Genomic DNA, 139,557 nt, shown 5'->3' on the forward strand with positions numbered 1-139,557 from the left:
GTAAATCTCCACTATCCTTCCAGTTTTTAATAATGCGTTGGACTGTTCTTAACCCAATTTTAGTAGTTTCTGCAATCTCCTTAGATGTTTTCTCTGCTTGATGCATGCCAATAATTTGACCCTTCTCAAACAGACTAACATCTTTTCCACGACCACGGGATGCAGGCCTGGACTGGCCATCGGGCACACCGGGCAAATGCATGCTGGCACTATGTAGGGCTGGCACTATCCGAGCGCCGACCCTGCTGCATTCCACTACGGACCGGTGGGGAGATCAAAGATCTCGCTCAATGGCCCACATGCATATATTGTGGCCGCCAGCATGGGAGAGAGGGGCGGCCATGGCTAGAGTTCACTCACCACTAGCACCACCAGGGATGGCAGCAGCACGATCCCCCCTCCCAGGCTAAAGGTAAGAGGGGAGGTGGTATATAATCACTCACAGCACCCTCACTCATACACACACACACTGCACCTCTGACACTCACAGCACCCTCACTCACTCACACACACACACACTGCACCTCTGACACTCACAGCACCCTCACTCACACACACACACTGCACCCCTGACACTCACAGCACCCTCACTCACACATACACACATTGCACCCCTGACACTCACAGCAGCCTCTCTCACACACACACACACTGCACCCATGACACTCACCGCACCCTCACTCACACACACACACTGCACCCCTGACACTCACAGCACCCTCACTCACACACACTGCACCCCTGGCACTCACAGCACCAGGGCCGCCATCAGGGGGTGACAACCATAACGGTTGTCACTGGCCCGGCGGCCCTGGGGGGCCCGGCCACCAGGCCCCACGTGTGGGGCCCATTGGGTGGCCCACACACTTAGGGCCACCCGATAAGCCCCCTCGTTCAGGGGCCCGGTCAGCGCTATGGCCGTGGTATAGCGCGACCAGGCCCCTTTGAAGAGGGAGCCATGCCGATTCCCATCATCCCCAGCCACCCTCCTGCAAAGAAAAGGTAAGAGACAGGAGGGTGGCTGGAAAATGAGCTCTGTGTGTGCATGTATGTATGTCTGTCTGTGTATGTATGTATGTCTGTATGTGTGTGTGTGTCTGTATGCATGTATGTGTTTGTATGTCTGTCTGTCTGTGTATGTCTGTCTGTATGCATGCACGTATGTCTATGTATGTCTGTCTGTCTGTATGTGTATGTCTGTATGCATGTATGTCTATGTATGTCTGTCTGGATGCATGCATGTCTGTCTGTCTGTATGTATGTCTGTGTGTATCTCTATGTCTGTCTGTTTGTCTGTATGCATGTATGTGTATATCTGTCTGTGTATGTATGTATGTCTGTGTGTCTCTATGCATGTAAGTGTATGTATGTCTGTGTGTGTCTGTATGCATGTATGTTTGTCTGTATGTCTATGTATGTCTGTCTGTATGCATGCATGTATGTCTATGTATGTATGTATGTATGTCTGTCTGTATATGTATGTATGTATGTATGTCTGTATGTATGTCTATGTATGTCTGTCTGGATGCATGCATGTCTGTGTGTATGTCTGTATGTATGTATGTGTGTATGTCTGTATGTATGTCTGTGTGTATGTCTATGTCTGTCTGACTGCATGCATGTATGTCTATGTATGTATGTCTGTATGCATACATGTATGTCTGTATGCATGTATGTCTGTCTATGTATGTATATATGTATGTCTGTATGTCATTATATATGTATATATGTATGTCTGTATGTCAGTATGAATGTAGGTCTGTGTGTATGTGTGTATGTGTGTATGGATGTCTGTATGCATGTATGTCTGTCAGTATGTCTGTATAGATGCATGTATGTCAGTCTGTATGTATGTATGTCTGTATGCCATTATGAATGTATGTCTGTATGTCATTATGAATGTATGTGTGTATGGATGTCAGTGTCTGTTTGTATTAATGTGTGTGTATGTATGTATGTCGGTGTCTGTATGTATGTATGTGTCTTTATGTCCTCATTCATGTGTGTCTGTATGTATTTTAGTATGTGTCTGTCTGTCACTATGTATGCCTGTGTGTATGTCTCAGTATGTGTGTGTCAGTATGTATGCCTGTATGCGTGTATGTCTGTTTCAGTATGTGTGTCTGTTAGTATGTATCTGTGTCCTTTTGTATCAGTGTGTGTGTTTGTGTCTGTGTGTGTATTCCTGTGGGCAGTATTTGGAGGCGGACCCAGTGGGCGGTATTTGGAGGCGGGCCCCAGGGGGCCCAGACCCTGAGCTGAGTTAGGGGCCCCAAAATTTCTGGTGGCGGCCCTGCACAGCACCCTCACTCACACACACTGCACCCCTGACACTCACAGCACACTCACTCACACACACTGCACTGCTGACACTCACAGCACCCTCACACACACACTGCACTCCTAACACTCACAGCACCCTCACTCACACACAAACACTCTGCACCCCTGACACTCACAGCACCCTCACTCACACACACTGCACCCCTGACACTCACAGCACCCTCACACACACACACACAGCTTCCTCACACGCACATAGCACCCTCACGCAAACACAGCACCCATCACTCACACACAGCACACACACACTGCACCCCTCACACACACAGCACCCTCACACACACACACACTACACCCCTCACACACACACTGCACCTCTCTTGCACACACACTACACCACTTACACACACACATACACACACAGTAGCCTCACACACACACACACACACACACTGCACAATACTCTTTCCTGACATTTTTGTCTCCTGGTATCCCATCTATGGAAACACCAGAGACAAATTTCAAGCAAACACAGTGCAAGCATGTTATTAAATTTGCTTGCGCTGTGCAGAACAAATACAGGGTCTTTTTCTCATGCTAGAGCTCTTCCGTAGAGCTCTGCACATGGTCTGCCCTGGAAGAGCATTGAACCAACATGCTCACTTTGTGATGGGGCGTGCTTGTCATTGGTGATGACAAAACACTACTGTTATGGCTCTGCCCCCTTTTTAGTGGGCTACTGTAAATTCAAAATGCCTGGGCTGAATTTTCTTCCCAGTCCAGCCCTGATGGGATGTGTATTTCGACATGGTTGTTTAAGAAATGAGAAGCTACTCATTGCATCAGTTGGGGTTAAATAACTTGTTGCCAGCTGAAAGATAATCGCTAATGCACTAACTATCCAATAGGAGGCTCTCACCTTTTTGCTTAGTTAAATCCAGGTGGCGACTTTTTGGGGGGCTAGGCAGTGTTTATATATATATTGTAAGGATTGTCTGAAAATATTAAATTGTATTCATTCTTTTTAATAATTTTAGATCACATACAAATTCATAATATATATATAGTAGCCACATAATGCAGTTTGTCAGTGTAAACAATCCTGTGTGTGTTTTGCTGGCTGTACTAGTGCAGGCTGATCAATGTGAGTTGAACTGAGGACCCTCACTGGAGAGTCAGATGAGGACATGAGAGAGGAGAAAATCTGTGATTTAGAGAAAAAGCATAGCTTAGGCAGTAGCAGGGCTGTCTGATGTATTTATTTATCAGCAGGAGATCAGCTGGCACTTGGAGTACTAGCATCACCGTAAACATAATTAGCTTTAAAAATAATGTTCAATAAATAATCATTTGCAGCTACCTCTTTTAACCTTATGCATTTCTGACGATTAGCTACATATGCACTACACAAAAATGTAATTGTTAAGTTATAACGCAAGGCAAAAAAAGTGACTTGCCACCTTAAATGTGTATGTACGTCATGTATTTTTCTTTATGTGTGTTCTCTTTTTTATTATAATTCTTTATTTATATTGTGCACGTGATAACAACAAGCTTGGTGGGCCATGACAGCACTTCTAAGCAAGGTAATAACAAGTTAAAGAAACGTAGCCATGGCATTCAGTTAGACAGCACATTTTGTATTATATTATGCTAAAACAAGCCCAATAAGATCAACAAAAATTTGGGGAAACATAAACATTCAGGCTAGGGTAACAAGCTTACAATGCCACTGCAGTATTGTCGATTATTCTTAAGGTACGCATAAAACAAAATCATGGCATTACGGTGAATGGCACATTGTTATAAAAGAAAATTAATATTAAATTAAGTAATATTAATGATAATATTAAATAAAATTCTCTGAGGTTAGCACTTGAGAGTAAAACCTTGTTGTGTATATTGTATAATAGAATATAGTGTTCTGCATTGTTTTATAAAATAAACTAAGGGCAAAAAACATTAAGAAAGCATGGACAATAGCTAGTCAGGAAGAGGTATAATACTAAATGGAGTGTTCCACAGAGTAGATTTCTTGCATGTGAGTGTATAACCACTAAGGAGCATAAAGCAGGCCTATAGAAACCATGCTGCAGATATGAGCTAGATAAGCTTAGGGATGCGAGACATATTAATCAAGCGGTCTTTAGCCCAGTTCTCCTGTCAGACCAGACTGCTGCAACATGAAGGATTCCCTCAACCTATGCCTGTGAGTGGCAGGCCGAGTCCTGGCAGGTGTGCAGGCCGATTTGTGCCTCCCGTGGCGCCGCAGCATGCGGTGTCGCAACTGCCCTAAATATTTTCAGGAACCTTTTCTGCAATGTCCACCGACATTTCTCTCCTTCTCATGAAGACGGCCGCGGGTATCCGGGCGCGGCTGTACCGCTGTGGTGCGTGGACCACGGGTGAGTGCTCAGGCCCTCTTGATTCGCCACCTAGGAAGGGGGCGCCGAACCGGATCTCTGACTGGAGAATATATATATATATAAATATATATATATATTAGGTATCTCACTAAAGTGAGTACACCCCTCACACTTTTGTACATATTTTATTATATCTTTTCATGTGACAACACTGAATAAATTACACTCTGCTTCAATGTAAAGTAGTACGTGTACAGCCTGTATAACAGTGTAAATTTGCTGTCCCCTCAAAATAACTCAATACACAGCCATTAATGTCTAAACCGTTGTCAACAAAAGTGAGTCCACCCCTAAGTGGAAATGTCCAAACTGGACCAAAAGTGTCAATATTTTGTGTGGCTACTATTATTTTTCAGCAGTGCATTAACCCTCATGGGCATGGAGTTCACTAGAGCTTCACAGGTTGCCACTGGAGTCCTCTTCCACTTCTCCATGACGACAGGGCCGGTGCAGGGATTTTTGCCGCCCTAGGCAAAAAAAATTTTGCCGCCCCCCCATATGTCCTGCCCACCATGTGACATCACAATGCCCCGCCCATATGCTCTGCCATATGGGCCAATGCCAGTCTTCACAAAGGGTCTTTTATCTGAAAAGACAGTGTGTTTACATTAAAAAGCCTACAGGCACAGGCTATAGACACCAGAACCACTGCATTATGCTGTAGTGCTTCTGGTGACTATAGTATCCATTTAATGTGAGGTAAATTAGAAATTAGTGCCACTAATAATATATTGGATTGCCTACTTACCACCAGATGAGGACAAGAGGCTGATGATGGGCTCAGTCTGGCTCCACAGGTCTGGTGTAGAAGAGGCTCTCTGGAGACTGTTTTTAACAGTGCTCACAACAATTAACGAACAGGAAGCAGCTCCATTTTTTAGGGCCCCTTACACAGCTCAAGGTCTGGGCCCCCAGGGGGCATACGCCTACAATGCCCACCCATAAATCCACCTACATGGCCCATCCATGAGTTGGGGATGTTTTATGTGTGCAATTTGTGTAAGGGATGTAGTGTGTTTATAGGGGATGTAGTGTGTGTTTGCGTGTAAGGAATGCATTGTATGTTTCTGTGTGTGTGTGTAAGGGGTGCAAGGTTTGTTTCTGTGTATGTAATTTAATGCAGTGTGTGTCTGTAAGGGGAGCATTAATTATGTAAGAGAACGTAAGGGATGCATTGTGTGTTTCGGGTGTGTCTGTGTGTGAGTAGGAATGCATTGTATGTTTCTGTGTGTGTGTGTGTGTGGGGGGAATGCATTGTGTATGTGTGTAGTGTAAAAGAGAGGGATTGTGGGGTAGGATAGGGACTGAGAGGGGAACAGCTCTTTATTTTTTAAAAAAAAAATCATAGTGCTCTCCCCTCCGGTCAGTTATTGATTTCCCCCTCCCTTCTGTCGCTCTGTGTTCTCCTCTTCTGTCACTTAGTGCTCTCCCTTGGCCCCCTGTCCCCCTGCAGTCCCCCTTGGTGGTCTTCTCACTCCCCCTCCCCCTTAGTGGTCCTCCCTCTCCCAAACCCCTTAGTAGACCTTCCCCTACTCCCCCCACCCCCTTAGTGGTAATCCCCCCCCCCCCTTAGTGGTCCTTACCCTCCTCCCCTCTCCTTAGTAGTCCTCCCTCCTTACCCCCCTTTGATGGTCCTTCCCCCCCTTAGTGGTCCTCCCTCTCCCAAACCCCTAGTGGACCTCCCCTCCTCCTCCCTCAGTGGTCCTTACCTCCCCACCCCCGTTCCCCCTGTGTTCCTTTATCCCCCTCCCCCAGTGGTCCTGACTCACGCCTCCCCAAGTGGTCCTTACCCTCCCCTCCCCTAGTGGTCCTTACTTCCCCCTCCCCTCCCCTAGTGGTCCTTACCCTCCCCTCCCCTAGTGGTCCTTGCTCCCCCCTCCCCTCCCCTACTGGTCCTTACCCTCCCCTCCCCTAGTGGTCCTTACTTCCCCCTCCCCTCCCCTAGTGGTCCTTACCCTCCCCTCCCCTAGTGGTCCTTGCTCCCCCCTCCCCTCCCCTACTGGTCCTTACCTTCCCATCCCCTATTGGTCCTTACTCCCCCCTCCCCTCCCCTAGTGGTCCTTACCCTCCCCTCCCCTCCCCTAGTGGTCCTTACCCTCCCCTCCCCTAGTGGTCCTTACCCTCCCCTCCCCTCGTGGTCCTTACCCTCCCCTCCCCTCGTGGTCCTTACCCTCCCCTCGTGGTCCTTACCCCCCCTCCCCTCGTGGTCCTTACCCTCCCCTCCCCTCGTGGTCCTTACCCTCCCCTCCCCTCGTGGTCCTTACCCCCCCTCGTGGTCCTTACCCCCCCCTCGTGGTCCTTACCCCCCCCTCGTGGTCCTTATCCCCCCCTCGTGGTCCTTATCCCCCCCCTCGTGGTCCTTATACCCCCCTCCCTCCCCTAGTGGTCCTTATCCCCCCCTCCCTACCTCCCCTAGTGGTCCTTATCCACCCCTCCCTCCCCTAGTGGTCCTTATCCACCCCTCCCTCCCCTAGTGGTCCTTATCCCCCCCTCCCTCCCATAGTGGTCCTTATCCCCCCTCCCTCCCATAGTGGTCCTTACCCCCCCTCCCTCCCATAGTGGTCCTTACCCCCCCTCCCTCCCATAGTGGTCCTTACCCCCCTCCCTCCCATAGTGGTCCTTATCCCCCCCCTCCCTCCCCTGGTGGTCCTTACCCCCCCCCCTCCCTCCCCTGGTGGTCCTTATCCCCCCTCCCCTGGTGGTCCTTATCCCCCCTCCCTCCCCTGGTGGTCCTTACCCCCCCTCCCTCCCATGGTGGTCCTTACCCCCTCCCTCCCATGGTGGTCCTTACCCCCCCCCCCTCCCATAGTGGTCCTTACCCCCCCCTCCCCTAGTGGTCCTTATCCCCCCCTCCTCCCCTGGTGGTCCTTACCCCCTCCCTCCCATGGTGGTCCTTACCCCCCCCCCATCCCCTCCCCCTTCCATGGTGGTCCTTACCCTCCCGCGCCCCCCCCTCCCATGGTGGTCCTTACCCTCCCCTCTGCCCATGTAGCGTGGCCGGGCGGCGTGGAACGCGGGACAGGAACCTCTGTTTCCTGTACCCGGCCGCCGGCGGAATGACAGGAAGTGCTCACTCAGTGAGCAGTGAGCACTTCCTGTCATTCCGCCGGCGGCCGGGTACAGGAAACAGAGGTTCCTGTCCCGCGTTCCGCACCGCCCGGCCAGGCTACATGGAGAGACCGGCAGGAGGGAGCACTCTGCGCTTCCCTCCTGCCGGTCACTCAAACCCGGCCGCCCTCACACAGCAGTGCTGCGCCGCCTGGGGCTTGTTAAAGCGCTCAGGCGGCGCAGCATGAGGAGCCACACCGGGCACAGGGATCCGGCGCCCCCTGGTAAGTTGCGCCCTAGGCGGCTGCCTAGGTCGCCTTACAGGTGGCGCCGGCCCTGCATGACGACATCACGGAGCTGGTGAATATTAAAGACCTTGCACTCCCCCACCTTCCATTTGAGGATGCCCCACAGATGCTCAATAAGGTTTAGGTCTGGAGACATGCTTGGCCAGTCCACCTCCTTTACCTTCAGCTTCTTTAACAAGGCAGTGGTCGACTTGGAGGTGTGTTTGGGGTCGTTATCATGTTGGAATACTGCCCTGCGGCCCAGTCTCCGAAGGGAGGGGATCATGCTCTGCTTCAGTATGTCACAGTACATGTTGGCATTCATGGTTCCCTCAAGGAACTGTCGCTCCCCAGTGCCGGCAGCACTCATGCAGGCCCAGACCATGACACTCCCACCACCATACTTGACTGTAGGCAAGACAGACTTGTCTTTGTACTCCTCACAGTCAGGATTACAAGTAGAACTGTGTCACACCTAGGACTAAGGATAACGTATAACTGGACCTTAGAATGGCCGGACTTAACGTATCCAAGAATAGTCAAAATACTGGCCACGGTCAGGAACACAGAATCAGACACAACGATGAGGGAAAGCCAAAAGTCAAGGATACCAGAATGCAGGGAAGTCACAACTAAGCCAAAGTCAAATACCAGAAAATCAAGGTCAGGAATGCATCAGGATGAAACCACGACAGGGCAATGAGCGGTGTATGGTCTGAGCACTGACAGGCTGACCCGCCACCCCTTCAACCTCTGCAGCAATGCCGGCAGAATTCATACGTCTATTTCTCAAAGACAACCTCTGGATATGACACTGAACACATGCACTCAACTTCTTTGGTCGACCATAGCGTGGCCTGTTCTGAGTGGAACCTGTCCTGTGAAACCGCTGTATGGTCTTGCCCTCCGTGCTGCAGCACAGTTTTAGGGTCTTGGCAATATTATTATAGCCTAGGCCATCTTTATGTAGAGCACCAATTCTTTTTTTCAGATCCTCAGAGAGTTCTTTGCCATGAGGTGCCATGTTGAACTTCCAGTGACCAGTATGAGAGTGTGAGAGTGATAACACCAAATTTAACACACCTGCTCCCCATTCACACCTGAGACCTTACATTTGAAGCGCTTCCAATTTTGCAACAAGCTAGGGAAAAAAAATCCTTCTTGACCCCAGGAAGGCAGTCAGATTTATCCTTGGATCAAGCAGTTATTACCCTACATTGAAAGATTATATTCTTGAATATTCTGTTTTTGCAAGTATGCATCTAGTAGCTGTTTGAACATCTTTATGGACTCTGATAAAACCACTTCTTCAGGCAGAGAATTCCACATCCTTATTGTTCTTACAGTAAAAAAACCTTTCCTTTGCCTTAGACGAAATCTTCTTTCTTCCAGTGTAAATGCATGACCTCGTGTCCTATGTAAAGTCCTGTTTGTGAATAGATTTCCACATAATGGTTTGTATTGGCCCTGAATATATTTGTATAATGTTATCATATCCCCTCTCAGGCGACGATTTTCTAAACTAAATAGGTTTAAATTTGTTAACCTTTCTTCATAGCTGATATGTTCCATTCCTTTTCCTAATTTTGTAGTTCGCCTCTGCACTTTGTTAAGTGCCATAATATCCTTCTTTAGAACAGGTGCCCAAAATTGCATAGCATATTCAATATGTGGTCTTTCCAGTGATTTATAAAGAGGCACAATTATATTCTCGTCTCGAGAATGAATGCCCTTTTTCATGCATGACAATACCTTACTGGCCTTGGCCACTGCTGATTGACATTGCACATTGTTGCATAGTTTGTTGTCTATAACAATACCCAAGTCCTTTTCGTGTGTTGTTATCCCTAATTCGCTTCCATTAAGGGTATACTTTGCTTGTGTATTCTTTATGCCAAAGTGCATAACTTTGCATTTTTCAACATTAAATTTCATCTGCCATTTGAGTGCCCAGCCCAGTCCCCCAGTCTATCTAAATCCCTCTGCAGCAAAGTAATATCTTGCTTACATTGTATTATTTTACAGAGTTTTGTGTCATCTGCAAACACTGAAACATGACTTTCAATGCTTTCTTCAAGATCATTTATAAACATGTTAAATAGAATGGGTCCCAGAACAGACCCCTGAGGGACACCACTTGCCACCTCTGTCCAGCTTGAAAATATACCATTAACGACGACTCTTTGTACTCTATTTTTAAGCCAATGTTCTACCCAAGAACAAGCATTTTCATCTAGACCAATTTCCTTGAGTTTGAACACTAATCTATTGTGTGGAACTGTATCAAATGACTTGGCAAAATCAAAATAGATCACATCCACTGCAACACCCTGATCTATACTTCTACTTACTTCTTCGTAGAACGCAATCGAGTTAGTTTGATATGACCTGTGCTTCATAAAACCATACTGATTTTTGCTGATAACCATACTCTTCTCAAGGAATTCTAAAATATTAGCCCTTAATAACCTTTCAAATATTTTCCCAGCCACAGGAGTTAAGCTCACTGGTCTATAATTTCCAGGCAAGGATTTTGAACCCTATTTGAATATAGGAACCACATCTGCCTTCCTCCAATCCTCCGGAACACTTCCTGAAAGAAAAGAATCTTGAAAGATTAAAAACAGAGGTTCACTTATTTCTACACTTAGTTCCTTAATTACTCATGGATGGATTTCGTCAGGCACTGGAGCTTTGTTTATATTAACTTTCTTTAGTTGCTGCAGCACCTTGTGTTGAGTTAACCAATTACAATTATTCTGCAAGTTTTTAGTAGCAATCATTTGCAGATCTATTGCCATGGGTTCTTCCTTAATATATACGGAGGAGAAATAGTTATTTAAAATCCCTTCCTTTTCCTGGTCTTCATTAACTAACACCCCCGTTTCAGTTTTTAGTGTACCTACACTTTCATTTTTAGTTTTTTTAGAATTTATGTACTTAAAAAATGCTTTGGGGTTGGTTTTGATCTATTTAGCTATACTTTTTTATTTTAAAGTTTAGCAACTCTAATTGCCTTTTTGCACGCATTATTGGCTTCCTTATATCTTTTATAAGATGCATCTGATGTGTCCGATTTAAATGCTTTAAATGCCCTTTTCTTATTTTTTATTTTTTTTTAAAGATTCTTTATTTTCAGTTTTTCAAAGTAAAAACAGTTTTACAGAAAGAAAAGGTTATTAGTAAAGTAATAACAATGTGGTAAAACATTGGGTTGGTTGTAAGAAAGTTTGGCACGTTACATTCGAGAATTGTTCTTTTAGCTATACCGCTGATTAGTGGGCCGACTTGGGTTGGAGGTCCTGTGGGCGGCATATATGTTGATGTTGCTTATTGTCGGATCCCACAAGGGGAGTTTGGGTCTAACTGGGGTGCTGCGCCCCAGGTTGTGTACTAAGTCGGTTTTGTTTATTCATTGGTGGAAGACTATGGTATAGTTTGCGGGTTCTTTGTGCCAGGGGGGAGGCTAGGGGGTGAGTCGTGGGTGGTTGTTCATTGTGGGGGGGAGCAAGGTGGGAGGGTAAGGGTTTGTGAGGGGTGAGAGGGGGGCGTTGCTGCCCTCCTGGTGTTCCCCCCATTCCCTGCTTGGGTGGTTTGGGTGGGAGGTGGAGTGTGTGGTAGTCGTTATTGTGGTGAATGCTGATTTGATGGTAGGGGTGTGATTCTCAGGCTGTTGTGGTTTTACCATGGGGTGATGGTGTGGCTCTCTAGCCATGGGTCCCAAATTTTATGAAATTAGTTTGGGGTATCATGTATTTGTGCTGTTAGTTTGTCCATGTCTATGATATCTGTTATTTTATGGTGAATTTGATTTTGAGTGGGTATATGTGGGGTTGACCATACTTCCGCTATTGCTCTGCGGGTGGCTAAGGCTATTTTGGCTATGAGTTTATTTTCGTTGCAGGTGAAAGGGTCGATGGGTTTTGAGAGTAGGGGAGCCCAGGGGTCTAGGGGTACTGGTCTGTTGAGTATTTTAGTTAGGAGGTTTATGATGGATTTCCACAGGGGGATGAGTTTGGGGCAGTTCCACCAGCAGTGGAGAAAAGTGCCGGTGTCACCGCACAGTTTCCAGCAGAGGTTGGAGGGAATTCGTTTCATGGCCATTAAGCGTTGGGGTGTGAGATACCACCGGAAAAGCATTTTATAGGCCTGTTCCTTGTGGGTAATGCAGATTGAGATTGATTTGGTGGTCGCCCAGATGTCGGCCCAGTCTGTGGGATCCTCTCGGGCTCCCAGATCCCTTTCTCATGCAGAGATGTACGGTAGTGCTACCTGGGAGTGGTGGGTTGTCAACGAGAGATACAGGTCAGATATTTGGCTTTTTCGGGATGGTGAGCGGAGGCTATTCTGCTCGAATTCTGTAAGGGCTAGTCGGATTTCGTCTGTTGTTGCGAAGCTGCGGAGCTGCGAAGCTGCGGAGTTGTAATCTGAAGTGATCAAATGTAGTTAAGGATTCGGAGTTGGGAATGTCTGTGTATTGTAAGAGTTTGCCATAGGGATAGAGGTGTCCCAGTCTGCTTATGTCCCTCTCTTCGAAGTGAGCGTAGTGTTGTGGTTAGGCCTGGTGGGAACATTTTATTGCGGAGAATTGGGGTGAGGGGTGATAGGCCTGTGGACAGGTCGAATTTGTCGCTGAGGCGGTCCCAGAGGTCCAGCGAGTAGGTGATTGTTGGGGAAGTGGGGGGTGGCATCGGTCTGTGTTGCCTTGGGAGCCACATGTATTGTGAGGGGTGGTCACGTCCGAAGATGAGATGTTCAAGGTCTACCCACCGTTTGTGGGCTGTGGGGAGGTGCCAGTGTTGGATTTGTGCTAAGTGCACTGCTTGTAGGTAATGTGTGAGATTGGGAAGGCCTAGTCCTCCTGAAGGTGTGGGGACATACAGGGTGGATCGGCAAATTCGGGGTTTACGTCCGTTCCAGATAAAGTGGTCTATCGCCGTTTGTAAGAGTTTGAGGTCGGTCTTTTTACATGGAATGGGTAGTGCTTGGAAGGCGTAGAGGAATTTGTGTAGGAGATTCATTTTTACGGAGGCTATTCTCCCTAGCCAGGAGATGTGCATGGGCTTCCAGCGTTGAAGGTCCGTGTGTGCTTTGCGGAAGAGTGGGGGATAATTAGTGGTGTATAGGGTGGTGGTGTCATTAGTGAGCTGTATGCCCAGGTAGGCAATTGTCGTTGGGCAGATGCAGAAGGGAAATTTGCGTTTTAGGGCTTGAAGTGTGGCATCAGTGAGGTTGAGGGGCAGGAGGTCTGATTTGGTGGCGTTAAGTTGGTAGCCCGAAATTGTGGAGTATTCTTGTAGTGTTGACAGAAGTGCTGTTAGGGATGAGTCGGGGTTAGTCAGGGTCAAGAGAACGTCGTCTGCAAATACTGCAATAGTGAATGTTTCATCTCTGATGTGTATTCCCTCAATTTGCTGGTTGTTTCGTATGGTTTCTAGTAGGGGTTCGAGGGATAGGGCGAACAGGATGGGGGAAAGTGGACAGCCTTGACGAGTGCCGTTTAGGATGGGGAAGAAGGGGGGAGTGATGTTGGGAATTAGTAGTTGTGCGGTTGGGTGATGGTACATCGCTTGTAGGAATTGGGTAAGTTCGGGCGGGAATCTGAATTTGCTAAGTACTTTGTAAAGTTAGGGCAATAAGAGGCGGTCAAATCTAGGGAGAGTATTGCTGTTGGGATATGTCTGTGATTGGCTAGCCAGATTAGGTCTATGGTTCTCCTCGTGTTATCTTGTGCTTGTCTCTGCGGGATAAAGCCGACTTAGTCTGGGTTGATCAACTTTTTTAGGAGGGGATTTAAGCTGTTCGTCATTACTTTAGTCAGTAGTTTTAAGTCCTGGTTCAGGAGGGAGATGGGGCGATAATGGCCTGGTTCGTCATGTGATTTGCCGGGTTTGGGTAATAAGGTGATATTGGCGTGCGTCATGTCCTGGGGTAGAGGGTCTCCTTTGAGCATTGCATTGAAGACTTTGCATAGTGTGGGGATGAGGATGTCTCCAAAGGTTTTGTAGTATATGGCTGTTAGGCCGTCTGGGCCTGGGCTTTTGTTAGGTTTCAGGGTTTTTATCGCTGCCATTAGTTCTTCTGGTGTGATTTCTGCCAATAATGTTCTGGCTTCATTTGTGAGGGAGGGTAGGGAGAGTTTCTGGAGGAAGGTTTCTGTTTGGGAGTGGATTAGATTTGTGGGGGGTTGGGGGTATGATTGTATAAGGTTGTGAAGTATTTCTGGAAGGTTTCGCCTATCTTGTGTGGGGTGTCGCTAATTGTTCCATCGGGGGTGCGAATTTTGGTGATTCGTATTGTTTCTGTCAGGGTTTTGAGTCTTTTGGCCAGCATGGAGTCTGCTTTGTTGCCTTTCTCATAGTATTTTTGTTTCGTCCATGTGAGTGCTTTGGTTGTGGCTGCTAGAGAGAGGCTCTTGAGTAGTGACCTGGCCATTGTGAGTTGCTTGAGGTGTGAGGGGGTCGGGTCCTGTTTGTGTAGGGTTTCTAGATGGCCTATTTCGGTCAGAGTGTCCATTAGCTGTCTATTGTGTTGTTTTTTGCGTGCTGTTGCTATGGCTATTAGCTTACCTCTTATAACGGGTTTATGGGCTGCCCATAGCGTGATTGGGGATGAGACCGATTGGTCATTTAGGGTAAAGTATTCTGTGAGTTCTTTAGCTAGGGTTGTGGTTACTAGTTTGTCGTGAAGGAGTTGTGGGTTTAATTTCCATGTCCATGGTCTGGTCATGTTGGAAATTGTGACGGTTAGTGAGATGTCAGCGTGGTCCGACCAGGTGATGTTGCCTATGGATGGAGGTTTGTGTGATTCGTGATGTAAGACCCGGAGAGACCAGAAAATAGTCTATGCGGGAGTAGGTGTTGTGGGGGTGGGAATAGTATGTGTAGTCGAGGACAGAAGGGTGTTGGGCTCTCCATATGTCCAGGAAGTTGTGCGTATTCAGGAATTGAGAGAAAAGTGTGTTGTTCGGTGAGGGTCGTGTTCCACCTAGGGATTTGGCGGTGCGGTCTAGAATTGGTGTGTGGGCTGCATTGCAGTCTCCGCCTATGATGGTAAATGTAGCGCTATGCATTGCTAAATGTGCTGAGAACGAAGGCCAAAACGATGGGTCTGGTGTTGTAACATTATAAACGGGAACTAGTGAGTTCCAACGTCTTAGCCAGGTCTGTGGCTTGCTAACTGCTGCGACTGGGGGGGGGGGGCAGTTACCACTGGGTGGTCATTATCAGGGCCCTGTGCGATTCGGTTTCTTAGGAGGTTGTGGCCTTGTCCATGTATTGTAACCAGGGTTCCCAAGTGGAGGCATATTGGGCGGATTTATCATGCATAGAGGCTGTCAGTTCCTCCATCACTCGTATGGATTCCACTTTCTGGATCCATTCCCTCACTGTAGGGGCTCTAGTTGCCTTCCATTGTACCGGGATTAGGAGCTTGGCCGCTGTGAGCAGATGGTTCGTTAGGACCCTCTGTGGTTTGGCGATGGGGTCTGAGAATAATAAGAAGAGCAATGTTTCTGGCTTGTGAGTTATGGTCCCCCCTGTGACTGTGTTGGTTATCTCCCTTACCCTCCTCCAGTAGGATTGTATGGTCGGGCATTGCCACCAGATGTGAGCTGTCGTGCCTCCTAGTTGCCCGCAGCGCCAGCATGTATCCGGTGTGAGTGGGAAGATACATTGTAGTTTAGTGGGCGAATAGTGCCAACGCGCTATCCTTTTGTATGAGCTTTCTTGGATAGCGGTGCTGCTGGAGGATCTCTGTATGCCCTGGAATATGGTGCCCCATTCCTCCTGGGAGATATTAGTGGATATTTGCCCCTTAAGCTCATCTTGAAGCATCTTGTAGAATATCGATAGGTGTTTTTTTTTTAGAGAGATTGGGATGTGCAGTATATTTCGTATGTCGTGAATGCGCGGGAACCGGCTAGTAATGATCGTGTGGACCGAATGTAGTGGGTCAGTTGCGCGTATTTAAAAGTCTGCAACGTTGTGGGTTGTTCCTGTCCCATTAGGGATTCGTGTGGCTTGACTGATCCGCCCTCAAGGACTGAATGTAGTCTCAAGTAGGGCGTTTTCTGGGGTAGGTTCAAGAAGTCAAAGGAGTTGTGTGGGAGTCCTGGTTGAAACATCGGGTTTCCTGTCAAGGGATATAGGGGGGATGGGTGAGGGGAGATTTCTGACCCCTGTCTCAAGTGCCTCCAGATTTGGAGCGTGGGTGTTATGGTGGGGTGGTGGGGTTGGTTTAGAGATAATAATGTGGATCCGGAGTCATGCCACGGGACCCTGTGGAGCGGGGTTTTGAAAAAGGATTTCTTCAGTTGCACCCATTGTGTGTGCGGGCACGAATTGGCCCAATCATATATCCTAGTGAGCGTGATCGCTTTATGGTAGAGCTCTATGTGTGGCATCCCCAGTCCGCCCTGGCTTTTGGGTTTCGTGAGTGTGGTAAAAGCTATCCTGGGATGTTTATTCGCCCATATAAATTTGGTGAAGATGTGCCTGATTTTGGTGAAGAATGATTTGGGGATACGGATTGGGAGTGTTTGTAAGAGGTATAACAGTCTCGGGAGTGTATTCATTTTTAGAATGTTAATGCGGCACAGCCACCCAAATTGGGGCTTATGCCACGTGGCTAGGTCTGTTTCTATCTGTTGGAGAAGTGGGATAAAATTTATGGCATAGGTATTTGTGAGAATTCGCGGTAGGCGTACTCCTAGGTATTTTACATCCGCTGCTGCCCACTTAAAAGGGTACAGCTCCTTCAATGTTGTTTGCATGTGATGAGTGATTTCTAAGGGTAGGATCTCGCTCTTAGTGAAGTTAACTTGGAAATTGGATACCTTATTATACCTGGTTATTTCCCCTAGGAGTGGTTCCATGGATGTTCCAGGGGCGGTCAGTGTAAAAAGCAGGTCGTCAGCGAATGCAGAGATCTTGTATTCCTGCTGTCCCACCCGGAAGCCTGTGATGTCTGTGTTGTCCCTAATCCCTTGAAGGAATGGCTCCATCGTAAGGATGAAGAGAAGAGGGGATAGAGGGCACCCCTGTCTCGTGCCGTTTCTTATGTGTACCGGGTCGGACATTTGTCCATTGATTTTGAGTTTGGCCGTGGGGGTTGAGTATATAGCGTCCAGCCATTTTCCCCAGTTGGGCCCAAAGCCCATGGCGTGTAAGGTGGCTTTTAGGAGAGACCAGTCCACTCGGTCAAATGCTTTTTCAGCAGGGGGGCGGGGCCTGACCGGCGAAGCTGATAGACGTGCCACTGCAGAGCTCCTCCAACAATAGGGCAAAATACCGCTTTTTGGCCCAAAATTAAACAAAAAAAGCAACCCAAACAGCTTCACTCAACCCATGACAGGGTACTAAACGAAGCTTGCAGCTTGCGAACATCTTGGAACCAGCTGGCAGACCGACTTGCGCCATGAGGCCTGGTGACCGTAGAGCGGGAGAGGCGGCCGATCCCCCGGTCCGGTACCACAAGAGGCTGACACAACTCAAGAAGGAACCCTGTTACCCCCCCCCCTGGACCGTCGGGGGTGATCGCGGTCCACACCTGAGAGAGGTATCGAGTCCGGTGAAAGAGCAGAGAGGGAGTACAAGGGGAAATATACTACACGAGGATGCACCCAAAATGGCGGACACCTCATGTTCCCTAGAGCCTACAGACTCACAGCACGAGACACTGCAAAGACTTGCAATAATCTTTAACGACCTCTGGCGCAAACTGGTGGCCATACTGCAGCCGAAAGCCCCACAACGGCAAAGCAAATGTCACGGCGCTACCGGGAGGGACACTGAGCCACATACCAAGCGGCGCACTGCGGGCCTAACAGCACATGTGCAGAAAATCACTGTCCGGACCACATTCGGCCCCAAACCAGCATCGCCCATCAAACGGGTGTACAAAGCTGCCGGCCTGACTGCCCGACGTCCTTCTGGGCTGGGAGCCCACCGGGGGAGTACCCCATGCCGTCCATACACCCGCGGGGACACCCGAGTTAGGGAGAATCCGCGGGCCCCCGAGCCAACCACCGTGACTGGGAGGCTTCATGGACCCAAGGCGAGGGCTCTCGCGAAGGCCCGGAGCCAGAGACCCGGGAAGCGGAGCTACGGCGGGAACACCCGAACAAAGCGACAAGACCAACACCACACACCAAACCCCCCTCACTCCAGAGGACATTGCTCCAGGGCCCCAGCCGGGAGAAGCACCACCGACTTGTGGACACTACCTCTGCGCACTGCCGGTGCCTCGCTTGCAGGCGACTTGAGAACCTACCCAATAGCCCTGCTCTTGCACAGGCTAAGGCGATCGGCGGACTCAGGTACCACCTACCCGACCGGAATCGGCTGAAACAGGGCTTCACAGCAGGCTCTCGGACACTGCACTCAGTGTGGCAATTCCACACAAAAATCCATAGGACTGGAAAGTATAAGCCTATGTGTGTGAATAATAACTTTACAGCCAGTCTAGCGGCCAAACTGATCTTGTCTAGCCACACTTTAGCTTAGATGTCTATTATAGCACTTAAAGCATGCAATCTCTAATATCCAGCAGGTTATAAAGTCGTAAATCTCATACTCTGTACTTACACACTCATTAACACTGCATACCACTGAGGCTGATTAGGATATATATAGCCTGTAAGCTACGAACATCAGTACTTGCTACAACCTTGTTTCTCATGAAGATTGTCCATTGTTTAATTATATTTTGTTTATTACCCTCATTTATTATGTTTATTATACATTTTACTCAACTTCCAACGTGACTGAACCACACACTAGATTACCTAGCCTAACGATTGTAAGCTTACATAATGTTGTTGAACAGCTTGTTATTCTCTCCTTAAAACAAAAATGTGCAAACTACTCATGCCACTGTTAATCTAATGTCTATCCATTCATGCACGCTGTTGTGGCGTACGTTTAAGCTTTGTGTTCATCTGCACAACAAAATAAAGAATTTAAAAAAAAAAAAAAAAAAAATGCTTTTTCAGCATCGACCGAGAGCAGGAGGCTGGGTATGTGGTGAAATTGAGATAGATGGATGAGATTTAAAAGCTTTGTCGTGTTGTGCTTTGCCTCTCGACCCGGGACAAAGCCTGCCTGATCTGTATGTATGAGGTTGGGTAACAAGGGGCGTAAACGGTTTGCGAGTATTTTAGTAAAGATTTTGAGGTCTACATTGATTAGAGAGATCGGGCGGTAACTACCACAATTAGTGGGGTCTTTTCCTGGTTTTGGTAATAAAGTAATATGGGCCTCTAGAGCCGGGGTGGGCAGAGCTGGTGTATCGGTGAGGAAGTTAAAAGCGTCAAGGAAGGGGTCTGCTAGTATGTCCTTGAATGTTTTAAAGTATTTGGTGGTGTAACCATCTGGGCCTGGGCTTTTCCGCTAAGGTAACGAGCTTACAACTTTTAAGAATTCGTCTTTCGTCAATGGGCAGTCTAGGGTTTGTAATGCTCCACTAGGTATTTTTTTACGCACCCTGGGAGCCAGGAAGTGTTCAATATCCTGTGCTAGCGGGGGTGAGCTCCTGAGGTTGTATAGCTCTGAGTAAAACTTATGAAAGGCTTCCATGATATCTGGCAGGGTGTGTGAGATGCCTTTGTTTGGGTGTCTGACCTTAGCTATGAATGTCTTATGCCAACTTTTTTTTTTTTTTTTTATTCTTTATTTTTGTTGTGCATAGAGGATTACAACAGTGCTTGTACAGCCACATTAGCTCTCACAAGCGCGATTTTCATAGAGTGATAACAGATATGTGGTATGTAGAGAACATGCCCATTTTTTGTAATTTGACTTTACATAGTATTATTAACAAGTTTAACGAAATAATAACATTAAAAATAGGTAGACATATGCGTAGAGTCGAGTAGTACTTTAACAGATATGTGCTATGAGGAATAGTGCCATACTAGTGTGATTGAGCAGTAGGTTATTCGCGCAGTTTAGTAAGGTAGGTCTAAGTTAGCCTACCGTGATGGCTTGGGTTATGTGGGAGCGTACAATTAGTGCCCTAGAGTTAGCGCTTAATAGGTCATATCGTGGTGAGGTAATACGGTCTTAAATAATATAGCAACAAAAATCATAATTTAAACTGGTAACGTGAAGTCTAGGAGTGTGTGACACATAATAATTATTAGGTTAGGCACTTCCGAAGTGTACATGCTATGTTCGTCTAGGGGTTATCATTACAGTCACAATTAAATATGTTAGTTTAACATTTCACTGCTGTGTATAAATCAACAAATGTTATGTTTAAAACAGTTTTAACAGTCATATTATGTATGTTTGCTATACATTAACATTAGCTTTGCTAGTTGGCAGTTAGTTGCACATTTTTTTAACACTTTAGGACTTTAAGAGTTAAGTCAGGTTGTTTGTCATCACACTGAAAAAAAAAATGTATAACATACTAAATAGGCATTTCTAGTGTGAGGTTTGTAGGCTAGGCTTATAAGTTTGGTAGACAAAACCAGAATAAAGCGTAACATTAACCAGCCCAGCCTATGAGTTACTGCAGAAGTAATAGCTATAGCAGACCGCTGGTTAGTATAATTGAGGGATAGGGCGTTTATCGTCTGGGGGGGACCCAGTGCTTGTGCCTGATGTGAGGTATGACCTCATTGCTAACAAACAAAGGTGGTCTGAGTAGTAGATTATAGAGAATAATATAAAAGTAAACGGGTAACACAAAAACAATGGGTTCTCATCTGTTACGTATAAAGACAATATGAGGTATGGGACGATTAATACCGCAACCGTTTTGAGTGTCCCGGTCAGCCAATACCCTCCAGAGGCATATCACAGTCCCGTTTGGACGTGGTTTGCATATCACCCAGCATCGAGGTGGGCCAGATGGCAGAGTCTCTCCTACGGGTCGAGATCCCCAGTACCACCTGTGGTGCGTCAAAAGACTGATGACTGGGGCGCCGCTGCGTTCTCACCAGTGCTGCCTGCTTCCAAAGCGATGGGCGCCACTTCACGCGCCGCCATTTTGGGGCCTGTGTCGCAGCCAGAGCTGTAAGCTTCTGCTGTCGGGTTGGGATCCGCTTTGAAGGTAGGCGTTTACTCGGCTGCTGTGAGGCCGCTCGGCGCTTCTTTTGCTCCAGTCTCGGCAGGATATTGGTGTACGATGCCCTTTGCCTGTGCGGTCGATACTTGGATGTATGTACAGGCTGCACAGGTTTATTACGGTGCTTTTCGCTGTAGGTAGGCTTTTGTGTTTCTTCATGGCGGTGTCGCCGGCGTGGAGCCCTAGCCGTTGGAGCGGGCTGAGTGCTCGGAGGCTTCTCATGTGGTGCGTTAGAGCCCGGCGTTAGCAAGGAGGGCTCTTGCAATGCTCGGTGTAGTTTTGCCCAGAATTCCTCGAAGATCATGTCGAGCGAGGTCTGGGGTCTCGGTTGTGCCGTGCACGTGGCGTCCGCCATATTGGGTGGGTCGCTGTGTTTCCCGCTTTGGGAGGCTGCAAGGTAGTTGCGCTTGTCTTCGCCAGGTTGCATCCCGGACCGGGATATCCCCCACCGGTCCATAGGGGTGGGGTTACGGGGCTCTGTGTGGTGACTACCTCCGCGTTCCGGGCGCTCCCCAGTATGAGATCGGCCGTTTCTCCAGGGTTCACCAGGCCGCAGGTCAGTCAACCTGCTCTCCGGGTTTGTGACCATTTGCAGGTCGTTAATGTCGCTTGTATCGGGCTCTGGTACCGCCACCGAGGGTAATCTGCCAACTTGGTTTGGTTTTTCATCGCGTTTTTGGGCAAAAATCCTCATTTTGGGCAAAGTAGTCTGGAGCTCATGTGAAACACGTCTGCCCAGCATGGCAGTCAGGCCCCGCCCCCCGCCAACTTTGTTTTAACGCAGAGGCCAGGAGACGTCCGCATTTGCCCCCAGAGTAGAAGTAGGCGTGTTTGGTGCGTAGTAATGAACGTTGAACTTGTGTGTTCAGAATTTGTTGCAGTTCAGTGCGCTTTGCCAGTAGCGCCTTATATGTCTGAAAGGAGTCTTTACTGTGGTGGGCTGCCTCCAGAGCCCGGATATCTGCTGTGAGGAATTTGATTTTACCCTCTCTGTTTTTTCTGTCTTGAGGCTATAGCTATGAGCTGTCCCCGTAGCACACACTTATGTGCTTCCCATGTTAATGGGGGGGGGAAGTCTCTGGGGAGGAGTTTTCCTGGAAGTACTGTTGTAGGGAGGAGTGTATTTGTCTGATTACTAATCTGTCATTTAGTAGCAGGTTGTTTAGTTTCCATTGGTAGGTTTTCAGGGGTATGGAGGGAATATGAACGGCAAGAGACAGGGGCGCGTGGTCTGACCATGTGATAGGACCATAGGAGCAGGATGACACTAAGTGTAGGAACCTGTGTGGTAAAAAGAACATGTCCAATCTGGAGTATGTACGAGTCGCTGGGGAGTAGTAGGAGTAGTCCTTCCTATTTGGGTGACTTATTCTCCAGCAATCGTAGAGCTGGTAGCGGTCTAGGAGGTGGGAGAAGTTCTTACGTAATGGGTCAAGTCTATTGGGAGTGACTGATGTGGTGTCTGAGGTAGAGTCTAAAGATAGGTTACAAATGGAAAGAATCCTAGGCACTCACTGTGATTGTTCTTCAAGCAGATTTATTGCAAAGTTTCGACCTCAATGAGGTCTTTTTCAAGCTTGAAAAATACCTCATTGAGGTCGAAACGTTGCAATAAATCTGCTTGAAGAACAATCACAGTGAGTGCCTGGGATTCTTTCCATTTGTATATATTTCTTGGGGCTTTTTTTGCTGACCCATGCCCAGTAGCACCCTGTGTTTAATTGATGTGACTGAGTGCGACCCTATTCCCTTTTTTATTAAAGATAGGTTACAGTCGCCCCCCATAATAAGAATGCCCTCCGCAAAAGTGTCTATCCAATGTAAACATTTCTTAAGGGCCTGTGTTGGCCTGTGTTAGGTAAATACATGTTGACGAAAGTGATTTTATTATGTCCCACGGTCCCCTTTATAAGCAATAGCCTCCCTGAGTGGTCTGTTTTCTGGTCTAGGAGCGTGAATGGTACCTGAGCGGAAAGTAGTATGGCCACTCCTCTGTTTTTTTTTTCAGTAAAATGGCCAAAGTAGCCTGTGGGATATCTATTGTTTCGCAGGTTGGGAGCATTATCTTTTTTAAAGTGGGTTTCCTGGAGGAACGCCACGTCGGCTCGCAATCTATGTAGCTCAGTAAGAGCTAGGGAGCGTTTTTCCGGGGAGTTCAAACCCTTCACATTAAGAGTGATTATGCGTAGGATGGTCATTATCACGCTATGGTGATCAGATATCTAGGGCTTGTGTCGTGCCTCCGCCCAGCGCTTGGCCACAGACCTGTCTGTACAGAAATACTTAGATATTTACAAGCAATAACACATCAAAGAAGAAAGAAAAATAAAAAAGAAACAAAAAGAAAATATTTCTTCAGTAAACAATCAAAGAATATCAAGAACCTGAGTTAGAACTGGCACCTGGGTCAGGCGCACAAATACCTGTGGCAGCTGTCTCGGGCGAGAAGATCTGTCTCCCCGAGAACCTATCTGTTGCCGTGGTGTAGGTCAGTGGGACCTAAGTGCAGTTTCTAGATGGTATAAGCATGCAGTAGCAGTAGCTTATATATTTAGGTGAACTATTCTAGAGGGGGGGGGGGGATAGTCGACCAGGAACTACCGGTTAAGCCTGTTCGTGTATAGAGGGGGGGTATGGCCGGTGACCATCCTATCCGGTGTGAATCCCGCTTGGAGTGGTAATGTCAGCTTTATGGGCGGGTATGTAGTAAGGGCAGGGGGCCCCTGGTGTCGGGTCTCTCGAGTCGGGCCTTGGGTATAGCCATGGAGATTGAGTGAGACATCACAGTAGCATCCCCCGCCCCCCTACCCCTGCGCAGCCTGTGGTGGTGTGATAGGTACCGTGGGGGGGGGGGGGGATTTATGAAGGGCACCACAATGTATCCTGGTAGGTGATTTCATGATACGTTCATGGACGCTCACGTTAACCCCATGGTCTAGGTCTATGTTGGCTGATATGCCAGTGGAACGTGTGTCGTGTGACACTATGAGCCATTGTCAGTTTGGTCGTCTAAGGATTAGAGAGTTCCCTCATCCTATATACCTTGAGGTCCATAACAGGTGAGCGTGTTGTTCTTTTTATTTTTTTATTTTTTTATTTATTTATTTTTTGGGTTAGCGTGGTGAGATTATCAGAGATACGCTTGCTGAGCGGAGCTATAGGGGATCATGATGCATTTCGTGTAGTGGTATGCACATACATATGGATTTGGATATTTTACCTATGAACATAAATTATATACATAAAACAAAATCAGGTTGGCATCATATTACCCGCCCTTGCGAGGACCTTTGGAGTGTGCATATGGTATTCTCGTCACGTACATTTGCCCCCTCCTGATCAAGGAAAGTCTCGGTGCTGCGAAAGGCAGTGCCTTTAACCCCTTAAGGACACATGACATGTGTGACATGTCATGATTCCCTTTTATTCCAGAAGTTTGGTCCTTAAGGGGTTAAAACAGTATCAGGCTCCGCCCCCCTGTGTACCCGTGAGCAGACCGGGGTAAATCGTGAGAGCATCGTCCTTATTTTTCATCTATTGTGGCTCTAATGCCCTTGGGTGGGCTCTTGGCAAAAAAGTCACGTATCTCTAAATCTTGTGTCCTTTGTGGGCCTGCTTCTTGGGGTAGGGCCCTGTCAATGAAGAGGATCTGTGCCTGTGGTGTGCGGTTCGTCTGCGGTAATTGGGTGGGTTATTGCCTTCTTGTGGAGGGCGATCTCGCGTCTCCATGTGGCACGAAGTCCGTGGTGTCTTTGTGTCTTTTCCTTGTTTCCTGCTGCCAGCGAGGGCGTTGGGGTGCTGGAGGTATCTCCTGTGGTGTCATCGGGCTGTACCAGTCACTGATGTGTGTCATAGGGAGATCTAGGGCTCTCTGGAATACAGGGACGTCTTGTACGGTGTAGATGCTGTGTTAACTGCCGTTAACCGTTGTGCTTAGGGCAAATGGGAATCCCCACCTGTATCTGATGTTCCGTACCCTCAGTTGGTCCGTGATGGGTTTCAGTGAACATCTGGTTTGTAGTGTGAGCCAGGAGAGGTCAGGGTATATACTGATAGGGTCATTGTGAAATAACAGCGGCTGGCTGGAATTTCTTAATGCTGCTAGGATGTCTTCTTTGCACCTGTAGTAGCTCCTGGGCCGTAAGGCTCTGTGGGCCCTGTCAAATATAATGGTTGAGTCAGGAGCCCTATCAAGTATTAAATTAAAGAGCTCAGTGAGCACTGCCATGATGTCTTCTTTGTCATTTTCAGGTATGCCCCTTATTCTCAGGTTATTTCTTCTCCCTCTATTATCTAGATCGTCCAGGGAACGCTGCATATCTGCTAGTTGGGTTGTGTGGGCTCTCACTGTTTCTTGGAGGGATTGTATCTGCGTGTGTGTGACATCCCTGTCATCTTCTAGTGACCCAATTCTGTCACCTAGGTGGTGTATGTCGGCGTCTAGTTTGCCCTGGAAGGACATCTCCAACTTACCCAGCATTTTCGCCAGGTCCTGCTTGGAAGGCATACAGGGAGTGCAGAATTATTAGGCAAGTTGTATTTTTGAGGATGAATTTTATTATTGAACAACAACCATGTTCTCAATTAACCCAAAAAAACTCATTAATATCAAAGCTGAATATTTTTGGAAGTAGTTTTTAGTTTGTTTTTAGTTATAGCTATTTTAGGGGGATATCTGTGTGTGCAGGTGACTATTACTGTGCATAATTATTAGGCAACTTAACAAAAAACAAATATATACCCATTTCAATTATTTATTTTTACCAGTGAAACCAATATAACATCTCAACATTCACAAATATACATTTCTGACATTCAAAAACATAACAAAAACAAATCAGTGACCAATATAGCCACCTTTCTTTGCAAGGACACTCAAAAGCCTGCCATCCATGGATTCTGTCAGTGTTTTGATCTGTTCACCATCAACATTGCGTGCAGCAGCAGCCACAGCCTCCCAGACACTGTTCAGAGAGGTGTACTGTTTTCCCTCCTTGTAAATCTCACATTTGATGATGGACCACAGGTTCTCAATGGGGTTCAGATCAGGTGAACAAGGAGGCCATGTCATTAGATTTTATACCCTTCTTTTATACCCTTTCTTGCCAGCCACGCTGTGGAGTACTTGGACGCGTGTGATGGAGCATTGTCCTGCATGAAAATCATGTTTTTCTTGAAGGATGCAGACTTCTTCCTGTACCACTGCTTGAAGAAGGTGTCTTCCAGAAACTGGGAGTTGAGCTTGACTCCATCCTCAACCCGAAAAGGCCCCACAAGCTCATCTTTGATGATACCAGCCCAAACCAGTACTCCACCTCCACCTTGCTGGCATCTGAGTCGGACTGGAGCTCTCTGCCCTTTACCAATCCATCCATCTGGCCCATCAAGACTCACTCTCATTTCATCAGTCCATAAAACCTTAGAAAAATCAGTCTTGAGATATTTCTTGGCCCAGTCTTGACGTTTCAGCTTGTGTGTCTTGTTCAGTGGTGGTCGTCTTTCAGCCTTTCTTACCTTGGCCATGTCTCTGAGTATTGCACACCTTGTGCTTTTGGGTACTCCAGTGATGTTGCAGCTCTGAAATATGCCCAAACTGGTGGCAAGTGGCATCTTGGCAGCTGCACGCTTGACTTTTCTCAGTTCATGGGCAGTTATTTTGCGCCTTGGTTTCTCCACACGCTTCTTGCGACCCTGTTGACTATTTTGAATGAAACGCTTGATTGTTCGATGATCACACTTCAGAAGCTTTGCAATTTTAAGAGTGCTGCATCCCTCTGCAAGATATCTCACTATTTTTGACTTTTCTGAGCCTGTCAAGTCCTTCTTTTGACCCATTTTGCCAAAGGAAAGGAGGTTGCCTAATAATTATGCACACCTGATATAGGGTGTTGATGTCATTAGACCACACCCCTTCTCATTACAGAGATGCACATCACCTAATATGCTTAATTGGTAGCAGGCTTTCGAGCCTATACAGCTTGGAGTAAGACAACATGCATAAAGAGGATGATGTGGTCAAAATACTCATTTGCCTAATAATTCTGCACACAGTGTATTGCGGAGTAGGTCTCTTACTTCAGTGTCCACAGGTAAGCCGGACATTTCCGAATCCGCTGGGATGGATGGCGGAGAGTTGTGAGGCGAGTCCGGCGCCATGTTCGGGCCTACCACGCCGGGTTGGTGTTCCGTAAGGGCTCCCGATTTTCCCGTCAGCTGTTTACCGGAGGCATGGGGAGTGGATGCAGCTCTTTTAGGATGCCCCATCGTTAATTTTTGTAATTCTTTATTTTCAAATGACAGAAATTACAGGAACGTATACATTGCGCAGGAGTGGATCATGGGCTTATGCAAAAGCCGAGGTTCTAACATTCCAGCAGTACAGATTTATACAGAAGGATAGAGAGAGAATTGTTATATGGTGATGGAACATTAGATTTCTTTTGTACGAGCCTGTTCTGTCAGGTTTTTCAACAGTTACATAACATACATAACGAAACAAGTTTAGGTTAAGTTTTAGCGTTAGAACTATAAGAGTGATAGAGAGGCTCCATATTCTTGGAGTCTCTAACCCTTTTGTTGTGTAAAAACAGCATAACATGGTTGTAGCAGTAATTGTTCTTTGTGCAATAAACAGTTTGCAGAGTTAAGCTGTTTCTAGTTAATGTGTGTAGAACTTGTGGGGATGGGGGTCGAGGGGCCCTATTGGGTGTTTCCTCAAGTCTGTATCCTATCTAACCTTCGCACTGTGTCGTGTTCATTTTAGTGGTCTGGTTAATTGTAGTGTAGGTCCGTGGATGTCGTTGGTTTTTGTTGGGGGAGTGGGGAAGAGGGGGGTTGGGGGTCCATTCCCCTTTGTAGGGGACGGTTATGAGCGTGTTGTAGAGGGTGGTGATCTTCGTTGTAAGTTTTTGGTTTGTTGTGGGGGTGGCGTGTATGGAAGCTTATGGTCGTGGTTGTTCACTTGGAGTGTGTGTGTGATTCGGATATTCTGTTGTGTTCTTTCCATGGTCTAGTGTCTTGGGGTATTAGATTTAGAGGTGGAAGAGAGAGAGAGAAGAAGAGAAAAAAAAAAAGGGAGGTGGGGAGGGCATAGGGGGGGCGGGGGTGGGGTGGGTCTGGGTCTTTGTGGGGTGTAGTCTTCCGTAGGGTATGCCCTATTGTAGTTGAGGGGTTGGCTATCTTGTGTTTATTTATGTGTCTGGTGTGATTTATCTAGGTGTGGGAAATTCATATAGCCAGGGGTCCCATATCTTGTTGAAGTTTGTGATGTTGTCGTGTACTATGGCGGACAATTTATCCATGTGTCTGGCTTCTTCAATTTTGTGTAAGACAATTTGTGGTGTTGGTACCTCGGTTTGCTCCATACTTCCGCCATCGCCCTTCGGGTCGCCAGGGCAATGCGGGCGATTAGTTTGTTCTGGCATCTGGGGGTGTGTTGCAGTGGCCTAGATAACAGCCATGTCCAGGGGTCTAGCGGGATCGTTGTGTGCAGAACTCGAGAGGCGATTTGTGCTATGTGGTCCCACAGTGGGGCTATTTTGGGGCACTCCCACCACACGTGGAGGTATGTGCCTTTGATTCCGCATTGTTTCCAGCATACGTCCGTGGTTGTGATCCCCATCTGTTTTAGTCTAAGGGGGGTGAGGTACCATCTCATGAGGGTCTTATATGCCTGTTCTTTGTGGTTAACACAGATGGATACTGTGGCTGTGGCCTCCCAAATTGTCTCCCAGTCAGAAGGCGAGTTCGGTGGCCCGAGGTCCCTCTCCCAAGCCGACACATAGGTTAGGGAGTGTTCTCTTTGGGTTGTAATTATTGCTGTGTAGAGGACAGAAATTTGGCTTTTATGGATGGCATTTGTTATGCAGGTTCTCTCTAGAGTGGTCTTTGGTGTGGTGCTTGCTTTTTTGTTTATTGGTGTCTCAAGGAAGCTGCGTATTTGTAGGTAGCGAAAGTGGTCGAATGTGTTTAGTGGGGTGTTTTGTGGGAGCTCGGGAAACTGGAGCAGTGTTTGGCCTTTGTAGAAGTTATAGAATCGGGTTAGGTTGTTGTCTTCGAATCTGGAGAAGTGTTGGGGCGTCATGCCGGGGGTGAAATGCGTGTTACGCAAGATTGGGGTTAGTGGGGAGGGGTTCGATATCAAAGAGCATTTGGTCGTGATTTTGTCCCAGATTTTGATGGAGTTTGTGATCGCTGGGGAGGTGTTCCCTATTTGGGGTCTAGCTTGTTTGGGCAGCCATATGTGTAGTGAGGGGAAGTCCCTCCCGAAGATCGTGTGTTCTAGGTCTACCCAGCGTTTTATGCCGTAAGGGGCGTGTAGGTGTTGCACCTGAGCTATTTGGGTTGCGTGGTAGTAGTGCATGAAGTGGGGTAGACCCAGGCCTCCAGCCCTGTTTGGTGCATATAGCGTTGCTCGTTTGATTCTAGCTCTCCTGTTAGCCCAAATGAATCTATCTATTTTGGTTTGCAGAGTTTTGAAGTCTTTGGTGACGAGTGTAATGGGTAGTGCCTGGAAGAGGTATAAGAATCTGGGGAGTAAATTCATTTTTATGGAAGCTAGTCTACCTAGCCAGAAGATAGAAAGATTAGCCCAGGAATCTAGGTCTTGGGTGGCCGTTTGTAGTAACGGAGTGTAGTTCAGGTGGTACGTTTGGGAGAGCTCCTTGGGCAGGCGGGTTCCTAGGTATGTTATGTTTGTGCTAGAGAGGTCAAATGGGTAGGTTTTTGTCAGGTGTTGGTGTTGTTGGGAGTTTATGTGTATTGGTAGGGTTTCGTTTTTTTCTATGTTGAGCTTGTACCCTGATATACTTGCGTAGTCGTCTAATGCGGTCAATAGTGGCGGTATGGATTCGGTTGGATTGGTGACGGTTAAAAGGATATCGTCAGCGTATGCAGCTGTTTTGTATTCTTCCTTACGGATCGAAATTCCGGTTATTTGTCGATTTTGTCGTAGCGTTTGTAGGAGGGGTTCTAAGGAGAGGGCGAAAAGTATGGGGGAGAGTGGGCAGCCCTGTCTGGTGCCATTATGTATTTTTACTGTTGGAGGGGAGGTTAGTGGTAGGAGGAGTTTAGCCGTTGGGGTCGCGTACATTGTTCGTGAGGCGTTAAAGAATGGTCGTGGGAATCCGAATTTATGTAACGTGGCAAATAGAAATGGCCAGAGCAGGCGGTCGAACGCCTTTTCGGCGTCTAGTGATAGAATTAGGGTGGGGATCTGTCGAGTCGTCACCGTCCAAATTAGGTCATATGTTCGTCTAATATTGTCGCATGCCTGTCTGTTGGGTATGAAGCCCGCTTGGTCTGGGTGGATTAGTTTGTGGAGGTGTGGGTTTAGGCGGTTGGCGAGGATTTTGGTGAATAGCTTGATATCCACATTTAGGAGGGAGATTGGGCGGAAATGGCCGGGTTCGAGGTGGGTTTTCTGTGGTTTCGGGAGTAGGCAGATGTTGGCTTGTAACATTTCCGGCGGTAGCGGGTCTCCTTCCATAATCTTATTATACAGATTGCAGAGATGGGGGGTTAAGATGTTAGAGAATGTTTTAAAGTATAAGCCTGTGTAGCCGTCTGGGCCGGGATATTTGTTCGGTTTATGACCTTTGATTGCTTTCGCTACTTCTTCCTCTGTGATCGGGGATGCGATTTGGTCTACTGCTGTTTGTGAGAGAGTCGGTAGTGTGGTCGAGGTTAGGTAGGCGTCTATCAGGTCCCTGAGGGCTTGTGGTTCTGAGCGTACTTGTGGGTTGTGGTCATAGAGTTTGGTGAAGTATGTGTGGAAGACTTCTGCTATTTGGTGTGGGAGTGTTCGCAAGTGTCCATCTGGAGCGAGGATCTGCCCCATCGTTAATTTTGTTGCCCGATGTAAGCGGATTCACACCGTCTAGAGAGGAGCTCGCTTAGCTTGCGGCCATCTTGTTCCGTGGCTAGCTCCGCCCCCAGCATGTCCCTTTTTATAAGCCTGCAAAGAAGGAAAAGAATGAAAGGTCCTGATTGTCAGAGCCTCTTCCTGTTCTGGATAGAGCTCACTGTTGCTGCTCCTTGCCTGTGGATTTGCAGCCACTGCAGGAAATACACCTGTTGGCTCAAAATGAATTAGAAGAACAGTGTATAATTAATGCACATACTGTACTTCTCTTCAACCACAATGAGATATTTAAAGTGCTAAATACCCCAGTTAGCACTGTATAGATATAAACACAATATGTAGGGAATGCATTAGGCGGTTGGCCATGAGTTTCTAAGGTAATCAGTAACTGATGAACAAGGAGTGACGGGCCATTAGATAATTAGCCAAAAATAGAGTCACTAAAAGGTTTAAGGGTCATAACAGGCGAGAGCTACATAAACAAATAATGGTTTCAAAGTCAATAACTGACCAACAGAGCTATCAACTTCAAACAAAGCAAGGTCCATAACAAATAAAGCAAATACCGTCCAGGCCTTTAATAATCCTCTGTAAGATATTGATCAGAGTCCACTTAGTGTGATATTTAGCATCTTGTCGGCAGGGTCGGATACCCTCCTTGCTGCCCCATAAACAGTTTCCTCAATGCATTCCCACCCATTTTGTCCCTATATTTATATGTGCAAAAAGTTTGGTGTATTTAATTAGATGGGTAAATGAGTCTAGGTTGGGGTATGTGATCTTGGGTTATTTGATTGGATGCGTGAAAGCAACTGGTTAATGTATGACTTGATGGTGAGTGTAACTAGGTGGGTGGTTGAAGGGTAAGTTGGACAGGGCTGGGAGAGGGTGGATGTTTATATGTTTGGACACTACTTTTTGACATTGGGTGCATGAGGAAGACTGCATGTGGTGTTGTATGTTTGTGGGGACACTGCTTGTAGGAATGCAAGTGTGGGGGTGGCTGCTCGTGGTGGTTCTTGTTTTTGGGGATGTGTATATTGAGGGAGGCAGCTTGTAGGGTTGTGTGGGGGAGATGCTGGTTGTGTGGTTGCAAGTATGTGTGGGGGAGGCTATGTGTGAATGGGAATGTGTTGGTGTAGTATGTGTGTGTTTAGGAGGATAGAGTCTGTAGTGCATGTTTGGGTTACTAGGAGCTTTAGTGTGTGTTTGGGGGGATAGGGGCTGAATGGTGTTTTAGGGGCTTTGGGTGGATAGGGGCTGCAGTGCATGTGTGTAAGTGGAAATTGGACCAATAATGTGACTTGTGTTCTGTTCAGACAATAAGAACCCTTCTTCTGCTCTGGCTTGTCAACAAGGGTCCTTCCTCTGCACTTCCCTGAGAATGCAAGCTTTGCCCCTGTCCTGAAATAGCATACAAAAGTAAGTAATCACTAATACAGACTGGGGTTCTATCAAATTCCCCTACCTCGTGAAAATCCCCTACCCTCGTCACTTCCGGGGAGGGGAATCAGCTGGATCCTGTGCTGCACATGCGTGCTAGCACTCCTGCTACTCCTCCACAGCAAGGTCCTGGAAGGTAAGTAAAACTAGTTTTACACTTTCATTATAGTTAGTGCATTCACTAAGCTTAGGCACACGGGACATTTAGGGTTAAGTGAGGGTTCAAATTAGGGTTAGGTAAGTGCTTCTAACCTCTCTCACACTCTATTCTTACCCTAACCCTTGGGGTAAGGGTTAAAATAAAGTGTGAAAAATCACTATTTAGTGATATTCCCCTAATGTGAAATATCACTAAATGTGAACAAGTCCCTAATCCTAACCCTAATTTGAACCCTAACATTAACCCTAAATGTCCCATGTCCTAAGCTTAGTGAATGCACTAACTATAATGAAAGTGTAAAACTAGTTTTACTAGTACCTTCCAGGACCTTGCTCTGGAGGAGTAGCAGGAGTGCTAGCACGCATGTGCAGCACAGGATCCAGCTGATTCCCCTCCCCGGAAGTGACGAGGGTAGGGGATTTTCACGGGTAGGGAATTTTGATAGAACACTGGCAACAAATGAAAAATAAATAAATAAAATGTTAAAGGACCACTATCGGCACCCAGACCACTTCAGCTTAATGAAGTGGTCTAGGTGCCTGGTCCAGCTAATTTTAATCCTTTTTGCAGTAAACATAGCAGTTTCAGAGAAACTGCTATGCTTACCTATGGGTTAATCCAGCCTCAAGTGGCTGTCTCATTGACAGCCGCTAGAGGCGCTTCCGCGCTTCTCACTGTGATTTTCACAGTGAGAAGACGCCCGAGTCCATAGGAAAGCATTGAGAATGCTTTCCTATGAGACTGGCTGATTGCGCAAGCGGCTCTTGCCATGCATGCGCATTCTGCTGATGACGGAAGAAGAGGGAGGAGAGTCCCAGCGCCGAGGGAGCCCGGTGCTAGAAAAAAGTTAAGGGATTAACCCCTTCCTCCCCCTTCAGCGCCACGGGAGTGGGGGCACTATAGTGCCAGGAAAACGAGTATGTTTTCCTGGCACTATAGTGGTCCTTTAAGCTTATTCCTCCACTCCTCTTGCTACCTTGTGCCAGGTAGAAGGAAATACTAATCCCGGGTGTTCCAGTGAATACATTATATGGTCTGCAACTTTGGCAGGTACAGAGCACTTGTATTGCTCCTCATAGCAGAGCAATAAATTTGGGCTGCACCTTCTGCGGTTGCAGACTATAAGTTCCACGGGCCACCCTGCTAGCATCAGAATGGGCTGACATTTATCTACCAAGCAATTGTGCCGCCTCTCTCCTTTCTAGTACCCCTCAGCCTTGTGGGAAATCTAGCCGTGCTGGGGTGACTCCTTTTCATAAGGACACAGGACACATACTCGTTTCTTGTGTTTTCCTCTGTCCGTCTCTGCTCATTCACCTACAGGTTCCTATTAAGTAGAACTTTCACTTATTCCTAAGGTGACTTAATTTACCCCCCTCACCTGTTTGATGTGTTGCTGTGTGTAGCTGTGAGTTATTGTTTGGTGACTGCTCCACTTTTAGCACATTTCCTACATTTTTTTGTTATAATGCCGTAGTATATCCAGAGCCGCATTCTGCTTTGCATTTCCACCTGCACAAATGGTTCAATGTTCAATCAGGATTATTCCTCACTTCAACCGAGAAATGCGCCGTCTTTGCAGGATTCTATGCAGGTCAGTGTAATGGACCCATCCAGAGAGCCCTTATCCTTTGTAGAATCTTTAAGATTATTTTCTATTTAAAATAATTCTGATAGAATTCTATTAAGAAGGTGCTCTAAGAATGAAGAACATTTAGTTATAAGTTAGACTTGACTTTTCTGCATCCTTGTAACATTGTACAGCGCTACGGAACTTGCTGGCGCTATAAAAATAATAATAATAATGTATGCAATTCTACGAGCAAGTTATTATTACTGTGAAATCGCTGAGCTTCTCCCTTGAAAAGAGCTTGTCTCCCCTCACTTCCTCCTACACTGAAGTCCTCCCCACCTCCCTATTCCTTCCAATATTTTTTTTATTTTTTATATCTCTCCTCTCCTTGCAGAGCATGCACAGGTGCTGAGCCAGTTAAACAGTCTCTGTGAGAAGTCTTTAAGTAGATCTCGTGACATTAGATGAGGGGAGTGCCGAGCCGAGCAGTGCCAGGAGCTTTGCCCAACACTGGGTTTGAGGTAAGTTTTAGCTTAGTTTATTATTTATTTTAACGTTTACGTTGGTGGGGACCTAAAGAATAATGCCATAGGGAAAAAGAAACAATGAAGAAAAAAAATGGTTGGAGTAACCCTTTAAGTTAAATATACACTGAACAAAAATTATAAACACTTTTGTTTCTGCCCCCATTTTTCATGAGCTGAACTCAAAGATCTAAGACTATTTCTATGTACACAAAAGGCCTTTTTCTCTCAAATATTGTTCACAAATCTGTCTAAATCTGTGTTAGTGAGCACTTGTCCTTTGCCGAGATAATCCATCCACCTCACAGGTGTGGCATTTTAAGATGCTGATTAGACAGCATGATTATTGCACAGGTGTGCCTTAGGCTGGCCACAATAAAACGTGCAGTTTTACTGTATTGGGGTGGTCCGGGGGGGCGAAAACCAGTCAGTATCTGATGTGACTACTTTTTTACTGTTGTGCCAATCATCCACGACCAACACTGGGAAAAATAAATACAGGATGCATAGCATCAAAACCATTTAATGAAAAAAATTTTCTCTTTAATATAAAAATATTAACATGCAGAAAGCTACAATGTAATTGTGCAAATTATTTTCCGAGACAGAAGTCCATAGTTTATTGCATGCAAAACACTACTCTTTTCACACCTTGGAACCTTAACCCTCATACTGAAACAGAGGAGAAAAGAATCAGGATTGTTGTTCTCGAACTAACAGGTACAGTTTCACGCAACCCTTCGCTGACGGACAGAGCTCTCTCCACATGGCAGACTGTTCCAGATTCAGCATTTCCTAGAGAGACACATACAGCGACAGTTACACAATTTTTTTCTTTTTTAAGTCATTTATAAATCTGTTTAAATAAATGTTTATAGTCACCAAAGCACTCATTCATTGACTCAAGAACTGACTCTGTGATTAGTAAATCATGTGTATGATAGCTTATAGTTCATATACACAAATGATGTGCTGGCGAAATCGCTAGCAAACATATTGATTAAAAAAAATACTAAACTTGAGATCACGCCTGCCTCCTCCAAGATGGCAGATAGAAGCAGCAACATGTGCAGTCACCCACCAGCAACATACCATACATGGTATCCCATAATACATCACATGTGCAATCATTTGGGGGAGAAGATATGTGCACAGCTGTTCTCATACATTTTTAGCAGTAGTTTTAATTGTGGTGGTGGGGGGGGACTTTAAACACTTATTGGTTATTGACGGGTTACGTTAGGTACACTGAGTAAACTAAATTTGCACATTTACAATCTACTACGGCATCACAAAAATGGGATTTGTCAGGTTTGCAATCACGAAATCCATTAAAAACTTATTCTGTTAACTTTCCTTCAAGGTAGGAGTCGTGAAAAGCTGCCATAAAAGCAATTATTGTACGTAAGGTGACAATAATCCACATGAAATTATAGTCTGTGGATGTTGCTTGTGGCTGCATGTATGCAATCATTGGCACTTAGCTGATTGCTGTCCTGCTGATTATAGTCAAAATGGGTAGAGTTAAAATGGGGAATGATAATAATAAAAATATATTCTTCTATAGTGCTTTTCTCCTGAAATCCATTTGACTGCTTAGTGCACAAATGTAGAATAAACAAACTTGACAGTTGAATAAAATATATATTTTTTAAATTACAATATTTTAATTTCATGCCTAGGAGCAAGAGAGAGATGCCCAGTGGATTGCCTTGAGCATCCTGCAAGACAGATAACTACAATACTCAAATGATCTAAATATATTAGTTTACTTAACAGAATATACTCTGCATGTTCTAGAACAAAAGGTCATGTTCTGAAACTGTCTAGTGTAATTCTCAGAAAAGCTACTTTAATTAAAATACAGCAAGACAGATAACTACAATACTCAAATGATCTAAATATATTAGTTTACTTAACAGAATATACTCTGCATGTTCTAGAACAAAAGGTCATGTTCTGAAACTGTCTAGTGTAATTCTCAGAAAAGCTACTTTAATTAAAATACAGTAGATGCTGTAGCTATGATATCACAGGGCTTTCCTGACAATTAAATGAGGACTGAGAATAATTAGAATTTTAAGCAGAAAAGAAAATGGTCTGACTTGCTAAACTAATTGGCCCGTACCATTAAATGCGGTGGTTTTATCCTCCTTTCTACATTGCAGAGAAAAAAGAATGACAGAACATGTATTTGAAAAAAAAAAAAACATATATATAGTGGGTTTAAGTAATATTAAATACGAACTTAAAAAGTGGAACTGTCCTCCTTTGATGAGAATTCTAACATACCATCTCTTCGATATTCTATTCAAAAACTATTGTTGGCTCTGCACAATGAGCTTTCCACAAGGACGGACATCTATGGCCTATAATTCTCCCCCAAATTATGGGCAGGGGTGTCTAATATGGAAACCCTCTCTCACCACATTGTTACTTGAAATTGGTTAGACTCAAATTAGGTTTATAATGTAAAAAGATATACAGGAATATATATGAATCCTTCTATCTTTAGAAGAACCAATGATAAAACATGAATAACATGCCTTCCCATAAAACATTCTCAAAGGCATACAATGAGTAGACTGCCCCCAAACTCCCAGACGATAACCTATTAACGGGCCTAAATTTGGAGCACTTTCAGATATATTAGACAATCACCTGTTTGAAACTCACACCAATAAGATAATTAAGGCAGACACACACACACACACACATATATATATATATATACATACATATACACACACACACACACACACATTTGTGTAAGGGGCAAATAGCCGTATATGGAGTAAGGATCCAGCATAAGCGTAGGATAGTATAAAGGGAGCAAGTCGGTTGTGGTGTGCCGAGACCGACGATACGGTAGGCCTGTAAATGAAGAGGGCCCACCAAGGAGTAAGAAAGTAAAGTAAATGGAAAGAAAAGAGAAAGTGTTGAAATGAGGAGTGGGTGGGAGGGTCATTCTGATGAATGACCCCCTTTACAGTTTCTTACACCTAAAAGAATTTACAATAGAAACGTTATTCAATTCATCTCTGCGTCTAGAAATCGAAGATCTTAATAAAAAAGGGGATCATTATGTACTCAGGCTAAGGCGTACTAAAACAAATCAAATGGGCCCTCTGGTAGAAATTCCTCTATATCCTACCGAAATGGTGCGCAGTAAAAGTACTTGCTCAATACTGCTGCACACTCACAGGTTGTTCAAGGAAAATACCGCTTTTGAATCTGCATGATAAACCACTCACATCATCACTCATCATTTTTTACATGAGAACTCTCTTTATAAGACTTGGTTTCACTCTCTTTATAAGACTTGGTTTCTAACAACCTACTTCGTACCCCTACTTTTACCCTTTGTGTCACTATACCCCACTCCCTCTAGAATGTAAGCTCATTGAGCAGGGCCCTCCACCTCTCTGTTCCTGTACGTCCAATTGTCTGGTTAAAATTACATGTCTGTTAGTCCACCCATTGTAGAGCGCTACAGAATGTGATGGCGCTATATAAATAATAAAATAATAATAATAACCCTTCCACATTTACAGGACATTAATTTAGAAGCAGTGCAGCATCGGCCTCTTCTATCATGAAGATTCCAGTACATATAATTAAAACATTAGGAAGATGCAAATTCGCTGCATATACTAGATGTATACCTCAACCCAATAAAGAGCTGAGACAAGCATTCAAGAATTTGGCTAATTTGTAAAATTTAATAAAGTGTGCATCTTGGAAATCTTTTCCCCTCTTTATTTACAGTCTTACCAAAACGTCAGTTTTGGCACACCACAACTGACTTTTGTGCTATTTCTTGGCCTTTGTCCTTAATCCACAAATGTTAAGGCTGTGGCCGGAGTTGTGACAGCTTACCCGGCTATTTAAACTCAGCTTGTACCCTCATCTTGCCGTTGCTGTTCGATTCATTCCACCCAATGCTCCCTATTCTCAGTTACTACCTTGGTGGGCCCACTTTATTTACAGGCTTACCCGAACGTCGGTTTTGGCACACCTCAACGGACTTTGCTCTATTTTTCGACCTCTGTCCCAGACCACAAATATTTATATATATATATATATATATATATATTTTTTTTTTTTTTTTAAATATAAAATATATATTTTTTAGTTATTAACTTGACTTTGTCCTTTACACTTATCTGAGGCAAGTTTTAATTTTGATGAGATAGTGGCTGTCAGTAAAATAGATAGATAGTATCTGGGTTCAAGACGTCAGTTGGTTTAACTATTACGCTGATGTTTTCCCAATGATAGGAAGTGATTACATTTAAAGATAATGTTCTGTACATTATATATAAATTGTCACATATTAAAATAGAGATTTAACTAAAAATAAAATATGCATATCTTATGTATGTAGGTTATTTTTTTATAAACTTGGGATTTAATCAAATTGCGAGGCATTTCATTCACAAATGTACACACACACACACTATCTCTCTCTCTCTTACTCTCACTGTGTTAAGGACCAATAGCCAAAAAACAACCATGGACTATACAGTTCCAAAATTTTGGGTCCAAGTGCAGCATTTCTGTGGAAGCATTGACCACAAACCCATGTACTAATTAAATCTTGAACTGCAATGAGCCCAAGGTGGATAGATGTCCCAGGAAAGTGGGTTACTCTCATAGGTGCAGATATTAAGTGCTATAACTTAGAAGCTAACATCGGGGTACACTGGCATTGCGGCATTGTACAATCATATACTGTAACTAAATCCTCATTATTTTTACCAAAGTCTATTGTTTTTAAGTCAGGTAAGGATAGAACATTCATAAACCACATTATTTGAAATCTGGTAGACCAATGTGGACCTTTATCATTCATACGAATTCCAGTACCCTAACCAGTTTAATCTTGTAAGGTGCAGATCCCAGAATGTGTATGCTTTTTGGCACTTCATCAATAAAAGCCTACTTACATAATGAGTAATTCTTACATGAAAAGAGATGTTCTTACCTCTCTATCAATAAATATTATATCAGTAGACTCGTGAGCCTCGGGTCCTCCCTCCAAGTACCTTTCCCGCACTTCTTCTGAGCTTAGACTGCACCTGATCACAAAAGTACACAAGCTTAGTGGCAGCAAGGTTTTAATATAGTGATATAGATATAGTAATACACACATGCAATTGTTACCTGACATAAAATTCAGCACTTGGTCTGCCAGCACTAGTATGATTGCGGGCAATGCCCAGAAGGAGTGGATCACTGAGGGTTGACAATGGCAGATTAACCTGAGAAGAAAAATAAAACCAAAATTTGTAGGGATTAAATTAAATGTAGCTAGACTTATTTTGTTGATAGTAAAAAAAAAAAACTTTAGGAACAGTTAGTTTCATGCAATACTGACATCTAGTGGTCACATTGTGTATCACTACTATAAGTTTCTCAAATTGAGAAAGTCACTGTATGAAAATTCTGTCCAGTATCGTATTCTTTGTCCTGGTGTCACGATTCTCAGAACCAAACACGCTAACACACACACAGAGAAAAGGTGCAGTACCGGACCTTAGAGTGGCCGGGCTAAGCACACAAAGAATAGTCAGGAAACAAGCCGAGTAAGGGGAACCAGAAGACAGAATAACGAGAGACAAGCCAAGGTCAAATTGTAGGAGAAAGTCGCAAAGTCGGATACACAAGCCAGAGAGTACGTAACCAGAGAGAAACACAAGTTCAGTAGCAATACTAGCAAGCAAAGACCGCAGCAGGGCAGAGAAAGACAGGAAAGGTAAGTATTTAAACCCATTCATTAATTCCGATTGGATAATTTCCAATCAGAATTAACAATCACACGTGGGAGATATCTATACCTCCCAATGTGATTGAGGCACTGTGCCTTTAACGCCGGGTCAGGTGGCTGACCCCGGCGTTTATAAAACTGAGCGGTCTCCCAGCGTCCAGCGTCATGCATGCTGCCGCTGGAGGACGCCCGCCAAGCGTACGCCGGGATGGGGACCGCGGATGGCTGAAAGGTGAGTGCCGCGAGCAGACTGAAGCCTCCCCTCGCAGCCGCCCGCGGGATCCTGACACCTGGTCCGCACAGTTCCTGACTAGCAAGGATTACATGGTATGATTCAATTTAGCGTATAGCTTGCCTTGCTTCTCTAGATTGTTTATGGCTCCAAATTTACTACCCTGAGATCTGATTGTATCTGTTGTATACCTTAATTTTCTAAAAATAATCAAACATTACATTTCAAAAGTTAATAACTTTTTTGTCCATTGCTGGAGTATGAAACATTTTAATACAGAGGGTCAAATCTGACAAGAACAAAGTCTAAATGGGCAGACCAAATGCACAAGTAAAAACAAAATGTACATATTTAAATAATAACAAACAGCCTTGTCAACTCCACACTGCATGTATTTCTATGGGTCGTTCTCTTACTATTTGTTTTTCATATTAACCTGTTTGGTTCTGTCCCTCATTCTTTTCCCTGTCACACCTCTGTGCCTCAGTCTTTCTTTCTCTATTCTGGATTAAATCTGTTTGTCTTTGTCTGTCTCATTCTTGTATTCTGTGTTGCCTTTCTGGTTCTGTGTCTGTCTTTGAAACACAAGGATGAGATGCACCAAACACTGACTGCCAGACCCAGAAATTAGTTGAGCAATAAAACTGATCTAGAATAAAGAACCCTCCTTCTCCATATCCATATCTAGCTCTCACTAGTCAATTTGTCTCAAAGTCTATCCTTTACCCTCACAATTATGGCGTGTGTATATATATATATATAATTAATTCATTTTTAACACAATATGAGCCCCTTCAGAGGGATCTCATCTCTGGCTGAATAGTGAAGGTGTCAGAGATTATTAGAGTGTTTCCTCTCTTTGCTCCATGTGATTTGTATCATCCATTCCAAGGCCATGTACAGTGCATGTGAGCAGAGTTACAGACATATGAGAGGGCTAATTTTCCACCGTAGACACTGAAAGAACAGGTAGCTATATTTCCCATATCTCTTCAGCAGCGCCTCAGTACTGCTAGGTAGATTGCACACAGTGCAGGCACCCATCTAGCAAACACGTCAAACAGTGGGAAGTCTCTGAACTTTGCGGTCTCAACACTCTGGACCACTCCAGGATAAAAGGGATACTATAGTGCCAGAAATACAAAGCTGTATTCCTGGCACTATAGCTCCCTCTGCCGGTCTCCAGTTCTGCGTACAATTCTCCAAGTGAGGTCTCACCAGTGTTCTGTATAATGGCATGAGCACCTCCCTCTTTCTACTGCTAATACCTCTCCCTATACAACCAAGCATTCTGCTAGCATTTCCTGCTGCTCTATTTTATTGGCTGCCTACCTTTAAGTCATCTGAAATAGTTACCCCTACATCCCTTTCCTCAAATGTTGAGGTTAATTTTGTATCAAATATTCTGTACTCTGCCCTTGGGTTTTTACGTCCAAGATGCATTATCTTGCACTTATCCACATTAAATGTCAGTTGCCACAACTCTGACCATTTTTCTAGTTTACCTAAATCATTTGCCATTTGGCTTATCCCTCCTGGAACATCACCCCTGTTACATATCTTAGTATCATCCGCAAAAAGACACACCTTACCATCAAGACCTTCTGCAATATCACTAATAAAAATATTAAAGAGAATGGGTCCAAGTACAGATCCCTGAGGTACCCCACTGGTTGCTTTGAAAATACTCCATTGACACAGCCACTGCCTAACCCATTTAACAATATTGGAATCCAAACTCAAAGATTGCCATTTATTGATAAGCCTTCTATCTGTGACAGTGTCAAAAACCTTACTGAAATCTAGGTAAGAAAAGTCTACTGCACCACCCTGATCTATTATTTAAGTTACCCAGTCAAAAAAATCAATAAGATTAGTTTGGCATGATCTCCCTGAAGTAAACCCATGTTGTCTCTGATCTTGAAATCCATATGGTTTTAGATGTTCAACAATCCTATCCTTTAACATGGTTTCCATTACTTTCCCCACTACTGTAGTAAGGCTTACTGGCCTATGGTTGCCTGACTCCTCCCTACTACCTTTTTTGTTAATTAGAATCTGAAATAGAACCTCTTCCACATGTAACAAGTTACATGAGGGCCGGACTGAGGAAAAAAATTCAGCCCGGTCATTTATAAATCACAGCAGCCCACTGAGAAGGGGGCGGGCCAGAGAGGGGGGTGTTTTGTCATCACCAATGACCCTCTCTCAGGGTGAGCATGTTGGTTTAATGTGCAGAGCCCTGCTGAAGAGCTCATGCAATGAAATAAAGGCCCTGTATTTGTTCTATGCAAATTTATTAACATGCTTGCGCTGTGTTTGCTTGTGACATGTCTCCGGTGTCTCCATAAGTGGGATACCAAAGGAAAGCATATTGTACATGTGTTTATAGCCTGCTTGTGGGATTGAGTGTGTGTAAAGTTAGTTCATTGTGGTGTGGTGTTTTGTGTAAATGTCAGTTTCAGGTGTGTTGTGTTTGTGGTGTAATAAGTATGGCTAAGGGCTGTAGTGTATGTGTGTATAGATGATGTAGTGTGTGTAGGGGTTGTAAAGTGTGTGTGTTTAGATAATGTAGTGTGTGTTTGCTTACAGGGGATCTAGTGTGTTCATAGGGGATCAAGAGTGTGTATGTCATTAATGTAGGTGTGTGTAGGTGGTGCATTGTGTGCCTGTAGGGGATCTATTGTAAGCGAAGGGGATCTACTGTGTGTGGAGAACCCAGAGTGTGTGTAGGAGATTTAGTGTGTGTGTGTGTGTGTGTGTGTGTATAGAGGATTCAGAGTGTGTATAGTGATTCTAGTGTGTATGTGTGTAGAGGTCCATAGTTATGTATGGGATCTAGGGTGTGTATAAGGGATGTAGTGTGTGTGTGCGTGTGTAAGGGGTTCACTGGGTGTGTGAAGGGTGCACTGTGTGTGAGGGGTGCAGGGTGTGCACTGCGTGTGTGTGAAGGATGCAGTGTGTATGTGAGGAGTGCATGTGTGGGGTGCACTGTGTGTGTGTGAAGGTGTCACTGTGTGTGTGAAGGGTGCAGGGTGCGTGAGGGGTGCAGGATATGTGAGGGGTGCAGGGTGTGTGCGGGGTGCAGGGTGTGTTTGAGGGGTGCAGTGTGTGTGTGCAGGGTGCAATGTGTGAGCGGTGCAGTGTGTGTGTGAGGGGTGCATTGTGTGTTTGGGGTGCAGTGTGTGTGTGAAGGGTGCACTGTATGTTTGGGGTGCAGTGTGTGTGTGTGTTTGGAGTGCTCTGTGGTGCTCTGTGGTGTTTGGAGTGTAGTGTGTGTGTGTGTGTGTGAGGGGTGTAGTGTGATGTTTGATGTGTAGTGTTGTGTTTGGGGTGTAGTGTGATGTATGGGGTGTTGTGTGTGCATGTGAGGGTGCAGTGTGGTGTTTGGGGTGCAGTGTGTGCAACTGAGCAGTGTAGTGAAATGTATGGGGTATAGTGTGATGTTTGAGGTGTAGTGTGTGCATGTGAGGGGTGCAGTGTGGTGATTGGGGTGTAGTGTGATGATTGGGGTGTAGTGTGTGCATGTGAGTGGTGTAGTGTGATGTTTGGGATGTAGTCTGTGCATGTGAGGGGTGCAGTGTGGTGTTTGGGGTAAAAATAAAAAATATGTATGTGTATTTTTAAAATAATATTTTTTGTTTTATTAAAAAATATATATTTTGTATTATTATTATATTTATGTCCCCCCTCCCTTCTTACCTTTCACTGGGAGGGGAGACCTTGTTGCCAGCCCCGGTGGTCCAGTAGGATATCCCTGGTGGCCCGGTGAGGAGTGAACTCTACCCTGTCGTTCCTGGGGTAGAGATCACTCTTGCGAGATCAGAGCATTGCCATAGTAACCGCGGCAACGCTCCAACCTCGTGAGAGGAACCCGGCGGAGCTGCAGGATAGAGCTCCCCCGAGTCCTCTCTCCCTCCCAGGCGCATCTCAGTGCCTGTGAGCCGGTAGGGAGATAGCTTGTCTCCCCACCGGCCCATGAAGGCACACCGCAGAACCCGGCGCTCTGATAGCGCTGGTACTGCATGGGCTTGCAGGGGAGATGCACTGATCTCCCCTGTCAGCCTCAGCCCATGGCCATCACGGGCAAAATGCCTGGTATGCCCGATGGCCAGTTCGGGCCTGGTTACATGTAACCATTTTTTTTAACTGAGGTCCCTTTCCTTCATTTTCATCTGTAAATACTGAACAAAAATATTAATTACGGCAGTCAGTTAGACCTTTATCCTCTTCTACATACCGTTACTTCTTTTGTTTTTCGACTTACTAATCCTTACTTTCTTTTAGTTTTACTTTCCTTTTCTCATTTATGTAAACAAAAATGTTGTATTCCCCCTTTTTTACTGACTGGGCTATTTTCTCTTCTGTGTGTGCTTTGGAAGCTCTTATCTTATAGATTATTCTGTCTTCCTCACTCTGTTTTTTTTTTATAATTACTAAATGCTAAGTTTCAGTTTTTTTTTACTAATGTGGCCACTTCTGTGGAGTACCACACTGATTTCTTCATTTTTTTTTGCTTTTACCAGCAAGCCTAATGCAGGATTAAAATATTTGTACAACCGTCTGATACAGAACTAATTCAATTTATTAATAACAGAGGGTACTAAAAGCAACAAATGCGAAGCATCTGAAGCGAGCGGTCGCATGGCCGCGGTGCTCTGGGACAAACTACAGCTAAAGCAACTTTGCCAGCACCAAAACCCACGCAAACAGTACCCAGAGACGGCACAGGGAACCGGGAGAGCCGAATGGGGCGGAAAAACAAAAAAGCAAAACCCGATAAGCCCCGACAGGGCATGGACATCGGGGAACTATGGCGGCAGGCGCACGAGGCGCCAAGATGGAGTCCTTGCACGGCGGCTGCTCGGACTTCACGGAGGGGTCGTCGGATGAGGATGGGGGAGACTCCATACTGGCGACGCTGACACATTCCCAATCACAGGGGACAAAACCAACCACAAAGACCCCCCCCACCCCAGTGACCATGGAAGCAATTGGTGATCTGATGGCGACTCACCATAAGAAGATAGCCGCCGACGTGGCCCTAATTAGAGGTGACATCAAGGGCATCACAGACAGGCTGGCAAAGGTGGAGGCCTCCTCCGACAGCCACACCAACCAAATCAGGGATCTGAAAGCAGCGATCGAGGACCTGCAGCAAAAAACCCTGCAGCAAGAAATCCAACTGACCGCACAGGAAGACAGACACCGACGAAACAACCTCAAACTTAGAGGGGTCACGGACTCCATACCAGAAGCGGAGTTACCCCATTTCATCAGGCGACTCCTCACGGCATTGCTGACACCTAAGGCAGCTAAAACGATCACACTGGAGGACCTATTTCGGCTACCACGACCAGCAAAGGCACCTCAGGCTGCCACTGGGGACCTCATACTAAAATTCCATTCGGCCAAAGACAAGAAGATGGTCCTAGATGCCACAAAAGGACAGCCCTCGTACCTCTTTGAGGGGCTGTCTCTTTCTTTTTATGCGGACCTGTCGGCCGGAACGCTGGCGTGGAGGAGATCCCTGAGCGCATTTACAGCCCTCCTGCGCCTCCATCAAATCCAATACCGCTGGGGCCCAAACCGAGTCCTCAACGTCAGCAGAGGAGACACCAACCACATGATACGCAACCCCCAAGAGGCCGCAGGGGTGATGAGGCTCCTGAACATCCCCACAGATTCTCAGAATCAAGCAACGTATCCCGCAGGCCGTAGCCTACCACTAGACAGACACTCCGTACATGCTACAGAGTTTATCCCCAGGAAGACACCCGCTACGACCTCCACATGAACAGGGCTGCGGACTACCCAAACAACCAAGACCTACCTTGCTGCCGACGGAGATCGACGACCGCTGTCAGGGTAGCCAGACACCACCTACCTGGTGCAACACCAACCAATGGGACGGTCCAAAGGACATGTTTTATCCCACACTCTGGGTTCTGAGTACATACTCTAAACGCCTAAGTAGAACTGAACTTTTTTTTTTTTTTTTGTTATTATATTTTTCTTTTTTCGTTATTTTATTTTATTTTAATATATTTTGCATTGGTTTCAGCTATACCAGCTTATCTTACCTCAGGTCTAGACGCAGGTCTAACCCGCATATACTCCAGGCAGCATTTCCCTGAGCCATACCGCCGTTATTATACCACAACACCAACGATGTATAGCTAGCGGTAGTTGCCCCAGATCACCTCTATCTCTTGGCCTTACACGAAACTTGAGCAAGCTAAGACTCTCCTGCCCTGATACCCACCTTGCAGCACGTGTCCTGAATGTGCTGTAACCAACATAATCTCTCATGCATAGACCTGCCCGTTAGAAGCCACACTTAGCATGTCTAGCCTGTAACCAGCTATTTATCACATTTTATTTCCTTAACTTATCATTTACTTTTGGGCCACAGGCAACCATAACTGTAAGCGCCCCACCAGGGTTCGGCACGGCGCAATCTCACTGGAGATACCTACCTTAACTTTACCTAATAGGTCTGCACCTACGCCATGGGACAGCCGCACAGGAAAATCCTTCAGTCTGTAACACCCCAGCAGGACGTCGGATAATCCCGGCAAGGAACGGACGAACCTAATACTGCAAGTCATATGGACGGCAAGGTTCCCTAACGTTTTTACCTTTTCCTGTAGTCTCATTTAAGTTAATTTAGCAAAGTTATAAATCGTAGCATACTGGAGGCAATCAACATGCCGGGCAAGAGTAGCCTTACTGGGACCTCAGGGTAGGCTGGAAACGTGACGGCGCCCTAAGCGCACTCAATTCTCCCAACCCTATTACATTATTAACCCCAGCTATCCGGTTCACCTGTCCTGTGAGCTTCTACCAAACTAGAAACAAGGCCCACAAGCACTTAGAGCCAGTTTAACCCTACCTGTACAAACTACCCTACCTCTCCAACTGGTGACACAATCTATACAGTTAAACACCCAAGCTCTACAACATGATACCCACAGTCTCATGCACAACCCATAAGTGTGTTTTCTCAATTTATTTCTCATGTTTAGCCTAAGTTACTTAAGCATGTTCCTAGTTTTAAAAGCAAAGTTTAATTTCTTGTACTCTATAGAAACGCATCTCACAAATGCCGAGGTACACATTCTATATGCAACACACATGCGAATACATCCTGTCTTATATACAAAAATTGTGCAACTGAATATTGTCATGACTGTGTCTGCATCATTGAGCCTGTATCTGCTGTCGTGGCACCACAGGCCTGTTTGCAATTCTTATTGCACCAAAAATAAAGAATTTAAAGTTAAAAGCAACAAGTGCCAAATACACACACCACTCCCTGTGTATCAGAACAGGCAATATTAATACTTATACATGTACAGGTACGTATAGGAGATGTTCCATATAAAGACCTATAAAGATAAAAAATAGTACATAGTATAGCCTGTATATGCAGAAAAAAGAAATGTGGAAGTGATTGAATACACTCACGAATTCCAGAGCCGTGCCAGGCTCTGTATATGATGCCCAAGGGTGCCTCAGAAGGCTCTGTGGAGAATCTTGAATGGTATCCCCCAGAAGTAGGAAAAACAGCAGCAAAGTGATGAATAAAAAATAATAAATTTATTGTAAATAAAAGTTAAAATAGTAACTGTGCAGGTCCCATATGGTAACACACAGAGTCACAGTCTTGCAGACGCGTTTCAACTCAGTCCGAGTTTTCATCAGTGCCACTGATGAAAACTCGGACTGAGTTGAAACGCGTCTGCAAGACTGTGACTCTGTGTGTTACCATATGGGACCTGCACAGTTACTATTTTAACTTTTATTTACAATAAATTTATTATTTTTTATTCATCACTTTGCTGCTGTTTTTCCTACTTCTGGGGGATACCATTCAAGATTCTCCACAGAGCCTTCTGAGGCACCCTTGGGCATCATATACAGAGCCTGGCACGGCTCTGGAATTCGTGAGTGTATTCAATCACTTCCACATTTCTTTTTTCTGCATATACAGGCTATACTATGTACTATTTTTTATATTTATAGGTCTTTATATGGAACATCTCCTATACGTACCTGTACATGTATAAGTATTAATATTGCCTGTTCTGATACACAGGGAGTGGTGTGTGTATTTGGCACTTGTTGCTTTTAGTACCCTCTGTTATTACTTTATTTTAGGGTGTTGGGGAACACACTTACCACTCCAACTGTGCTCCCATTTAACTGTGTAAGCGCCATTCACTTTCCTTTCTTTTGTGTAATTCAATTTATTATACTGAATAAATTGCAAAGTGCTGTCTAGATTGCCCGATCACGTTGTGTATTACACTTAAATAATAAATAATCAGCAACACCCTGTTGTCAGACTAGTTGATATTTGCTAAGATCGCTATCTTCAGTGTAATTACCCATAGTTATAGCCACGTTCATGCAGAGATCTTAATATCCCCAAACAGTGAATATACACAACAACAATAAATATCCTGTTTATAATAACAATAGATGTGATATCTGTTTCTGAGGAGAAAACTCTTGGAGAGCTGTTACTTGAACTCTGCCCATTGATTTATCAAAGCCATAGTATTAAAGCAGTAGGCCCATTGCATTATTCAGTCACAGTATATAAAGCAGTATACAGTTATAAAACTGGACACACTGAGGATTTGAATTACGGTAATTCTATGGGACGTATAAATAGTACTTATATGGCAAAGTTCTAAACATGGAGCAATCGGCAGTGACATTCAATTGGTTTCTATGGGGGCTGCTCCACTTTTAGGTTATAATACAGTGATATAATTGTGAATAATCATAAGATCCATAGAACATCATACCTCATCCCGTATTTCTGCAAGGATGGACGAAAAAAGCTCTCTGATGACCAACTCTGGCTGGAGAACATCCAAGGACAACTCCTCCTCGGGGATATTAGGGGCTACAGCCTGAAAATCATAGTGAAGGAGACACTTGATAAGTATAAGCAATTAAGTATCCTTTGATATTCCCTTGCTATACGTGTCTCCCACAATAAGTATGTTACTACTTCATTCCCTCCACATTATTGTTTCTATCTCCCACCTTGGGTTCAGGATGTCCTCCCGGAACATCAAGAAGTCCTGGTGCTTCTCCAACTTTGTGGCTTCTCCTCAGCAGAACAAAGAGTCCATCTTGACATTGTAAAGCAGCCCCTACACCCAGTGGTTGGGCCAGGTAAGCTTCAGTGTCCCCATGCTCTATACCACCTCTCTCCTGCAAAGCTGTTGCCTCTCCAGACCAGTTGGTGCCCAAGAAGTCTCTGTAGGATGTAAGTGCAAGATGGAGTGTAAGACCTCCCCCTGATTCATGGTCAACTTCCTCTTTTAATCTCACTTCATTATCCTCGCTTCTTTTCTCCTCTAATATATTGCTCACTCTATTATTCATTTCTTTACTTTTCTCTTCATTTAAAATCTGTTTATTTTTTTCTTCTTCTGGTTGTACAGAATGAAGCCTGAACTTTGCTCCATTAAAGACCCATGGCTGTTTGCGTTGACGCTCTTCCCATTCCAAAAGAATCCTTTCCTCTAACGGGGGAGGAAGCTTGCGTCTCTGGTAGAGAGGGGATAGCTGGACATGGACTCGGCGCTGTGGGAGTCCTTGAGGGCTAGGACTACAGTAAAGAATCGAAATTTCAGGATCCATTTGGAGCTGAAAAATGACAACAGATGATCAGACAAGGAAAGTGTAAATCACTTTTCACAGAGGTTTTACATATGTGAAATAAAATGCTGGGTGATATTCTAGCTTGAGTGAGACCCAGCTGCTTCAGCCTATTATTTTGACTACGATCAACATGAGATGTGCAGGTCCAAGAGCTGCAATGAGATTCAGGCCCTGAGATTCACAGGGTAGGATCACACCATGTAATAGTCTAAGATTAGTCTACCTTGCGCAGTGTGTCTTTTCACTTTGCAATACGAAAATTTAAAAAAGGTTACTCCAAGCACCATAACCACTTCAGTGCTTTAAAATGATCATGGTGCTTGGAGTTTGTATGTTCAGTCTTTCAGTTCCAGAAGCTAAATGGTTAATCATGTCAATAAGCCTGTATATTGTAAAAGAAGATAAGGGTGTAGATGATATGACAGGCAATAAGTTCATATTGTTAAATAGCTATTTCCCAGAGACTTCAAAGAAATAATTGCGATTGAACTGTCAGAGTTTAACTTATCTCTGATCACATAATCCAGTCCCAGGAGACCTTCAGAGAGAGAGAAATAAATTGAAGAAAAACAGGATTTTTAAGCTTTATTTTGAGTGGCTGTCTGACGATTTCAACCGGTCACAATATAGTGATTATCATGATTAGAAAATGCGTAAATAAGAATAAACTTGTTTTTGTTCTTTTTTTTTTTTTTTTAAGGACTGCTAGTAAATACACACTTTTCAGAAAATAAACACTTCCATAACACAATTGCTGCTTTACGCAAGGTTAGTTTGTGTTTACCAGTTACTGTCTGTTTAAGACTCAGGGAAGATCTACACCCATAGAACTCAGTCTATCAATCATTGGAAGCCAGAGGCACACATTTTAGGAGGCTTTTCCTGTGGATATGGCTATCAAGCAGTATTTTTAGCTAATCGGTGCCCATCCCCATACAGTTACAACTTGAAACAAGTGTAGAGCAGACTACAAAGCCCAAATATAGTTTACAAAAAATATTTTGGTTTGCAGGGCTAGCAAATACACACCTGAAACTTTAATAAAGGTGTGTTTTCCCAAAGCAATCCATTATAATTTCACACAATGCAGTGCCAATTCCCATACACCTAAAAGATCAATCGAAGTGAACGTTACATGTTCTGGCACACTGTGCAAACACATTCACATGCCAGACAAAACATACATTTTTCATTCAGTACAAAGGATTGGTTCCCACAACACACCTGAAACAGTAATCAGATCTAAGTCAAATTACTGTAATGTCAGTGCCAAAAACACTTACTACTACAGCAATGATCACAATGAGCAATGACAGACATGTTAAATCACATAACCATCTACTGCTTATCCCTACACACGCTACAGCAATCAGCCTAGCTCTGTTACACTCCATAACAATGAATTACACAATGATCAGTACCCATCCTTGCACAAATGGCTATTGTCACTGATGAAATGTCAGTTCTAAAGTATTGAACTCATACAGAACACACAATCACAATCATTACTTACATACAGGGAACAGTACACACAGTCTATCACTGGATTACTGCATTATCTAGTACCGTTGGCTTCCCGGATTACATACCTGGTTCTGTCGTGTTTCCTGTTTTGTTTCTGTAACTTTTACAATGTCTCAGTGAACAGTGACAAACCTATAAATCCTTTATACCCTTCCCCTTTCTCTCACGTCAATACTATGAGCCCAGGAATGTTACCCAGAATCCAGGTGGACCTGTTTTTGCCCTTCCCACTCTCATTGTCACTCACACCCCAGGGTGCACTCAGCCCTTTAAATTTATTCTAATGCAGGAGCCTCTTATAAAGGACGTACGTAAAAAAAAACAGACAATACGCACACAGATCAATGGATCTAAACAGCAGACAAAAACAAAATCTGCTAGTAGGCTGTAGCTAATAATAACATAATTATTATTAAAGTTATTATTAGAAGAATGTTTCTCCAAATTAGAGTATTTCTGATCAGTTTCCTTTAACAATTTGTTTTAATTCATGATGTCATACTGAAAAATATCAGACATTATAAAATATTAGCAATTGTGTTAAATATTATGAATTTTATTCACGGCAGACAACAGCAAGGGAGCCATTGGGCCAGTACTTCAATATGTATAGTAAAAGGGCTATTACTGTACAATACTAGTTAAAAGTTTCAGGCACATCTGCTTAAAATATTTTTGGAATATATTTTGATTTTAACTATAAAACGTATCTCACTTAAATCATTGTGTTTACTTTTATAAACTGATAAAAACAACTTGAATTTTTATTAAATAAATATTCACACACAACCAAATAGCACAACAGTCTAAAGCACAAGTCCTTTAAAATTCTGAAATCTATTTAATACTGTAGGTAAGGTAAGGTAGGTAACTTGTCAAACTACAAAATTTAGTTTGTACTCAAATGTTTTGGCATCCTAATGTAGTACACATACAGAGCATGCATGGCACCATAACCACAACATCAGGCTGTAGTGGTTATGGTAATGGAGTTCTCCTTTCATATATAAACCTATTCAGTGATTGCGCTGAATACCCATCCTCTGAGTTAGTTTGCTGTAAACTCGATATATTTAATTATACAGCAGACATAATTTATATCCACAGGCTGTCATGCCTTATCAATCTATCTATAACATTTTTGCTTCTTATTAAAATTGTAATGTAAAAAAAACTTCAAAGTAAAAAAAACTAAACTTTCTATAAAATCAATTTATAAAATATGTTCTGCAGCACTGTCAAAATCCAACTTTTTCTTTGGTGGGGTGGGGGTGGGAGGGGAAAGGGTTATTCACTTAAGGGAATGCTCTAAAAAAAAAAAAGAAAGGTTTTGAACTAATATAAAAAAAAACTACCTGTAAACCAGCACTGATATAGTCAGGAGTTAAATCTTTGGTCCAATCCAATTTGTCTCATAGAAAAACACTGCTGACCTATTGGGCATACGTGGCCATCGCCACAATACACCAATCCAATGTTTCTCATAGAGAAACAATGAATACAATAAAAAGCCTTAGCTGCTTTGGCATCACCATACTGTGGGCAATGATGACAAAAACAAAGATATTTGAAAATTGAAGGATGTAACGAGGAAGAAGCTCTAGTGCCCATCTGACTGACAGCCACTAGAGGCGGTTTTTTAGCCAAATGTAAACATTTGCATATCTCAAAAACTACAAACTGTGGAAAATTGGCAACATAATTTATGGTATAATCTCACACATCGTGTGATTTACCAGCAGTATATACTGTTATAGAAGGTTTTAGAAGATAAACTAGATGCTTTGTAAATTATATATGTAATGATTTGTAACACAGTGTAATAAATGGCCCACCTTTTTCTATATTTTTAAGTCTGCTTAGCAACAGATGTTGAACAAACCCAATCTACAAAATAAACAGAAATAAACATGTTAATGAGGAAAAAATGTAATGTCCAACATTTATTTGTCACACTTTGTTCCATCTGGTGTACATTTCAGAGACGGGTGTGTCTTCGTTCTGTGTCAGTCTTCCTTCTTACGTTGAGCTTAACTGACGACAGAGAGAGGAAAGTCACACAGTGCAAGTTTGTTGCTTGCTGTTCCTACCTAAATCCTGATTAAGACGTGCTGTGTTGCCCTCGAAAATTTGATTTGGTTTCTAATCAGCCACACAGTTTTCTACTTTCATTTAAGCAGGGGTCGATGTGGATTATTGACTCTGTAGATAAAAAGGAAGGGTAATAATCGTTGTTACCAAGTTATTCTATATATTAATATTTAATTTATGAAGTTCAAATTTACCACAGCCCAGTGTTTGATTATATACATTAGATAATTAGACTAATACTTGTTAAAAGGACAACTAAAGGCACAACTAGTGGCATAAATGACAGCAATTAGAGGTGCTTCCCCTGAGAGAACCGAGTCAGACCTAGTTCTTAAACAAATGCTGCTTCTAGAGCAGCATTTGATTGGCTCAGACCGGTGCACTAGCTTATAGGGGAGCATTGGATTGGCTGAGATCATCAATCTTGATAATGTCAGCCAGTGAGGTGAAGCGGCTGCAATGTGAGAAGAAATGTAAATGAAACTCACCTTTCAAACCCTCACAGGCAGGAGACCCCTAAATAGGTAGGGGAGCACTACTGCATTAAAAATATGTTTGTATTCCTAACACTATAGTATTTATTTAGCCCTGGACTCAAGGGCCAAAAAGAAATCCATTTGTCAGGGCTTACAATGTGTTATTTGCAAATAGTCAGGTCTAAAATGTACGGTAACTTGCCAGTGCACTAGCATGCTCACCAGGGCTAAATTTCCACTCGCCTGTGGCTAGTAGAAATTTGAAACCCCGCTCCGTTGGTTTCCATTTGTAACAGAAGCATGTCATATTCGTTAGACTCTAGGCAGCTGCCTACAATAAGTTGTTTACTGTATTTCCCACATACAAAAGAGTCATCTTTCATTCTGTGAAAGTTTTATTAAAGTATGTATAGAAAACATAATTCAATGTCAATTATGTAACACTTAAAGAATGAGTAATTAAGCTAATTTTGCAAGTAAAGAATAGGTCACCAAGATAATGATATTTACTGGATTTGAGAACTTGAAAGAAAAAAAAAAGTTAAGCGTTAATGGATTACAATGACATAAGAAGAACAAAAGGTTGGTGTGGTCCTCATTAAAAGGACTTCCAGTTAAAAGCCTAGGTTTCCAACTACAGCTCCACCAGCTGTTCAAATAAAACTCACACAAATCTCTGTCCAAAATCTGATCCCAGGTATTAGTCTTCGTGTTAAAAGATACACTTGCAGGAGGTGTGCAGGCACACAGATTATATACAGAGTACATAAACGGAAAAGCTATCCAGTTGGCTTGCCATGTGCCTAAACAAAAACTGAGTGGAATCCATCACTAATGCAAGTGATCTGAACCAACCTAATGTTACAGCTAAGGGACTGAACAAAACAATGAGGTAGATTATTTGGTTTTCTCACCAAGGACAACAGAATCATATTACCTCCAGGGCTAGCAGAGATACATAGCTTGCTCTGTCTATGATCTATATAAGAGTGAATAGTTGGATGACTGACAATTTGGGTGTTTTATATTAGGGCATATGCACACTGCCCTGACCCGTCTAACACAAGAGTAAGTAAAAGTATTGGCTGTCAATTTGTATGTATGCTATCTGACATAGCAGGAAACGTCTACCCTAAGTTTTTTTATGTGCATAGTTCTCCGCCTAGCAATTAGGTTTCATGCGTTATATTTAACCCTGTACCCACTGCTAGAGCAATATAAGACCGGCTATGCTAATGCCATGCACTCTCAAAAATACTTTTCTGTTCTCACGTCTGACCATGCTAAATATCTGCTTAGGATGCCTTATCAAGTGTAATAGTTATCAAGCGTATGTGTTATCAAATCTTACTGCTACAAAAACAAAATGTACTGATTTATTAACTGCCCTGTATTGTTAACCCCTTAAGGACCAAACATGTCATGTGTCCTTAAGGGGTTAAACAATGTATGCAGATTCTCTTGCTACCGCTGTTGGGGCAGTGCAAGTGTATATGTAACCTTCAAGCACAACAAAAATAAAGAATAATAAAAAAAAAAGTATTGGCTGTGTGTGAGATAAAGGTATGGATATAATGTATATGCAATGGCTGCTATATATATATATATATATATATATATATATATAGTAGATGGTATAGTATAAGCGACAGATTAAATGTGAGAGCCATGTGGAGCTCCATATTTGGGTCCTTACATTTCCGCACTTAAATCTGCTAACGCCGAGCTTCACAGAGCTGTGCCTCGATCCACAGAAAAAGGATGAGTTCGCCTTTCTTCAAATAATTATGGCTGGGGCAGTGTGCTGGGTCAACACTTTCTCTTTGATGAAGTACCAGTGAAAGCATGAAGCACGTTAGCGTTGATACAACATAAATAAATATAAAATTAAAATGTTGTATGAACATTTGCTGGCAAATGTGCAAACATGATATATAAATTGTATTTTTATTTACTATAAATAGACATAATGTCACATGACAGGTATACCATAACTCATTCCTAAATTAAATCAATATGAGTCACATAATATTTATTAAAGGTGTTCTGTTACTGTTTATTTTTAAATGAAAGAATGCCATCAAATTTGAAACCGAGGTGTTTTGAGGTGTGTTTTCCTTAAAACGTAATACATATTAAACACAGTGTTCCCGTTGTGATTGATAAGAACTAATCAACAAAGTTCCCAAGTGACTGCAACAATGTGTGGTAAAATAAATATTAAAACAGCTCTGAAGTGAACAAATGTTTTTAAAAGGATTTGACTACTTACATGGTGGGAGGGGGTGCCAGAGCACTCCTGGTACCATAACTACTATAGCACACTTGTTGTGATTTTGTTCTTAGGTAGTCCTTAAAGGACACAATACTTTTTTTTTTTTTTTAGATGGTGCCTGGTCCCACTAATTGGATTATATCTCTATAATATCGATAATCAAATTTTTTTATATTTCAAAATCATTATAGATAATGGCAGTGGGAAAGTGAACACTCTCCCTCCCTCTAGGTAGGCCTTGAAAATTCCAAAGATAAAGTGAGGAAGTAGAGAACACTGGGCCGGTCACCACAAAAACACCATGCTTCGGCAGAGTACACAAATCATTGAAACTTTATTAGTATGAACAACACGGGCACGAGATACTGCACCACATGTGGAAGCCAAAGCCTAATATGTGTCAGACCCAGAGGTCTTTGCTCATACAACGTCATAGGTTTTCTGTACTCAGGACCTCAATGATTTGTGTACTATGCTAGATTATGTGATTTTGTGGTAATCGGCCTCTTATTTTCTTTGTATAGAGACTGTTCGCCTCTACATGGCTAGAGGCAGCAATTTTGTGAGTATCTGACATTTTTTCTTGTTAATTAAGTCCTTCTTATTTATCTTTTTTTAACATTAGTTGAGGAAGAACCTTGGGATGTATATAGTATTTATCATTATATATAGTTTAGACTGCATGATTTTTTGGAATTAGAGTCAGGGCTAAGGCCTTGATTATTTTAATTTTAGGGCAGAAATGGGATATACATGTCTCAGCTAGCCCAAGATTAGTGGGTGTTACACTCCCAGGCAGCAATTGTTTGTTGCTACCACCATTAATTCAGCCACATTCCTAAATAAGGTAACACCTCTAGTGGCGATGTGAGGTCCTTGCAGGAGAACTGCCTGGCTTGTCATGCAGTCCCCCTAGACCGTGAGCAACAAGGATTGGTGGGGTGGGTAATTTTATTTACCCAGGGGGGCTAACGATGGTTAGAGCGTACCATACCTCCCTAACATTTAAAGGGACTCTCCAGGGAGGTGATTTTACTCACATCGTTCCAGGGCCGGGAGCCTCGTGAAGCCGCGCCCCCTATTTAGTCAAAATGACGAAATAGGCGGGCGCGAGCAGGGAGCAATCAGACGCTTCCATTTGGAAGCGTCATTGCTCCCTTGTGCGCATGCGCGGCTTCGCCGCACATGCGCACATACTTCAGAGGGCGGCATTCATGCCGCTCTCTGAAGTGCTGAGCGCACTACCGCGCATGCGCGCGGCCACGAGCTGAGCGATAGCTCAGCTCGCGGTCTTTGCCCGCCCCCCTCCTCCGCTGACAGGCTGGAGAGAGAAGGCGCGCACACAGTGCCTTCTCTCTCCTGAACACGTCAGACGTATTTTAATACGTCTGACGTGTACAGGGCCTTTTTAGCGCCCTGCGTGATAGGAAGTCCCTCTAGTGGCCGCCTGAGTGACGGCCACTGGAGGTATTCCTATCAATCAATGTAAACACTGTATTTTCTCTGAAAATACAGTGTTTACATTAGATTGCCTGCAGGGAGCTATAGATAATACCTGAACAACTACATTAAGCTGTAGTTGTTCAGGCGACTATAGTGTGCCTTTAAGCTTATATTATGCAGGATTGCATGGTACATTGTAACAGTTCTCAGGTTAAAGAGCCTTCAGGGACAGGCTATAGAAACCAGAACAACTACATTAAGCGGTAGTTAAAGGAATACAACAGTGGTTAGAAATGGAACAAGTCCCTCCACCAAAGTTGTAATGGCTGTAGGATACAGTGGGGCTTAACCCCAAAACAGAATAAGGAAAGAGAGGAGGACTAAAGGATGTAAGGCTGAGGATATTCTGTGGTTAGTCCCATTATGGGTTACCGTGAGAGCTCGTGGAGTAGTCCATTGGTATGGTATTCCCGCGCGTCTCAGTTGGCTTGTGGCCTGGAGGAGTGATTTGCGCCATTGTAATGTAGGCCTTGACAGGTCCTGGTAAAAGGACAGTTCAGCTCCTTCAAACGTGTAGGGAGTTCAGCTTCTTAGTGCAGAAAGTAATGCTTGTTTGTCTTGGGCCATGGCGCAGCGGGCTATGATGTCACTCACAGAGTTTGTTGGGGCCTTTGGTGATTTAGGTAGGCGAAACATGCCATCAAAAACAAGCTTTTTGGCCTGTGACGGTGGCAGCAGTGAGGCCGTGAGTCGTCTCAGGTAGTGGAGCATCTCTGCCATGGTGACGGACTCCGGCACACCACGTATCTTCAGGTTGTTACTCCTGGAGCGGTCTTCCAGCGTGGCAATGTGTGTGGAGAAAGCTTGTTGCGTCTTTTGGACGGCTTGGATAGAGTCCTTCATTTTGGACATTTCCTGCCTTACATCTATGATGTCCTCCTCGCTTGCTCTCACTCTGTCCGTGACCACCTGTAGGTCAGCCTGTATTACTGCTATGTCTGTGGCTAGCGTCTGGTGAAATTCCATAAGGTAGTTTTTAATGTCCTGTTTGGTGGCCAGTGCTGAGAAATCAGGGAAGCCTGCAGCCAGTGTCTCTGCTACTTGTGGTGGGGTGTGTGCTGGAGGGTGGTCAGGTGTTTGGGCCTGAGGGTCGGCCTGGATCTCTTGGTACACCGGGGCCGCCATTTTGGGCTGGATTTGTCGCTGCAAAAGGGCCCCAATGTCTTGGGATTCGTTTGGTGTACCTGTGGTAGGTTTGCGGGCTGCTGTTCTGATGGTGTGTTGTCTGTGCCCCAATTCAGCTCTCCCTGGTGTGGGATGTGCCTGAAGAGATCCTCGACGTGTACAGGGGGGGTAACAGGCCGCAGCCTTTTTCCTCCGCCGGTTTTGGCCGGATTTCACTAAAAACTGCATGCACCGGGCGGCCTCCTCTCGCGGGTACTCTTGGTGATTGGGCTGGATGGGCAGTGTATCGGGTGATTTTCGGTGGATTGTGCAGAGCGCCGTCGGAGCAGCGGAAAATGGCGCCTGCTTCGTTCCGCGGCTAAGCCCCGCTCCCCATGACATTTGTTTTTGTTATATTTACTAATTCTGACTTGTAATAGCTGCGTGTATTAGCATCTGCTGCCTTTGCAAGCCCTCCCCTTTGAACCCCACCTGTACTTTCTGTGGCTGTCCAATCACAGACTTCCCAACGCAACTCAATAAGAAGTCTTTACAAGGCAGGTGCTCTGGGCACTTTTCCAAGTACTAGCAGTGCAATGTGTGAAATCCAATATTTACTCACACTGTGAGGCAATATACTTTCGAAGTTCATGGTTTATTTTTATTATAACAGCTCATTGAAGTGGTCTGGGTTCAATGTCCCATCGCCCTTAAACCTGAGCATGTAATTAATGTAGTTTTTATAAAATCACTACTACCTGGCACTATGGTTTCCCTTTAAAGGACCACTATAGTGCCAGGAAAACATACTTGTTTTCCTGGCTCTATAGGGTCCTTGGGTCCCCCTCACCCTCTGGGTCCCCCTCCCGCCGGGCTCTAGGGTGAGGAAGGGGTTAAACGCTTACCTTTTTCCAGCGCCGGGCTCCCTCGGCGCTGGGGAATCTCCTCCTTCTTCTGCCGTCATCGGCTGAATGCGCATGCGCGGCAAGAGCCGGGCACGTATTCAGCCAGTCTCATAGGAAAGCTTTCCTATGGACGCAGGCGTCTTCTCACTGTGAAAATCACAGTGAGAAGCGCGGAAGCGCCTCTAGCGGCTGTCAATGAGACAGCCACTAGAGGGTGGATTAACCCATATGTAAACATAGCAGTTTCTCTGAAACTGCTATGTTTACAGCAGGCAGGGTTAACCCTAGATGGACCTGGCACCCAGACCACTTCATTAAGCTGAAGTGGTCTGGGTGCCTATAGTGGTCATCTAAGTAAGAGGATACACTATGAAAGACAAAATAATTTCTCAGGGGGGCGGGGCCTGGCTGCTGAGCTGAGTGGATGCCTGTAGACACAGCTCCTGCTCTCACTGGCAAATAAAGCAACAAAATCACCAAACTACAGCGTGTACTCGACTCACAAGGGCCACTGAGCTACTGGTAACACCCGGGCGAATCAACGGGTAGTAAACATGCCACAATTGAAGCGAGAATCGGCAGAGTACCGTATGCGGCCTACAAGCATGGCCGGCGCAGAGGAGACGGGCGCTCCTCCGACGCCATTCACGACTGGACACTCGATATTGGGCCCTCGTTCCCCCCCCTTTGGACCGGCGGGGGTCATCCCGGTCCCCATCGATAAACCGCAGGTTCTCACTCACACCCTAACAGCCTGCAAAGACCCAGGCCCAACACAATACGGGCCTAGCATGCACGCCGCAACACGAATGGCACCTACAGATGCAGGCCATGGCGACGACATGATCAAGCGCTCCCTCCGACGCATAGACAAGGCATTCCAGCGCTTCTGGCAGCATTTGGAGCAGCGTATGGCACTGCAAGCACCAAGGCCTACGCGGGAGGTGAGGGAAGCCGAGAGGACAGGGCCGAGCGAGCCCCGCTCGGGCAGACCCCAGCCTGGAGCACACGCCACCCAGGCTCCCTGCCTACCTGGGCCGAAGGTCAAGAGGGGTAAACCCCCACAGCATTGCCCATGACGCCGGAGAACCGCCCGCCGCTGGCAGCGTGGCAATATCGTGGTCCTCCGCTGCGCCCATAAAAGGGAAGACCCGGCTGCACTGCAAGTCCGAGTCTGTGGAATACAGATGCAGACCTTCCATGAGGCCTGGGGCTGGAGCGGTAGCCGTCGCAGCTCACGAAACACCTACATGCTCATCACGCAGGACCACAGAGTGGATTACCCCATACAGCACACCAGTGGCATAGGGTGAGAAATCGCAGCCCAGCTACCAGCCTGGACACAGAACAGGATTTTGGACGCTCCCTCACTACTATAATAGACTGCACACCTAGAGTCATGAATGCCTCTTTATTTTAACTACATAGGCCTGGTCGTCTACTTTACTGGTCGTTTTATTGGCTGCCAAGCATGTCGACAACTCCATAAGCTTGCCCTAGTAGTGTTGCAGGTTCCTATGAGGATCTCTTTTTGTTTTTACCATGCAAGCAATGTGACCTAATGCTGCCTAAACCAACAGCCAGCCTAACCTGTTAAATATGCCTATCTTATACCCAGAGTGCACAATATGTCTATGCCTTACTACATAGTATCTTGCATAACACTTCTGACATCCCTATCACGCTTGTTTTACAATATACGCCGAATCTACCGAAAATGGCGCTGTTGGCAATAGCCCTACAAATGTCTGATATGTGATGGATTGCTAGCTTGTACTATTTCCTAGGCTAGGGCAACACAAACCTGCTTATAGATCGCAGACACTGTAGATAAATACCTAACATGCTCTACACATAATGCACTAAGCTTGTCTCTTCTCAAACTTGCTTTAGAATAGGAGCAGTCAGAGTAATCTTTCACCATAGCACGCTATGGCTGAGTTTAGCCCGTGTGAATATGTTTAACGTTATTAATCTGTGGCAGAATCCTGTTACTTTAATCAGAGCGCTTGACCTGTTGTGCCGTAAGCTACCAATGCCATGCTGACACGTACTGAGCGAGAGCCAGAGCTGCTCAATAATTGCTTGTAATACTATGTTTACTTGACGTTTCAAAAACAAAAAATATATGGCAGTCCTTCGAAGGAGTGTACTATGTACCATCTTGTTTTCTTCAACTTGTATATAGTTACAATGGATATGCCACGTTTGACTCATATCTCATTTCAGCCTGTTTATAAAACGCTAGCCTTAATCGACATACAAAAATAAAAAATTAGGCATTCATTTTCTGGAAATGTAATCAAACTATGCTTTCGCTGTATTAACCCTAACCTGTAAATCACCCATGCATTTCCCTTTCTTTATTCTGTACCCATCACATATGCACCAATACAAGAAAGATTGACAAAAAAATAAAATAATTTCTCCCTCAGCACCATCAGCACTCCAGATGTTATGGACTACATCTCCCATAATGCATAATGCTGGCAAAGCATCAGGGGAGATGCAGTCCACAACATCTGCAGTACCAAAGATTGCCTATCCCTGATTTAGGGAGTACAGGATCACTTAGGGAAATGCTGGGCCTAATGCATGTGTTTGTATTAATGTACAGGTTAAGCTAACCTTGTGCAGAGGTATAGAGAAACTGTGTATGCAAAATTTTTTGCAGGCTTGAATTCACATGTTATGACTGTAATTCATTACTAGTGATGTACCGAACTATTCGCCAGCGAATAGTTCCCGGCGAACATAGCGTGTTCGCGTTCGCCACGGCGGGGGGCAAACACATGCGCGGTTCGATCCGCCCCCTATTCATCATCATGGAGTAAACTTTGACCCTGTGCCTCACGGTCAGCAGACACATTCCAGCAAATTAGCAGCAGACCCTCCCTTCCAGACCCTCCCACCTCCGGTACAGCATCCATTTTAGATTTATTCTGAAGCTGCATTCTTAGATAGAGGAGGGAAAGTGTAGCTGCTGCTCATTTGATAGGGAAATTGATAGCTAGGCTAGGGTATTCAGTGTCCACTACAGTCCTGAAGGACTCATCTGATCTCTGCTGTAAGGACAGCCCTTTTTAGGGCTAGAACATCAGTCTGCTTTTTTTTTTTTTTTTCTGTGTAATGAAATTGCAGTTGCCTGCCTGCCTGCCAGCTTCTGTGTCAGGCTCACAGTGGATACTGTGCCCACTTGCCCAGTGTCACCACTCATATCTGGTGTCACAATAGCTTAAGCTTGCATTTAAAAACTAAACATTTTTTTCACTGTAATAGATTGAATAGCAGTTAGTTGTCTGCCAGCTTCTGTGTCAGGCTCACAGTGGATACTGTGCCCACTTGCCCAGTGTCACCACTCATATCTGGTGTCACAATAGCCTAAGCTTGCATTTAAAAAAAATAAAAAATGTTTCACTGTAATAGATTGAATAGCAGTTAGTTGTCTGCCAGCTTCTGTGTCAGGTTCACAGTGGATACTGTGCCCACTTGCCCAGTGCCACCACTCATATCTGGTGTCACAATAGCTTAAGCTTGCATTTAAAAACATTTTTTTTTCACTGTAATAGATTGAATAGCAGTTAGTTGTCTGCCAGCTTCTGTGTCAGGCTCACAGTGGATACTGTGCCCACTTGCCCAGTGCCACCACTCATATCTGGTGTCACAATAGCTTAAGCTTGCATTTAAAAACATTTTTTTTTCACTGTAATAGATTGAATAGCAGTTAGTTGTCTGCCAGCTTCTGTGTCAGGCTCACAGTGGATACTGTGCCCACTTGCCCAGTGTCACCACTCATATCTGGTGTCACAATAGCTTAAGCTTGCATTTAAAAACAAAAAAATGTTTTTTCACTGTAATAGATTGAATAGCAGTTAGTTGTCTGCAAGCGTCTGGCTGTCAGGCCTTCAGCGTGTACTCTGCCAACCTCTGCAAGTGCACTTTGCCACTCATATCTGGTGTCACAATAGCGTGCCTTTAAAAAGCAAAAAAGTTTTTCACTGTAAGCTAATAGCAGTTAGTTGTCTGCAAGCGTCTGGGTGTCAGGCCTTCAGCGTGTACTCTGCCAACCTCTGCCAGTGTACTTTACCACTCATATCTAGTGTCACAATAGCGTGCATTTAAAAACAAAACACTTTTTTCACTGTTTTAGATTGAATAGCAGTTAGTTGTCTGCAAGCGTCTGTGTGTCAGGCTAACAGCGTGTACTCTGCCAGTGTGCACAGTGCCACTCATATCTGGTGTCACAATAGCATGCATTTAAAAACCCACAAACTTTTTTTCACTGTTATAGATTGAATAGCAGTTAGTTGTCTGCAAGCATCTGTGTGTCAGGCCAACAGCGTGTACTCTGCCAGTGCACAGTGCCACTCATATCTGGTGGCACAATAGCGTGCATTTAAAAACAAAAAACTTTTTTCAATGTTATAGATTGAATAGCAGTTACTTGTCTTCAAGCGGGTGTGTCAGGCAAACAGCGTGTACTCTGCCAACCTCTGCCAGTGCACATTGCCACTAATATCTGGTGTCACAATAGCGTGCATTTAAAACCAAAAAACTTTTTTCACTGTTATAGATTGAATAGCAGTTAGTTGTCTTCAAGCGGGTGTGTCAGGCCTACAGCGTGTACTGTGCCAACCTCTGCCACTGCACAGTGCCACCCATATCTGGTCTCACAGTAGCTTGCACGCATAGTACCACTAATCCAAAAAAAAAAAATGACAGTCAGAGGCAGGCCACCCCGCAGGGGCCATCGTGGTCGTGCTGCTGTGATTCCCTTTTGCCCTAGAATAATGCCCAGTTTTCAGAGGCCACGTACCCTGAACTTGAAAAGATCTGAGGACATAGTTGACTGGCTAACACAGGACACCCAATCTTCTACAGCTTCCGCTCGGAACCTTGATGCACCATCCTCCTCCAGCTTCGCTTCGGGCACCTCTCAGGATACCACTCACTCGCCTGTCGCCACCACCAACACTAGCACCACAGCCACTTCACTTGGTATGTCAGAGGAGTAATTTACACATCCGTTTGAAGAAATGAGTGATGCGCAACCATTATTGCCAGAGGATGTAGATAACAGGGATATGTCTCAGGCAGGCAGCATTACACCCAGCGTCTGACAGCTGGCTTGTCTGAACTATTAGCCCGCCAGCTTTTACCATACAAGCTGGTGGAGTCTGAGGCGTTCAAAAAATTTGTGGCTATTGGGATACCGCAGTGGAAGGTACCCGGACGAAATTTCTTTGCACAAAAGGCAATCCCCAACCTGTACTCGATTGTGCAAAAGGAAGTAATGGCATGTCTGGCACACAGTGTTGGGGCAAGGGTCCATCTGACCACTGATACCTGGTCTGCAAAGCATGGTCAGGGCAGGTATATCACCTACACTGCGCATTGGGTAAACCTGCTGACGGCTGCCAAGCATGGAATGCGTGGCTCTGCAGAGGAGTTGGTGACACCGCCACGACTTGCAGGCAGGCCTGCTGCCACCTCCTCTACTCCTCCTACTCCATCCTCTTCCATAACCTCCTCGGCTGAGTCCTCTTCTGCTGCTGCGTCTTGCTCCACATCAACGGCACCCCCCCAGCTCCCCAGGTACTATTCCACATACCGGATACAGCAGTGTCACGCCGTCTTGGGTTTGACTTGCTTGAAAGCAGAGAGTCACACCGGACAAGCACTCCTGTCCGCCCCGAACGCACAGGTGGAAAAGTGGCTGACTCCGCAGCAACTGGATATCGGCAAAGTGGTTTGTGACAACGGAACAAATTTGTTGGCGGCATTGAAGTTGGGCAAGTTGACACATGTGCCGTGCATGGCACATGTGTGTAATCTGATCGTACAACACTTTGTGCATAAGTACACAGGCTTATAGGACGTCCTGAAGCAGGCCAGGAAGGTGTGTGGCCATTTCAGGCGTTCCTACACGGCCATGGCGCACTTTGCAGATATCCAGCGGCGAAACAACATGCCAGTGAGGCGCTTGATTTGCGACAGCCCGACACGTTGGAATTCAACACTCCTAATGTTCGACCGCCTGCTCCAACAAGAAAAAGCCGTTAATGAATATTTGTATGACCGGGGTGTTAGGACAGCCTCTACGGAGCTGGGAGTTTTTTTGCCACGTTACTGGACGCTCATGCGTCCTTTTGAGGAGGTGACAAACCTAGTCAGTCGCACCGAAGGCACCATCAGCGACATCATGCCATTTGTTTTCTTCCTGGAGCGTGCCCTGCGAAGAGTGCTGGATCAGGCCGTAGATGAGCGTGAAGAGGAAGAGTTGTGGTCACCATCACCACCAGAAACAGCAACAGCAACGCTGGAAGAGGATTGTGAGGAAGAGGAGTCAGAGGAGGAATGTGGCTTTGAGGAGGAGGAGGAAGACCAACCACAACAGGCATCCCAGGGTGCTCGTTGTCACCTATCTGGTACCCGTGGTGTTGTACGTGGCTGGGGGGGAAGAACATACCTTCATTGAGATCACTGAGGAGGAGGAACAGGAAATGAGTAGCTCGGCATCCAACCTTGTGCAAATGGGGTCTTTCATGCTGTCGTGCCTGTTGAGGGACCCTCATATAAAAAGGCTGAAGGAGAACGACCTGTACTGGGTGTCCACGCTACTAGACCCCTGGTATAAGCAGAAAGTGGTGGAAATGTTACCGAATTACAACAAGTCGGAAAGGATGCAGCATTTGCAAAATAAATTAAAAAGTATGCTTTACACAGCGTATAAGGGTGATGTCACAGCACAACGGGAATATAACAGGGGAAGAGGTGAAAGTCATCCTCCTCCTCCCACGACCACGCCGGCAAGGACAGGACGCTTTAAAGACGTGTTGTTGATGGAGGACATGCGGAGCTTTTTAAGTCCTACGCATCGCCACAGCCCTTCGGGATCCACCCTCAGAGAACGACTCGACCGACAGGTAGCAGACTACCTCGCCTTAACTGCAGATATCGACACTCTGAGGAGCGATGAACCTCTTGACTACTGGGTGTGCAGGCTTGACCTGTGGCCTGAGCTATCCCAATTTGCGATAGAACTTCTGGCTTGCCCCGCTTCAAGTGTCCTGTCAGAAAGGACCTTCAGTGCAGCAGGAGGTATTGTCACTGAGAAGAGAAGTCGCCTAGGTCACAAAAGTCTAGATTACCTCACCTTTATTAAGATGAATGAGGGATGGATCCCGAAGCGACTGACAGTGGGTGATACATTCGACTAAAAAGGCCTGATGAGATGAGCTGCCTTGGGCTAAAAATGGTCCACACGCTGCTGTATTTTAGCTCTGAATGCCGGTTGACTTGCGTGACTTATCCACCACCAACTAGGGTTCAAGCCGCAATGTTTTAGGGCACTTTCTGCCTGGGAAACAAACATCAATTTTTATGGCCGCTGCTACAGCAGCGGCTGCAACAATACCTAATTTTTCAGGCATGTGTACATGCCTAATTTTTCGGCCCTCTGGTGCTGCGCTGTGGCTTCAAAAACCAAACCAAAAAAAAGGCACATAACAGGGATTAAACTGATAGGAATAGAACTACTTAACACACCACTCCTATCTGGTGGTGTGGTGGAATCTCGGTAAAAATAAATTTAGTAGGCCGAGATTACCACGTGGCATGTGTACGTGCATATGCTGACGTATCGATCAGTTGGTTGCACGAGGCAAGATACGATCAGTAGTGTACAGAGCATGTGCAAGAATACAGGATGTAGTATTCCCCTCCTCCATTGTGCTGGACAGGCCATGCGGTCAAGCAGGAAGTTAATTCTTATTTGTATTGATTGGTCAAGAGAATGTGCGGGTGGAGCTTAATATGGGAGGAGTTATATGCCTATATAAGGAGCCTGCACTATTGTCCGGGGCTCAGAACTTGTGGTATTTTGGTGACGCTAGTCCCTCTGAGTCCCGATCGGTGATCCAATAAAGAATCTCTTCCTTCCTGAAGAAACCTGTGTCCATCTCTCTGTGCTTGGCTTCCGTCAGTTTCTCCGGTATCATTTGGTGCATTGGCCGGGAAGCTCATCGTTCAACGGTAGCTGAGAGGCAGAGGCGTGAGACGGTCTATCTTTGCCCACGTTCTCTACGGCTGCACCCCTGAACTTCTGCGTGGACCTCCCTTCGTCTCGGCGCCACTGGTCTGTTGTCCAGGAGATCATCGGCCTCTACATAAGAAGTGCTGGGGTGTCCCCGTCGATGAGTGTGAACTCAGGTTCAGGAACGAGGAGGTAAGACAACTGCTGTTTTAGACGGCGGACCCACTAGGGGTATACCGATTGTGCGGTAGGCCCATAAGGGGTTTAAATCTGTGTATGGAATCTGCCCCCTCTGTCGGAGGGAAGGAGCGAAGGCGCACCGCTCAATCGAACGCTCTTTAGTAAGACCGTTTGATTTGGTTTGGAGTCAGGCGGGGTTCTGTGTAAATAGCCCTAGCCGGACACCGGTGTCTTGTCTAGACTAGCGTTCTAGGGTGTATATTTTGTTCGCTAGGTCGGAGGGACCGGGAGACTAAGCGGCGTCTGTGTAAATTCGGTCCGCTAGATCTCAACCTATCTTGGCTAAGTGGGAAGGCGTGTAAATTTGGAACCCACTAGACTTTTGATAGAGTAGATAGACTAAGAGGGTTCTGTTGTAAATTCCGCCCTCTAGTTCGCTATATGTGGTGCTTGGGCAGTGTGGCTAACCAAAACGGATGTAGATAGTTTTAGGTAGTCCATTCAAGGTACTGGCCAATAGTTTAGTTGGGATTGTATATGTGTTAAAGATTGTTAGTAAAGTGTATATCTTGTTAGATAGCGCGAGCTCAGCCGTCTAGCGAGAGTGTTAATAGTGTGTTGCTGTATCATAGTGCACGGTACCATAACCCTGTATATTTACTGACACTGTATATAAGTACTAATCATTGTCGTCTATTGCATGTTTAACACCATAACCACTAATAATTGTATTGTGACCTTAAATTGTGCTTTGACCTATGCTAACTGTACTGTAACCGCTATTTGTAAAAGACGATGTTACTGGGGTGTGTTATAGACGGGTAATTCATATATAGAGAATTATAGCGTGGGTGACTGTATAGTTTCGCCAAAGGGCATAATATTGATTATTTAGTGACTGGTGTAACAGCTGTGTGTGTACGGGAATTCCCTGAGTGTTTATTGTGTTATTGTGTACGTTTCACTTGGTAACCGTACCACGTGGTGCTGTTGCCGGAAGAAACGGGTGTGACTGTTGAATAGAACGTGTGCATAGTATTCGTTGTCAACGACGCTCTATTGATAAGTATGGGCGCGTCGGAGTCAACGATCTTGGATCCCTTAGGTTGTATGGTAAAGAATTTCAAAAAGGGATTTAAAACCTGTGATTTTGGGGTTAAAATGTCCCCTGTACGTTTGGTCACTTTGTGTACTAGGGAGTGGCCTACTTTGGTTGCGGCATGGCCGCCACGTGGCAGTTTGGATCCAACTCTGGTACAGCGTGTACACGTGGCTGTATCAGGTAGGCCTGAACTTTACGGACAGTTTCCATATATTGATTGTTGGAGACAGGCCGTAAACAACTCGCCAAGATGGATTCGGATATGCCACGAGGAGCAATGTCGCCTCATGGTGGCCAGGACTTGTTTGTCCACTAGGACTATGGTTAGGCCCATTTTGGACACGCCCACTGAGTCCGAGATCCCTTTGCCGCCCCCTTACTTCCCTTTAGGAGGAAATGGTACGAGTACAGGAAGCTCTACATCCCTTCCCCCATTGCCCCCATCCACTTCCTCCTCCAGTGCAGAATCCACCCCCCCTCGTATTAAACCTTCCCTTCCGGAACCAACCCCCGTTAGATCTGAATATCCTGATTTGGCGCCACTTCAGACTTCCGGTCAAGCTTCTTCTAGCTCGGCTCGGAATATTCTATTCACCGACCTTTCCCAAAATCAAGCTCCCACATCCTCATGCCTTACCACCCCCCGACTGGAACCTCTAACCGACGCCCCTTCACGTAGCCCTATACTAACCCGACAACTGACCGGTACCCAACGACCCAAACATTACCAGATGCCTCTTTGTCTGAATCCTGGGTCAGCCTATCTCGATGCCGCAGGTCAAATGGTATATGCTGACCCAGTCTTCGTATATGTCCCGTTCACGACTACCGATCTCTTGAATTGGAAGACCCACAATTCCTCGTACACTGAGAAACCACAAGCTATGACCGATCTGTTCACCTCGATAGTTCAGACACATAATCCGACATGGGCTGATTGCCAGCAGTTATTAATGACATTGTTCAATAATGAGGAAAGGACTAGGATTAACCAAGCGGCCATTAAAGCGCTAGAGGATGAAGCCCGTGCTTTAAATCAAGCCAATCCAGCAGCATGGGCCGCAACACATTACCCTAACACCGATCCCGACTGGAATGTTAATGGCGCAGATATGGTTCAACTAAAAGCCTATAGAGACGCTATAATTGCTGGCATGAAAGCCGGAGGGAAGAAAGCTATTAATATGTCGAAGACAGTTGAGGTGATTCAGAAAAGTGATGAAGCGCCCAGTGTCTTTTATGACCGATTATTGGAGGCATACCGCTTGTATACCCCCTTTAATCCGGAAGACGCTGATAATTCCCGAATGGTAAACTCCGCCTTTGTCAGCCAAGCTTACCGAGATATTAAGCGCAAGCTACAGAAGTTAGAAGGGTTCGCAGGTATGTCTATCACCCAACTAATGGAGGTAGCGAATAAGGTGTACATGAACAGGGAAACAGAGACAAAGAAAGAGGAAGAGCGCAAGATGCGTAGAAAGGCAGATATGCTAGCGGTAGCGATCGCAGGCGTAGATAGACGGGGCCCAGATAGAGGCGATAGTAAGTGGAATGAGGAACCCCTGAGTAGAAATCAGTGCGCATACTGTAGGGAAGAAGGGCATTGGAGAAGTGAGTGTCCTCGAAGGGAACAGTATGAGAGAGACAGACATAGGACAGGTTATGGAAACTTTAGAGGCAGAGCGAGAGGTAGAGGAGGTCCCGGAGGGAGCAATGGTAATAGAGGAAGTAATGGGAACAGAGGAAGTGTAAGGGAAGATAGGTACTATCCAGCAGCGCAAAGGTCCCGCGATAGAGAAGGTAGGGACTTTGTAGGATTGGCTGACACGGTCATGGAGGACTATTGATACCGACCGGGCTCCATCCCCCTTGGTCGAGCGGAGCCTATGGTCGATGTATCAATAGGGGGACAAAGGAGTGCGTTCATGATCGACACTGGTGCTGAACATTCGGTGGTGACTAACCTAGTTGCTCCTCCATCTGGAAGAACTATTACTGTAATAGGAGCAACTGGAAGAAGTGCTGCAAAACCGGTTCTTAAAAGTCGACTCTGTACATTGGGAGGCCACGTAGTAAAACATCAATTCCTTTACATGCCTGAATGTCCAGTCCAATTGCTGGGACGTGATATGCTATCCAAATTACAAGCGCAGATTACGTTCCTACCAAATGGAACAACATCCTTAAAGTTTAATGGACCTTCAGGTATTATGACATTATCCGTACCAAAGGAAGAAGAGTGGCGACTTTATACAGCGTTGACTAGCCAAAACCCTAGGAGTGATGAATCCTTATTCAACATACCAGGAGTTTGGGCAGAGAACAACCCACCAGGACTGGCCCGCAATATTCCACCTATTAAAATCGAACTAAAACTTGGGGTTTATCCAGTGAGCCTACGGCAATATCACATCCCGCAGAAGGCTAAGAAGAACATCCAATCTTATCTGGATAAGTTCATACGGTATGGTATCCTAAAATTCTGTACTTCCCCCTGGAACACCCCATTGCTGCCTGTTCAAAAGTCCGGTACAGATGAGTATCGACCTGTGCAGGACTTGAGAGCAGTCAATGATGCGGTTGTTAGCATACATCCAGTTGTGCCCAATCCATATAACCTGCTTGCTTTAATTCCGGGCGGGGCAACTTATTTTACAGTCTTAGACCTCAAAGATGCCTTCTTTTGCCTCCGAATTGCCACAGAAAGTCAATGTATCTTCGCTTTCCAATGGGAAAACGCTGTAACGGGCTCGAAACGCCAAATGACTTGGACAAGACTGCCCCAAGGGTTTAAAAATTCACCTACCCTATTTGGTTCAGCTCTAAGTCAAGATCTACTGGATTTCGAGTCCATCCCAGGAGAGTGTGTATTGTTACAATATGTAGATGACTTGTTGATAGCAGCAGTTACAAAGGAAATATGTCAGCAAGCAACGCACGATCTACTACACATTCTCTGGAAGGCAGGATACAAGCTGTCTAGAAGGAAGGCTCAGTTGTGTTTGCCAACTGTCAAATATCTGGGATTCCATATCTCTGAAGGTCAAAGAATTATGGGGCCAGAGAGAAAAGAAGCTGTGTGCCAAATACCGATACCCAATAATAGAAGACAAGTGCGAGAATTCTTGGGGGCAGCAGGCTTCTGTAGGATATGGATTCCCAGCTACGCGATACTGGCAAAACCTCTGTATGCAGCTATCAAAGGTACAGAGCACGACCCCTTCTTATGGACTCAAGAACAGCAAACGGCATTTGAAGATGTGAAGAAGGCTTTGATGAGTGCCCCAGCATTAGGTCTACCTGATCACACACGACCATTCTACCTGTATGTACACGAGCAAAGAAGAATGGCTGTGGGAGTATTGACACAGTACTTGGGATCATGGCAAAGACCTGTTGCCTACATGTCTAAGCAACTGGATGCGGTGGCCAGCGGACTTCCACCTTGTCTAAGAGCCGTAGCTGCAGCCGCCCTGCTAGTAGCTGAAGCCGATAAACTCACTCTGGGTCAAGAACTTTATGTACGAGTTCCACATGCAGTACAGACGTTGTTGGATTACAAAGGAAATCATTGGTTTAGTAATAGCCGTATGACCAAGTATCAAGCAATGTTGTGTGAAAACCCAAGAGTGCATTTAGAGACTGTAAATACCTTAAATCCAGCTACCCTTTTGCCACAACCTACTGAAAGTCAACATGATTGTTTGGAAGTGATGGATGAAGTATTTTCAAGTAGACCAGATCTTCGTGATTTTCCCATCCAGAACCCCGATGTTCAATATTACACCGACGGCAGTAGTTATGTGAAAGAAGGGATCCACTATGCAGGATATGCAGTAACAACGATAGATAAGGTGATAGAAGCTCGGCCACTGGCAAAAGGAACATCAGCACAAAAGGCAGAATTGATAGCACTGACACGAGCGTTACAATTGGCTGAAGGTTTAAGAGTGAACATCTACACGGACTCCAAGTATGCGTTTTTAACCACCCATGCCCACGGAGCTTTGTATAAAGAAAGAGGACTATTGAATTCAGAAGGCAAAGAAATCAAGTACGCAGCTGAAATCCTACAACTATTGGAAGCAGTGTGGGAGCCGAAAGAAGTCGGTATTATACATTGTCGAGCGCATCTGAGAGGAGATGGTGATGTAACCAAAGGAAATCGGATGGCAGATAGTGCAGCTAAGCGTGCCGCTGAATCAGAAAGACAGGAATATGTGGAGCATATAGCTGCTCTGATACCAACTCCACTGTCTCAATGGACTCCAGTTTATACAGCCCAAGAAGAGGAGTGGTTAAAGACTGAACCTGGAAAGTATTTGGGGAACAAATGGTATCAGTTAGAAGATGGAAGAATAGTCATTCCAGCATCACTAGCGGTAGAAATTGTCCAAAACTATCACAACGGGACACATTCTGGGAGAGACAGTATAGAAGAATCTCTCAGAAAATATTTCTACATACCAAGATTGTCCAACTTGACTCAGGCCATTGTACAAAGATGTGTAACGTGTGCTAAAAATAATGCAAGGCAAGGACCAGTAAAGCCACCAGGAGTCCAGTTTATGGGGGGACTCCCCATGTCCGATCTACAAATTGACTATACAGTAATGCCTAAATCTGGTGGACATCGCTACCTACTGGTAGTTGTGTGCACCTATTCAGGCTGGGTAGAAGCATGTCCTACTCGTACAGAGAAAGCAGGAGAAGTTGTGAGATTCCTGCTACGAGAAATAATACCCCGATATGGACTACCCTGCTCTATAGGATCGGACAATGGTCCAGCTTTTGTTCATCAGTGCCTACAACAACTGACTCATATGCTTGGTATAAAGTGGAGGCTTCATACGGCATATAGACCCCAGAGTTCTGGTAAGGTAGAGAGAATGAATAGAACTATTAAGAACCAGTTGGCTAAAATGTGTCAGGAAACCAAACTTAAGTGGAACGTTCTCTTGCCCATAGCTCTATTGCGAATCCGCAGTACACCTACCAGAAGGATGGGCCTCTCTCCTTTTGAGATCATGTATGGGCGACCACCTCCCGTACTTGGTAACTTAAGGGGGGATTTGAGTCAGTTGGGAGAAGGAATTACCCGGCAGCAGGTTGTAGAGTTGGGTAAGACTATGGAGGAGGTACAGAAATGGGTACAAGATAGATTACCTGTGAATATTTATCCCCCAGTTCATAGTTACTACCCAGGAGACCAAGTGTGGATTAAAGAGTGGAATAATGTACCGTTAGGGCCCAAGTGGAGAGGTCCTTATGTTGTTCTTTTGTCTACCCCTACAGCGATAAAAGTAGCCGAAGTGACTCCGTGGATACATCACTCCAGGGTTAAACCAGCAGCAGTCGATTCTTGGCAAGTTACAGCAGATCCAGAGAATCCCTGCAAGATCCGGTTAAAGCGCACGATTCAGTCGGAGTGACGAGGAACCTTGTGGATTACAAATTTTATTGTTTCAGAGATTGGTAAGTGAGTGAGAAGGCCATAATAAAGCCTGTCCGCTCACCGACGTGTAGTGTATAAGTCAGGAAAAGTCTCGAAGGGACCCCTGTGAAGACGAGCAGAACTCCATTCCCTGCAGCCCTTACATCCTGGAAGCTAAGGTGCCATCGCACGGACGAAGACTGAGGATGACGACGAAAGATGTGTTTTTAATAATGTTTTTATATGTGTATTTTTATATTCAGAAAGGTAGAGGTATCGACACTCCTAGCTGTGAGGTATGCATTAAGACTACAAGAACAGGTAACCATATTTCCCAGACCCTAATTTGGCATTCGCAATACGAGTGTAAAGGAGATGTATCAAGATGTAGATACTTAAATATAGAATATAGTGTGTGCCATTTAGGGGTAGGAGAACCTAAGTGCTTCAGTCCAGAGTATCAACCCTGTACAATTTGGTTGACTCTCAGGAATGGAGATCCTCAGGGGACCCTAATTAACAAAACAGTATTAGAATCCGTATATTCTTCAGGTGTTCTGCTATTTTATGCGTGTAAAGCGATATCAAGTGGTAGAAAGCCGTGGAATGTATGTGGGGATCTTAGATGGGAGAGAACGTATGGGTCTAACGATAAATATATTTGTCCCAGTAGTAAAAATAAGTATGTGAGTCCTAGATGCCCAAATAGAGATTATAACTTTTGCCCATATTGGTCTTGTGTGGGGTGGGCAACTTGGGGACAGACAGCAGACAAGGACATGATTGTGACTAAGTTGCCTACCAATCCATACTGTAAGTCTATGGAATGCAATCCAATCCATATACTTATAAATAACCCTGACAAGTTCTTAGATAAATATGGTAATTTATTTGGGTTTCAAATATATGGGACGGGTTTAGACCCTGGGACAGTATTGTTTATAGGGATAGAGACTGATACGGTAACCTCCCAAACTCATCAGGTATACCATTCCTTTTATGAAGAGATGAGCATAGATAATAAGATCCCCCATAATGCTAAAAACCTGTTCATTGATTTAGCCGAAAGTATTGCCGGTAGTCTTAATGTTACCAACTGCTATGTGTGTGGAGGTACTAACATGGGAGACCAATGGCCTTGGGAAGCAAAGGAGGTAATGTCCGGTTCTGAGGCAGTTGACCAATTAATATCTACACAAGCCGATTATCATATGAGTGTTAGAGGTAAATCTGAGTGGAGATTAAATACCTCCATCATAGGTTATGTTTGCATAGCGAGGAAAGGAATGATGTATAATACTTCTGTAGGAGAATTAACTTGTCTAGGGCAAAAAGCTTATGATGATGATACAAAGAATACAACTTGGTGGTCGGCTTCAAATGTCTCAGAACCATCTAACCCGTTTGCAAGATATGCCAATTTAAAGGACGTATGGTTTGATTTATCCATCACATCTAATTGGAGAGCCCCAGCAAATTTGTACTGGATCTGTGGTAAGAAAGCCTATTCGGAGTTGCCACAGGACTGGGAAGGGGCATGTGTGTTGGGTATGCTCAAACCATCCTTCTTCTTGTTACCTATTGAAACAGGTGAGACTTTAGGTGTTAAAGTGTATGATGTGAATCATAGGAAGAAAAGGGGACCCATAGAGATAGGCGCCTGGGAAGATGATGAATGGCCTCCCCAGCGTATTATAGATTACTATGGGCCAGCCACATGGGCAGAGGATGGTACCTTTGGTTATAGAACCCCAATTTATATGCTCAACCGTATTATAAGATTACAGGCAGTGGTTGAGATCATTACTAATGAGACATCACAAGCGCTCAATCTTCTAGCGAAGCACAATACCAGGATGAGGACAGCAGTGTACCAAAATAGATTAGCCTTGGATTACCTATTGGCAGTAGAGGGAGGTGTATGTGGGAAGTTTACCCTGAGCAATTGCTGTCTTCAAATAGATGACGAAGGGCAAGCAATAGCTGAGCTTACTAGCCATATGGTTAAACTAGCGCATGTGCCTACTCAGGTATGGAAAGGGTACAATCCAAGTAGTTGGTTTGGTAGCTGGTATGAGTGGTTTGGAGGGCTTAAGGCATTGGTAGGTGGAGTCCTACTGATTTTAATGTTGTGTCTACTCCTGCCATGTCTTATACCCTTAGTAGTTAGGTCTGTGCAAAGCCTGATAGAAAATATAGCAGAGAGGAAGGCTGCTGCACAGATAATGGCAATTTATAAATATAAGGCTCTGGATCAGGGAGAACCAATGCAGGAAGATGAGTGTTGAAGATTCACATCATAGATAAGTCTGGTCTGGTTCATGGTAACTTGCGGTGTATGCAAACTAAGGTTAAGTGATGCCTCAAGTAATTGTGAAATATCAAGAGGCATCAAAGGGGGGAATGTGGTGGAATCTCGGTAAAAATAAATTTAGTAGGCCGAGATTACCACGTGGCATGTGTACGTGCATATGCTGACGTATCGATCAGTTGGTTGCACGAGGCAAGATACGATCAGTAGTGTACGGAGCATGTGCAAGAATACAGGATGTAGTATTCCCCTCCTCCATTGTGCTGGACAGGCCATGCGGTCAAGCAGGAAGTTAATTCTTATTTGTATTGATTGGTCAAGAGAATGTGCGGGTGGAGCTTAATATGGGAGGAGTTATGTGCCTATATAAGGAGCCTGCACTATTGTCCGGGGCTCAGAACTTGCTGTATTTTGGTGACATTAGTCCCTCTGAGTCCCGATCGGTGAACCGAATAAAGAATCTCTTCCTTCCTGAAGAAACCTGTGTCCATCTCTCTGTGCTTGGCTTCCGTCAGTTTCTCCGGTATCAGTGGCACATTAGATTGCACGCGCAGTGCCCCAAATTTGAAGTACGAGGACCAACCAAGCATCTTTTTCCATCTCCCGGTTCCTAAAATTGATGCCATATACACATCCCCTGATAGGGCGCCAGCTCGTTATTCTCTTGGGCGCCAGCTCGTTATTCTCTTTTTCACTTCACTAGGGACACTTTACTGCACTATGGGCACTAAGACCCACTCTTTGTCTTGCACACTGTTATTCCTAGCCAGCATCTGTGATGGGAAATCAGGCAGTCATCTAAACGTTTAGATTGAGCTTTAGCTTAGAACACCCTTGAAGGTGTTTAAGGAGATTAGGGCTAGTTTAGAGGATTCTTCTTAGACCTCTCTGAGTCTTTATAGCCCTTCTACTTATCCAGCTGGAAACTAGCTAAGAGAAAGGGTGGCTGTGTGTCTGTGATACATTTAACTTTATATCACCTTATTGACACTTTATCACTCTGGTCTCCATAGTCTCTGCCTATACCCATCTATTTAGAGGGAATTTCCTTGCCCCTGCCAATATTATATAATAGGTAATAGTATTACCATGATTACACAATTAGGTCTCTGAGGGCAGGTGTCAATCCATATCTGCCAAGTGACCCTATGTAGGGGGAACAGCCCTATTATGCTCTGTGTCAGTGTGTATCAGGGGCTCTGAGGACAGGTGTCAATCCATATCTGCCAAGTGACCCTATGTAGGGGGAACAGTCTCTATTCTGCTCTGTGTCAGTGTGTATCATGATATCTGAGGACAGGTGTCAATCCATATCTGCCAAGTGACCCTATTTAGGGGGAACAGTCTCTATTCTGCTCTGTGTCAGTGTGTATCATGATATCTGAGGACAGGTGTCAATCCATATCTGCCAAGTAGGAGGAACAGTCCCTATTCTGCTCTGTGTCAGTGTGTATCAGGGATCCTTAGGATAGGTGTCAATCCATATCTGCCAAGTGACCCTATGTAGGGGGAACAGTCCCTATTCTGCTCTGTGTCAGTGTGTATCAGGGATCCTTAGGATAGGTGTCAATCCATATCTGCCAAGTGACCCTATGTAGGGGGAATAGTCCCTATTCTGCTCTGTGTCAGTGTGTATCAGGGTCTCTGAGGACAGGTGTCAATCCATATATCAAGGTGTCAATATGGCATAGGTCAGGTGTCAATCCATATCCATTGTGATTTAGGAATGTTAGGTGATTTATGCCCTTTATGGATTAAAACCAGACTCTGCATCAACTGTGTAATTTTCCATGGGAGTTTTGCCATGGATCCCCCTCCGGCATGCCACAGTCCAGGTGTTAGTCCCCTTGAAACAACTTTTCCATCACTTTTGTGGCCAGAAAGAGTCCCTGTGGGTTTTAAAATTCATTGAAGTCAATGGCGGTTCGCCCGGTTCGCGAACGTTTGCGGAAGTTCCCGTTCGCCATTCGCGAACCGAAAATTTCGTGTTCGCGACATCACTATTCATTACATTTTAAGCAGAACATGAGAACCCTATGAGGTACCAAACTCTTAGAAGTACAGCAGCTGGCATGTAACTTTTAGAAACCGTAAGACAAAGGCTCTTGGCAGACAGATTAGTTGTGATAAAACATTGTGTATTAATAGAAATCGCCATGGTTTTAAGAAAAGCAGGTCATGTCACACTAACTTATCGGCCGGTGACAGGTCTCCTCTAAAGCAGGGTTTACAACATCCGGCTCCTGCAGAGCTGCAGAAGCCGGATGCTAATCCTGTCACTCATTCATTGGCTGATTGCGCTCTGCCATCGAAATAGATTCTGTTTATGGAAATTTACAGAGAATTGACATTAACCAGCCAGAGTTTTAGTGCAGCGGTTGTAGTTACATCTCCAGCAGCAAGGGGGTTAAACTTGGTAAGTGCATTGTTTCAAAGTGAAACACTGCAAATACTAACTCCAGGCACCATGACCACTTCAAGTCACTGAAGTGGTCATGGTTCTTGAGTAAACCTTTAAATGTGTTTCATGAAGACGTTAGTAGAAATGCAGATTAGGTTGTTTCAGTGTATGTGCTCTACTTGGATTTTGCAAAGGAATTTGAGACAGTTTCACCCAAAGGTTACTATTAAAGGGACACTACAATCACCAAGAGTCAATGCTTTAAAATGGGAAAGAATGACTGCACACAATGCGCTTTCCGCACATGTGTGTTTGGCGTTTGTGTCCTCTTTTTTTAAATTTACATAAAGTGCACATTTCAACAGAAATTTGCACTTTTATAAATTGACCTTGTTACACCCTGGCTTTTAGACAATTGGTCCTGTTACTTCCTGGTTTGGTTACCTTTGTGAGGCTAAGCTCAAGAAGCAGCAATTACCCAGAGCACCTGCCTTGCTGGATTATATTAATATACTTACTGATACACCCAGTATTAAAGTCCTACAGAAATGCGTGGGAACGGCGTTCCTGTACTTTTTCCTTAGCAGGAGCACAGTTCCCGCTAGGCCAGGGGTCAGCAACCTACCATCCACCAGCCGCACCAGGCCTGCACGTAAGTGATGGGTCTACCTCATTTCCTATATCTGTGCACTACAGGTGAGCTGGCAATGCGTATCTGTGTCTGTATGAATGTGTGTCTGCATGAGCGGGTGCAGTGTCTGTCTTGTGTATTTATGTGTGTCTGTATGAGTGTGTCATATGAATGTGTGTATGTGTACCTGTATGACTATGTCTCTTTATGAGTGTGTATGTGTGCCTGTTTGATGGCTTTTGTAACATTAAAACATAGAAACATAGAATGTGACGGCAGATAAGAACCATTCGGCCCATCTAGTCTGCCCAGTTTTTTAAATACTTTCATTAGTCCCTGGCCTTATCTTATAGTTAGGATAGCCTTATGCCTATCCCACGCATGCTTAAACTCCTTTACTGTGTTAACCTCTACCACTTCAGCTGGAAGTCTATTCCATGCATCAACTACCCTCTCAGTAAAGTAATACTTCCTGATATTATTTTTAAACCTTTGTCCCTCTAATTTAAGACTATATCCTCTTGTTGTGGTAGCTTTTCTTCTTTTAAATATAGTCTCCTCCTTTACTGTGTTGATTCCCTTTATGTATTTAAATGTTTCTATCACATTACTCTATCAATCTGTATGAGTGTGTTTACGTGTGTCTGTATGACTGTATGTATGTATTTATGTAAACACACATATATACATGAGTGTATAAAATGTATATTTAAAGGCAGGTTGAAATATTGGGTGAGTTTTTTTCCCCAGTAATGGACCTGTGCCCCAATGTATCTTCTATTTCTCTTTATTCAAAGCGATATGTGTATATAGCCCTAGTTCTGCAAGGACATAAATGTATTATAATATAAATGGCTAAAATCTTTAATATATATTTAAAAAGAAGAAGCATCACATAAAAATGGTTAACCCAAGTTACAAGTTATATTCTACGCTTTATTAAATTGTGTACATTTCAGACAAGTGATGGTTCCTTTTCAAGTTCTACAAACACTTCCTGTATGCTGATTTACACTGGGTTATACTGAAAGAAAATGTGTGCACATACATATTTCCTCCAATATCTAGTATATACATAATTCTATAATTATGAAATTATACTAAACGAGCATTATAACATTCACATACATTATGATTAGTGTGTGGGTTCTGAATAATCACTATAATCACTTCCTGTGGACACAGTTTCTGTATTTATATACAGAATATATTATATAATATATCTTATCCCCCACCCAAGCAGTATTTTCCATATAATACTCACCAGTGCTGGACCCCAGCCTTGTAATCCTTACAGACCATGTAATAACCCAGGGCCTTTGTTGCAGCCAGTTTACTGAATGACAGTCCCATCACTGAGTGTGTATGGAGAGCTATTCCATTGCTGTCCTCTGGGGGGCAGTGTGAGGCCCATACATTAACCTATAGCGATACATACACCATACAGTGCGCAGTTACATATAGCCCATACTGTATGGCCGCGCCCACTCTGCACCTATTGGCTGCCAGGACCGGCCACATCACTGGGCATTACACAACGGGCACGGAACGCGCATGCGCAGCGATCCCAAGGTGACAGAGGCAGACAGTAAGTAGGATTAACCCCCTCTTCCCCCCCCCAACCCCAACTGCCTGATGGTTCATTCCTAAATACAAGCAGTGGGTGTTCCTATCTAGCAGACTCATGGGAGGGTGATGGGCAAAGCATTGGCACAAGCATGGTGTGGAATAAGTTTTACCACTGGCAAGCTGCAGTGAGAGTTCTCCCAATAGGATGGAGCAGATACAATGTAACAAGGCATGAATTGGGGGACACTGACACAGTGCTTCCGGGTTTGTGAGAACCAATCAGAGAGCAGTTTCTATTGCAACTTACATCTGGAAGGAAGTGTTTAGGCAGTTATTGGTCCAATCAGAATACAAACTGCTCTATAATGTATTTACTATGGTAGAATTATTGCCATTACCAGGATATCCACAGGAATGATTTGGGTATTCAGGCAGGAGTATCAGCGGAGGAATATTTTGTGCTGATAATATTGTGAATTGAATGCCAAATTCTGCTGTTTGTAGACTGCCCTGTCAGTAACTGTTACTTTGGAGTTTATGCAAATCAATGGAAAAACCAATATCAGCAAGCTCTCACCAACAATTATTGTGGGGGTAGGACAGAAAAACTAAAATTATACAGGAACAAAATATAGCCCAGTTTTCCTCACTTAGCAGTCCTTTATAAAGTGCCTGAAAGGCACAGCAGTAAGGAGCATTTTAACTGTATCCAGTAAACACCAGATATAAATCAAAATGTTGCTGTACTTCTAGGCACCGTATGCACAGTCTAATTTTACCATAGAAGAAGTGGACTATATTTACTCACTCTGGAGGTAGTGGCTCGAATAGCTGACAGAATAGCAGACGCAGCTATAGAGGGCTCCGCAGCCACTAGCAAGGTTAGAGCTACATTTTTGGCCCTACCTGCGACTTCTGCTGTATTCTCGTGCCAGTGGAGTTAGGAGTCCATCGGGGATCTAATCCTGTTGTCGGACACCTGCCTGTTCCGGACCAATGAGGTACTTCAGCCGCCAAGTGTTGAGGCCTGAGTGGCCTGTTTGGTGGGGGAAGCGAAAAAACTCCCGCCTCATACGTTAACTGGTTTGGAGGCTATTTTTGTGTCCCTATTCCCGTCCTTTGGACTAGTGGGAGTTATCCCTGTCCCCTCTGCCGAGGATGTCCTGCTAGTCCTAGTGATACAGCTGTCTAAGAATCCTCTACATCTAGTCAACACAGGTCACTGAAGATATCCGCCAACTGCCAAACAGCCGAGCAAGAGAGGAGTGTCAGCCCTCAGGGAACTTTTACAGACAGTCCAGAGGAATTTGATTTGATTTGTGCCCAATTTAGTGCGAAGCTTGCACAGAAGGTATCCATTGAGGTTTCAAACGCAGACCCCCATTACTCCTGTTTGGATTCTAACCTCCAGCAGCCGCAAGTACTGCAAGATAAGAGCCAGTTCAGCGATCCTTAAACAGCAACAATATCTTTCTTGCATAATGCTCACCTTAGAAGACCCTGTTGGCAAGATGTGGCAAAAAGATTTATTGAAGGGGGACTTACCTGGGCCTGATGAACGGTCCGCTTCCTTGACATTAGATGCAAGCTCTGGACCGGCTCTGGGTCTATGATGGCAGTTGTTGGCTTCATATTCCCTATGTTGGTGTTTCCAGAATGGGTGTTGGCTTGAAATTGCAGGCCACCTCAACCAAGTGATTCATTTTATTTCAAATCTCAAAGAGTACATTAGTGGAGGTTTCTAATACATTTTCGATCTATATGCTATAATCGATTTCCTTAATCGTAAAAGAACACTATAGGGTCAGGAAAACGCTAGAGTGTGTCATGCCTTAATTATATTATCCCCTTACTTCCTGGTTCCACGGAGCTTAGCCACACCTCTTCATGACCCGGTCTCCCTATTTAATCTGACCGCACCAGCTGATCGACGCTGGATTAATGAACTACGTTCCGTACTCACGAACCGGCTGCAACATCGTTGTGAAAGCCTGCTGTTACCGGACCGGACTGGAAGACTTCAAGTTCCCTTCACCTTTCCTCATCCACGGCTAAAGCTGAACTCTATCCATGCAGGATAATCCGCCTCTGAGGAAATCTCGGGAACCAGTGTTCTATGTGCCGGAAGCTAAGTAAAACTTCTCTGATAAGCGTTGCATCTAAAGCTGTTATTTCCTGTCTCCAAAGTCCTTCGTTAAAGCCAACCGTTACAGCTAACTTCAACTCATACTTGTCTCAGTTAGCTGCATCTATCTTTCTTCAGTTAAAGTCTATGGAACAGCTATTGTAACTTCTTATCATCTAATTAATTAATACTACTAAAGGACTCTTGCTGCTTCAGTTACCGTTTACTCCTTAAAGCTACAGTGCATATAATTGTGGACTTCAGTTATCGTTTACTCCTTAAAGCTACAGTGCATATAATTGTGGACTTCAGTTATCGTTTATTACTTAATGCTACAGTACCTGTATATTGGAATTAAAGTCAATACCAATTACTTTCTAATAAATATTCGAACTATAAGAAATCTGCAGTTGTGTTCCTTCATAACAAATGTTTAAACGTGACAGAGTGTTAAAACCACCATCTAGCCCCTCCCGGCCCTCCTTGCTTCCCTAAATAGTGTAAAATCTTACTTGTAGTCAAGTCTGCAGCTGCTGCCTCTGGCCTGCCTGCATGCCTGACATCATCAGAAGTGATTTTGTGAGACACTCACAATCAGGGCCGGATTAAGAGCCCAGTGGGCCTGGTGCTGACAATTATGATGGGCCTAGTTACAGAATCTTATCGACCAAAAACACTAAAATGGTCATACATCCCAAGCGTCATGTATCTGATGGAGATGGTGTTGGAGGGAAACTCATAGGATGCAGCTATAAGAAAACACATACTCTATGCTAATCTCTCTCTAATTTATGCTTTCGTCTTTCAAGTAAATCCATACCCCCTAACAGCAGTGTCCAGTGAAGCAGGAAGTCAATGGGCGGGATAAAAGGGTGGGCCACTGGTGCGAATCACGTCACCAGACCTGCCAAAAGGGGAGAACATGCCCAAAAAGGGGGCATGTCTGTCCAAAGAATTTGAAGGACAGCCTGGCATGAATGCATGTCAGGCTGCCCGCCAATCCTGCAGGCTGGCCAACTAAGGGCATACTATGCAGGCAGCATTCGGAGCTTGACATAAATGCGTCTAATGATGCGCTCACTCCATGCTTTCTAAGGACTGTCCCCTAGCACTCGCTGGTCCACTTGTCTCCTTATCTTCTTACTAGCAGGCAGAAGTTCCTGGTATACAGTCTGAGACAGAGAAAAGGTGTATGTAGTGAGTGTAGAAGAAAGGAGGGGACATACCACAGTGTTAGAGAGACCAACAGCATTACCTAAACTAATTTTATTGTCAGCCAGTCCACACAGGTTTTGTTCCCATACATCCCTCTTAAGCTTCCAAACTTAAAGGGACACTATAGTCACCAGAACAACTACAGCTTATTGTATTTGTTCTGGTAAGTAAAATCATTCCATTCAGGCCTTTTGCAGTAAACACTGTCTTTTCAGAGAAAATAACTCCACTGGCCACTCCTTAGATGGCTGCTATAGGTGCTTCCTTGGGCAGTACTGCCTAGTGTGCAGCACTGCCATTCAGTGTTTCCACCCTCTGCATGCAGACACTGAACTTTCCTCATAGAGATGCATTGATTCAATTTATCTTTATGAGGAGATGCTGATTGGCCAGGGCTATGTTGGACTTGTGCTGGCTCTGCCCCTGATCTGCCTAGTTAACAGTCTCAGCCAATCCTATGGGCAAGTATTGTAACTTGCTCAGACCACCACTTCTGATGATGTCAGCAGACAGTCAGTTCAGAGGCAGAGCCAGCAGCTGCAGACTTGAATACAAGTTATATTTTACTATACTTAGGGAGGCAAGAAGGGGCCAGGGTGGTGGTTTTAACATAATAGGGTCAGAAATACATGATTGTGTTCCTGACCCTGTAGTGCTCCTTTAAGCAAGAGTATGTGAAGAGGGAAAAAATTTTCTTGGGAAAAAATACCAGCCGTAATCATTTGTATAATCACAAGGAGTGACATCAGAGAAAATTCTGTAAAATCACCAACAAACTACTCACAGTTTGATTCTGCTATATAGATGGATTGCTCCCAATGTCTCCCAGTGTCTCAGTCTCGCAAGTCACCCAGTGTCTCAGTGTCCCTATGTATCACAGTGTCAGTGTCCCCATGTCGCCCAGTCCCCTAGTCTCCCAGTGTCCCAATGTCTCAGTGTGTCCCCATGTCACTAGGATACTGGGGACACAGTGAGACCCGGGGACACAGAGACATGGGGACACTGAGAGACCCGGGAACACACAGACATGGGGACACTGGGAGACATGGGGACACTGAGACATTTAGGGAAACTGGGAGAAATGGGGACACTGAGACACTAGGTACACAGACACTGAGACATGGGGACACTGAAACATTTGGGGACACTAAGACACTAGGGACACAGAGACATGGGAACACAAGACACTGGGAGACTAGGGGACACTGGGAGACTAGGGGACACTGGCTGGGAGACAGACACTTGGGGACACTGGGAGACATGGGGACAGTTGTGGACATAGACATGGGGACATATAGGGACACATGGGGACACTAGGCACACTGAGAGACATGGGACACAGACACTGGGAGACTTGGGGACACTGGCTGGGGGACATGGGGACACTGGGAGAAATGGGGACATAGTGTCTCCCAATATCCCTATGTCTCACAGCGTCCCCATGTGTCTCAGCATCCCCATGTGTCCCAGCGTCCCAGTGTCCCCTAGTGTCCCAGCGTCCCCTAGTGTCCCAGCGTCCCCTAGTGTCCCAGCGTCCCCTAGTGTCCCAGCGTCCCCTAGTGTCCCAGTGTCCCCTAGTGTCCCAGTGTCCCCTAGTGTCCCAGTGCCCCCTAGTGTCTCAGTGTCCCCATGTTTTCCAGTGTCCCCAAGTGCCTGTGTTCCCAGGTCTCCCAGTGTCTGTGTCCCCATATGTCCTAGTGTCTCAGTGTCCCCTAGTGTCTGAGTGTCCCCATATGTCCCTTAGTGTCCCCTAGTGTCTCAGTGTCCCCTAGTGTCTCAGTGTCCCCATGTGTCCCTACTATCTTTCCCCCCATCCCTGACTTACTGTAGAGCTGTTGTCTGGACTCTGTGCTGTGTTGCTGCTCCCCCACGGATCAGTGAGTAGTAGAGAGAGGCAGGGATATGCTGTAACTTCCTATACCTGCCTCTCTCCACACACAGTGACCCCTACTGGCCGGTGCTGGTATTGCAGAGTAATCTCCATTTATTCTGAGAAAAATACCTGCATTTGTATTGCTGGTATTACTGCAATACCGGCACAGCCAGGAAGCCTCAAATACCAGCTGTGCCAGTAAAATACCAGTCAGATGGCAAACCTAAGAGTAGTGTGTAAAAAAAAAAATGGGCCTATTCCATGGGCCTGGGCCTGGAGCTGCAGCTCCGTCAGCCCCTATGTTAATCCGGCCCTGCTCACAATGCTTTCCCATAGGAATGGCTAAGATTGTCAAGAAGTCAGATCAGGACAGAGCCAGCACAAGTCAAACACAGCCCGGGCCAATCAACATCTCCTCATAGAGATCCATTGAATTAATCCATCTCTATGAGGAAAGTTCAGTGTCTGCATGTAGAGTGTGGAGACTCTGAATGGCAGTGCTGTACACTGTGCAGCACTGCCCCAGGAAGCACCTCTTGTAGCCATCTGAGGAATGGCCAGTGGAGTTATCAGTAGGCTGTACTGTGAATACTGCATTGTCTCTGAAAAGACAGTGTTTACAGCAAAAAAGGCTGAGGAGAATGATTATACTCACCAGAACAAATACAATACGCTGTAGTTGTTCTGGTGACTATAGTGTCCCTTTGGCATGTAAAAATGTGCAGTTTATTTTATATGGCTGTTATGATAGATAATTTCCTATTGCTTTTGTTTGACTACCTGTTTTATATATGTGAATGTGACAATACACAACAAAATTAAAGATTAAAAATAAAGTCAGGTATCAGTTGTAATTGTGAAACCAATTCTATGCAAACAAATCTTTATTAAACCTATCATACACACAAACACACTAACATAATCCACAGTGTTCTACAATAAACAATTACCTGCAAAAACTCAAATTAGACATATGGGAATTGAAGTCGCATAGAGGCCGCTTTATCGCCAAATCATATGTGCTTTTCACTGTATATTCTCTGCCTTTAAAAAGCTGTAAACGTGCTATATTCTCTTTAACTCAAAAACCCTCTTTCTTCATGATGTACGTAGCATATTATATGATAAGCTGTATCATGTGGCTTGAGCAATAAAGAAAGAATAAAACTATTTAAAAAAGACAATACAGAGCAGGGGTAGGCATCCTTCAGCACTCCAGCTGTTCTGAACTACATCTCTCATAATGATCTTACAGCTATAATGATGGCAAAGCATGAAGGGAGATGTAGTCCACAACATCTGGAGTGCCAAAAGATGCTTGACCCCGATATAGATGATTAATCAAACCATGGAGTCTTGCTGTGCAAAGAAATAGGTTCTTAACGAGTGCATACACACAGTTACCTTTGAAATACAGATGTGTGGTTTCAGTCAACCAACTACATTTAGCACGTGATGTTTTTAACGTTCTTCTGGAATTTTGGGAGTCTACAGTCCTAAACACACCAGCCTGCAAGAATTTTAGGAATCTGCAGTCCCAAACACACAAGCTGTATTCTAAAACAGTAGTGCATTATGGGGACCAACAAACATTCATGCATTCTTTCTGTCCACAGTGATAAATGAGCCACCATGATGCTGTGCCGGTGCCTAATCAAGAGACAAGTATTGCTGGGCACCACATGGACTCAGTGCTGTGCCAGAGCGTACAGCCGGTGAGGAAACACTACTGGTGTCACTTTTATTTCACCAATATTTCACTATGTGACTTTTTGAAGAGTTGTTAGCAGATATTTTACTCTTTACCATACTCTTCTGAACTGATGAAATACAATATATATAAATATATGTTTCAAATAAATGTTACTTTCTAAACATAAAGAACACTGCAATGGATTAGTTAAGTATATATTATATGACATGTTTCTATTATTCCAGTCCAGATTTGCAAGATCATTACCAAATATTGGGTGTGGAAAAAAAGGCAACAGACAAAGAGATTAAGAATGCTTTCTTCATACAGTCAAAAAAGGTAGGTTTCATTAACAAACTCTCCAACTTACATCCTTCTCCATCTGATTGTATCTATTAAAAATAACTTAAAATGCTGCATTTTAAGAGGGATAGTTCCTCATTGTATCATGTAGATGTGGGCATTCATATTCGGACTAATGTATTTTCGGATAAAAATTTGCATTTTTGTCCATTTGTGCCTTGCAGGTTAAGGTTCAATATTTAAAATACAAATACAGAGTCAAAGCGTGTTACCCAAATAGATACCAAATCACTCAAAAAACACCCGTGTGGTAACCTCTCTATCCACACAGAAAATCACATGAAATCATATACATACAATGGGTGGAATGGTTCGGTTCAGGGTAAAAGATGATGGTATGGAGGCAAATGGAATAACTGTGGAGATAAAATGGTGTACAAGCACCTAGTGCAATATCATACAGTATAATAGTATATCAACGTTAAATGTATGATTCAGTACTCACAAGGAGGGAGCCAATTGGTAATGGCTCAATCAGAACGCCTGTGGGATAATTTGAGGGGATCCCACTCCCTTCCAAGATGCAGGTAGTACTTCACAGGTCCCAAAAGAAATGTCCACACCAATAAAATATTGGGGACTTATCATTAAAAGGATTTTAATCCAAAAATACTTTATTTTCAAATATTTAAAATAGGATCAACTTTTCAGTCCACCCATGGGACATTCCTCAGTATCAAAAAAAGACTTGTTTTTTCACCCTGAGGATTCCAATGGGTGGACTGAAGCATTGATCCTATTTTAAATATTTGAAAAGAAAGCATTTTTGGATTTTATAAAGACCGTGAGTGCAGCCTTATCTTTGGAATTGTATTTATGTGAGTCCAGGCTTTGGCACCCGGCACTGCAGTAATATAGCTTGAGTGCAAGGATTTTCCTGTCCATATATATATATATATATATATATATATATATATATATATACCAAGAAAGTTGTGGTGGGGAAAAAAGTGTGGATGAAAACCTCTTCCACCTGAAGTAAGTGGATAGTTAATACATTGCTAAACACAAATACACACACCAGTCAAGCCATTAGACTTGCTTTTCCCAGAGAAATCTCACTTTAATAGTGCTCTCGCTACTGCAAGGGATTCTGGGTAGGCGTATGCAAATGAGCTCAACAAAGAACCACATTTTTGCCTTTGTTGAGCAATGTATTAAAGGACCACTCTAGGCACCCAGACCACTTCAGCTTAATGAAGTGGTCTGGGTGCCAGGTCCTTCTAGGGTTAACCCATTTTTTCATAAACATAGCAGTTTCAGAGAAACTGCTATGTTTGTGAATGGGTTAAGCCTTCCCCTATTTCCTCTAGTGGCTGTCTCACTGACAGCCGCTAGAGGCGCTTGCGTGATTCTCACTGTGATTTTCACAGTGAGAGCACGCAAGCGTCCATAGGAAAGCATTATGAATGCTTTCCTATGTGACCGGCTGAATGCGCGTGCAGCTCGTGACGCGCGTGCGCATTCAGCCGACGGGGAGGAGAAGAGGAGGATCGGAGGAGGAGAGCTCTCCGCCCACCGCTGGAAAAAGGTACGTTTTAACCCTTTTCCCCTTTCCAGAGCCGGGCGGGAGGGGGTCCCTGAGGGTGGGGGCACCCTCAGGGCACTCTAGTGCCAGGAAAACGAGTATGTTTTCCTGGCACTAGAGTGGTCCTTTAAGTATATATATATATATATATATATATATATATATATTAGGGTGACTTTGATGCCCCATGATGCTTTGGTTGTGTGCAGGCACTCGTGGGAACCTACACAGAAATGCCACAAGAGCGCCTGTCTACTCAGGTGTTCTTCAGTAGTGTTGTTTGTGTGCATGCAAACTGCACTGTTGAGGTTAAACTAGTTTAAATGCAATTAAACTCATTTAAAACAGACTATTGGGGCATGAGGGGTACTTGGTTTCAGTACATACTCTTCCCTGAAGGTGAAGCAACTCTACCACCCAAGGGAATCGGCTAACCCAACCTGGGGGACTGATACAAGAGCCGAACCTTCACATGATGATGAGGGACGACAACCTCCCAACCCTGAGTGCTCTACAGCCAGTTTAATGTTAATTGTTATCGGTCATTAATATGTAGTTACTACATGGTAGTCACAGGCTCTACTATTGATTATCATTATCTCACTCCAGTGTTATGCAGGGAGTTCCTTAATGCCTCTCTGCCGACATGTAACTAAGCTACTACTCTCTCTTGATTTCCTCCTGAGAGGCTGTATATGCCTATAAACTCCGTATTCATTCCCAACTGGACAGATATGCCTAGACAACCCAAGCAAGTACACTATTATGTTCTTCTCACTTCATGTCTGGCTAATCCCTTTAGTTTCCTAACCACTAACAATCTGGTGTATCACAGCCCGAGATGTATTTGCATTGCATGATGTTACCTTATACAGGGAGTGCAGAATTATTAGGCAAGTTGTCTTTTTGAGGATTCATTTTATTATTGAACAACAACCATGTTCTCAATGAACCCAAAAAACTCATTAATATCAAAGCTGAATATTTTTGGAAGTAGTTTTTAGTTTGTTTTTAGTTATAGCTATTTTAGGGGGATATCTGTGTGTGCAGGTGACTATTACTGTGCATAATTATTAGGCAACTTAACAAAAAACAAATATATACCCATTTCAATTATTTATTTTTACCAGTGAAACCAATATAACATCTCAACATTCACAAATATACATTTCTGACATTCAAAAACATAACAAAAACAAATCAGTGACCAATATAGCCACCTTTCTTTGCAAGGACACTCAAAGCCTGCCATCCATGGATTCTGTCAGTGTTTTGATCTGTTCACCATCAACATTGCGTGCAGCAGCAACCACAGCCTCCCATACACTGTTCAGAGAGGTGTACTGTTTTCCCTCCTTGTAAATCTCACATTTGATGATGGACCACAGGTTCTCAATGGGGTTCAGATCAGGTGAACAAGGAGGCCATGTCATTAGATTTTCTTCTTTTATACCCTTTCTTGCCAGCCACGCTGTGGAGTACTTGGACGCGTGTGATGGAGCATTGTCCTGCATGAAAATCATGTTTTTCTTGAAGGATGCAGACTTCTTCCTGTACCACTGCTTGAAGAAGGTGTCTTCCAGAAACTGGCAGTAGGACTGGGAGTTGAGCTTGACTCCATCCTCAACCCGAAAAGGCCCCACAAGCTCATCTTTGATGATACCAGCCCAAACCAGTACTCCACCTCCACCTTGCTGGCGTCTGAGTCGGACTGGAGCTCTCTGCCCTTTACCAATCCAGCCACGGGCCCATCCATCTGGCCCATCAAGACTCACTCTCATTTCATCAGTCCATAAAACCTTAGAAAAATCATTCTTGAGATATTTCTTGGCCCAGTCTTGACGTTTCAGCTTGTGTGTCTTGTTCAGTGGTGGTCGTCTTTCAGCCTTTCTTACCTTGGCCATGTCTCTGGGTATTGCACACCTTGTGCTTTTGGGCACTCCAGTGATGTTGCAGCTCTGAAATATGGCCAAACTGGTGGCAAGTGGCATCTTGGCAGCTGCACGCTTGACTTTTCTCAGTTCATGGGCAGTTATTTTGCTCCTTGGTTTCTCCACACGCTTCTTGCGACCCTGTTGACTATTTTGAATGAAACGCTTGATTGTTCGATGATCACGCTTCAGAAGCTTTGCAATTTTAAGAGTGCTGCATCCCTCTGCAAGATATCTCACTATTTTTTACTTTTCTGAGCCTGTCAAGTCCTTCTTTTGACCCATTTTGCCAAAGGAAAGGAAGTTGCCTAATAATTATGCACACCTGATATAGGGTGTTGATGTCATTAGACCACACCCCTTCTCATTACAGAGATGCACATCACCTAATATGCTTAATTGGTAGTAGGCTTTCGAGCCTATACAGCTTGGAGTAAGACAACATGCATAAAGAGGATGATGTGGTCAAAATACTCATTTGCCTAATAATTCTGCACTCCCTGTATAAAATTGAGCTAGGGCTTTGTCTGCCATGCAATTATATCGCTATGTTTATTTTCTGGGCTGAACGATGCTGTTGTGGCATAGTTAGCCTAGATGTTATCTTGAGCACAACAAAAATAAAGAATTACCAAAAAAAAGTGAGAGTTTTAAAATGTTAAAGCTGTACTGTGCACTGAAATTTCACTGAAATTCCAACCCAGTCAAGAGCTATACAGAGACAAAGTAGGCACTACAGTGTCTCTGTATTTCTCCTCCAACTGACTTCCTTACCCTCAGGGCAGAGTCTAAGTATCAATCCCAGAGAATTGGCTTTGTCTATAGAGGATTGTCTGTCTATGGAGGTATGGAGGACCCTCCTTAGACATCAATGCTGTACTCTCGTGAGAGTGTTTATAAGACTAAAATGTTCACAACTATGCTTTTTTATTGTGTCCAATTTTCCAGGCTGAAATGTGATGGGCTACGTGATCCACAAGGAATGGGGTTTCATAGGAGAGTACCATGAGCTGTTATGACACACACTTGCAGTTATCTCAACGTTTTCCAACTGACATATCTAAAGTAAAGCCTTTCGCTTTAAACTCACTATATAATGCACCATTACTCAGCTATAACCTACATTTATTTATCCATTTTACATAGAAAATGTCATATCTGCTGCTCCATTTCTTCCTTTAAGAGCCGTCTGACTCTCTGCTTCACGTTAATTACAGTTGCACCCAGATAGCGACCCTTCAAACCCTCTCCTGCACGCTGAATTTGTACGTCTGAACGAGGCATACAAAGTATTGAGCAGAGACAGCTCTCGCAGGCAGTATGACAAGTTTCTAGATGCCGTGAAGAGAGAACACTGGGTTCCTGGAAGAGACAGTTCTACCTTCCAAAACAGAGGCTCTTCTTACAGGTAGTAGTGCACCGCTCCAACTGACTTCGCATCCACCTTTTCTTCTGTCATGTGCTGTATTATGTCTTTTTAACCACCTTTTGTTTATTCCTCCGATTTCGCTTTTCCATTAACTTCTCAGTGTTTTTTTTTTATTTGTTTTTTTTTATCCCTCACTTATCTTTCTCTCCCATCTCAATATCCCGTGCTTTCTTAGCTTCCCTGTCTATTTCACTCTCTCTTATCTTTGCGATTTGTTGGTATTAGAAAATTCCTTCAGTCTCGATATACATCATAGGGGTAGTGGGAGGAATGTAATCTTGTCCGTAATGAAGTCGCAAACAAGTTATTAACTGTCATGTGGAAACAAACATTTGTCCCATGTCACTCATTCTACCCTGTCTGGTACCCTAAATGTATTTCTCTCTCTTTTATTGCACCCCCCACACTATAACTCAGGCCTGCTTCAGAGGACAATGCCTTCTACTGGTCTCAGTTTTCTCAAGGGACTGGAGCGTCTACTCACCAGAGGAAGAGAAGAAACAGCCGCTTGGTTTGGTTCTGTATACTACTAATGACCGGAAGCATGATTGCACACTATGTGGGCTTCAGGTAAATAAGAAATTCTTCTTTGTACTATTTGTTCTGCGTTTGTTGAAGGTGATCCTTAGTTTGTATTAGTTTAATAAATACAGATCTCTGGCAGTTGTGATTAGTATATCTGTGCTTGGAAAGCCTCCAGCACTAACCATTGACATTTTATTCACAACACGTTTTCACAAAATTAAATTACAGAACATTTATTAAATCAGAATGAATTTTTACTGATGCTCAATCATAGTTTTCCTCAATAACAGATAACAGCAAATTCAGTTAGAGGCAAATCATTGTGAAACACTTACTGGACAGATCAAAACTGTGAATTTATGCATAAAAACACGCTATATTCAAATTTAACAACTGAATATGTATGTGCATATTTCTGTTTGCATTGTGTTTGAATCTGTATAGTGAGTGTATGCAGCTGTGTAAAATGCATGCAGGGTTAAAGATAATGTTAGAAGTAGTTATGGTAAAGGGGGTTTAAGGTTTGAGAAGGGTTAATGTCAGAGTTAGATGACATAGGATGTTTAGTGTTAAGATAACTTAAAGCTTGAGTGAAGTTATAGTTATGATATAAGGGGTGTTTAGATTTATTGGGTTTAGGGTTAGAGTGGGGTTACATTTAGTATTGAAGTACATGGGGTGTTTAGTGTTTAAGAGGGGTTAAACCTGGGGTTAAAGTCTTTTTCAAGTTTAGGCTTTGAGTGGTTAAATTTGGGACGAAGGAATGTTTTGGTTTCGGTAAAGGATAAATTTAGGGCCAATGGGAAATGGGAGATTAGGTTGCAGGCATTGATATTAGAGCAGCAGAGCTCTAGATCTATACTATGGGCATCATTAAGTGCTGTCCCTGGTCCTCCTGGAAGCCATTTTCTGTTAGTGGGCAGGTCCTTAGGCCTTTAGGCACCCTGTGTGAAATATCTTCATGGTTACACCCGCTCAACCATGTATAGTGTGTGTATAGGAGTGTAGTGTTTGTATAGGGGGCTTTATTATACTAATATTTATTTAAAAAATTAAAAAAACAAATATTAATTTCCCCTTCCCTGTAGTCACCATGCAGGGAGTGGGCATGCTGATCTCTGGTGGTCCCGTGTGCTGGGAATCTGGTCTGCATCTCCGCATCCATGTGTGTGATATTTGTTATGGATGTATTGACTGTGTGATATTTGTTATGGATGTATTGAATGTGTGTGATATTTGTTATGGGTATATTGACTGTGTGATATTTGTTATGGGTATATTAACTGTGTGTGATATTTGTTATGGATGTATTGACTGTGTGTGATATTTGTTATGGATGTATTGACTGTGTGTGATATTTGTTATGGGTATATTGACTGTGTGATATTTGTTATGGATGAATTGACTGTGTGTGATATTTGTTATGGGTATATTGACTGTGTATGATATTTGTTATGGATGTATTGAATGTGTGTGATATTTGTTATGAGTATATTGACTGTGTGTGATATTTGTTATGGGTATATTGACCGTGTGTGATATTTGTTATGGGTATATTGACTGTGTGTGATATTTGTTATGGATGTTTTGACTGTGTGTGATATTTGTTATGGGTATATTGACTGTGTGTGATATTTGTTATGGATGTATTGACTGTGTGTGATATTTGTTATGGGTATATTGACTGTGTGTGATATTTGTTATGGGTATATTGACTGTGTGTGATATTTGTTATGAATGTTGTGACTGTGTGTGATATTTGTTTTGGGTATATTGACTGTGTGATATTTGTTATAGGTTTGTTAACTGTGTGAGATTTGTTATGGGTATATTGACTGTGTGTGATATTTGTTATGGATGTATTGACTGTGTGTGATATATGTAATGGGTATATTGACTGTGTGATATTTGTTATGGGTATATTGACTGTGTGATATTTGTTATGGGTATATTAACTGTGTGTGATATTTGTTATGGGTATATTGACTGTGTGTGATATTTGTTATGGATGTATTGACTGTGTGTGATATATGTAATGGGTATATTGACTGTGTGATATTTGTTATGGGTATATTGACTGTGATATTTGTTATGGGTATATTGACTGTGTGTGATATTTGTTATGGGTATATTGACTGTGTGTGATATTTGTTATGGATGTATTGACTGTGTGTGATATTTGTTATGGGTATATTGACTGTGTGATATTTGTTATGGGTATATTGACTGTGTGTGATATTTGTTATGGATGTATTGACTGTGTGTGATATTTGTTATGGGTATATTGACTGTGTGATATTTGTTATGGGTATATTGACTGTGTGATATTTGTTATGGTTATATTAACTGTGTGTGATGTTTGTTACGGGTATATTGGCTGTGTGTGATATTTGTTATGGGTATATTGACTGTGTGTGATATTTGTTATGGATGTATTGACTGTGTGTGATATTTGTTATGGGTATATTGACTGTGTGTGATATTTGTTATGGGTATATTGACTGTGTGTGATATTTGTTATGGGTATATTGACTGTGTGTGATATTTGTTATGGATGTATTGACTGTGTGTGATATTTGTTATGGGTATATTGACTGTGTGTGATATTTGTTATGGGTATATTGACTGTGTGATATTTGTTATGGGTATATTGACTGTGTGTGATATTTGTTATGGATGTATTGACTGTGTGTGTTATTTGTTATGGGTATATTGACTGTGTGATATTTGTTATGGGTATATTAACTGTGTGTGATATTTGTTATGGGTATATTGGCTGTGTGTGATATTTGTTATGGGTATGTTGACTGTGTGTGATATTTGTTATGGATGTATTGACTGTGTGTGATATTTGTTATGGGTATATTGACTGTGTGTGATATTTGTTATGGGTATATTGACTGTGTGTGATATTTGTTATGAGTATATTGGCTGTGTGTGATATTTGTTATGGGTATATTGACTGTGTGTGATATTTGTTATGGATGTATTGACTGTGTGTGATATTTGTTATGGGTATATTGACTGTGTGTGATATTTGTTATGGGTATATTGACTGTGTGTGATATTTGTTATGGATGTATTGACTGTGTGTGATATATGTAATGGGTATATTGACTGTGTGATATTTGTTATGGGTATATTGACTGTGTGTGATATTTGTTATGGGTATATTGACTGTGTGTGATATTTGTTATGGGTATATTGACCGTGTGTAATATTTAGATTTTATTCAGATTTTTTATTTTAATGCATGTAGGACAATATGTGAATGCAGGTGTATATTTGCGCTGTGCCACATACACAAAGTCACACACACCATTACAGGCAGGCAGTCTCACACACAATTACAGTCAGACTGTCAAATATACATTTACAGTCACACACACAGTTACAGGTAGTCACACATACATACACACGCAGTTACAGACAGTCACACAAACCACACAATTACCTTTTTCCATTATGGGCTGGAGGAGGAGGTCTGGAGGCAGTGCAGTCCCTGGCCTGTAGTAGTTGGGGAAGCAGGGATCCTTCCTGCTTCTCTTCATTGTGCAGCAGTAAGGGCAGCAGTTTCAGGACAGATTTAGCCACACCCCATCACATTTTAGCTCCACCTCCTGCTTGGCTCCGCCTCACCTCCCGCTTAGCTCTACCCCCTCTCGTGTACTTTGCCCTAAATTTAGAAACACTGCATTGCTGGGCACTGTGTGTGCGAGCCATGTCGGCCACGCGGTGCCCCTGCTGCCATGGTGCCTTGTGCGGCTGCACAGCTTGTACACCCTAAGATTGGCCCTGGTGGGCAGATGGGAAGTGATCCCTTCCACTTGCTGTCCAATCTCACACACAGACACTGGAGGAGCTGGGAGAGCACTGAGTTTGAAATCCTCTATAACTATTCTTACTATGGACTACATAGAAAACTTCCCAATGCTCCTGGTACGTATCTCTCCTCAACTTAAAGGAACACTCCAATGGAAAAAAAAAAAATCCCAATTTTTTTTTTTTTTTTTTATCAATCTACTAGATATAACCACACTTAAAGCATGAGTGCATTTAAAGTTATTCCAGTCTTTATGCAAACACTTTTTTTTTTTTTGCAGTGCATAAAAACAGTACATGTAGGCTCGAAGTGCCCCAAAAGCATTCTTCAAGCATTTCCCTCGCGTAACATGCGGGGCATGTGATTATCAGGCACAATTGTATAATATAATAAGCAGTTTTAACATTATAGCTTCAAATGTACGTTTACAATTATGCTATATACATGCTTGGTCAGAGCGTGGGTTAGGTTTGTATCACACATTTTATACAGATATACATTGTTAGTCTGGTAGACAGGCTGATGCTGTTGATCTCTATATCAGTATCATGAAGTGAGGGCAAACACTTTTTTATTTTTTTTTAACTGACAATGCCCTATTACTATTAGGTCCCTCGGTAAAAAAAGAAAAATGTTTAAACTTACCTTAACTCAGCGCTGAACAAATTTTCTGGTTCTGCTCTTCCATGCCCCATCCTGACATCACACAGCACTTGTACGCAGTCTGAGCTGGCGAAGCGTGGAGGGGGGATTTTAATATATTTTTTAAAACCTATATAAGTGATAGAGCGATCTGGAAGGGAGCACCCACAGGGTGGAAGGCTATCTCCCTGCAAGGTGGAAGATCTTTACATCAGTCGGCAGCGTGCGCTGCTAAAAAAAAAAGTAAAATATGCACAGAAAATGAAGCAGCCCAGAATTCTGAGCTAAGTCACATGTACCTGAGGTGCAACTCGTTCCCAGCTCACGATTAAAAATAATTCTGGGGGGGGCGGGGCCGGGCCGCCATGCGGAGCGGCCGCACAAAAGGGCAGCTCCTGCAATCTATTATAATATCAACTAAAAAACCCTGATTAAACACCCACCTGACGACTGGCAGCCGTGGCCCTTCGCAGGAAGGCACCCTGGTACCGAGGTGAGACTTGCCAAGGTGTTTTAGTCCCTTGGAGGGGAAATCCTTGTCGCCCAAGATGAGGGCTACCCGGGCGGTGAGTGGGGTAGACGGCCGCTGCCCCGCGATTCTGCCTACCAGGACCTAGCCAGACACGCGAGGCTAGGTGGAACTGACCCTGTTCCCCCCCCTCTGGACCGGTGGGGGTGATCCCGGTCCCCACCCTATGGCCCTGTGGTCGTGCAGACACCAGCGACCCAGGCTGCAGCGATATCAGCCCAGAGGCCGCACTAAAAATGGCGGAGATGACGTGCTACAACATGCCCTCAACATCAACTAACTGCCGATTCGGGCTGACAAGAAACATGTGCCCAGAAACACCCAGCCCTATGCCTCACGCACTTAACTTCAAAATCTGGGTTCCAGACACAGGCCAAACATGACTGACAAAGAACCAAGCTGACGCTTGCGGCACCGACAGGATCACCATGCCTGCCCGAGATCTCGGCTCCCAACATGAGATACCGCACCAACCTCCCAGCTTTGCCTGCAATACCTCCCTATTAGTGAGGAGACCATAACGCTTTAACCGGCAGCCTGCAGAGAAGGGACCGACCCAGAGGAACATCGAGAACGCTCAGAGCTGTGACCTGTCTGCGGGGGGCATCGGCTAAACCGCAAGTTGAACACTGCCACTTTGACACCTGCCTGGTACTCAACCAATGTCTCACACCGCACTTAACAGCTCTCAAGCGCCTGTCCTGTTTCGACCCTCCAAATAAGCAGGTCTAATGACATCTAGGGGCCATGCGGTGGTAAACTCTTGATTGACATGCTTCCCAATTGAAAAGCATTATGTGCAAATTACATGATAGTTTCACTGTTTGTACTAAATGATTTCACCATGATCAATCTCTTTATAAGTAGCTTAACAATGTGAACATCTAGGTTAGCATGACTATCACAACCAGCCTAGTAGCATGTTATTATATTTTTTTGTTTATCTACTGATGTTGACGTAAACCTGATAACACACTAATATTTAAGCTTATAATCACCTATTATTATTATTAATGTTGTTTAACTTGTTGAAGACACGATGTTAAGAAAGCTCATAAAAAAAAATGTGTGCTGTTCCCTCGCAGACCACGTAAATGCTCCTTTTTTTTCTGAAACGTACGCTTGTGAGAGCTGCTGTGGCTGTACAAGCAATGTTGTAAACCTTTATGCACACCAAAAATAAAGAATTAATAAAAAAAAAAAAATAATAATAATAATTCTGGATGTGCAGTGTTTCAAACTGACCACCTCAAATCACTGGTAGTTGGAATAACCCTTTTATTATGCATTTCTAAAATTGGGGGTATATCAAAAAAACAGTGTGCAAAAGCAGATCTCTTCTCTGCAGATATGCCTAGCCCTCTGATTCTAACCCAGCCCCAATATGCATTTCTGTGATATAGGGTTGGCTCTGAAATGTGTCTGTTGCCATCTTGGTTACTGGAAATATATCCGGTCCTGCAGTATTAGTCACTAGACATATTAGTATAGCATAATAATACTTGACACAACAGTCTCTATTCCAGTGCTAATTGTAATATCTCAATCATGCTCTATTAGTCATTGGTAAGAGATACTGACCCTGTAGGGGGTCACTGGAGACACTGGGCTCTGCATTGTTGCTGAGATTTCCAATTAATTGTTCCAATGTGGTTATTTTGGCCTGACATTTGTACCAACAGTTTACAATCGCCTGTATGGTCTGCATAGATCATTATCATATATCATCCCATAATGTATACTCTTAACCTCCCACCTCCTGTCCTTTCTTTGCCCCTGCTGCTTTTTTCATTTTAGTCCATATTTCAGGGTATTTCCCTTTCATTCTTCTCCTCACTTGTTGCTTCAGTAAATTCTACTCCCACTCCCCTTCACGTGCCACCTTCCTCTTCCATCTCTAGATCTATTCTTCCTGCACTAGGAATTCTACAAATCTGAAACACGTAACCTCCCACTATAGTTTTCCCTGCTGCTCTTCATTATTGATTCAATTAATCACTGTGACATCTCAATTAGATCATACCAGATCAGCTCATACATAGAACCCCAGTATGGTAACAACACCTTTACAGTTATTCACAAAACAGAGTTATTTACTAACGTGAGAAAGAATTGTCGGGAATTCAAAGTCATATTTTAGATCACGTTAGCTGAACGTCAGCTGTGTTTCCAATTCAGATATTTTGGCCTTAAATTTGAAATTGTCCAGATTTGGCAATTCAGGCACAGAATGGGCCAGAATTTGGTCAGGGTTTCAGCTAGACTAAACAACGCAGGACAACTGAAATCAAGAACCAAATGCTTCAAATATGGTCCCAGATTCTTCAAATATGGGCCCAGATTTAAAAAAAAAAAATCCAAACTATTTGCCTGTTGGTAGCACTAGCAGCCATTAAGCAAATAAGTATAATTCCTCAGTGGGGCAAATGTTAATTATGTGGTGGTTAAAATTAAATAAATAAAAAACATATGGGGGCCAATTAGACCCCCATTTTACTATAAGGAAGATTGAAAACCTCCTTATGCCTGCATATCCTAAATGTCTAAAACTAGCTTCTGTGCCATTGCTGCCCAGACGCTAGAAATGCCCCATCCCATATTATGTAAGCCATTACATCAGTTTGTATTTTTCAGCTTTTTTTGGCATTGTTTAATTATTTACAGCCCCCACCTGCCACCCATGAATAGAGGCATGGAGTATATTATGTCCACCCAGTATAAATTCAACATCCCCCACCTGTGGTCAAAATTAGGATGTCCCCCCTTGTTTTCTTTTCTTTAATTGATCCTACCCACAGGACTGTTAGAAGGCAAATAGTACTTAAAATTATCATCTGTTTGCGTAAAAGCAAATGAATGATAATTTGCGAATGCGCATCCTGCCGGATACATTCGGTCTGGAATTTTATTTAAAACAGTTCTTTGGGAATCTTCTAAAATCAATACTTTGTTTAGGGTTTGGTTCAGGAGCACTGATTTTAGTCTGCCTTCCAAATGTATCTGCATAATTGCAGCATATTCACTCGGGCAACCGAATTCCGACTGGATTTGGCTTTAGTAAATGTGAAAATTGCCATTGTGGTTGAAATTCAACAATTTTCACTGAATTATTCACTAAACTGAAAGTTAAAGGATCATTATAGGGTCAGGAACACAAACATGGATTCCTGACCCTATAGTGTTAAAACCACTATCTAGCCCCCTTGGCCCCCTTTGCCTCCCTAAATATAGTAAAATCTTACTTGTATTCAAGTCTGAAGCTGCTGCCTCTGCCTGTGAACTTCCTCTGACATCATCAGAAGTGGTGGCCTGATCCTATCACAATGCTTCCTTATAGGATTGGCTGAGACTGACAAAGAGGCAGATCAGGGGCAGAGTCAGCACAATTCAATACAGACCTGGCCAATCAGCATCTCCTCATAGAGATGAATTGAATGTTTGGATGCATTTTAGGCAGCCATGACCCAGGAATGATCTCTAACAGCTATCCAGGGCCGGACTGGGGATACAAAGCAGCCCTGTAAAAAAAAATCTATGCCAGCCCCATAAGTCATTGCACCATATATTGTCGCATGTAATATGTAAGGCTATGTCTTGCCACCCCAGATGATTGAGTAATTATATATATATATATATATATATATATATATATATATATATATATATTACACAAGATCCAGCGCACTCTCCTATCTACTAAACAGCAACTTCAATGTTGACAGATTTTATTAGTTTTTAAAAGGTTTTGTTTAACCCCTTAATGACACAACTTCTGGAATAAAAGGGAATCATGACGGAATATATCCGTCGTCTGTCCTTAAGGGGTTAAAAACACCTTATCTAGGCAAAAAATAATGGGGATTTAGTTACATTATATGATCATACATTGCATAAGCCTGCCACAACGTCAATGTACCCCATCTTTGGCAGGTCCTACTCTCACAGTCTAATGTCTGCTCTTATGAGATTAACCCACTTACTTGGGGAACAAATTCCATCTGAGGCTCTCTGCAGTACAAGACTAAATAGGGACCTGAGATGAGACACCGGTGACAGGGAGGGGTGCAAAACCAAGGAGTTGGCTAGACTCCCAAATATATATATATATGGAACATGGGGGGGTGGTTGCACTCACCTGAACATGCTTAAATGGGGTGCTGCTGGGGGCCATATTATACAATACACAAGATCCAGCGCACTCTCCTATCTACTAAACAGCAACTTCAATGTTGACAGATTTTATTAGTTTTTAAAAGGTTCCATATATATATATATTTGTTCCATATATATATATATATATATATAATATATAATATATATTTCTTTTTCTAATATAATATATTGGTCCTTTCAGAGTAAAACATTTAATTATACAGTAAGCATACTCACATGCAGACACAGACAATCTCACTGACACACACAAGCTCATTGATACACAGCCTCATAGACAAACAATTTCACTAATATACATAAGGTCATTGACATAAAAACACAAGCTCACTCACTAGCAGGCGCACACACACACACATGCAAGCAAGCAAGCTCACTAGCAGGCGCACACACACACAGCTTAATGTAGTGGTTCTGGTGTCTATAGCCTGTCCCTGCAGGCTTTTGAATGTAAACACTGACTTTTCAGAGAAAAGGCAGTGTTTACGTTGCTTCCTAGTGACACCTCTAGTGACAGACACTCAGACGGTCACTAGAGGCGCTTCCTGTGTCAGTGCGGATTGGCTGAGATCATCAAGCTTGATGATCTCAGTCATAGAGGCAGAGACCAGCACGACGTTGGAAAAAAAAAAAGGTGAGTAAAACACTATTTTTAAAAACACACACAGACACCACGACTGACACACACACACACACACACACACACCATGACAGACACACACACACACCATGACACAGACAGAAACACACACACCATGATACAGACACACCGTGACACAGACACACACACCATGACACACACACACAGCATGACACAGACAGACACACACACACACACACACACACACAGCATGACACAGACAGACACACACACACAGCATGACACAGACACACACACACACAGCATGACACACACACACACACAGCATGACACAGACAGACACACACACACACAGCATGACACAGACAGACACACTCAGACAGACACACACACACACACAGCATGACACAGACACAAACACTCCCACTGACATACATACTTGTTGCTACCTGTGTGGGTGGGCAGACTGATAGGTGGGCTGGCGGCCGCAGTGAGAACTTGAATGGCGGCCGCAGGGGAAGCTCTTCTTGCGGCCGCTGGGGGAGCAGGCTGTTCTGTCTCTGCTCCCCCTCCCTCGCGTGCAGCTTAATGAGACCGGGGCCGGAATATGACGTCATATTCCGGCCCCGGTCTCTTTCTAGCGCGCGAGGGAGGGGGGGCAGAGACAGAACAGCCTGCTCCCCCAGCGGCCGCAAGAAGAGCTTCCCCTGCGGCCGCCATTCAAGTTCTCCCTGCGGCCGCAGGTCACCCCGGCCCCAGGTGCCGACGGCCCACCGGGAAATTTCCCGGTATCCCGATGGGCCAGTCCGGCCCTGCAGCTATCTGAGGAGTGGCCAGTGAAGTTATCACTAGGCTGTAATGTAAACACTGCATTTTCCCTGAAAAGACAGTGTTTACAGCAAAAAACCTTGAAGGTAATGATTCTACTCACCAGAACAAATTCAATAAGCTGTAGTTGTTCTGGTGACTATAGTGTCCCATTAATGTTTTATAACCTTTGATAATATTGTAAAGCGCTACGGAATATGCTGGCGCTAGATAAATACCAGTAATAATAATAACCGACCTGCAACATTTAAATTCGGTCCATCTCCTAGTTGTACGGTTGCTGGAAGGGATATAAAATATGATCTTGGCTATGAGAAGACTTTCCTAAACTGGGATAGTTCAATAGTGTTTCACTAAGCATCATATGGCCGTAACATCCAACAGGTGTTTTTATATATAATTTATTATTTTATGTATAGTGTGCCTATACTACCTGCCTTTCCCTATTTACAAAGGTTAACAGTAAAATGACTAAATAATATAATTTTCTTTTTGTATACTTTGTTCTGGCATTTGGCCCAGCATTATTAAACAATGTGATAAAATGTTTCAACATTCAACATGAAGACACATTGCTCTTGATACAGGTATCGGGCTGGCACGTTGCCCAGAACTCTATAAGCACAATATTAACTGATATTCTCCTCCGAGGAATTCCCAGAATGCAAATACAACCTCTGGCTGTACTGTGGATTGTTACTGCGTCAAATCAGAGGCTTGCTTGGAGGAAACGAGCGCACCCAAATATGCAATATATGCACCTATGACAATATTTAGCTAGCCCTCGTGCAAGGCTAGACAAAATACGACTTATGTTTATCTGCTAGGAGAAAGCACTAGTACTCACGAGAGAAAACATTACAAGCCCGCTCACTGTTTTATATGTAGGAACGGCGTAATCTGTTGCCCACCTTTTGGATTGATTAATGTATAACTTGCTAGTTGAGGGGTATCAAACAAATATATTTATTTATTTTACAGTTCTTATGTAGCACAACGGCCTATTAAAATAGTATCAAAGCTAGGAGAAGGGGCCTTTGCTACATGTAAATCACCAAAGATTATTTTTGTTTGTTGGTACTACACCATCAGGAATTCGAGTGAGTATTGTTTTAGTCACCTGACCTTTATTAGAATCATCAAAAATTTTACTGTTGCTTTATAATAGGATAAGGATAGATCAACGTATTCAGCAGTTCCATTCATCTGATCTAATGAATGGACCTGCTGTTGGCAACGTAACTATATATTCGATAAACTCTTGCCTCTTGTAAGTGAATGATAATTTCCAATAACACTCGTCAATGTGAAGGTTAACCAATTGCCCTGTGGAAGCTCCAAGCTTCTAGCCAACTCCTCTTAAAAAAAAAAAAAAAAAAAAAAAGACCCTGCCTATCCCGTTACCTTAATAATAGTGAAGGCGATAAATTAACTATAACCTTAAAAGAAAAATAAAGGGGGGGCAAGCTTACCTGCCGAGCGAGCCAGACGTCATGGCGAGAGCTCCCACATCCGACGCCCTGATTCTGGGCATAACGCCCGACCACCGGATCGTGACGGCCGCGGACAACTCTCTACTTATCCAGGAGGGGATGCTGCATCAGGGGATACCTGATATGGGGCTCCCCATCGCTGTACCTTCCGCATCGCGGCCTGCAGCCTGCAAGGGTGGGAGCCGCAGAGAGACGGCCACTCTCCTGGTTCTCAGGCTGAGGAGGGGGCACTCACACATCGCCTCCCCCCCCCCCCCCGGACCGGTGGGAGATATCCCGGTCCCCGCCAGAAGGGGAAGCTGCAACCTTAACCATATCGGCAGCAGCCGATGAAATTACAAGCGGAGCAGAAGCGGCGATTCCCAAGATGGCGGACATGCCTGAATCCACTACACGTGGCATGGAAACTTTGCAACTCAGGGTGGATAGCCCTACAAGTAAAGCGACTGACACACTCAAAGCGATCTTCGACAGATTCTGGGCACAGCTAGCAGACAGAGCATGGCACACAGGTATGGCACAAGAACCACCTGTAAGCGACAGCAAACACTGCAAGACGAAATGTGGGGGCAGATAGCCCAAGCTTACACACACAGGCGGAGGGCCCTGACCCACAAGTTCCAGCCAAACGCTCGGAGGGCTGTGAACCGCAAGAGACAGCCCAAAAGACAGTTACGCAAACCCCGGAGCAAGAGGGGAGCCTCATCACCACCTCACCCTAAAGATCCCACCCTCATGGTCAAGCGGAGGAGTCCGGCACACCAGCAAAATAATTGGCCTGGGGTGGCCACCCGCAAGCCCCCAGACGACAACTCCAGGGCCACAGTGAGTCCACAAGAACATGGTAAAATGAGGCAAGCCCCAGCACAGTCCGCAGGCAAGGGGAGCCTCACAACGCCACATTGCAGACGGACCCTCCCACGTTATACCTGCTTCCTTGCGGCACACCTCACCGACATTACACCGCTCCCGAGCGAGGGGGTGGGTTGATACGAGACTTTCCTCCTGAGGCATGCAGCGGACTTTGGGTGAGAACCCTTCCCACACCTGCCTACACATATATAGGCCTCCGAGCCACGTCTTGCCCTCACACTTGAAAAACAAGACATCCCCACTCTTGTTTGTCTGCAGTTGTACTTTCCATAATTGTTTATTTTTTCGTTTCCCTGCTAGCAACCAGAGTAATTGTGCTTCTTAAGATGCCGACCTGTTTTTTGTTTTTTTGAGCTCCACAGCAATCTGCAGTATGTTTATAACTAGTCTCTGTGTAGTCCAGCCACCCACAAAAGCGAAGATAGAGGAGGTTTAAATGTAGTTCATAACGATTATCTATGTGATGCCACTACTACTGAAAGCATGTTTCATTATTGATAATGTTGGTTAGAAACGCGTGTCTGGGACCAAGCTTTATATAACTGAGGTCGACCTTCAAAAATGCCACCAGACATGCTAGACGTACCTTACACTGTTTATTACTGTACCACATGTATGCTCCTATCTACATAAGACGCGGCGGTACACACAGCATGACACTTTAAGCTTGAACCACCCCTGGAACAAGCATTGCATAGTCCTGTAACTCCAGCCTCAGTTGATTTCCCACTTAGCTTTAATAGCTTTGTATTAGCCGGATCATAGTTTGTTACCGTGCATAAAACCGTTGTCTTATGCTATAACCCCTGCTATGACTTTACAATTTCATTACATAATGCGTGCCTAAGCTACGGCATAGTGTAACGTTGTTCTTTTGTATACCTAGATAGACATCGCTACAAGAATAGCCTGTTATTAACATATAAAAATGTGCTGATATTCACATGCCATGAATGTACACCAACTGTGTTTAAATATTTTGAATATGCTGTTGTGGCATTGACGAACGTCTTGTTATTCCTTGCACAAAGAAAAATAAATAAATAAATAAACTGCTATTCACGACATTCAAAAAAAAAAAATCCATAATATGCTACGCAATGATTTAAAAAAAGCATACCATTTGCAAAAAAAACTGCTGAAATATAAAAAACCCAACGCAACATAAATTGATCCATCTTTGGCCCTTGAGAGCTACACAGAGAATGCTTTTCAAGATGAAAAACGACGTTATTAAGACATTCCAGTGATTTGATTTCTCATTAGAGCACTGTGATTGTTTGGCTTTGTGTTGGAACACTTTGATATATAAATGATAGAATTTAGAAGGTAGAAGCCCTATGTTTTGGCGCATGTAAGCTAAAACGTTGACACCTGAGCAAAGACTAACTGAAAGGCAAGCTAATGAATTTTTTGCCTGTCCTTCGTCTTCTCATAAATTCTTTTTCTGATATTTCCAGAAAGCAGCACTCCATAAAGTAAACTGAACTGAAATGCAGTTAAAGTCGCACTGTCATGTTTTTTTTATCATAGGGTTCCTTTCCTTATGCCCCTTGTATCTTAATGCTTATACTCCATCCTTGCCACAGGCCTTTATTTATATTTGTTATCTTTTCTTCCTTGTGCCGAATCTCAATATATAGACGCCATCTTTTTGTTCTCTAAATTAACTTTGTAAATTAGCTTAGCAACTAAACTGGAACTTTGCTTTAGCTCCACCTATTGCCACAGATTGCCAAAGACCACACTCCCCAGAGGAAAAAATAGTTCATAGTTTTCTTTATGTATACAATCTAGGGTTCACGTTAAAATAATAAAAACAAACAAAAAAAGATTAATTAAAAAACGAAGCCTGCAAAATGACAGTGCCACTTATATTGAATATATGCACTCGGAGTTGTCATGTGATAAGATACGTTTTATGATAATTGTCACCTTCCTTTCTTTCAACAGCATATTAAGAAAAGTTCACAAGGAATTTGTGGACGAACAGCAGAAACGTCTTCTTAAAATCTATAATGAAACAAAGATGGCGGCAAGGTGAGAAACTGTATTTGAATAAAGTTATTTACAATGGCATTTTCATATTCTATCCCAAATCAAATGTATACTTTTACAGCAGGAATACGGGATACATTTTCCCTAGAATGGCTACATCAATGATTTGCAATCTGTCAGTTATTCTTCAGAGCAACATCTTTTATATCAGAAATGATTTTCTCTCTCTCTCTCTCTCTCTCTCTCTCTCTCTCTCTCTCTCTATATATATATATATATATATATATATATATATATATATATATGTGTGTGTGTGTTGTGAAGTTAGAAGCAGATTCACTGCCATTGTTCTTTTGTAACAGGCTCAGAGCTCTGAATGAATTAATCTTGTTTCAAAAGAGCTGCTGGAAGCATCTGTCTTTGAACAAACACGAACTAGGTCAGAAATGCTTTTGGTCATACCAGCAGTTCCCATGTGGACACTACAGATCAAACTGAACATCATCACACTGACTCAGGGTTATTTACTACACCCAGAATTTTCACAAATTAAATCTGAATTGCAGTACTGAGACAAAAATAGCCAAGTTGTGAGAAAACTGTTCTGAGTTGAAGAATCTTTCCAGAGCAGTTGGTTTTGCCTAGTGTTTTTCTATACGGATTTAATGTAGTCTTTAACCCCTTAAGGACCAAACTTCTGGAATAAAATGGAATCATGACGTGTCACACACGTCATGTGTCCTTAAGGGGTTAATGTAAATCACACTGATAATAATGTATTGGTTGGTAAGTGTTAATGCAGATACTAATTGCAATACACTGTTACTAGAACTATACTTCTTCAGCAACCTGCTATTCAAGGTAAAACTAAACTCAAGTCATCACAAGATGACACTATTTCTAAATAAAAGAACAATATACCTACCTTGGAATATAAGAGTATCATATATCTTCAGTAAAATCTTAATCAGAACACCTCTATGTATAGAAAAGTCTTCTAAACATAATTCACTATTCTACTACCATTGAGATCCATCTTATCAGCCTCATAGGGGAAGACTGCCCTATGGCACATAGTCTTTGGTTTAGTAGAGTAGAGGACGTGAATCAGAAGAATTACTTTATCTAATCTGGGATATGGAGATATGCCATGCAAATGGCACCATAACCACTATGACTGCTGCGGTGGATATGGTGTTTTGAGTACACCTTTTAATCATGATCTCATTATCAACCGGATTTTATATAATGTAACAATGTATTTGGTAGGGATGTGCATGGGCCAAAAATTTGGTTCCGCATTTCCGAAATTCAGGACTTCAGCAATTCAGCACTTCAGTTCGGCACTTCCGAAATACAGGACTTCGGCAATTCTGTTCAGTTCTGCACTTCCGAAATTCGGGAATTCGGGACTTCGGCAATTCCCTAACCCTACCCTTACCCCTAATCCTACCCCTATTAGAGTTAGGGTTAGGGGTTGGTGTTATTGGTAGGGTTAGGGGTATGCTTAGGGGGTAGGGTTAGGGTTATATTCCTGTCATCATTCCTGTAATTTTCCCTCCCTCTCCTGTTTTGCCACTTTTCAGAAATTCGAAGCACTTCGGCACTTCCGAAATTTGGCAATTCGGCACTTCAGCAGTTCGGTTCGCACTTTGGAAATTCGGCAATGTTGACATTTAGAAGCATCCGAATTGCCGAAATTCGCCCGAATTTACATTCGGAACTAAGTGAATTGCACATGTCTAGTATTTGGTATGTTTATTATATTATGCGTATTGCTGAATGATTTCTCACATTATCATGTATTACTTTATCATGTTAAAAAAAAATTAAGTTAGAGGGGAAAAAAAGCTCTAGCTTCTTATCTTTGTTAAGAAAGATGTTAAGATAATTAAGACAACTCACCTATTAATTATGTTCTTTCCATGCAGAGCAAATGGCATAAAGAAGCAGCACGAGATTTTCCTTCAGAAACATGCAGCATTTATGGAGAAATATCGCCAACGAAATCAGGGAGATGAGACTAAGAAATGATGCGGTGGTGAAGTGTTTGTGGCGAACTGGTGTCTTGCAGCTGAGTTTGGATGAAGCGACTGTAAATCTGGAATCTGGGACAACGTAACGTTATCCACACTCAGGGCGAATCAAAACCTAAGAGACTCACAATATGTATTCATATATTTTCCCTCTTTTGTGAATAAAATTGTAAATTTGTATATTTTCTTCATTTTGCCATCAACCATTTATGGTAATTGCTATGGAAGACCTAAGTGTTTATCCAGGTAAGTTACATTTACCAACAGGAAATGTTATAAGGCACTTCAGTAAATGATTAGCGGAACATCGAAAGTTCACATGCTTCTCTAAATAACACGTCTGACACAGCAACAAGAACACAAATACAGTGCTATAAACATCCACCAAACATAGTGGTATATATTAGAAAGTAAAAGGTAAAATGCTTCCCCTTTAAATCTTTTTGTGTACATATAAAACATACACCGATTCCACAAATCTTCTGATACACAGGATAAGAGTTTATAACAGCTTACATAAAAAAAAAACAAAGCAAAAAGAGTGAGAAAAATACACAGTGTAATACTGTGATGTAGATGAATGCACACAATGTAGTAGATAGAATCACTCACATGTATAATATGCTCCAGGTCTTTAAGTAGGTTGCAAATAGGCCGCAGGGCAGCTCTAGCAGAATGATGACAAAATTATGCCGATAATTAGCCAACATGTGCAAAGTATATGCCCCTAAGAAATAGAGAAGTGGTTTAATTTTTACTTAAAAATAAACCTTTTTTTTAATTTTGATTAAAAACAAATACCGATAGTTTTTAACATTTGATTAATTATTAAGTTTATTTGAGAAGTATAATGATTAGAATATAGTTAGAAATAGACATTTAACTAGTATTTCAGAAACTTAATATTCAAATCGTAATAGAAAATATAAATTTTGGATAGAGGTGTAGTCTCCAACACACCAGCCGATAAATAAGTATAAAAACTGTTTTTATTGCTTGAAATCAATATTAACCCCTTAAGGACCGGACTTTTTTTGCGATGTTGTACATTTGCGACCAGGCATCTTTTTGACACTTTTGTGGTGTTTGTGTTTAGCTGTAATTTTCCGCTCTCTCATTTACTGTTCCCATACAAATTATATATTGTTTTTTTCAGGACAAAAGGGGCTTTCTTTACATACCATTATTTATATAATCTCATGTAATTTAATTTTTATTATTTTTTTTTTTTTTTTTTTTTTTTAATTCTTTATTTTTGTAGTGCAGAATAAAAATCACACATTTTGTCGTGCCACATCAGCCAACAACAGTAGATTCACAATATATAGCTTATACTTAGTGATGCAGTGAGAGAATCATGCACATTTTTTTTTTTACAGGTATAACAACAAGAATAGAGGCTTGCTTAGTATATTTTGTAGGGTTTCAGGCATTACATAGACATTTCGTGTGTGATATATAGGATTAAGATTTGCTTAAGACAACACCAGTGTTACATTATCCTAAGCATTGATAGGTTGATGCTATTTATGCCATACGATACACAGGAGTGGTAAAGGAATATCATTCTATATTAGGATAGGTAAACAACGATCAAGCTGAACAAATAGAAAGATTAACTAAGCTGTGTTGGTCGCTTAACAGATGGAACAAGCTAAGTGCTAAACATTTTATCGGTATACGAATTTAGGTAAAACGAGTAAGCTTCAAACATTGCTAAAGTCCGGCCTAGTATCTGTCAGACAGGGCATAGGCTGCTTACATCCCTTGTCTTAGCTGGTAGTCTAGTTTAAATAATATATACTTGTAGTAAAGGGTAATTGAAAAATGAAAAAAACAGGTGACGCTCAATAAGGAGGGCACAAGAAGCAGGTGTCAGTAGGCAATAAACAGTATTATTACAGGCTAAATTAACTGACAGCATGTGATCGATTAGCCAAGGGTAGTAATCGAGAAGACTGTTAGCTTAAGACTGATGTGGCAATGCCTATGCTTTAAAAATATAGTGAGGGAAATGGGAAAAGAGAGAGAGAAGGAATATCAGAACACTTAAATTAGGCTTTGATCATATATCACAGGTCACTCGGGTGGTATTGCCACAGGTAAATAGTGTCCGTCAGTGTGTAGTCAAGCCTTTCCCGTTCTGGGGGCCCTTTTCTCCGTTCATCCGATCCCTGTAGGTAACGAGGCTAGTGCTGGGCGGGGAACGAGTCTGCTCTCCGTTCGGGGTCGGTAAGTGAGTCGGAGGGGTTGGTTGGTCGTACCTTGTAGCTGGTGTTGGGTTGCCCCAGATATAGTGGGTGTGTGATACGGGCCTGCAGTGTGAGTCTGTATGTGCTGGGATGTTCCCGTACGTCGGCAGGGGCCTGTCTGTGGGATCTTACAGAAGCGGTAGGGCGACTTGGTGCCGAGCTCCTCTTCCCCCTCTGCTCTCGTCTGGGCTCTCTCTCCCATGGGTCGTGGATGGGTTCTCCGCCGTTTTCGTCTTCCGGATTTCACAAAACGCCACGGATGCTGCATTAAACTCCCTGCGCAAGCAATATGCCGACCAACTAGCCGACATTGAAGACAGGCACAAGGCACGGAATCTCAGAGTCCGGGGAGTACCGGAGACAATTTCTGGCACCGAACTGCCTCATTACTGCCGCAGGTTCTTAGCCACGCTGCTGACACCACAGCAAGCTAAGCAAGTAACCATAGATTCCTGCTTCAGACTCTCCAGGGCACCTTCCATGCCGCATGTAGGAGCCTGGGTTGTACTGATAAGATAAGTGAGAGACTCAGACCGGGGAATACTAATGGGGGCCACAAGAGGCTCTCCCACAGTGCAGTTCGAAGAAGCGCAACTAGCCTTTTACAGAGACTATTCCAGACACACCATACAATGGAGGAAATCTTTTCGCCAGGTCACGCAACTTCTACGGGAACAAGCCATCCCATACAAGTGGGGACCTCGCCGTCTGCAAGTGGACAAGGCTGGCACGATACACAAGCTAACACATGCGTCTGAAATACCGACCTTCCTTCGATCTCTAGGCGTACAGGTGCAGACGACTCAAGAAATAGCCCAACAATCCTGGACTGTTGCAGGTATTAACCCCTTCATGCCCAGAGGAGAGGTTCCGCAAAGGGCTGCCCTACCTACCTGATACGGGCACAGCTGCGCAGGTTTCATGTACTTTTACCTGTTACAAACAACAGGTGCACTAATAATTCCCAAAGATGTTAATTTTTATATAACCTCCCATCACTGTCTCCACCAGCTACTGTCTAAATTACCCAGTCAAGTTAATTCCCCCCCACCCCCCACGTACTATGAGTGTGAAGACCAGTTTTAATCTTGATAGCTACTCACACACTCGGCTAGCGAGCTAGGCAACATTACAAGGCTATGGTATTAAGTGTAAGCTCCTCCCCGGTCCAGAAGGACCCAAGCCAGATAATTACCCACCCAGACGTGCCCTTTGCCAAAAGGCACATTAATAAATACCCATTAAAGCATATAGGCACTTACAGTGTTAAGCGAGTGCCTTTCAGCACCTTACTGCCTCCTCCCCCAGATATGCCCTATATTAATGCCGAGCGCAACCTCTTACCAATGAGCAAATGGGCACCCACCGCAATAAACAGGTGCCCCCCGCCACCACACCGATCCCCCCCTGGAACGAGCGAGAGAGGGCGAAAAAAGGCTATCAAACATTTAAAAATTGGATAGCCCCCTCAAACATGTTATAATTGTTACTCAGACTAATGTTATTTGTTCAAATTTATGCTAACATGTGATAATGTAACCACCATGCTTTATCCACAAAAATAAAGAATTTTAAAAAAAAGGGGGCAATAAAAGCAAAAAATTTTAACAAATTGTGAAATAAAGTAAATACTTTACCAATAAATACTCACCAATACTCACCAGAATAATAAGCTTCCCAAAAGCACAACTGTTGTTTAACTGTTATTATTATCAAACACAATGGTTCTAATCATTTTGTCAACTTCATGCGGATGAAACCTGAATTCTCTCTCTGGGGTTGAAATCTGCAACTCTAAGATGCTGAAACTCTAGCAACCAAATTGTTCCGCAAGGTACCTGCATGTGTTTTAAAGTAGGTGTGTGCAGTTTGTAAACGGTACTGTTAAATCAACTTTCAAACCATTATCACAAGTCCATTAATGATATATGTAAAATCTGCTGGCTATATAAAGGGTCATTCGAAGATCAATAACCATTAGAGATTAATGTAGTAGTTAAGGTACAAGTAGGTTTTGGGTTCCAGTTCCTTGATTTCTTTTTTTTTTTTTTTTACAAACTGTTTTTAAGCACCTTGACAAAAAAGGCAAAAAATAATAAAATTTGCACCCAGGTTTGGATGCTATAATTAAAGAGTTTCAGTTCCTGATTTGCATACAAAACATTTTGTACAGGCAAACAAAATTGACACTACAAATTTAACATTAACCATAAATAGACACAGGCTAATACCTACCTATGAGTCCGTGTCAATTGCAAATATTTTGTGTAAATAATTAGAAAGCAGTTGTCAAACTGCTTGAAATATTCTACAAAATATATGAATAAAATGAAATACTCGCATTGTGCTGGAATAGGTTTCAAAATGTGCTTCTCTGATATTGCAGTCAAGACTGCGGGTTTGAAAAACAGTTTTTTTTTCTTTGAAGATGTCTTCTTTTTTATCTAAATGCATCTAATCTCACACAGGAGGCTGCTTTGCACCAGCAGATATGTGACAGGAGCAGTAGAAAGGAACTGTTAAAGTAAATGCACTGTCTCTAAGATAGGGTTCCAGATGAACACTTCTTTTCAGGAGATGTGTAGAGAGGCTGTGAAACTCCTAAAGGTCATCAAAATAAGACTGCTGGGGCATGATCTATTCACCCAAAAATATGTAATGAAACTAAACTGGCTTTGGTGTTTAGACCTTTAAGGACAAGCACGGTACCACCACACAAGCACCTGATAAAAAAAACATTAAAGGACCACTCTAGTGCCAGGAAAACATACTCGTTTTCCTGGCACTAGAGTACCCTGAGGGTGCCCCCACCCTCAGGGACCCCCTCCCATCGGGCTCTGGAGAGAGGAAGGGGTTAAACTTACCTCTTTTTCCAGCGCCGGGCGGGGAGCTTTTCTCCTCCTCTCCATCTTGATCGCGACGTCATCGGCTGAATGCGCATGCGCGGCAGGAGCCGCGCTCGCATTCAGCAGGTCGCATAGGAAAGCATTTACAATGCTTTCCTATGGACGCTTGCGTGCTCTCACTGTGATTTTCACAGTGAGAAGCACGCAAGCGCCTCTAGCGGCTGTCAATGAGACAGCCACTAGAGGATTTGGAGGCTGGATTAACCCTCATTATAAACATAGCAGTTTCTCTGAAACTGCTATGTTTATAAAAAAAAGGGTTAATCCTAGAGGTACCTGGCACCCAGACCACTTCATTAAGCTGAAGTGGTCTGGGTGCCTAGAGTGGTCCTTTAACATAAAACAGGGCCTTTCGCTTTGTAGATATTGATACTTTTTGGCATCCTTTTTTATATCTTTCCAGTTATTTCCAGTATGTGGTAATCTGTTTCTTTTAAATTTCACACATATATCAAGGATCGTCGCAGGAGGTATGCAAATACACATACATTTACATCCAACTACATCCTCAAATACAATAATACACTTTTTTAAATGGCTTGTGATTTTAATGTGAGCTTAGTAAGGCCTTGATTTAAAGGACCACTATAGGCACCCAGACCACTTCAGCTTAATGAAGTGGTCTGGGTGCCAGGTCCAGCTAGGTTTAACCCTTTTTGCTGTAAACATAGCAGTTTCAGAGAAACTGCTATGTTTACCTATGGGTTAATCTAGCCTCTAGTGGCTGTCTTATTGACAGCCGCTAGAGGCGCTTCCGCGCTTCTCACTGTGATTTTCACAGTGAGAAGACGCCAGCGTCCATAGGAAACCATTGAGAATGCTTTCCTATGAGACTGGCTGAATGCGCATGTGGCTCTTGCCGCGCATGCGCATTCAGCTAGGGACGTCAGAAGAGGGAGGAGAGTCCCAGCACCGAGGGAGCCTGGCGCTGGAAAAAAGGTAAGGGATTAACCCCCTTCCTCCCCCTTCAGCCCGGAGGGAGTGGGACCCTGAGGGTGGGGGCACCCTCCGGGCACTATAGTGCCAGGAAAACGAGTATGTTTTCCTGGCACTATAGTGGTCCTTTAATTGTCAACTGTTTTCAGACAATATTTTAATATAATTTCAGCTCGATTTAATGCTAGCTTATATTCAAGCAGTCAAACTCAGAAATAGGTTGGTTTACTGATGTAAGATTGTTGATAAATTTGCATTGCAAGCATTTTTAGCAGCCTGTAAAGAGTAACCCTGCAAGTGTTACTTAAATGTTCTTTTTTTAAAAGCCTATGGGGATCACCATGACCCCCATATTAGTATAAGAGAGGTATTATACCTTCTTTATAACCCCCAAATCATGCTGTGGCTAGGAACATGTCTAATGAAAATTGAGCAGACAGTGGTTCGGCGGCTATTGCTGGCTAGACGTTAATAAAATACTGGAGGGGCACCTGGCATAAATGCGCCCCACTAATGTGCAGTGACTGGGGCTTAAAGGAACACTAAATTACTTTAGCTAAATAAAGCAGTTTTAGTGTATAGATCATTCCCCTGCAATTTCACTGCTCAATTCACTGTCATTTAGGAGTTAAATTACTTTGTTTCTGTTTATGCAGCCCTAGCCACACCTCCCCTGGCTATGATTGACAGAGACTGCATGGAAAAAAAAAAAGTGGTTTCACTTTCAAACAGATGTCATTTACCTTAAATAATTGTATCTCAATCTCTAAATTGAACTTTAATCACATACAGGAGGCTCTTGTAGGGTCTAGCAAGCTATTAACATAGCAGGGATAAGAAAATCTTAATTAAACATAACTTGCAATAAAGAAAGCCTAAATAGAGCTCTCTTTACAGGAAGTGTTTATGGAAGGCTGTGCAAGTCACATGCAGGGAGGTGTGACTAGGGTTCATAAACAAAGGGATTTTTATTTTATTTTTTACATTTTTTTTTTGTTGTGCATGGTTTGACAAGATGATATACGTTGCCACAACAGCAAACATAATCACAGCAATATCACAGGTTTCTACATATGTGGCATTGGAGTGTAAGCACATTTTTTTTAACATTTTTAAACGTGGTAAGTCGTTCTAGTGATTTGACATGCAGGTATCAGCATTAGGAGATATGTTCTTTAAGCATTGTCATCAGTAGTGTATTTAAGCTATAAACAGGCTTGAACAGTTATATCCTTAAGTTTACCTAGCTATGTCTAGACCATGGTTCGTCAACCTGGTCCCTACCGCCCACTAGTGGGCGTTTCAGGATTCCAGGTGGGCGGTAGGGATTTCCAGGTTGATCGGGCGGGCGGGTGCGAGCCGGCGGTACCCGTGCGACTGGGTACCGCCGTGACCATTTGCGGCTCCGGCCCGCCCGGTAAACCGCCGGGGCCGCCTTCCAAAGTGTCCATCGGGTGGCCCATGCTGTCAGGGCCACCCGATGGATGCGGATTGTAAGGGGGCCCGGTCAGCGCTGGGCGCTTTAACAGCGCGACCGGGCCCCCTGTGATGACATCAGAGCTGGGAGGAAGTGATTCCCCGGTCACTCCTCCCAGCTAAAACTGAGAGCCGCGCGGGAGGAACACCAGGGAGTCAGAGTGGGAACTCTGACTCCCATCCACCTGAGCCACCACTGGACCCCAGGGAAAGTCACCCTCCTGCACCTTAAAGGTAGGAAACAGGAGGGTGACTTAAATATAATGTGTGTGTTTGTTTGTGTGTGTGTGTCTTTGTAGGTATGTCTTGTGTGTGTGTGTGTGTGTGTGTGTGTGTGTCTGTCTGTCTGTATGTGTCTTTGTATGTATGTCTTGTGTATATGTGTGTGTGTCTGTCTGTATGTATGTATGTGTGTCTTGTCTTTGTATGTATGTGTCATTGTATGTGTGTCTATGTATGTCTGCATCTGTGTGTGTCTGTTTGTATGTGTGTCTGTCTGTGTCTGTATGTATGTCTTGTGTGTATGTGTCTGTCTGTATATATATGTGTGTGTGTGTGTGTCTTGTCTTTGTATGTATGTGTCATTGTATGTGTGTGTGTCTATGTATGTCTTATGTGTGTGTCTGCATGTGTGTGTGCATGTCTGATTGTATGTATGTGTGTGTGCCTGTCTGTGTCTTTGTGTGTGTATGTATGTGTGTCTGTCTGTGTCTGTATGTATGTCTTGTGTGTGTGTGTCTGTCTGTATATATATGTGTGTGTGTCTTGTCTTTGTATGTATGTATGTGTGTCTTGTCTTTGTATGTATGTGTCATTGTATGTGTGTCTATGTATGTCTGCATCTGTGTGTGTCTGTTTGTATGTGTGTCTGTCTGTGTCTGTATGTATGTCTTGTGTGTATGTGTCTGTCTGTATATATATGTGTGTGTGTGTGTGTGTGTCTTGTCTTTGTATGTATGTGTCATTGTATGTGTGTGTGTCTATGTATGTCTTATGTGTGTGTCTGCATGTGTGTGTGCATGTCTGTTTGTATGTATGTGTCTTGTGTGTGTGTGCCTGTCTGTGTCTTTGTGTGTGTATGTATGTGTGTCTGTCTGTTTCTGTATGTATGTCTTGTGTGTGTGTGTCGTATGTGTGTCTTGTCTTTGTATGTATGTGTCATTGTATGTGTGTGTGTCTATGTATGTCTTGTATGTGTGCCTGTCTGTTTGTATGTATATGTCTTGTGTGTGTGTCTGTATGTGTGTCTTGTGTGTGTGTGTCTGTATGTGTGTCTTTGTGTGTGTGTCTTGTATGTGTGCCTGTCTGTTATAGTGGACTATAGTAAGTGGGCTACCTAGCTCAGCCTTCCTACTGGGCATTGCTATAAGGACGGTTAAAAAATAGAAAAAAGGGGAAAAAAAGGTGGGGAGGGGAATTGAGGAGGGAGAGGAGATGAGCTGACGCACAAATGAGAAATCATATTATGCGCAAACAGAGAAGTTGTCTGAATATCACTGAAAGAGACCTTCGTTTGTTCCTTACGAAAATCGAACCAGATATCAAATATTTAGTCTCACAGCATCAACCTCAAGGATCTCATTAATCACTAGTAAAGGTAATTTCAATTTACTTTATTGTTTTCTCATTAAACGTTATAAAGTTAAAAACCTTATAAACCTGCATTAAGTAGAAATAAAAAGATAAATGTACGTACATTTATTTTTTTAAAAAACACCCTCCTTTCTTAAAAATATTCCGCATTTGCGCGAAAACTGGTGGGCGGTAAGAAATTTTTTTCAACCAAAAAGATGCATTAGTGGGCGGTAGGTAGAAAAAGGTTGACTACCACTGGTCTAGACGCTTTATGCTGTAGGTGTTTAGGCTATTAGGCATGGAAAACATAGGCTAACAACATACTATAGGTACATAAACATTCTGAGTGCTGGCTAGCATCGCCCATCCACTGAGTTGGGTTACGGTAGAGTCACCCTGCTTCGGTCTAACAACAAGCTTTAATTCTAACGTGCAATTAGGTCGTTTTTTACCCTGCCTAGCTGGCTGAAAGTGTGAACACGGTTCCTTGTGGGCATGGCATTAAGTCAGCGACATATTGTCATTAACTAAACATGTAATATATGCAAACCTAAAATATAAACTAACATAAGGTAGCATTAGTTCAGATGCATCTGAGGGGTGCATACTAGGCAAGACCTGGTCAGCGGTGTCTGCAGGAGAAAGTCCCGGCTTGCGAGTATGCATAGCTCGCGTGTCAGTCCTCCGACCTGCCCTCTCCTCGCGTTGGAGCCTCACCAGTGTGGCCCGTTCAGCCGATGCCCCGCTTGTGCATGGGTGTTGTAGGTGATGCAGGTGTCAGGCTGGGAGCTGCTAAGGTCGACTGCTTGCAGAGTAGTACAGTCTCTTGGGTAAGTGATCTCCGGGGTGCTGTGGGTGTATTGCGGGGACTCCTTGGTCGGTTCCGTCTCGACCGGCTGTCATGATGGGGCTGTACCTGCTTGGATCCTCCAGCCCGGGTTGTAGCGGAGAGCACTTCCCTGTGTCGACGGGTCCCTTTCCCATACGTGGGGGGACCGTGGGCCCTCCGGAGCCTCGCTCTACCGATGCTCCTTTGGGTGTGTGGACGGTGGGTCGGATTTTGTTCCGGTATGCTCCCCTGCCCAGAAGGAGATTTGTTACTCCGAGCGGTTAAGCGAGATCGCGGTTGGGCTTGTTGGGGTGGACAGGAGCATTTGCTTTGCTGTGCTCGCGTTGCGCTGGCCATTTTGTGCCCTCCTCGTAGTTGCGGTGAGGGGTGAGTGTCACGCTTGATTTCAGCTGGAATGTGCAGGCGCCGTGCCAGCCTGCGCCAGAATGCCGCAAAGATTTTGTTTAGCCATGCTGTGTAGTCAGCTTGGTCAGTGAGGTTCGTGTTTGGCTCCCTTGTGCTCTCTCCAGGTTGCTTGGGCGCCATCCTCGCCTCAATCCCAGGGGCATTCCGGAGCCGTTGTGTAGTGCGGGGGTAGTCGCCCCCAGCGAGGACCGGGATATCCCCCACCGGTCCAGAGGGAGGGGTTGCAGGGCCGTGCTGATTGTTTGCTTGCGAGCGTGGCCTGTGTCAGGGGATCACCTGCCTCCCCCAAGTTGCAGGCTCTGCTCCGAAGTAGGCCTCGTGGCCGGTCCAGGTATGTTCAGGTGATTTCGACGCGGGTCAGGAATCATTGTGTGCCCCTTGTGGTCCTGTGTCGTTCTCTGGGCTCCGTTTGTTCTTGGCACCCTCAGAAAGCACGACCGGCCATCTTGGCTGTTAGGCCCCGCCCCAACAAAGGGATTTAACTCCTAAATGGCAGAAGATTGAGCAGTGAGGCTGCAGGGGCATGCTCTATACACCAAAACTGCTTCATTAAGCTAAAGTTGTTCAGGTGACTATAGTGTCCCTTTAACCCCTTAAGGACCAAACTTCTGGAATAAAAGGGAATTATGACATGTCACAAATGTCATGTGTCCTTAAGGGGTTAAAAAGAAAATAATGAAGAGTGGACAGGGACCTTTGGCAAGCTGTTCAGAGCTCTTAAGTAAACAAAAATAATGTTGGGACATCGTAAAATCCCCAGCAGATATTATTTAATAAATGGGGGGGACATCCTAGTGTCCACCTCAGTACCCACCCATGAGCTACGGTGTGGGCTATGATTTATTAACTGTTAGTGCCCCAACCATGGGTGGTGGGTGGACAAAGGGGTGTATATTTAGAGAAAAAAAATAATTTTATTTCTCTAATGAGTTTGAAACTGTGGAGTAGTCATTGACGTTCTAAGTATCTAATATTAATACTTTCGATTACTATTTGAATTGAGATTTTTTTCTAACATTACCAAATGAGCTCTGCATCCATCCTCAAGATGGCGGCAGGTCATGAGTCCGTACATGCATAAACTCCGGATAGGCCTGCAGTATTCCCATAGGGAATTCGGTCACTATTCGATCACCTGTGTGCAACCTTCTGGCAGCAATTACATATTTGAGTAGATTACAGTGCACGGTAGTCACCAAGACTGGAGCGACCACTGTGTAGTGGAAGAGCGTCAGGAAGGAGGACCTCTCATACCTACCCTCTGCTGAAGTGTCTGGAGAGCACTGGGGGGCCAAACTGGGAGGTGGCCGCGTCCCTTTCTTCTCCCTTGGTGGTGAGATATTGGGGTAAGAAAACTCCAGCACAATCAATGCAAATGCGTCCGCACATGGGGACAGAGGAGGCATCTGTACTGTCCTCCACCGAGGATCAATAATTCTAGTTTCTCTTCTGACTGCTGCAGGCTACTGGATGGCTTAGCCTGGGCAATACAGGGTGCAAGTCGGCCTCTGTGAATGGGAAGTAGACATAGGCGTGCGCAGCCTATTGCATTAGGGTGTGCACCCTAAAGCACAAACACGCCGCATGTGTATATATTTATTCTATTTTTACTATATATATATATATATATATATATATAGACACACACACACACACACATATATATATATACACACACATACACTGCTGTGTGTGTGTGCTGCTAGTGTGCTGTGTGAGGGTGGTGTGAGGGTGGTGTTAGTGGGATGTGTGGGTGAGGGTGCTGGTAGTGTGCTATGTGGGTGAGGGTGTTTGTGTGGGTGCTGTTTGTGTGTGAGGGTGCTGGTAGTGTGCTGTGTGAGGGTGTTTGTGTGTGAGGGTGCTGTTTGTGTGATGTGTGCGTTTGTGTGATGGTGCCGTTTGTGTGATGTGTGTGGGTGTCGTGTATTTGTGAGGGTGCTGTTTGTGTGTGTGTGTTTGTGAGGGTGCTGTTAGTGTGCTGTGTGTGAGGGTGTTGTGTGTTCGTAAAGGTGCTGTGTGTGTTTGTGAGGGTGCGGTTAGTGTACTGTGTGTGTGAGCGTGCTGTATGTGTCTATGTGCTGTGTGTGTGTGGGGGGGCTGTATGTTGGGAGGGATTGTGGAGGTGGGGGCTGATTAGTAAATATCCCCCCTCCCTACCTCATGTAGGGAGGGGGGATCCTTCCTGCTATGTGCCATCCCTGGTGGTCCAGTGGAGAGTGAACTCTAGCCTGCGGAGCTAGAGTTAACTCTCGCGAGATCTGAGCGTTGCCGTGGCAATGCTCAGATCTCGTGAGAGGAACCTGGCAGAGCTGCTGTCTAGAGCTCCCCGGGTCCTCTCCTGCCTCCCTCCGTGTTGCTGTGGGTTGGTGAGGTAGATCTTTGATCTCCCTGCCAGCCCATGGAGGCCGGCACTCAGATAGCGCCGACTCTGCGTGAGCCGTCAAGGGAGATCCGGACATCTTCAGAGAAGTCCTGGGGAATAAAGTGTGGGAACTCTTTGCCCCCTCCCCCCCCCCAAAAAAAAAATATACACGTGTGTGTGTGTGTATATATATACTGACACACAGATATAAATACACGTGCACACACATACTCAGACACACACACACACTCACAGACACACACACATACTCACAGACACACACTTACAGACACACATACACTCACAGACACACACTTACAGACACACACATACACTCACAGACACACATACACTCACAGACACACACACTCACAGACACACACACATACCCATACACTCAGACATACACATACTCACAGACACACACTTACAGACACACACTCACAGACACACTCACATACATTCACAGACACACACACATACATTCACAGACACACTTACAGACACACACACATACATTCACAGACACACTTACAGACACACACTCAGACAGACACACTCAGACAGACACACACACACACACATACATTCACAGACACACACACACATACAAATATTTTATTTATTTTTTATTAAAAAAATGTCCACCCAGCCTCCCTACCTGGAGTGCTGGCGTGGACTTGTCCCTGGGGTCCAGTGGGTCGGATGCCTGTGTCCATCTCAGACGCGGTGAGAGAGCTGTGAGCTCTCTGCTCCCTCTCGCCACGTGGGCTGTCTGCTGTAGCTGGGAGCCGGAATATGACGTCATATTCCGGCTCCCAGCATCAGCAAACAGCGCGCGGCGAGAGGGAGCAGAGAGCACACAGCTCTCTCACCGCGTCTGAGATGGACACAGGCATCCGACTGGGGGGGGGGGGGGTTGTCCTTCACCTCTTGCCCCCCCCCCCGCCATAACAGGGGGAACATGGGGGCCGGAAGGGGGCATTTGGGGGCACTTTGAGCGTTCCTGCTCAAATAAAAGTGCAGGAACGCTGTTCCTGCAGGACTCAATACATAGGCGTGCCGCGGGGATTAGGGTGTGCCCAGGCACACCTGGCACACCCCGTGCGCACGCCTATGGAAGTAGAATATGTCTCTCCCCGAATATGCAACATGGGCTCTCAGAAGAGGATCCCGTTTGCTTCTTTTGGTGCATCAGAAGCCCAGGCCTCTCGGAAAAGAATTGTCTAAGTGACTTACTATGTCGAAAGAAGCTCACTGTCACAGAGTATTAACCCTAGCACACAGAGTTGAGGATAGCAAAGAACAGACTAAAAAAATATAAACATCTTACTGGGCCTTAGAGTGGCTAGATGTAAAGTTAGACAGAGAAGAGATTAGTCGAAATACGAGCCGAGATCAGGGTAACTGACAGACAGCGAAAACGAGAATTAGCAGAGTCAGGTATACGGTAAAAATCAGATGGGCAAACAAGACAGGCAAGGGTTAACGAGAAACTCAGAGTCAGGAAACAAAGCTAAGATCCATAACAGAATACAATACAAATCACTAGGAACCCACGAAAGGGTACTGGGAACAGAAACCGATCAGACTGTTCGGGGTGCATGGCCCGCCAGGAGCAAGGAGTTTTCGATCCGCACGTGGCTCACCTGAAGGCAGGAGTGCTCGAGCCGCATGCAGCTCGATCGGAGGACCCCTGCTGGCACGCAGACCGGGTAAGTACTGTTACACTCACTTCAGGATTTTCTAAGGATACCGCAACCTCAAGCAAAACGTTTTTAGAGTGTGTATGTATCTATCTCTTCCCCTCCATTTGTCTCTCCCCCCTCTACTGTAGCTGCACGCCGCGGTGCCTGGTCTGACAGGAAGTGCTCCCTCAGTGAGTGAGTCTGTCATACACGCTACATACAGCTGAAGGAGTGGCCTGCTCGAGTGGTCAATTGCCGGTTTGTATACAGGCCTACTGCGTTATGTTTACTTATGCTTACCATTTTATTTGCCCTGTTATTGTGGTGGAATCTCGGTAAAAATAAATTTAGTAGGCCGAGATTACCACGTGGCATGTGTACGTGCATATGCTGACGTATCGATCAGTTGGTTGCACGAGGCAAGATACGATCAGTAGTGTACGGAGCATGTGCAAGAATACAGGATATAGTATTCCCCCTCCTCCATTGTGCTGGACAAGCCATGCGGTCAAACAGGAAGTTAATTCTTATTTGTGTTGATTGGTTAAGAGAATGTGCGGGTGGAGCTTAATATGGGAGGAGTTATATGCCTATATAAGGAGCCTGCACTATTGTCCGGGGCTCAGAACTTGTGGTATTTTGGTGACGCTAGTCCCTCTGAGTCCCGATCGGTGATCCAATAAAGAATCTCTTCCTTCCTGAAGAAACCTGTGTCCATCTCTCTGTGCTTGGCTTCCGTCAGTTTCTCCGGTATCATTTGGTGCATTGGCCGGGAAGCTCATCGTTCAACGGTAGCTGAGAGGCAGAGGCGTGAGACGGTCTATCTTTGCCCACGTTCTCTACGGCTGCACCCCTGAACTTCTGCGTGGACCTCCCTTCGTCTCGGCGCCACTGGGCCGTTGTCCAGGAGATCATCGGCCTCTACGTGAGAAGTGCTGGGGTGTCCCCGTCGATGAGTGTGAACTCAGGTTCAGGAACGAGGAGGTAAGACAACTGCTGTTTTAGACGGCAGGACCCACTAGGGGTATACCGATTGTGCGGTAGGCCCAAAGGGGTTTTGAATCTGTGTATCTGCCCCCTCTGTCGGAGGGAAGGAGCGAAGGCGCACCGCTCGATCGAACGCTCTTTAGTCAGACCGTTTGATTTGGTTAGTCAGGCGGGGTCCTGGTGTAAATAGCCCTAGCCGGACACCGGTGTCTTGTCTAGACTAGCGTTCTAGGGTGTATATTACGTTCGCTAGGTCGGAGGGACCGGGAGACTAAGCGGCGCCTGTGTAAATTCGGTTCGCTAGTTCTCATCCTATCTGGGCTAAGTGGGAAGGCGTGTAAATTTGGAACCCACTAGACTTTTGATAGTGCGACTAAGAGGCGCCTGTGTAAATTCGGTTCACTAGCTCGCTATATATGTGGTGATTGGGCAGTGTGGCTAACCAAAACGGGTGTATATAGTTTTAGGTAGTCCATCAAGGTACTGGCCAATAGTTTAGTTGGGAATTGTAAATGTGTTAACGATTGTTTTAGTAAAGTGTATATCTTGTTAGATAGCGCGAGCTCAGCCGTCTAGCGAGAGTGTTAATAGTGTGTTGCTGTATTATAGTGCACGGTACCATAACCCTGTATATTTACTGACACTGTATATAAGTACTAATCATTGTCGTCAATTGCATGTTTTAACACCATAACCACTAATAATTGTATTGTGACCTTAACTTGTGCTTTGACCTATGCTAACCGTACTGTAACCGCTATTTGTAAAAGACGATGTTACTGGGGTGTGTTATAGACGGGTAATTCGTATATAGAGAATTATAGCGTGGGTGACTGTATAGTTACGCCAAAGGGCATAATATTGATTATATAGTGACTGGTGTAGCAGCTGTGTGTGTACGGGAATTCCCTGAGTGTTTATTGTTATTGTGTACGTTTCACTTGGTAACCGTACCACGTGGTGCTGTTGCCAGAGGAAACGGGTGTGACTGTTGAATAGTACGCGTGTATAGTATTCGTTGTCGACGACGTTCCATTGTTAAGTATGGGTGCGTCGCAGTCAACGATTCCGGATCCCTTAGGTTGTATGGTGAAGAATTTTAAAAAGGGATTCAAAACTTGTGATTTTGGGGTTAAGATGTCTCCTGTGCGTTTAGTTACTTTGTGCACTAGGGAGTGGCCTACTTTGGTTGCGGCATGGCCGCCACGTGGCAGTTTGGATCTAACTCTGGTACAGCGCTTACACGTGGCTGTATCAGGTAGGCCTGAACTTTACGGCCAGTTTCCTTATATTGACTGTTGGAGACAGGCCGTAAATGACTCGCCAAAATGGCTCCAGACATGCCACGAGGAGCAGTGTCGCCTCATGGTAGCTAGGACTTGTTCGTCCACTAGGACTGGTGTTAGGCCCATTTTGGACACGCCCCCTGAGTCCGAGATCCCTTTGCCGCCCCCTTACTTTCCGTTAAGAAGAAGTGACGCAAACGCAGGAAGCCCTGCACCCCTCCCCTCATTACCCCCATCCACTTCCGCTTCCTCCTCCAGTACAGGATCCACCCCCCCTCGTACTAAATCTCCCCTTCCGGAACCAGAACCCACCCCCATTAGAAACGAATATCCTGATTTGGCGCCACTTCAGACTTCCGGTCAAGCTTCATCTAGCTCGGCTCGAAGTGTTTTATTTACGACCTTTTCCCAAAACCAACCTCCCACATCCCCATACCCTATCTCTCCCCGACCGGAACCCATGACTGACGCCTCTCTACGTAGCCCCATCCAAACCCGACAGTTGACTGGTGCCCAACAATTAAAGCACTATCAGATGCCTCTTCGCCTAAATCCCGGGTCAGCTTATATCGATGCCGCAGGTCAAATGGCACACGCTGACCCAGTCTTCGTATATGTCCCATTTACCACTACCGACCTTTTAAACTGGAAGACCCATAATTCCTCGTATACTGAGAAACCACAAGCCATGACTGATCTGTTCACCTCAATAGTACAGACGCATAATCCGACATGGGCTGATTGCCAGCAGTTATTAATGACTTTATTTAACAATGAGGAAAGGACAAGAATAAATCAAGCAGCCATTAAAGCACTAGAAGATAGAGCCCGTGCTTTGAACCAAGCTAATCCAGCAGCATGGGCCGCAACACATTATCCCAACACTGATCCCGATTGGAACGTAAATGGTGCTGATATGGTTCAACTCAGAGCCTATAGAGACGCTATAATTGCTGGCATGAAAGCAGGAGGAAAGAAAGCCATTAACATGTCGAAGACAGTTGAGGTGATTCAGAAAAGTGATGAAGCGCCCAGTGTCTTTTATGACCGATTATTGGAGGCATACCGCTTGTATACCCCCTTTAATCCGGAAGACGCAGACAATTCCCGAATGGTTAACTCCGCCTTTGTCAGCCAAGCATACGGAGATATTAAGCGCAAGCTACAAAAGTTAGAAGGGTTTGCAGGTATGTCCATCACCCAACTAATGGAGGTAGCAAATAAGGTCTATATGAACAGGGATACAGAAAGTAAGAAAGAGGAAGAGCGCAAGATGCGTAAAAAGGCTGATATGCTAGCGGTAGCGATCGCAGGCGTAGATAAACGGGGCCCAGATAGAGGCAATAATAGATGGAGTAGGGAGCCTTTGAGTAGGGATCAATGCGCGTATTGCAAGGAAGAAGGGCATTGGAGGAACGAATGTCCGCAAAGAGAGCAGTACGAGAGAGACCAACCCAGGGCAGGCTACGGAAACTTTAGAGGCAGAGCGAGAGGTAGAGGAGGTCCCGGAGGGAGTAATGGTTATAGAGGGAGTAATGGGAACAGAGGAAGTGTTAGGGAGGACAGGTATATTCCAGCAGCGCAAAGGTCCCGCGATAGAGAAGGTAGGGACTTCGTAGGATTGGCTGACACGGTCATGGAGGACTATTGATACCGACCGGGCTCCATCCCCCTTGGTCGAGCGGAGCCTATGGTCGATGTATCAATAGGGGGAAAAAGGAGTGCGTTCATGATCGACACTGGTGCTGAACATTCAGTGGTGACTAATCTAGTTGCTCCTCCATCTGGAAGGACTATTACTGTGATAGGAGCAACTGGAAGAAGTGCTGAAAGACCGGTTCTTAAAAGTCGACTCTGTACATTGGGAGGCCACGTAGTAAAACATCAATTCCTTTATATGCCTGAATGTCCAGTCCAATTGCTGGGACGTGATATGCTATCAAAATTACAAGCGCAGATTACGTTCCTACCAAATGGAACAACATCCTTAAAGTTTAATGGACCTTCAGGTATTATGACTTTATCCGTACCAAAGGAAGAAGAGTGGCGACTTTATACAGTGTTGACTAGCCAAAACCCTAGGAGTGATGAGACATTATTCAACATACCAGGAGTTTGGGCAGAGAACAACCCACCAGGACTGGCCCGCAATATTCCACCTATAAAAATTGAACTGAAACTTGGGGTTTATCCAGTAAGCCTAAGACAATACCACATCCCGCAGAAGGCTAAGAAGAACATCCAATCCTATCTGGATAAGTTCATACGGTATGGTATCCTAAAATTCTGTACTTCCCCCTGGAACACCCCATTGCTGCCTGTTCAAAAGCCCGGTACAGATGAGTATCGACCTGTGCAGGACTTGAGAGCAGTCAATGATGCGGTTGTTAGTATACATCCAGTTGTACCCAATCCATATAACCTGCTTGCTTTAATTCCGGGCGGGGCTACTTACTTCACAGTCTTAGATCTCAAAGATGCCTTCTTTTGCCTCCGAATTGCCGCAGAAAGTCAATGTATTTTCGCTTTCCAATGGGAGAACGCTGTAACGGGCTCAAAACGCCAAATGACTTGGACAAGACTGCCCCAAGGGTTTAAAAATTCACCTACCCTATTTGGTTCAGCCCTAAGTCAAGATCTATTGGATTTCGAGTCCATCCCAGGAGAGTGTGTCTTGTTACAATATGTAGATGACTTGTTGATAGCAGCAGTTACAAAAGAAATCTGTCAGCAAGCAACGCACGATCTACTGCACATTCTCTGGAAGGCAGGATACAAGGTGTCCAGAAAGAAGGCTCAGTTGTGTTTGCCAACTGTCAAGTATCTGGGATTCCATATCTCTGAAGGTCAAAGAATTATGGGACCAGAGAGAAAAGAAGCTGTCTGCCAAATACCAATACCCAAGAATAGAAGACAAGTGCGAGAATTCTTGGGGGCAGCAGGCTTCTGTAGGATATGGATTCCCAGCTATGCGATACTGGCAAAACCTCTGTACGCAGCCATCAAAGGTACAGAGCACGACCCCTTCTTATGGACCCAAGAACAGCAAACGGCATTTGAAGATGTGAAGAAGGCTTTGATGAGTGCCCCAGCATTAGATCTACCTGATCACACACGACCATTCTACTTATATGTACACGAGCAAAGAAGAATGGCTGTGGGAGTATTGACACAGTACTTGGGATCATGGCAAAGACCTGTTGCCTACATGTCTAAGCAATTGGATGCAGTGGCCAGCGGACTTCCACTTTGTCTAAGAGCCGTAGCTGCAGCCGCCCTGCTAGTAGCTGAAGCCGATAAACTCACTCTGGGTCAAGAACTTTATGTACGAGTCCCACATGCAGTACAGACGTTGTTGGATTACAAAGGAAATCATTGGTTTAGTAACAGCCGTATGACCAAGTATCAAGCAATGTTGTGTGAAAACCCAAGAGTGCATTTAGAGACTGTAAACACCTTAAATCCAGCTACCCTTTTGCCGCAACCTACTGAAAGTCAACATGATTGTCTGGAAGTAATGGATGAAGTATTTTCAAGTAGACCAGATCTTCGTGATTTTCCCATCCAGAACCCCGATGTTCAATATTATACCGATGGCAGTAGTTATGTGAAAGAAGGGATCCGCTATGCAGGATATGCAGTAACAACAATAGACAAGGTGATAGAAGCTCGGCCACTGGCGAAAGGAACATCAGCACAAAAGGCAGAATTAATAGCACTAACACGAGCGTTACAATTGGCTGAAGGTTTAAGAGTGAATATCTATACGGACTCTAAGTATGCGTTTTTAACCACTCATGCCCACGGAGCTCTGTATAAAGAAAGAGGACTACTGAATTCAGAAGGCAAAGAAATCAAGTACGCAGCTGAAATCCTACAACTATTGGAAGCAGTGTGGGAGCCGAAAGAAGTCGGTATCATACATTGTCGAGCGCATCTGAGAGGAGATGGTGATGTAACCAAGGGAAATCGGATGGCAGATAGTGCAGCTAAGCGTGCTGCTGAATCAGGAAGACAGGAGTATGTGGGGCATATAGCTGCTCTTATACCAACTCCACTGTCCCAATGGACTCCAGTTTATACAGCTCAAGAAGAGGAGTGGTTAAAGACTGAACCGGGAAAGTATTTGGAGAACAAGTGGTATCAGCTAGAAGATGGAAGAATAGTCATACCAGCATCACTAGCGGTAGAAATTGTCCAAAATTATCACAACGGGACACATTCTGGGAGAGACAGTACTGAAGAATCTCTCAGAAAACATTTCTACATACCAAGATTGTCCAACTTGACTCAGGCCATTGTACGAAGATGTGTAACGTGTGCTAAGAATAATGCAAGACAAGGACCAGTAAAGCCACCAGGAGTCCAGTTTATGGGGGGACTCCCCATGTCCGATCTACAAATAGACTTTACAGTGATGCCTAAATCGGGTGGACATCGTTACCTGCTGGTAATTGTGTGCACCTATTCAGGCTGGGTAGAAGCATGTCCTACTCGTACAGAGAAAGCAGGAGAAGTTGTGAGATTCCTGCTACGAGAAATAATACCCCGATATGGACTACCCTGTTCTATAGGATCGGACAATGGTCCAGCTTTTGTTCATCAGTGCCTACAACAACTGACTCATATGCTTGGTATAAAGTGGAGGCTTCATACTGCATATAGACCCCAGAGTTCTGGTAAGGTAGAGAGAATGAATAGAACTATAAAGAACCAGTTGGCTAAAATGTGTCAGGAAACCCAACTTAAGTGGAACGTTCTCTTACCTATAGCTCTATTGCGAATCCGCAGTACCCCTACCAGAAGGATGGGCCTCTCTCCTTTTGAAATTATGTATGGGCGACCACCTCCCGTACTTGGTAACTTAAGGGGGGATTTGAGTCAGTTGGGAGAAGGAATTACCCGGCAGCAGGTTGTAGAGTTGGGTAAGACTATGGAGGAGGTACAGAAATGGGTACAAGATAGATTACCTGTGAATATTTATCCCCCTGTTCATAGTTATCATCCAGGAGACCAAGTGTGGATTAAAGAGTGGAATAATGTACCGTTAGGGCCCAAGTGGAGAGGTCCTTATGTTGTTCTTTTGTCTACCCCTACAGCGATAAAAGTAGCCGAAGTGACTCCGTGGATACATCACTCCAGGGTTAAACCAGCAGCAGTCGATTCTTGGCAAGTTACAGCAGATCCAGAGAATCCCTGCAAGATCCGGTTGAAACGCACTACTCAGTCGGAGTAACGAGGAATTATTGTGGATTACAAATTTTATTGTTACAGGTGTGAGTGAGAAGGCCATAATAAAGCCTGTCCGCTTACCAACACATAGTGTATAAGCCAGGAAAGTCTCGAAGGGACACCTGTGAAGACGAGCAGAACTCCATTCCCTGCAGCCCTCACATCCTGGAAGCTGAGGTTCCATCGCACGGACGAAGACTGAGGATGACGGCGAAAGATGTGCTTTTGATTGTGTTTATTTACATGTGTTTTTATATTCAGGAAGGTAGAGGTGTCATGTTACATGATATTGTTTTATTATAATGTACTGTTTCTTTAATGTTCATCTTAAGTTTGTCTCTTGGGCCACTCCATAGTTTGCATGATGCTTCAGATTCTCCCCTCCCCCTTTCCTGTTCCAGTGTATTCTATGCTGTACATTCAATGTGACTTGTGATATCTCTCCTACCTGTTTGGAAGAATCGTTCTTTTACCTGTTGTAACTTCACATTCTACAGATCATACGACTATTAAACAGCGCCAGATCTTCTTACATGTGAGTTGTGACTGAGTAAACTATCTGGGAAGGTGATTTGGTATGGATAATCTCATCAGGGCAATGAGCGCCATGTGCTCCTGAAAACCACATTCATAGCCTTTGCAGCCGTTCCAGAATAGTAAAAGAACGTATCCAGCAGCTTGTACAGAGATTGCTGTGTCACAGGACAGATCATAGTGAAGTGTAACTGTGTGTATTGTATGAGAAGTCTGCATTCAACCCCAGCACAGCTTGTTACAGCCCCAGCACAGCTTGTTACAGCCCCAGCACAGCTTGTTACAGCCCCAGCACAGCTTGTTTCAGCCCCACACGGTATACAGACACTCTTCACTGCTACAGCCAAGCCTGTGTACCTCAGGCCATCATGAGTGGAAAAGGCTCAGTATGTGATGAAACACCACAGCATGCACCACATGGAGAAAGCCAGGATGAGGACCCAGAGCCCAGTGCATTGCCTAAACGCTCTGTGAAACCCACTTGGAAGGTTAAAGAGAACTATGAATCCATGAGAACTGAACTAGCAACCAGTTTGAAGCAGATTTGGGATAAAATCCTCACCCACATCGATGTGATTTCATGTCCCAGCCATAAGGTACTGCAACTAGAGGGCGCCATAAAGCATCTCTCTGCTTCATATGAACTGTACCAGACTACAAGCAATAAATATAAAACTATTCTGCAAAACATTAACACTGAGGAATCATTAGAGCAACTTAACAATGTCCAGCTTCTTAACATGGAAAGAGAAAGCTTTATCCTGCTAACTAAAGCAAAGGCAGAAGCAAAATTAACGCAGCCACAGGACACTGTATCTCACAGATCCGTATCCACCAGACATTCTAAAAGTTCCTCTAGATCCCGAAGTTCAAGGCACTCAACGCTTAGTGAACAGCTTATAAACGCCCGAGCCGAAGCAGAGGCTAGCAAAGTACAGGCCGCATATGCTAAAAAGAGAGCAGACATGGAGGCTGAAGCTGCAGCAATGCAAGCCGAGGCGGCAGCAATGGAAGCTGAGGCAGCGTCTAAAGCAGCACGTCAAAGGGCAGCAATTGAAGCTTTAAAGGTACAGAGCAACTACGAGGCAGCTGCAGCAAAACTAAAGATTTTGGAACAAGCTATCGGTGCAGAGGAAAATGCTAGTGAAAGGGTCAGCATCAAGGCAGATGTGGAAGATCCTTTCGAACGCACTAAGAACTATGTTCTAAACCACAGCAGCGAGCACTCAATTGCCTCCATTCTTCACGACAACGCAAGGACTTCACCACACCACCAGGCAAAAGCTGTTCCAGCAACTTCCTACATGCAAAACCACCCCAGTACAGCGTCTGACTGTCATGCTGATTCTGCATATGTCACAGAATTGCACACCAATCTGCAAGCAAGTCACCAACCTCCTGCTAATAGTACCGTTCCAGACTTTAACCCAACAACTCAGCTGAACGCCCTTGCTGCACCATATCTTCCGTCTCTTTGCAACAATACCATAAACAACGCAATGCACAACATCCAACCAGCGACCTCCTACGTAAAATCAGAGACAACTGATACAGCAGAGTTTGTAAAGTATATACTTCGAAGAGAGCTCACCAAGTCAGGCCTAGTAAGCTTCGATGACCATCCTGAAAATTACAGAAGCTGGAAAGCTGCCTTCAAAACTACCATAGGTGATCTTGGTATTTCTGCTGCTGAGGAGCTGGATCTGCTGATCAGGTGGCTTGGCCCACAATCTACAGAACGTGTCAAGAGCCTCAGGTCAGTCTACATTGACAATCCAACAGCAGGTCTCACCGCTGCATGGGAACGTCTAGAACAGAGTTATGGTAGTCCTGAAGCCATAGAGAATGCATTGCTTAAACGATTGGAAAATTTCCCAACGATATCCGGTAAGGACAATAAAGAGTTCCAGAGACTCAGTGACCTTCTTCTCGAAGTCCAGCTTGCCAAAACCGACCCTAAACTACCGGGCCTCAGTTACCTGGACACTGCTCGAGGAGTTAACCCTATCATTTACAAGCTTCCGTATAGCCTACGTGAAAAGTGGATCCAAATTGGGTCAAAATACAAACGGGAAAACAAGGTTTCATTTCCCCCTTTCTCCTACTTCTGCGAATTTGTCAGGAACATTGCTGACACCAAGAACGATCCTAGTTTTGCATTTGGTGAGTTCAGTACTCCCTCACTGAAAGGTGACAACCTACAAATCAGCTACAAGAACCGTAGAGGTCCCGTGTCTGTTAAGAAGACAGACATTATTCCCGCTCCCACATCAGCTCCCGCCTCAAACAAGAGCGGCAAGATCGAAAACCCAAACCAATTATGTCCTATCCACAAGAAGCCACATCCCCTCAAAAAATGTATCGGTTTTAGGAAGAAGCCCCTACAAGAACGAAAGGAACTCCTAAAGACCTTTGGGGTATGTTATAGATGCTGTGCTTCCACTGATCACTTTGCCAAGGAATGTAAAATCCCTATCAAGTGCATAGAGTGCGGTTCCGAGGACCATGTTCAAGCTCTCCATCCACTCGAGCCCAACCCTTCACAATCTGCAAACCTTTCTCCCAGACCAAATCACGATGGGAAGAGTACAGATCAGGTGCCTAATTCCACTATGATATTTTCCTCATGCACTGAAGTCTGTGGGGAAGACCACTGTGACAAGTCTTGTGCTAAAATATGCCTAGTGAACGTTCACCACAAGGATCAGCCAGAAAAGACTTTAAAGGTGTATGCTATCTTAGATGATCAAAGCAATCGATCACTTGCCCGACCTGAACTGTTTGATCTATTTTGCATAAGAGGAGAGGTTCACCCTTACACCCTAAGCACTTGTAGCGGCACTACAGAGGTCTTTGGAAGAAGGGCACATGGCTTTATTGTGTCCTCTCTAGGAGATAACTTACAATTACCCTTACCTACACTTGTAGAGTGCAACCAGATACCAGCCAACAAAGAAGAAATACCTACACCAGAAGTTGCCTTCTACCACGCTCACCTAAAGTCAATAGCAAGTGAAATCCCACCACTTGACAAAGATGCTAAAATCCTTCTTCTGCTGGGAAGAGATATTCTAAGGGTCCACAAGGTGCACAGGCAGGTCAGCGGACCCCCAGATGCTCCGTTTGCCCAGTACCTGGACTTAGGCTGGGTCATCATAGGTAATGTCTGTATAGGCAAAATGAAAAGGCCTAATAACATTTCTTCATTCAAGACAAATGTATTGCCAAATGGTCGTAACACTCACTTTGAGCCATACCCACATCACTGCTGGGTAAAGGAGAAGGTAACTATCTGCAAGTTGCAACACGGCAACACAAACCTTTCCCACACATACGATGACAGTTTTGGCTCTACAGTTTTCAATACAAGCAGTGAAGACAACATGTTAGCTCCTTCAGTAGAAGGCAAAGAATCCCTTAAAGTAATGGACAACGAGTTCTTTCAGGAAGATTCCAATAATTGGGTAGCACCCCTACCCTTTCGCCTCCCGAGAGAGAAGCTGCCGAACAATCTACATCAAGCCATTAAAAGGTTCTCTCTGCCAAAGCAATGGCATTATATTCCAACTGACCTTAATCCTGCTGATTATGGGACAAGAGCTATATCCCCAGCAGCTCTTCATGGCTGCTTGTGGCTGACGCCTCCAAGATTTCTTCACGAAAACTCCTACTCAATTTCCACAGACGTTGCCTACGAACTGGTACATCCTGATGATGATAAAGAAATCAGGTCTATGAACACAACACTGCATACCTCTATGAGTCCAGAACCAAAACTCAAATCACTTTGTTTTGAACGTTTCTCAACCTGGTCATCAGCTGTTAGGGCTATTGCCTATTTGATTCACGTTGCCCATTGTTTTAAAAGGAGCTTAACATCAGAGTGTCATGGTTGGCATATCTGTACCAACCATCCTACCGCAACGGAAATTGAGTGTACCGAAAAGGTTATTATTCGCTGCGTACAACAAGAAGTGTACATGGAAGAATTCCACAGATTCAAAGGTGGAATACCTTTATCAAAGGATAGTTCACAATTTAATCTAAACCCTGTGGTCGATGACAATCAGTTGCTGCGAATAGAGAAATCTGACCTGTGCAGCAAGGAACAAAACCCTATCATCATACCAGGTCAGCATCACATCGCCACTCTTCTAATCCGGCACCTTCATGAACTAATACAACACCAAGGTAGACAATTTACAGAAGGCGCTATCAGGTCAGCCGGTTTGTGGATTGTTGGAATGAAAAGATGTGTTTCTTCCCTGCTTTTCAAATGCATCAAGTGTCGCAAGTTAAGAGGTAGACACCAACTACAACAAATGGCAAGCCTGCCAGCTGATCGTTTAAGCACAGATCCACCCTTCACCTACGTTGCAGTTTACGTCTTCGGTCAGTGGACCGTGGTAACTCGAAAGACTCGTGGTGGAGCAGCCAACACCAAAAGGTGGGCCGTGTTGTTTACTTGTCTCAGCATACGAGCTGTACATATTGAAGTGATTGAGTCAATGGATTCTTCTTGTTTCATCAACGCTTTACGAAGATTCTTCTCCGTCCGAGGACCTGTCAAGCAGCTAAGATCCAACTGTGGTTCCAATTTCGTTGGAGCCTGTAAAGAACTTCATCTAGACAATTTCTTAGCAAACAATGGATGTACTTGGCTGTTTAATCCACCACATTCTTCACATATGGGAGGATCCTGGGAGCGAATGATTGGAATCGCCCAAAGAATTCTCGATTCCACGTTACAGGACCACAAGTCTTCACTATTGACTCATGAGACTTTGAGTACCTTTCTCTCGAAAGTATCCACCATCATTAATGCAAGGCCTTTAGTACCAGTATCTTCTGATCCCGATTCTCCAGTGATTCTTACCCCAGCCACACTCCTTACTCAGAAGGTTGGGACCCCTGTTGAGATCGACCAGAAGGATACCTACAGGCATCAATGGAAACAGGTGCAACACCTAGCCAACGTGTTTTGGCACCGCTGGAGAAAGAAGTACCTGCATATCCTTCAAAGCCGTTACAAATGGCAAACACCCAAGCCCAACCTCAAAATAGGCGACCTTGTTCTTCTGAAAGATAGAGAAGTCTGTCGCAATGAGTGGCCTATAGGTCTCGTAACAAGCGTAATGCCCAGTGATGATGGAAAGGTTCGAAAAGGTTGAGATTAAGGTTAAGGAGGTTCCACACGGACTTTCTCATGACCATTCTCAGAATTGGTACTTCTCCCAAGCGAGTGACTTATGCAAGAGTACAAGACTGTACGGTTCTATGGCGGGGAGAACGCCATAACTGTTAGCTACGCCACTGTTGAAGCTCCATGGCTATAAACTGTAGACTACAGGACTTTAGCCATCTGTTATTGGACTTCATGTTTTATTGTTTATTTACTGCATACCTTCTCTGTTTTGCAGGTATCTTGTATTTATGGTTTACACACCAGTATTATTTTACAATGTTTTCTTCACTTACAGGTT

General features: G+C 44.3%; 2 protein-coding genes across 9 annotated transcripts; one reads left to right on the forward strand and one right to left on the reverse strand.

Moving 5' to 3' along the window:
* Window positions 1-35,176: 35,176 nt before the first annotated feature.
* Window positions 35,177-81,787, reverse strand: NUDT22 (nudix hydrolase 22). 5 transcript variants are annotated; one of them, XM_063438758.1, is made up of 8 exons: window positions 81,606-81,787; window positions 53,984-54,095; window positions 53,729-53,780; window positions 49,746-50,354; window positions 49,502-49,609; window positions 39,847-39,944; window positions 39,668-39,761; window positions 35,177-35,475 (listed from the first exon to the last, which is right to left on the reverse strand). In XM_063438758.1, exons 4-8 carry the CDS (start codon window positions 50,346-50,348, stop codon window positions 35,374-35,376), a joined length of 1,005 nt encoding a protein of 334 aa, XP_063294828.1. In that variant the 5' UTR covers window positions 50,349-50,354; window positions 53,729-53,780; window positions 53,984-54,095; window positions 81,606-81,787; the 3' UTR covers window positions 35,177-35,373. The 5 variants fall into 5 exon arrangements, with proteins under 5 accessions (XP_063294828.1, XP_063294831.1, XP_063294829.1 ...); XM_063438761.1 differs by lacking the exon at window positions 53,984-54,095; XM_063438759.1 differs by lacking the exon at window positions 53,729-53,780.
* Window positions 81,788-81,849: 62 nt separating this feature from the next.
* Window positions 81,850-111,770, forward strand: DNAJC4 (DnaJ heat shock protein family (Hsp40) member C4). Of its 4 annotated transcripts, XM_063438763.1 has the most exons (8): window positions 81,893-81,929; window positions 82,664-82,791; window positions 88,740-88,838; window positions 89,062-89,155; window positions 93,856-94,046; window positions 94,485-94,637; window positions 109,505-109,591; window positions 111,481-111,770. In XM_063438763.1, exons 3-8 carry the CDS (start codon window positions 88,756-88,758, stop codon window positions 111,581-111,583), a joined length of 711 nt encoding a protein of 236 aa, XP_063294833.1. In that variant the 5' UTR covers window positions 81,893-81,929; window positions 82,664-82,791; window positions 88,740-88,755; the 3' UTR covers window positions 111,584-111,770. The 4 variants fall into 4 exon arrangements, with proteins under 4 accessions (XP_063294834.1, XP_063294833.1, XP_063294836.1 ...); XM_063438764.1 differs by lacking the exon at window positions 82,664-82,791 and having other exon boundaries at window positions 81,850-81,929; XM_063438766.1 differs by lacking the exon at window positions 81,893-81,929 and having other exon boundaries at window positions 82,708-82,725.
* The last annotated feature ends 27,787 nt before the right edge of the window (window positions 111,771-139,557 follow it).

This window comes from Pelobates fuscus, chromosome 12 (genome assembly GCF_036172605.1).
Source record: "Pelobates fuscus isolate aPelFus1 chromosome 12, aPelFus1.pri, whole genome shotgun sequence".
NCBI classification, from domain to species: Eukaryota; Metazoa; Chordata; class Amphibia; order Anura; family Pelobatidae; genus Pelobates; species Pelobates fuscus.

Excerpts from the sequence above, each read along its gene's own strand:
- NUDT22 (XM_063438761.1), bottom strand. The coding sequence starts at position 50,348 with ATGGATCCTGAAATTTCGATTCTTTACTGTAGTCCTAGCCCTCAAGGA. Across the intron at positions 39,762-39,846 it reads AGTGCTGAATTTTATGTCAG|GTGCAGTCTAAGCTCAGAAG; the intron begins GTAACAATTGCA and ends TTTTGTGATCAG. Across the intron at positions 35,476-39,667 it reads TAATATTTATTGATAGAGAG|GAAATGCTGAATCTGGAACA; the intron begins GTAAGAACATCT and ends GTGTCTCTCTAG.
- DNAJC4 (XM_063438764.1), top strand. The coding sequence starts at position 88,756 with ATGATGCTGTGCCGGTGCCTAATCAAGAGACAAGTATTGCTGGGCACC. Across the intron at positions 94,638-109,504 it reads GCACACTATGTGGGCTTCAG|CATATTAAGAAAAGTTCACA; the intron begins GTAAATAAGAAA and ends TTCTTTCAACAG. Across the intron at positions 109,592-111,480 it reads GAAACAAAGATGGCGGCAAG|AGCAAATGGCATAAAGAAGC; the intron begins GTGAGAAACTGT and ends CTTTCCATGCAG.